Genomic DNA, 144179 nt, shown 5'->3' on the forward strand with positions numbered 1-144179 from the left:
CATATGCAATTTTAAATTTTATAGTAGCCATGTTAAGAAAGCAGGGAAAAAAGGTAAAATTATTTTTAATAATATATATTTTTAATCCATTATATCAAAATGTCATCATTGCAATATGTAATCAATATACAGAATTTATTAGTGATGTATTTTACCTTCTTTGTTTTGTAGTGTCTTTCAAATCTGGCATGTTTTGTACTCACAGCATACTTCAGTTTGGACTAGCCACATTTCAGGTGTTAAATAGCCACATATGACTAGTGGCTACTGTACTGGGTGACACAAATCTAGCAACTTATTTTTTGTGTACTTGGTATATCATGAGCTGAGTAAGGTGAAAATAAATGTCTGATATAATTAATATATTTCTGTGTATTTCTCCTTGAATCTCCTCTACATTTTGTTCTATAAATGCTGTTGCTCTGTAATTTGGTGCAAAAATATTTGTAATTATTATATTTTCATTGGGAACCACATCTTTGAGCATTAAAAGGGGCTATCTTTATCTCTTTTTGTACCTTTTGCCTTGAATTTAATTTTGTATGATAGTATATTTATGACCAATGTTTTCTCTTTCTTTGCATTTGCCTGGTATATCTTTGCCCATTTTTAAATTTTTCAACCGTCTGAATCACTTATGATAAGTCTCTTGTACACATTATAGAATTGGATTTTTCTTTGTTATCAATCTGAGAATCTTTTTTCTTTTAATAGTTGAGTTTAGCCCATTTATATTTATATGACGGATATGTTTGAACTTAGTTCTGCCTTATTATTTTAGTTTCTGTTTTTATAACTTTTAAAAGTCATATAGGGTCTCTGCTTTGGCTTTCATATTTATTCTGATATTTAGAAAGATTTAGAGTTTTGTTCCAATGTTTACTTCTATAACTACATAGAATTGCTTTCACCTTATATTTCTTTAGAAAGAATTACTAAGAAAAGTGATCCAAAACCTGGAGATAAGACAAAAGATGGCTGCATGTCCTTTGACGGGGGTCCTTCTAAAGCAATGTCTAATGAGACTGCCTAAGGGTCATCTGACTTTCTAGAGTAGTGATTCTCAAGTGCAGTACTCAACAAGCAGCATCAGCACCAGCATCACCCGGGGACTTGTTAGAAATGCAAGTTCCAGGGCTGGCCCCATGGCATAGCTGTTAAGTGCACGTGCTCCACCGCTGTGTCCCAGGTTCGAATCCTGGGCGCGCACTGACGCACCGCTTGTCAGGCCGTGCTGTGGCGGTGTCCCACATAAAGTGGAAGAAGGTGGGCAGAGATGTTAGCTCAGGGCCAGTCTTCCTCAGCAAAAAAGAGGAGGATTGGCATGGATGTTAGCTTAGGGCTGATCTTCCTCACACACACACACACAAAAATAAAATAAAATAAAAATGCAAAAAAAAAAAAAAAAAGAAATGCAGGTTCTCAGCCCCCACCCCAGACCAACAAAATCAGAAACTCCATGGATGGCACCCAGCAATCTGTGTTTGAACAAGTCATTCAGATGATTCTGATGCATGGGCAGTGGTTCTTGGCTAGTGGCAATTTTGCCTCATGGAGGACATTTACAAATATCTAGAGATATTTTTGGTTGTCACAGCTTAAATGGGGAGAGGGAATGCTACTGGCATCTAGTGGGCAGAGGCCAGGGATACTGTTAAATACCCTATAATGAAAAAGACAGCCCCCACCCCATCCCAACAAAAAATTATCTGGACCCAAACATCAACAGCGCAGAGGTTAAAAAAGCTCTCCTCTAGGGGAATATAACTTTGTTTGACATACTATTTATTATGGATTAGAGCCCGTATGCTAACTTGAAGAAAACTCAGTAAGATGCGAATAATTTTTATCTAGTAGAGATGCAAATTATATCTGTTCAGTAGAGAAGATAACCCAAAAGTTATGGTTTAATCGCCCAGTAGGATATTGTATTAGTTATCTACTGTGTAATGAAATACCCTAAAACTTAGTAGCTTAAAACAACAATAAGCATTTATTATTGTCATGGTTTCTGTGGATCAGGAATTCATTAAGAGGCTTTAATTCTTGGAGAAATTCTTAGAGAAACAATTTTCATATGCTCTGTAACAGTGTTGTTCATTTGGTTGGGTTTCTTTTTCCTTCGGGTAAGAGGTCTTGTGACGTTTGTTTAACTGTCCTTTTTTTTCCTCTAGTATGCCCTGGGTTTTTGTTTTGTCTTAATTCTGTTTTAATTTTGAGCTTCATCCAAAATTGGTGGTAAGTTCATGTAGGGAAGGAGGCAGGATAGTGTCCAGGCCAGGTGAAATTAGTTTTATATCCTACATTTTGCATGTGAATTCAGTTTGCCTTTACATTCTGGCAGGATTGGCAACTGTGGGATTTTTTTTTTTTGTCACAAAGCCTCTCTAGCACTCTGCTATCCTAGAGACAGATCCCTTCTTGCAAATATTCCACATCTGTGTGCTCTGCCTCTTCTGCTTCTCAGAACCAAACCAGGTCCAGGAAGAGCCTGTCACCAGCTGGTATATCTGTTCCTTCTGTTGTAAACAAGAGATTGAGTATGTGGACATCAGAATGTGCCCCTTTGCTCTGAGAAGGATATTTGTTGCTGCTTGTTTTTTGTTTATTTGTTTATACTGCAGCCATTGAATCCCTGTCTACTGTAGCAGCTTCTCTCCATGTCCTCCTACAATCCTCTCTGATCAATCTTTAATGCTTTTGGCTACCTTTCCTCTGTTGGACCTAGGATTTCAGATCTCCCCTAGTTTCTCTGCAAATGAAACTTGTTTTTTGTTTTTATTCTCATTGTTGTTTTTTAAATGATTTCCAGTAAGAGAGGTAATGATTTCTTTTTCCCTCAACTTTTTTTCTTCACTACAAACCTTCAGAAAAGTTTAAAAAATAGTGCAACGAATATCCATGTACTCTTCACTTAGATTCAACAATTGTTAACATGTTGCCGTATTTGCTTTATTTCTCTACATAATGACTTTTTTCTTGTACTGAATCATTTGAAGGAAGTAAATTTCAGATGTTGATACTTCATCCCTAACTACTTCAGCAGGCATCTCCTAAAAATAGACATCCTCCTACATAACCATAAAATCATTGTCACACTAGCACTTCATAAACATTCACTCAACACATTTATTTATTTATTTATTTATTTATTTATTTATTTATTTATTTATTTATTTTTGGGGAGGAAGAGCAGCCCTGAGCTAACATCCATGCCAATCCTCCTCTTTTTTGCTGAGGAAGACTGGCCCTGGGCTAATATCCGTGCCCATCGTCCTCTACTTTATGTGGGACGCCCGCACAGCATGGCCTGACAAGCAGTGCATCGGTGCTCGCCCAGGATCCAAACCCGGGCCACCAGCAGCGAGTGCGTGCACTTAACTGCTACGCCACGAGGCCGGCCGTACATCATTTAATATATAGTTTATATTTAAATTTCCCCAAATGCCCCCCCCCAAAGAGTCTGCTTTATTTATTTTTTGATCCAGAATCCAATTAAGGCTTACATCTTTCCATTTGGTTGTTGTGTTCCATTAAATCTCTTTTGATCCAGAACTGCCCCTGCTCTCCTTTTTTTGTTTTTTATGACATTTCATTTTTGAAGTGTTCAGGCCAGCTGCCTTATAGAATGCCCCCACATGATGCTTTCCTTACACTATTGTGTATAAACTGCAAGTCACTTAGATTCTGAATGGATGTGAATTGCAATATACTTGCCATTGACATTTTTAAGAGAAAATAAAGTAAATATTTTTGCTTGAAGTCCAGTACTCTCCAGACTTCAGCAAGCAGTTTTTGGATGCAGCCTGGAGGAAGCTATTTCCTGATGAGCCTGAAATTCCAGGTAGTTTCCTATCATTACCACCTTCAATAGTTGTAAAAGACATTCTGGTTGTCAAATATATGGCGTACTTTTTATTTTAAATGTTAATTTTTGTTTTTCTCTTGTCTTCCTGGATAAACTAAATTCTTTCAAGAGCTAGCCTCTTAAGCAGACTTATACTTTCACCTATTTTTCTTTAAACTCATTTTGGTTTTTTACCCATTTGGTTTCTTAATCTTGCCTACCTATTTTCAAACAGCGAGAATAGCCAGTGTTAGAAAACAGACCAGAGCTAACACACCACGCAGAGTGCCAGGAATCAGAAATACTCCTTTGAATGTTTTTCATTTAAACTTCTTTTTTTAAATAATTCTTTTTTTTGACACAAAATTTAGTTAAGTGTTGTGTTTAGAGTAACTACAAAGCCATGTAATACATAGAGTCTGGGCTCTTGAAGACAATTGTAGAGAAGAGCCCTGTTTAATTGCAAAATAAGATTAACTTATGTATAAGGTTTTTTTTTTTTTCCTGTGAGGAGATCATCCCTGTGCTAACATCTGCCAAACCTCCTCTTTTTTTGCTGAGGAAGACTGGCCCTGGGCTAACATCCGTGCCCATCTTCCTCCACTTTATATGGGACGCCGCCACAGCATGGCCTGACAAGTGGTGCGTCGGTGCGCACCCGGGATCCGAACCGGTAAACCCCGGGCCGCCACAGCGGAGCGCGTGCACTTAACCGCTTGCGCCACCCGGCCGGCCCCTATGTATAAGGTTTTTACAAAATACCTTTACATATATCATTCAACTTGATCTTTACAACAACTCTATGAAGTAGTTGAGGAAGGTGGTGAAATCTCTCTTTTTCAAATAAGGAAATGGAGGCTCAAATAGATGTGACTTGCCCGGGATCTCATGACTATAACTGGCAGAGATGGGGTTTAAATCTGGTTGCAGATTGCATGCCAAAGGTATGCTGTGGTAACCTCATTTGCCTGGATTTACCTCCTCAGTCATCCTAGAGTCTTCTATATTTTGGGAAAATCAATGTGTTTATTTTAGGAATGCTTAAGCTTCCTACTATCAATAACATCTCCCTTCTGTAGGAGTCCTGCCTGCATTGTTAAATAGCAAACCCCTCTGACCTTTGGAGAGACTCTGTTACCATGGAAATCTGGGGACATTATTGTCTCAGGAGGGAGCCACTTAATATACAGCATTCGAATACTAATTATGGCCACCCTCTGGTTTGGGCAGATCTAAAAAAGCATCAATCCAATCTGTACATCCTTCATTGAAGACTCAATTGCGTCATCTAACATATCCTCCTCTGGTACCTAATAATATTCACTGTTAAGAGTTTTGTTTTGTTTTTGTCACCTAAAAGTGACCATGATCATCAAACCTACAAAACGAAGGTATGGAGGGATCGACTATAATAGTTCTTTCTGCTCCACCATGAGTTTGCCTATTTTGTTTATTTTACTGATTATGGGAAATTGCTAGATTGGAAACATCAGAGTCACCATTGGTTATGAGTAAATGATATAATCAAAATTATAAAGCAGCTCATTATGGACTAAAATTCCTCTTCTGCAGAGTAATAATAGTGTGTTTGTGCATACATATATATATACACACACATATACACACATTTATAGTTTATATATATGTATACACACGTATATATGTTTGTTTTCTTTTTTGTTTCGGTTTATTTTTTTGTTTTTCACTCAAGATACATTTAGTATCTTTGTAACAGGAAAACTAACAATATAAAACTCTTCTTATATGTGATAACTCAAAAATAACCCAAACTAAATGGCAAGTGCAATAATTGCTTTGAGAAGCAAAAGAACAGTCCAACATCTATTAAGAAGTTTCTTCTTGAATTTTCTTAAAATTAGAAAAAAAAAACACAAGAAAGGTTTCTTGTACTTAAATTGCCATTTTCTGTTTTTAATTTGGGTAACATGTATTTCATTGCATTTATGAATAGGAATAGATAGTGTATGTACATAGAACCAGCACTTGGGGATGGCTGTTTGCCTTCCGAGGTGCTTGCAAATGGTAAGTGAGTTCTATTCTTTTCTAGCTTAATCACAGCTCCCTCAGCTAATAACTTCATTTAATTTGCAATATCTCTGCAAATTGATCTCTGAATCTGTACGGCACAATTAAGTCAGTTCTAGCAAATTTGGAACCGTATTTTAAGGAACATCTTGCCTTAACGCCCACAGGCTCTCGGTTCCTGAGAGCAGAAACCAAGTGTTGCTTGCCTTTGTGCATCTAGCGTAGAACCTGCCCAGAGCAGGTGCTCAGCAAGTATTTGCTGAACAGAACTGTCCTCAACTACCTAGTGGAAAAAGAGAAGAAAGGAATTTCTTTACTGGACTGACAAATAGAAACGAATTCAGCCTTAGATGGAATAGACACACTTAAACTCCCAAATGTGGACCAGCGCACCTCCGTGGGTAAAGTTTCTGACTGGTCACTTTTTTTGTGAGGAACATAGGCCCTGAGCTAACATCTGACAATCCTCCTCTTTTTGCTGAGGAAGACTGGCTCTGGGCTAACATCCATGCCCATCTTCCTCCACTTTATATGGGACGCCGCCACAGCATGGCCTGACAAGCGGTGCATCCCAGATCCGGTGTGTGCCCCCGGATCTGAACTGGCGAACCCCAGGCCGCAGCAGCGGAGCGTGCGCACTTAACTGCTAAGCCACAGGGCCGGCCCCACATTTCTTAATAGGAGTCTTAAGAAAGATAGCTAAACCTGGTCAGATGGGGCAAGTATAGTTAATTTTCCCCCATGGCAATTATAAATATTAGGAGAGTTTTTATGGCTGTGTCATAGCTTCCTAGTGATGCAGAATTGATAAGACTTATGTGATATATAAATGTGTGACTTGTTACACATCATAATAGCAACTGTATGGTAAGAACAGTGTAAACAGCTTCTCCTTGTAACAGATCATCATTAGAAGATCCACTGCACTCCAGGATCTTAAGAGCGTCCTTGTCCCTCAAAAAAATGTTAAGTCCTGGTCCCATCCAAAAAGCACACAAAAAGACTTTTAAATCGACTCCTCATAAAACTCCCCCCACAAAAGTTTATAAAAATACTGAAATAATATTCTCGCACAAAAAGCAAAGTCTGAGTTTAGAGAATAAGTATCAAGCACATGTGCAAAAGCTTTCATTTCACCCGTACATAAACGGCTCTAGAGAAAGATATGTGACAAAACTACCAACTACATAACACAGTCTTCGTGGCACCAAACTAGGGCAAGGGAGAAGGAAATAAATAGTTCATAGGGTAAATAAATCCTCTGTCCCTTAGTGCAATCAAGGAGATCCCATGGTGTTACAAGGCAGTAAAGGTCCAGATGTCTTTTCAGATAAGTTCCTGAGAGTTGAAGTATTCTTCAGAGTTTCTCATCTTGTTTCTTCCAAATGCCAACATTCTTGCCTTCAGTATCCTCAGCCTGAAGTCAGCCATCCTGCAATATGAATCAGAACGTGTGGTATGGCTGGGTCTCATTTAACAAAATAAAAATATTCCTAGAAAGTAGTTTATCAGATAAATTCGAGGAAATATCTCAAATGATCAGTACCTTCTACTCTCAAGATGTAGAGGGAAGTAAAAGATCATGTAGTCCACCCATCTCATGACATCTTAAAGATGTCCATACAGAGTGCAACAAGGATGCTTACTATAATGCTCTGTAAAGGGTGATCCACAAAACATTGGTCTGTGAAATGTTCCTTGTTGAGGTTTCCCTCTTAGAAATGCACATTGTGAATTAGTATAAGGGCACTGAGAAAATTTGTAAGGGAAAAAGATATCTCTACCTATATATAGGTGTATATATATATAGAGAGAGAGAGAGAGAGATACGTAAACATTCAACTTTGTTTAGTCCAGCATTTTCTAGCTCTTCTATGGTATTTGTTGATTAGATTTAATTTAGCAGAAGGTAATGGAAAACAAAGAAGTATTATAACAGAAATACACATATTCTTACTGCCAAGAGATTAAGTTTGACCTGTTCCTGCCATCCAGGGGCTAAATGATCATTGGTGAAATGATATCCACCACTGCAGAAAACGTTCACACCCTTATATTTTAAAATGAGTGTAAATCCTGAAACTCCACGAAAGGAAATATACAGATTACAAACACAACAGCCTTTTCTGTCTATCAGTTTTACTTATAGGACTCATAAACATCATCTGATCCTAAATAATAAATGTGTAAATCATTTCTTCTAGTGCCATTCATTGGTCTTGCCTGGCAGAAAAATTCTTTTTTCTTTTCTTTCTTTTTTTTTTTTTTGTGAGGAAGATCAGCCCTGAGCTAACATCCATGCCAATCCTCCTCTTTTTGCTGAGAAAGACTGGCCCTGGGCTAACATCCGTGCCCATCTTCCTCCACTTTATACGGGACACCGCCACAGCATGGCCTGACAAGTGGTGCCTCGGTGTGTGCCTGGGATCTGAACCTGGACCACCAACAGTGGAGCACGCGCACTTAACCGCTACGCCACGGGGCAGGCCCCAGAAAAATTCTTCAATTTGAAAACTCCTTCGTCTACATATTCAACGCTCGGGTATAATTTTGTCACAATTTTTCCTTCTTGCTTTTTTCCCTAAACTAGGGTAAATGTCTTCTCATTTGTTGCTGATTTGGATGAGAGTGAGACTGTATCCCATATGCATTTTACATAAGAACATACTGCGTTCTTCAATTAGCACAAATGAAATTAAATACTTGTGGTCAGTGAACCGTCTCTACGATTTATGAGATGATAAAATTGGAAGGGTAAGACAACACCTGAATATAATGATCCAATTTTCAAAGAATAAAATTAAATTTAAAAAACCCTAGATCTTGTTTTTATTTCCTTATAGAGATTGGAGATCAGGAAATCTTACCCATGCAAGTGATTGTCCTATACCTAACAGGCTGTGAATTTCTCCCAACCCAGGAGCAAGGTTTAAATAACTTGAACGGTGCTCGGCCAATAGAAGCGAACTCATGGCTAGTTTCACTATTTGTTAAACAAAAGCAGATACTGCTCTGAATTCAAAGATGGTCCACGAAGTGGGCACCGTCCTGAGAGCTCTAGGTGGGCATTGCATGATTCTACCCATAGAAGCTCTTTTCCTGAGATTTCAATGACGCCTACATTGCTCATGGACACAGCCTCTGCAGGCTGAGGTGGTACTTGGGGCGACTAGCACAATTTCAGGTATCATCCAAGAAATCTTACACAATGATACCTTGTTTTTTTTGGATTGCAGACCCCCTTAACAATCTGCTCAATGCTGTGGACCCTCTCCCCAGATATGTCCATGTATAATTCCACATAAAATATAATGTACTTTGATAAACTCCCTGAAGCCCTTTTTAGAGCCCAAGTTAAGATCCCTTGCCCTAGACTATCTTCCTCTGTCACTAAATCATGAACTTTTTCTTATTCACCTTTATATTCCCAGCTTGAACAAAGCTAGGCCAGTAGAAGAAGTGGAAAGATAGGACTGAAATATTTGCCAAGATGATCAGTAGGGGAAAGGTTAAAAATAAAGTTGGCATTGCAAATCTATAGGGACAGAAAGTAAATTAGTTGGTTGCCTAGGGCTCGGGTGAGGTGGGGGAGTTGAAGAGTGACTGCTAATAAATACAGGGTTTCTTTCTCGAATGATGTAAATTTTCTAAAATTAGATTGTAGTGATGGTGGCACAACTCTGTTAAAATATTAAAAACCATTGAATTATACACTTTAAATGGGTAAATTTTATAGTACATAAATTATATCTCAATAAAGCTGCTTTTAAAAGTTGGTGTATAAGAAAGGAAAAAAATGGTTCAGCAGGAACTTACAATAAACTTCACATGACTGAAGATAATGTGTGGCCTCCTTATTAATTGTCTTCAGTGAGGAAGGAACTTGAGAAATTTTGGTTAAAGGTCATTGAAGTTTTTCTCATCATAGGAAACTATGGAGATCGTGTGTTTAGGTCTTCTGAAGTGTGGAATGTGGAGGACCACCCATAAGAATAAAGACCACTGGCTTGATCCAATAGGATCTCTGCCTAACCCAATATTCTGCTTATGAGAACGATTCAGTAGGGAAGCAATGGCTGCCCTCCATGACATTGCTTTAAAGTCAGGAATATGACACCAATTTTCCCAAATCCGTTTTTCTTAATACACTGTGGACTGTTGACTAATAAATTTATCTAAGTCCATCTTGAATCAATTTACATCTTCAGCTTGTTCTAACAAATTCCATATGCTTCCCAATTTGCTTTGGATGATTTGAGTTGTAATTTTTGTGTAGAAGCAGAGCCTGGCTTATAGAACCTTGAGGTCCTCATGTCTCTGATTCTCACCACTCCCTTCTCCATGATTCTGTCAGAAGCCTCTTTTTTCAGTAGGGTCAAGAGTTTCCAACTCTCCTTCTCTATCTATAAATCTTTTGCTTCCACTGCCTCCCCTGGGTTTGGGTCCTGATTCTAGCTTGGAAAACTAAGCTGATCAGTATAAGGTACTGGTATGTTGGATACACGCAATAGTCATGGGTCCCTGGGACAGCATTTCAGCACCAAGACATGGCAACCGTCACTAAATTTTAGAATCCATCTGGTTCAGTTTTATACATGATGAAACTGAGGTCCAAGGAGAAGAAATCATTTGCCCAGGGTCACATAATTAGCCCAGAGCAAGACTAAAAGTGATGTGTCTTGATTCCCAATTTCAAAACTACTAGGCTGCCTCCTGGACTCGCTATAATGCTCATCTCAGCCCCTTTCAGCCTCCCTCTTCTGACTTCATCTGTGATTTGATCCAGCACTGACCTCACCATCCTGTCTGGTCTCATCCATGTCTGCTTCATCCTGGTCAGGTTCGAACTCGGTGCCCCTGTCAACAACATCCACACCAGCCTGCACCCTGGGCTTCTCGTTCTCCCACTTGGCAAAGCCTTTGTCCTTTGCTGCTTTGTCAAGGAACTTGGATTTCATTTTGGGGAAGGTGTGGGACCCTGAGTCCCCCCAGCCCGCCTCGGACCATACAGGCTCGGTCTGTGTGGCCTGGCTGGTGGTGGCCCGCTGCAGCATCACGGAAATCTTGCGAGAAGAGCCTGTAACCAGCGTGATGGCGCTGCTGTCCAGGTCTCGGTGTCCAGCAGCAACGCCAGGGAACTCAAACACTTCATCCTGCACTGGAAGGGGAAAGATTATTGTGATTATTTGACATCTGACTGCTTCACGGCAAACCATCAAAGTTGGTGCAAACCTCTGGAGTTTGACAGGCAAGGTCCTAGAGGAACAGACCAGAGGCAGGACTAAGTTGTTTGCAGGTGAGTTGCCCTTTAGTGAGACCTGAAAGCAGAGAGAAATGAGCGGGACTCAAGGGTTTAGCGACTGCTGCTCACCCTGAAGAAGGCCTTGGTGTCTATAATGACTCTGGCTGGGTTTAGGTCCAGAACCCAACCAAGGTCCAGGTGTGGGAAGATGAGCAGAGAGAAATTGTGGTAGGAAAGAAAGTAGAGAACATTACCTGGGGGCAACGAGGGGCTTCCAGGCTGCGAGCCATGACTACTGCCCAAGGAGGGCGCCCGGGCAAATCTCCTGCAGGCCAGAACCAGGAGGTCTTTGCACTGTTTGTGACAATTGGCTCCACAGTCTGAAAAATCCCAAAGTATCACAGATGATTAGTGTGAACCACGTGTGTCTGGTGCTGAATGGGCGGTGCTTGAGCTGTCAGCCTCCCCTCCCCCATGTTCGTTTCTGTGTTGAATCTGAGAGTCCAACTCAAGCCCACAGGGTGTGTCTAGGGGCTAGAAAGGGCCAGTGGGTCACTCTTGCCTTCCTGGGGTTCCTAAAAGTCTCATATTTCTTCAGCTTCTTCCTCTGCACAATTCATTGAAGCGCTGGGGAGCAAACCAGCAGGGGATAGCCTGAGGGGGGCGGTTGCCTTTGCCCAAAACTAAATGCAAATTACATAGGACTGGTGTTCTTTCCCAGGCCAAGAAGGATTCCCCCAAGAAGGCCCCTGAGCCAGAATGAGAGCGAGAAGTCCCAGCTCCTAGTCTCTCCCATGACCAACTGCTGTCTCTGATCATGTACGGCGAGGTCTCCCTCCAGTCAGTATTTGTCTGTAATTTTCATTCTTCTTCATTTCCCAAAACCTTCTCTACGGCCAAGAGACTGTATCTCCTTTGCATAGAAACAAAAAACAAGGTGGGCAAATGCTCAATAAACGTGTTCCAGATTTGACTATGGCTGTGAAATGGCATACAGCAGATTCTGTGAAATTTCCATTAGGGTGCTTTAGTTAAGGAAGTAGAATATTAATTGCTACTTAGGGTAGAAAATTTTGGCCACTTTGGAAGATAGCGACACAATTATTTCATATGATGAGGGTCCTACATTTCCCTTAAGCTCACTGAACAGATATGATCATTTTAAAGAGTGTATCTCTCTTTCACCATCAAAGAGAACCATTCTAGTTGTTTCCAGTACCCATTTTTCCCCAAAGGGTCTTGTTTCAAATGGTCTTGTAATGACATCACAGAAAGATCAAATTGTAATGACATGTTCAGTCCATTTTAATTAGCTTTTTCACTGTATGTGACTTTAAGAGAAAATACCATATGTACAAAGATGATCCAAGGGTTTAATTGATTTTCATCTTCATAAAATTGTGTGTGTGTGTGTGTCTTTTAGGAGATGAGACAGAAACCAGAATAAAACTAATGACTTATGGCCGAGCAGTAAGATGTTGCAATATCTTTGCTGCTTGAAAGTAAAAATCCAAGTTAGACGAACATAATTGATACAGAGAACTAAAGGGAAAGTTTTTTCGAGCAGTAAAAGGTGGCTCCCATTGAAGTTAAGGGAAGCTCTCTGTTCAGGCAAAATGAGGGCCAAGTACTGAAAGATGGCTGGAGAGAAAAAGGCATCACAAGGGAATAATATTAATCTGAAGGCATTCTGTGATTAAGATGTTTCCTTTTGTAGTTTTATTCTATTTTTCAAGAGCATTATCATATTTTTAAAAGAACCAGTATAAACAGTCTGCATAAAATATCCAGCAATTGTTTAAATTAAACACCAATAAAGTGTAATAATAATATATGTACAAGTAGCAACACATTCCTAAATGCCTATTAATGTGCATGTGTATCGCATTTACCAAATGCACAGTTATTCAATTGTTTATAAATTTCAATTAAATGAGGGAGACATACAAACGAATTTATTGAAAGGGAGAAAAATAAGTTTTAAGGTTTCTTCTCTTTTCTCAGCGTCATCTGTGATCTAGTAGAGAAAGGAAGAGCTATATGAAGTGAAAGGATATGCATACGTATTACAGAAACGAGTGTGTGTTGTTTTCCCTTGAAGGATAAAGTTCTTATATACAGTATCTTAGTTGGGCCTGTCCCACTTCAGAATTCCCACCGTAACCATGGGCTCCTGATTAACAAGATGTCTTAGAGATGGGGGCTACACGTATGCAGATTGATAAGATGGGGGCTACACGTATGCAGATTGATAAGGGTGGTTTGCTTGCTCTTGTAAGAAGCTAAAAAATTCCACTCTAGGCTCTCCAGAACCCCAGGGAGTCCTTTCCTGGACACATTAACTCTTCAGTTGCCAGTGGCCCAAAAGACCCAAGTTCTCCATGATGCCAAGAGCTTTTGTGGTTTCATCGGACAAGTTTGATTACTGCCCCAAATGTCACATTTTACAATTTAACCAAATAACATTTATTTACCTTTGCATTTGTATCCTTGCTTGATTATGCCCCAGAGCTGTAACAAAAGACAAAGGAGTATCAGGGAATCTGAAGAAAAATCTGGAAAGAAAACAAGGCCACAGAGAAGGAAGTCCTGGGAAGCGTAGTGACTGGTGGAGCACAAACAGGATGTAGCTGCTCCTGACACCCTTCCTGTCAGATAGAAGAATCCTCTCCCAGCCCCCACTCCAGCTGGGGCGATAACAGGAGTTATGCTTCCCTTTTCTTTCTGGGAGCCAAATTGGACTTGGGCATGCTGCGCTTTCAGCAAAATTTATGGTAGAGTCTTTTTCACTCTGTCTTTGGAAGCCTCTAGCACCCTCTGCCTTCTTTTTAATCACATTAGCTTCTCTTGGCGCCCCCTACAGGAAATTAAGCAACCTAAACAGCGCACATCCCACTAAAGCATTTGGATTTTGCTAGGTTATTGTCTGAGTAGCATTTGTACCTTGAAGGAATACAGAAGAGGAAAAGATCTACTATTTATTCATGTACTCATTCTTTGTATTTGATCCGTATTTGGCCTGTGCCGGGGCTGTGGGAGATGTAAAAAAGACTCAGATTCTGCCAACCACGTAGGAAGCAGGATGTAGGGAAGTGACAAATGTCTCAGGAGATATGTGAGGGCCTTCAGTTCCAGGAGGGAGCATTTGCCCAGGCAGCTCAGGGGCATCATCGTGGTGGTGGTGTCTTTGCCCTCCAGACACACGTAAACTTCTTGAAGAAGGGGCCTTCCCGTGTTCTTTCTCGTGACTCCCACAGTACTTGCACGTGGGTACCAGGGACACCAGAAAGGTACAGCACTGATGAATTAAATGGGCTTAGCTCAAGCTGGAGAAGCTCCATTCCTAACCTTTTAGTGGTTAGGTTAGGTGACTGCTATCTACTTAATAAAATGAAACTTAATTGAAAGAAACAGGGCGGGTGGCCTGCTGAGGCTGGTGGGGGTGTCGTTCACGACGTATTATAGGAGAACAACGTCCTGAGTGTGGGCATCATAGCCCCATGAGAAGAGTAAGTAGCTGCCAATGTGAAGTGACTCAAGGGCATTCGGAAGGCTGCCCCTTGCCCTCTTTCTGACAAGGAAATTCCACCAGTGGAGAGTGATTCCTCTGAGCCTTAAAAGGTATTTGGTCCTTCAGAATACATTATTAAGATGCAAATGTCTCCTGGAACAGGGCAACATTTTGCCTTGGGGACAGGAAGGATTATTAAGACAACTAACTGGAAGCAAGTCCTCAGGTGCCTAGGATGACTGGATGAGGGACGGGGAGGAGTCAGTTTGGAAAAGGGAAGTGAGTGGTCAGGACAATCACATGTTCAGAGCTATGAGGATCTTTAAGATCATCTAGTTTGCTTCTCTTTTATAAAGGGTGAGTGTGATGATCCAGGAAATTAAATAATTTGCAAGCTCCCACATCTGGGAAACTTTGTAGTGATAGGAAATTGTTTCCTCACGGAGCCCTTGGTACTAGTCATAACAATAATATAATTTTATTTATTTATTTATTTATTTATTTATTTATTTTCCCCCAAAGCCCCAGTAGATAGTTGTATGTCATAGTTGCACATCCTTCTAGTTGCTGTATGTGGGACACGGCCTCAGCATGGCCAGAGAAGCGGTGCATCTGTGCGTGCCCGGGGTCCGAACCCGGGCCGCCAGCAGCGGAGCGCACGCACTTAACCGCTAAGCCACGGGGCCGGCCCCCATAACAATAATAATGATGGCTAATGTTTATTGAACTCTTGCTAATGTGAGAGGCACAGTTTTAAGTTCTTTGTGTGTATTAACTCATGTAATGCTCACAATATCCTTATGGGATAGGTAATAATAATTTTCTCATTTTACAGCTGAGGAGACTGAGCTACAGAGAGGTGGAGTCCATCGACAAGGTCTCGTAGCTAGTAAGTAGGGAAAGAAGAATGTGTCACTTGAGGGAAAGACAGGAAGCCATAGCTCCTGGATGTTTTGTGTGTGAGCAAAAGCCACTGATCTGGGACAAAAAGGGTTAAGATTTAAGAAGAAGCATGCTAATATCTGGACCTGGCACATTATTAGCATAGCTGCAGGAAGTGCTGTAAAAGATATAGTCAAGCATGAGTCCTGTCAGGAAGGGGGTGTCAGGGCATTGCTTGCTAATGCTCACTTAATAACTAGGAGATAACACAAGGCAGGAAGAGGTGGTGGGCAGCGTGCCAGCCAAAGACAGGAGATGGCGACCTCATGTAGGTGGTATGCAGGAGTACTTCCTACAGTCCTTTGATTTGAGACCTCAGGCTACCGTAAGATTTGGAGTGAATGTTTGTAGTGTGAGGAGCACTGGACTGGGAGTCAGCAGACCTGGATATGAGTCATGGTCCTGCTGCTAATGGTCCATGTGACCTTGAAGCAGTCACTTAACTTTTCCAGACCTCAAAATAAGGGAATTAGCAAAACTCTTTCAGTTCTGGAATTAATGTATTTCAAGTAGTGTCTGTTTGTCTTCCTTACCTTTAAGATGGAATTTATTTCAAAAGCAAGTGGTCCAGGCACTGAAACATGGTTCCTTGCATTCCCCCAAAATTCCTTTCAACACATCTAGTGAGTTAAATTTATAAATCCCTTTAAAAACCAATGGACTTGTTTAAAAAATGTGAGCAAAGATCAAATCAAATTGTACCAATGAAATTAAATATATTTTGAAAAATAAAAAGGGCTATCAAAACTCTAAATGAGTTAATTTCAAGTAAACCCCAAAAGTATCAAGGAATACTAAAAAAAAGGAAATATTTACTCTGGGCTATGTGACGTGCAACATGTCTGATATCATTTAATCATCACAACAATATGGCAGGTAAGTATTGACCCCCTTTAACATGTGGGAAAACAGAGACTCAAAGATGATCAATAACTTGGTCAAGGACATAGAGTTAATAAGGGGCAGAACTGAGATTCAAAGCCAGGGTTCCAGACTCCAAGTCCAGAGCTTTCTACCTCATCACAGCTGCGTCAAGAACTAGTGCCAGCAAATCTGCTCTCGTGAGTTGGGGAGACGAGTGTAGAAGCTCCCGAGAAAGACTGCCTTTCTGCTTCTATAGAACCAATGCCTCCATAAAAGGAAGAGACATCCAGAAGGACTGGAGAGCAGAGATAAGACCTTGAGATTTGATAATGGCCTTCCAACTCTCACATCACACCAAAGGACTGATGTCTCAAGCTGACTTTTGGCTGAGCTGTGCCATGGCCTAACAGATTCACTGGGCCCCAGTCTGCAGGAGAGAGTTATACATGGCCCCATCCCACTTCAGCATTTTTCAGGTCTAGATACGTGAAAAGTTCCCATCAGAAGAGAGAAACATGAAAAAGGAGATGCATTTGTTTTATGTAGAAATGGTCAGGTGATGCAGTCCCAGTGGCAAAGCTGATAGAAGAACCTCTCCCTCCCTGGAGTGGGCGAAGGGAGCTAGTTAGGCTGGCCTTGCCCTTGACCACATCAGCTCTTGTGACCACCTGAGGCCATCTTTGAGATAACCATTGCCTCTTATTTATCCATTCTCAGAGGGGTGTGTGCTTGAACACAAACTCCTGCCTTTGGGCCCCTCAAAGCCAGTTCTTCAAGCATGGGATGGGGAAAATGTCATTTAGAGGTAGCATATAACATCAGCTGTGAATTCAATATGGGTGACCAGTGGGACATGACTACTGAATGAAGCTAACATAGCTGAGCCCTGGCATCTGGACAGGGAAGCAATAGTCATACTCGCTTGGCTGCTGGGCCACCCTCACCTAGAGTACCACATTTTCCACCTTATATAACTTTGGTATCAACTAGAAGATGTTCAGGGCCCAAGAGTCTTTGTTTAATACCAGGGCCAAAGCTGACCTTAGTTGCCATAGCATTATCAAATGTGGGGAAATGAAGCATACAATCTTCATTTGTTGCAGTGGTGTAGGCAGAGCACAGGATTCAGAGTCAGAACACCTGTGTTTGAGTCCAGGATCTGGTCATTATTGGCTGTGCAATCCTGGGAAACTTGAGTTATCCTCTGCGGACCTCTCCATCTTCATAGGCAAATGGGGAGAGTAACATGCCCACCTCATGGGCTAGTCATGAGGATTAATTACACTAATGTCTATGGAAGTACTTCATTACCATCAAGTGCCAAGTAAATGTTATTTATTATTATAACCATCTTTTCTCCAAAAAGATTTTTTTTTTCTTTTTTGAGTTATGAATTATTGAGCCATGCCATGATGGATTTCTAGTAACTGACACCATATGAAACAATAACTGGGAGGAACTGGCTAACATAAATACTCCCCTTAATTGCACTTGCTTATGAGTATTAGTGAGGAATGCTGGGGGTCATTGGGCAGAACATTTCCTGGCAGAGATTAATAGACACATTGCCCTCTTGAGCTAACAGGCCTCACCAACCTTCCCTGTCTTCGCCAGCCCTGCATTCCTAGAAAGAACGTAGCTAAACCCGCAGATCTTGCTTTTGTTTTTAATTTAATTTTTAATTTCAGGGAGCCATCATATTTTATTTCTGATCTAGGCAGGCAATGGACTCTGTTACAGTATCATTTTCCTACCTTCTCAGAGTGGTGCACAAATAACTCCATACAAGAGAAAACAATGGAAAACAGACTTACAAATCCTGCACAGTGTTCGCAGAAGGTTGGCTTGAGATAGGTCATCTCCTGAAAATTATGGACAAATCCTGGTCCCATTTTACAGTGTAGTTGGGACTTAGCTCTCAGGAAGTAAGCCATCATTTCATCTTTACTAATTAGGCCATCTCTGTGAAAAGAATCCAAGAAAGGAGGAATGTTAGAATACCATATGGCTAAGTAGTTGCCACACTTTAATCATCCACCTCTGAAAACTTTGTGGGCAATAACAGATGGGAAATGTCCACTTCTCTGTTATATCTGGAAGGAGGAGAGGACCTCAAAGGACAGCATAAGTGCCAAAGGGTTTCTTAGTAAGCAGAAGTGGTATGTGTGTGTGTGTGTGTGTGACCTGTGTACCACGGCACAGAGTCTCTCCTTCATTACCAAATAGTAGTTTCCAGGAGGACTTCTCTTTTCTAGCCCTTGCCTCGCAATAGGGTTTGTAAGAATCAGGCTACTGGAGAAAGGCAGAAAACTGTAATAACTGGGCCCACTATTCTCAAATTCATTCAGCCTGATGTCATCCAGGACACTGCCATTGGTAATATTTTCATTCATGTCTTATTGGCTCACAGACCATTTGCTAGAGCAATTCTTCTAGATCTTCTCCTCACGAAACCTCCCGTTCCACCCACCACCACACACCCTGACTTCTTGTTTACCAAAAGAGATCAAATCCACTTGGCGTAGGTGAGCTTCATGTTGCCTTCTCTCCACGTCAGCATGAGCTGGAGACCACACCCTTCTGCGCCAATTCAGAATTCCTTTATAGCTCATCTGTCCTCTCTCGGGGTGCTCCTGTCTCAAAGGAAGTCATGCTCCTACCCCCCATTCTCCAGCCCCCACAGGACACTGCTCCTTCCAGGTTTTGCTCCATCTCTTCACCCACTCCTTCCTCTGTTTATAAATACACTCAGGACTTCCTCTCCTAAAAAATGTCTTTCCTCATTCTTTCTGCCATCTCCAATGCTTGTCTTTTCTCTCTTCTTTCTCTTACTCCCAAAGTTTTCAAGAAGAGTATTCATCAGACATTTTTTCCATTTCCTTCGATTAGTCTTTGCTCCATACAATCATGTGTCTAACCCTACCATTCTATTGAAGCTGTCACAATGACATCCTCAGTGGCCTTTTCTCATTCCTCGAACTTGACCTCCCGGCAGCATGCGACATGGGGACAGGTTTCCTCCTTTTTGACACTCTCTGCTCCATGGACACCTGTGATTCCATGCAGCCCTGGTTTCCATTCTGCCTCTCATGCTCCTCCTTCTCCAGCTCTTCTGCAGGACCCACTTCTTCCTTTTAGCTTCTGCATGTGGGGAGAGGAGTCCCCGAAGCCGCATTCCTCAGGCCCCATGCTCACATTCCTCTAAACTTTCCCACCAGAATTTGCTCACACTCCTGGGATTCTGGCTTACACAGCTGGGCTGAAGACCTAACAGTCTGCATCTCCTGCCCTGACTGTTCTGACTCTTGGTACCATCTTCAACAACTTGCTAGAATCTCTTCCCAGATGGTTCACTCTCCTCTCGAAATCAACATAGCTAAACCTATCTGACGAAAGAAATCGTGTGAGCCATGAATACTTCAAGCTTTCATTTTTATAAAAATTATACGTATTTATATATCTGCTTAGATAGTCTCAGTTCTATCTAAAGAAGCAGCAGAGAAAAGAAATGAAGACTAGGAAGTGATTTTAAGTGCATGGCTTACGTGTGTGCCACTGGTAGAAGCAAACTAAGGAAAAAAGTGGGAAATTTGCAGGTAATTTAAATTTTATTTTGTAAAGGAAGTTTATGTCTCTAATAAATTTAATTTGTTTAAAAAATATTCTTTGTTTAGATATACAGTGAAGATGAATTAAGGTTTTAAGACATTTATGATAAAGTACCAAGGCTTTCCTTGGTGTGTTGAATTACTTACGGATTTAATTAAAAAAAAAATTCTCACACCAACAAAAATTTAGTGGATTTTAATGTGATATAATTTGGACATTTCACCAATATAAAATCCAACATTTCATTACAGATGATTTTTAATCTAGGAACTAATTAAAATTAAGCAATCAATTTATTAATGCCAGGATTTCTTGGCAAAATTTTTTTTAATCACTACTTTTTTAATGGGCTGGGTTTTAGCTTCTAAAGTCATTTAATTTTTCAGGAATCATCTGAAGCTAAAGAGAAATGATACAACCTTTGAACTAGCAAAGAAAAAAAAGCATGGACATTTCTTGGTTGTCTGCAGCCATCACCTGCTCTCCTAAAGGCCATAAGTAATTTAAAATATCTTACTTATCTGATGAGTTTTAAGATTGCCCTCAGGTCCACTAATGCTGAGGGCTCTACCAGGCTAGATCTAACTCTGTTTCTCCTCTATTCTTTTTTTTGGGGGTGATGAATTAGCTAAGCAGTAGAAGTAATATGGGAAATGGAGAGCCAGGCTAACTTGCAAATGAGTGCTTGTACTCAACACTGATGATGTGGTCTGCCTTGTGATTGCATCCAACCAGTCATGTCCGTGAACACCAAGAAAAAAATCAGCGAAAAGTTAGTTTCATCTCATCAACCAGTAGGATCGAAGCTGTCAAGATGTAAATTAAAGGTTTCCCTGCTCTCCTCCGAAAATAACTTTCTGCTTCAGGACAGTTGCATTAAAATATAACAAAACTTACTGATCTTTGTCCAGCACACAGAAGGAATCCAAGAAGGGAAAATTGGCAGCTATACTTTCAAAGTCTTCTTGGGAGATGTACCCATCATGGTCATGGTCATAGTTTCTAAATACAGACTGCAAAGGAAAGACAAATATTTATTGAATGACTATGAGTCAGGCTCTGAACTCATTATTGGGAAAGCAATGATAACTCGCGTATTATTCTTTCTATCAAGGAGCTTGGAATCTAGCGGGAGATAACAAAATCAAGAAGATTTATGGTATAACAAGATAAGCTCAGTGCTGAGGATAAAAACAGAGTGCTCTGCGGGGAAGAGGGAAGGAGATTTTAAAAGGTTTTCTGGAGAAAGTGAGATCTAAACTGAAACCTCAGGGTCGAGCAGGAGTTAGGCTTGTTGAATTCAGAAATGCCAATATTATGACAATAGGAAATGAAGCTTTAAAATGTATAATTATCTCAAAAATTGAAGTATACATTTAATGCAATTCCAATCAAATCCCACTGGGAATTTGTTTTAAATGAACAAATTGATTCTAAAGTTCAAAAAGAAGTGAACATGTTGAGAATAACCTAAAATTGTTTAAGATGAGAAATAATGAGGGAGAATGTGCCCTACAAGAAATCAAATAATCTACAAAACTACATTAATCAAAACAACATGGTATCATAACTTACTGCAGACAGTAAAGTCCAGAAATGGATCCACGTATATATGAGAACTCAGAATATCAAAAAGTATCTTTCCAAATCCACAGGGAAATTATGGATTATCCAATAATTGCTTTTGAGTTAAATGGCTAATAATCTTACAAAATTAATTGCCCTCGAAATAAATTCTAGATGCATTAAATATTTTGATGTAAAACAATAAAGCTATAAAAGTATCAAAGGTAAATAGATGAAAATATTTGTGCTGTTTTATAATCTTTGAGTGGGAAAGGCCTTTCTTAGCATATCAAAGTTAGAAGCCATAAACAAAAATATTTTATTACAATAAAATGCAAAATATTTTAATCAAAAAAGCTCAATTAACAAATTTAAGATAAATAACAGAAAATTATTTCCAACATATATGGGAGCAAAGACACAAAAGGAAAACAGGCAATCACCAAAGTAAAAATGCAAATGGCCAAAACACTCATGGAAGATGCTCAAGTCTGCTAATAATTATAGAAGAGCAAATGAAACATTTTTTTTTTTTTACCTCTCAGATTGGAAAACATTAAAATAATTGATAATCTCATAGAGTATGAGAAAATAGGCCCTCTCATATCAAGTTGATGAAGTAAATAGCCACAATCTTTCTGGAGGACAATCAGTGCTTACTCTCTGACTCAGCAATTCCACTTCTTGGAATTGTTCTAAAGAAATAATTGAACAAGGTTGCTCAAAGATATACATGTATATATGCACGTGTGTGTGTGTGTGTGTGTGTGTCTATGTGGGGGTGGGGGGGATAAAGTCGTATAAAGATAATTTACAAATTATCAGTGGTTATCCCTAGAGAGTAGAATTACCAAGGCCTGAAAGTAAAACTTTGTATTTTCTATATTTTATGTAATGTTTAATTATTTACAATGATTCGGGCTTTCTTTATAATTAGAGAAACATAAAAAAGATCTTTCCATTGCCCTCTGCTAAGCTGGGTTTTCAAAAAGGTTTGTAAGTTCTCCCTGCAGACGCGTGTATGCAAACATATATTTGACCTAGAGTCCAGTTAGAATGGATCTTTCTCTCTCTTCCCTGTGGTTTCTTTCTATTCTATTTTATCTATACTGTCCTAGGTCACAAGCTGCTTTAGGAGTATTTGGGGAAGTTGGCAAAGTATAAATGAACAAATTACTTAATTAAAAATATGATTGTTTATGGGGCTGGCCTGGTAGCATAGTGGTTAAGTTCACATGCTCCACTTTGGCGCCCCAGTGTTCGCAGGTTCGGATCCCGGGCGTGGACCTACGCACCGCTTATCAAGCCATGCTGTGGCAGGCTTCCCACATATAAAGTAGAGGAAGATGGGCACAGATGTTAGCCCAGGGCCAATCTTCCTCAGCAAAAAGAGAAGGTTTGGCAATGGATGTTAGCTCAGGGTTAATCTTCCTCACGAAAAAAAAATATATATACATATGATTGTTTAGCAACGATTGTAAGTTTATCCACAGATAACAGAATTGTATAGTCAAAAAGCATTACATTTTTTTTGCAAATCCCAATATCAATACTTATCCATAATTAAAATTGCTTAAAGTTAACTATTATGGAGTGCCTACTATTTATAGTCTAATATCCATATTTATACTGGGAATACAATATTTTTTGTGGAATAAAATTTAGTATGAAAATTCACAATAAAACCTAGTCTTTCATTTGATTAAACCAACAGTAGGCAATTTATCAAACTGGGCCAACCTTCCCCATGAAATTGGAATCTGAGAGAAGAGAAGAGAAATGTATAAGAAAGAGTGGGGAGGGAGGAAGAAACAGACTCCCCATGTGGAGCAAAGGAAGCCTGTCTGCAGACAAAGGAGTGAGCATTCAGAGAAAAGTGGATACGAGAGTAGGAGAGAGAATAGTTCTGTCTTCCATTTCCTGATTCTAGACCTTCCTGAGCTGCAACTCCATGCACCCTGGATGCTTCACCCAGCTTCCCTGGCTCCAAGTTGGCTCTGTTACTACTGCATCATCACGTGACCTCCTTGGACCTTAATTGCTTTATCAACCCCTTCCCTCACCCTTTCCAATCTTTCCTTCCTGCCTCACATGCTCCATATAACTTTTATTTCAGCACCTCGTAGTTTCCTGGATGAACCAAAATGCAGAACATTCTTTCTTTTTCTTTAAACATCCTTTCCTATAAAAAAGCACACTATATCCCACAGACTTGATCCTTTTGCATCAGAGGATGTTCCTGTTCATTAAAGTAGGTGTTTAATCAAGGATCACAGTTTCTAGTACCTGAGATGTTCCCATTTTTCCCCCATTGGCACCTCTACTCTTCTTTCTATTTGGAAACTCTGACAGAGCCTTGCCCTTCATTAAGTGATGTTTCTGACCTAAATGGCATCGTGCTGCTGGGTCACAGACCCCCAAATATGTACAGCAAGAGAAACTGACCAACTTACAGGGTCTTTTCCTACCCTCAGGTAACCAATTTATCAGGTATTTTATTGTGACCCATGTGGGTTTTTAATGAGTAGATTCTAATCCTCTAACAGTCCCTTGGGTTGAGGGGCAATGACAGAGGTGTCAAATGCCTGGGAAAGACAGTAGCTGGAAGTAGCTGAGAGTATTTGGGCAAGTGAGAACAGATGGATGTGAAGGGGAGAGGGGGCCTTTCTGGGAGATCCTCCCCCAGAGGCCAATGCCAGGTAGAGCTAAGTGTCTGCTAAATTGCTCCTACCTCCAGAAGGCTGTTTTCACGGACTCCATCTAATTCCTGGACAACCAGAGAATATTCTGGAAAGAGAAAGAAGCTTTCTAGTGCTCACTCTTTACTCTCCCTCAACCACTTACCTCAACTAATTTCCTTATGTGCTTGTTGATGACCGTGGGGTCTGGCTTTGGCATCACTCCTGATGCCCACTCCAGGGGCACCACGGGCTTGGTGGGCGTCGTAGGGGAGGTAGGCTGCTGACAGGAAACACACACATTTTTCAACTTTATCTGGGACTTTGAGCAATTAGGACCAGAGACATTGAGAAAGACACATAAGTCTTTAATATTAATAATACCATTAAAAACTTATGTTTATATAGCACTTAAATGTTTTGAAAACAAACGTTGATGGAATGTTTGTCAGTGGAATATTTGTCAGTGGAATCTAATCTGTAACCAAATACATGTTTGGATACAGTGTTTTGTTTTGCAGCAGCCTGGATTCTATTATTTTAAATGGAAAAAAAATATATTGCTCTCCCAGCCCATCCAAAAATCCTACCCAAGTTCCCCAAATATTACTAACACATCCTCAAACACCTATATAACAATCCGTACAGACTTTTGTATGATACAAAATATATAAAACACCAGTCATCCAATTCTCTAATACTTGGTGTTAGTGATAAATTAGTAGATGTGTGCAGTAAATGGGCCCCAGTGCACAGCCAAGTTTATATCCTTATGCCGGAGTCTCTCTTAACATGCTTAATCGCTTCTGACTGGCTAATCATTAAGTCTTTGTAGCGCTCTTTGGTGAACTTGCTTTCTCCACAGGTTTTTCCAGGTTCTTGGGAGATATTTTCACTTAATAACGCAGAGAAGATGGTGGCAATAATGCATAACATGTTTGTACAACACAAGCGTGAAACACAACCCTGTAGGGAGACCAGCCAAGAGTGCTGTGCACCTTATATCCCCCCTCTGGGACCCTCATACAACGTAAATGTTCTTGCTGGTGCATGCATGCAAACCTGTATTAGCAGGCTTTTTGCTTGATACGGAATTGGGAACAAGCATTTTTGCAAGATGAATTCTGGAGTAACTGTGCTGATTTAAGCCCCTAACAATGTTGTGAGGTGGCTGTTGCCAGTATTCTGTGGGCTACCAGCATGACCAAAAATTACCTGCTGTCTGGATATGGTCACCCACACACTGACACACTCACACACACACTTGCACACATCATGGCTCTTTCTATCAAGCTTTTCATCTTGTTGATCTCATAAAGGATAAACCCACAGTTCCCAAACTGTACAGCAAGGTGCACTGCTCAAAGCGTTGCAGCGAACTCAGAGGGGTATCAAAAGGTATTTCAAACTTCCAAGGGAAATACAGCAATGTTCAGTATTTGTAGCACACCGCGCAATCTACCAGCTTGAAGTAGTTCACAATCCACCCATTAGATCGTGCTATATTTCTTTCAATGATATCTTATCTTTATGAAGCAAAAAAATCAATGTAGGGGGCTAGCCACATGGCGCAGTGGTTAAGTTCAGCACGTGCCACTTTGGGGACCCAAGTTTGAGGGTTCAGATCCTGGGAGCAGACCTACACCACTCGTCAGCCACGCTGTGGCAGTGACCCACATACAAAATAGAAGATTGGCAAAGATGTTAGGTCAGGGCTAATCTTCCTCAAGCAAAAAAAGAAAAAAGAAAAAAAATCAATGTGGAACAAGAAATAGGAGCAGCAGAACGAAATTTAATTCCAAGATTTAAGAAATTGTACAGTGCCCAACAGGTACACACATCCATTAGTAAGTAATTGTGGTTATTTAATAATGAAATTAAAAAAATTTTTTCAATATATGTATGTTATTTTTTCAAGTGGGTACTAAGTCATTAGGACATAAAATGTTTATTAAGTTGCTTGGATCTAACTATTCTTTAAGTGGAACTGTTAGGTATTTCTTTTGACCTAGAGGTGAAAACATAATTTAATTAAGCCTTTTTGGTTAGAAATTAGTGTTGAGGTTTTTATTTGGAAGCAAGAGTGTGAAAAATCTAGACATGAAGTAAAACACAAAGAAGAGGGAGGCACAAAGGGGGTCACTATGAACAGAAAAAGGGGGAGAACCTCCACACTAACTATTTAGGGGACATGAGTTGGCACCACTGTAAGCACATTGAAGCTACGGGCTCTCAGTAATATCATCCTGACTGGAAATTTTTCCCTACAGCACATGTCAAACACTAAGCACAAAATAAGATGACATTCCCCTTTGAGAAGAGACAGAATGGCATTGGGAAACACGTTTTCACAGATTCATAGGATTTTAGCATTCGAAGGGGCTTTGAAAGTGTCTGCTTTTACAAATGAGAAAAAGACTTTCTATGTTTGACGGAAACGTCTCCTAAAATTGGCAACAATTTATCTTGAAAATAAACTAAAGTAAATTTAAAGAACACAAAGAGAGCAAGTGTGATAAATGGACGTTCCTACCCTGTTCCTGTTACAGGGGTGCTGGGAAAATAACAGCCAGCGTCTCTCGGTAGAAAAACCACAGATGTTGAAGACAGACAGGCCTGAGGCCGAATCTCAGCTCTCCCACTTACTGGCTATGTGGTGCACGTAGGACACCTTTGCTCACCAGACTCGGTTTCCTTAACAATGTGAAAGAGATAACATGTATACGATGCCCTGCCAGGCATCTAATAACCAACTGGTAGCAATGAAGGTGCCTAGTTACAGCTACAGGAAGGTGTCGGGAGGTGGAAATGCTGTGTGTGCACGTACGGTACAGCTTACCACACCACGGCCAGCTTCATCACACCAAAGCTATGGAATGAGGGTGGAGCTTACACATTCCTTTTTCTTCAGTAACTGGACCTTTCACTAGCTCTCTCTTAGCCATGTTAACTTTGAAGACTCTGGTCCCCCCTCCTCGCTTTGCCTGTTGCTGTGTCTTCTGCAGTGTCCCCAGGAGATGGGCCTCTGGTGACTGGCAGGGAGGTGATTGTGCTGATGGAACTACCACACTCACTATTTTTTTTTTTTAGGGGAAGATTTGCCCTAAGCTAACATCTATTCTTCCTTTTGTTTCTTCCTTTTTCCCCCACAAACCCTCGGTACATAGTTGTGTATAGTTGTCAGTTCTTCTGGTTCTTCTATGTGAGCCACCGTATGCAGCATGGCTACTGACAGACAGTGGTGTGGTTCCGCACCCGGGAACCGAACCTGGGCCACCGAAGTGGAGCACACCAAACTTAACCACCTGGTCATCAGGGCTGGCTCGCCACAGTCACTATTTTAAGAACAGATGCTACCAGGTCAACTGACTCAGACTCAAGGCGTGCCCTCCCAGCACCAAAGAACAATATTCTCACAGTCATTCTGCCTCTTTCAGTCCGATGGTTCAGAATCACAGCAGGTATTAATAGATAGACAGACTTAGGGTCTATATAGTCACTGGCAATGTGCCATAGAGTCCAGCTGGTAAGGAGGTAATGTATAAGACCTTTATAAGAAAACTGATCTCAGGATATGAGTATGAGAAGCAAACATGGACACTTTTCCTTTCAACATGTAAACCTCATCCTCATTGTAAATTTCAAATTCACCCAGATATTTTTTTATTAGCGCAAAACATACCCAAGATACAGTCCACTTGCTAAAACTAATGAGCGGTGCACATTCAGTAATACAGTTTCCTCAATCTCATTACATAATGTTTCATTACTAAGAGTCAGCCATCAATTAAGTGAGACACTATCTAATGTGATATTGAAATTCTGAGCTGAGTCAATTATTAGCAGAGAAATTTGTGAATTATAATGAGGGTATTTAAAATTTGTTAAATCTAATTTTACGTTAAATGGGATTTTTTTAAAATCCTGGAAAGGTCTAAATGATCTTTAGCATTAAGATAAATTGTGGTTTGTTCTTTTTGGTCCTACATGCAGGTGAGTTCTCAGAGGGGACACAACACAAACAAGATCAATAATAAAACATAGTAATTGGGAATGACATTTTTCTTTATTAGCCTCTGATGTGAAGAAATAATTCTTGAACTGTCAGAGCTAAGCTGTTCCATTGGTAAAATGGGAATAATATAGATTTGGTAAAATTCTTCAGTCCTTAGATCACAAAGGACCACTGTAACGGCTGGTTACTGTAAATGACAAATCATGGTGTTTGGCACTGATACTTACAGAGAAAACAATACCTACCGATTTAGAATTTCTAGGCTCCAGCACCAGTGACAGTTTGTAAATATCATCTTCTGTGTGATAGAGATCCAGAGAAAGCTACAAGAAATTAGAATAGATAAATAATTATGTTGGATCATATTTATTTATTTATTTACATTGTTGAAATATTTTTCAAACTGAATGTTTAAGCCCAGTGTCCAATAATTTGAGTGAATGCAGAACAGTAAAACGATGGCATGCAGAGGTGGAAAATGAAATTTTAAAAAGAAAAAGTTAAACTTTGTGTGGTCATCAGCATCAGCAAGAACCATTGACTCAATTCCTTGATAGTATTTACTGAGCAGCTACTAAGTACTGAGCTGGAGATAAGGGATCCTTGATGTTTATAGGCTAGAAGCAGGGGCAGATGCATAAAATAAGACTGGTAAATGTAATAAATGCTGTCTTAGAGGCTAGATTAAAGTATTATAGAAATAAAGGAGGAATTAATAGGTTTCTATTATTTTAGGGCATTGTGCTAAGTCCTGGTGATACCAAATGGTATAAAATCATTGTCCTGCCCTCAAGGGCCTGACAATTTATTTGAATAAATAGGAACTGAACACAAAAAGCTGTGTTCATATCAACAAAAGGCAACACACGCTGAATGTGAAGCAAGTTGCCCCACTCTAAGTGCTATAGGAATTATTCACGGAGGCAGCATATAAAGCATGAGGGAGAGGTTTTGGAGTCAGGTGAGCCCGAGTTTAAATGCTGAGCCTGCCACTGGTGAGCTCTGTGACCTTGAACCAGTTATTTTCTGACACTCAGTTTCCACATCTGTAAAATGGGCGTGGTCACAAAGTCCCTACTGAATTGGATTTTTATCCAGATCAAATGGAGTAATGCACGTGAAGTACTCCACACAGGACCTGGTACACAGTAAAATCTCAAGAAATGTAATTTGGTGGTGTTGATGTTATTCTTATTATTATAGCTGTTACTAATAATATTATTGTGGGTAGGGGCCACCGAAGACAGAAATGATCAGTATGGATTCACAAAGGAACTTGTGAGTTCGGGCCTAACTGGGAAGACTTGAACAAATAAAGAAGGGGGAGAGAAAGATCAGGGCAGGCAAGGACAAAGACAAGACCAAGATTGGAGAGCATCGATAAAGTCTGTAAAACCTTTAAATGCACGATCCCCTTCACCTGAAACAGAAGTTGTGAGACTTAGAATAAAACTGGATATTTCTCACTTATGTCCTTCAATGTCACAACACCCAGTTAATCACACGACTTCATCAGCAGCGAAGATAACCAAGTGCCCTATCCTTTATTTAACCATTTAGGCATGAAAAATTTCCTCTAATATGTTTTGTCTAAAGATAAGTCTTAATGCGATGGGTGGATGGGTGTGGAATGAGAGGAAGAGAAAGAAGGAGGGAACAAGAGAAAACTCAGAGGCAAAGGATGTCCTTCAAGGAATTATCTTCTTGTTCTACCTTATTTAAAAAAGAAGTTGGCATTATAAAATGTCATTTTTGAATCATTCATTCAAGAAGTATTTATTGATCACCTAATATGTGCCAGGGACCATTCTAGTCTCTGTTCTACTGACTTAATACAACATTTAAATTCAAGATTTCATACCTCAGGTCATATATAGCTTTACCTAGACTTTGTCACCTAGAGTTTTTTTCTAAACATAATAAAATTGACCTGATTTTACTATAAAATTGCCCCAGCATCGTTTCAGATCATGAAAATCCAAAGTTCACAAAAAATGGACACTGTATTCACCCTCCCCTGAACAGCAGTCACTCCAACCTCCCAGGGGCTCTGCCTTGCTGCAGGAAAGGAATCATCCCCAGGTCACAAACAAATGCCTTGAGGAGTCAGCGCATCATAGGAAAGAGTGAAATGGGATGCATGAAAAAGATATTTTGATAGAGACATTGGTATAAAAATATCTTATTTGGAAAAAGGTCTTTGCAGATATAATTAACTTGGGGATCTTTCCTCTTAGCTCAACAATAAGAAAAATTTGTGATGATAGGTGGAATCTGACTCTGGGTCTCTGTGTCAGGGAAGCAACAGGGAGAGGCGTGGTCTCTGATGGATGGGAGACAACCACTACTCCACTAAGGCAAATTGTTGTCAGGCTGACTACAGTTTCCGTATACTCTGATTTGTCAAGAGAAGTCAAAAATCTGGGGTTTTATATGAAATATCCCAATTTTTAAACACTAGCAACTAATAACAGAAAACTTTTATGATTCTACGTGGGCCAAATAAAACACATCTGCCGTGGGCAGTTGCCCACCAGTTTGTAAATTCCACAAAAGATTCTGCTGGTCCCTAAACCTCATGAAAGCAAGCAGTGCATCTGTCTTTTCCACCTCTGTAATCCCAGTCCCGTTTGCCACCTCGCATTGTGAGTGCTACACAAATAGAAAACCAAGTGACTTCTTCCCTCTGAACTCCTTGTTATCAGGAGCTAATCTGGATTTGATGAGCATGTTCCTTTCCTCCTAACTCGGCCTCCCAGGCCTGAGAGCACACTGATGATGATGCTCGCATCTGCTGGAGATGGGATGACAGCACTGCTGGAACCTCCGATCAGAAACCCAAACAAGCCACACACGAAGTAGGGAGGATGCTCTTTCAGAAGAAACAGAACATCCTTAGGTATTTTCATATGTCAAACGGACAGACACCTGACCCTATGATGGAAATATTTTAGTCTTTTCCAAATGTTTGCTCTCCATTGATTAGTGGTGGTGAGAACATGGGCAAGTCATTAATCTTCTTCAGTCTCAGTCTTCTGATCTGTAAAATGGGAATCATAAATAATAGCTCCCTCCCAGGACTGTTGCGAAGATTAAATGAGCTCGTGTGTGTCCGATGGGGTTTGTTCAGAGGGCCACAAGGATGGGAACTGCAGGGTTTGGCTTCCAGTCAATGCAGCAGCCAAACGCCACTATGCTCATCCTTGAATGTAAAGCCAGCCTCTGAGTCACGCTTGCCGTCTCTCTGCTTTCCAAGCCATGATCCTACTTGCTTTCCCAGATCTCCCCTGGGCTTTATAGTCCTGCACAGAGTGACCTGTTCTATTTCCTACACACCTTTTTTATAACATAGGCAGCTTGTCAATGGGATTTCGAGAATGTTTGCTTGTGTCTAAACATATTTGAGTTTGATTGTTTCTGAAAAATGTTCTGAGTCACTATTTCAGGTTGTTGCATTTACACCCGAGCCTATCAGCAAAGATAGTTGTGGATTTAGCTGCACATTAGAACCTGCATCGCCTTGATTGGAGAATTGTGAAATAAAATACACTTGGTTATCAAATTATCTCCATTTACCATTTTTGCAATTGTTCTTCTTCTTTTTTTTTTGAGACTGTAAAAATACAGGGGCTTTCCAGTCATTTGCATATACTCAGAATGGTAAACGTAACTGATAGATCTAAAAATACTATGAAAAGAATCAGACTATTTCATATACCGCAAAATAAGAAGCATCAGCTTTTAAAGCTCCCGGTTATGTGAATTGGGATCAGAGTGGAAAATGTCTTCTCCAGATCTTCCCTGAAAAGGGGAACAACCCAAATCCCAACAGTTTGGTGGTGTGCCCCTCCTTCCTTCACATGCCCAGTGCTGTTCAGGGAGCTAAGGTTACAATGATAAAAATGGTATACACAGTCCCTGCCCTCAGAGATTTTGTCCTGTAATTAATTCCGTCTCTCCACATCCATGAAGAGGGAGAGAGACATATAATTTAATTTTTACAGACGCAAAATAAAATAAATGTCACCAATATGCCCACAAGACAGAGTAAACGTCCATCCAAGGCAAACTTTCCAAGAGAGAAAAAGCCCCAGGCTGAGATTCAGAAGTTTGCCATCTGCAAGCTTTTTGTCCTTTATGGATCTCAGCTTCCTCACTTGTAAAATGGGAAGAGGACGGGGTGATGTTATACTCGCTGCTCTGTCCCAGTTACGTCACAGGGTGTTTGTGAGAATCTACCAGAGAAACGTGGGTGAACACTGGCTTCAGTTGTTACAGAAGCTCAAGCATGGCTGGGCAGCCTCTTGCACCGGGTAGGCATTTAGTAATTGTTGATTAACTTAAGAGCTCTCATTTTCTATCTTCCAGGGCTCTTAATCATATATCAGCTATCTCACCGGGACCATGTTTAGAATGGCAGAAAACTGACCTAGAGTCTCAGGGCAAAAAGAATCGCCCCTTCAAATGCATTTGGGCAGCTGCAGTCAATCTTGTGGTCCTAATCCCTACACGTGTGCGCTTCATGAAATGCTCACTGGCCTCCAGTGAATACCTCGTGGGAATCCCCTCTAGTCCTCACTCCAGGAGATTAATCCCCCAGGGGCCAGAAAGAATGAATGTATAGTCCTGCGCATTGAACTTTCTCTTCACTTGTGGGGAGAGAGGAAGGATCTTGGCTTTAAATAGAAATTGGCTTGATGATCAGTGACTCATATGCAGGACTGTGCTGTCCTGATGAGCCGATGGGCTGGAACTACAGAATCTGGTTGACACTTGGTTCTTTATTCTCAAGGCTCCACCATTCCTTAAGTCTAGAATCACAGAAGTTTAGAGCTGAAAGAGACCTCACAAATGAGCACAAAACCCTTTACAAAAAATCCAGAATCAAGGCTAGTTAGCAGGGAGACAAAGCTAGGTAACTGCAGAGGCAGGGCTAAAAGCTGGATCTCCTGTCTAGGATTCTCCTGTCTAGGGTTCTTGCCACCACTCTATACTATATAACACTGCCAGAACTAAGTATGGTGCTTGGTGGTTGCTAAATTTTCCTTCAACACCTCTGAGAGTGAGAGTGAGAGAGAGAGCGAGAGAGTGATTAAGCTGGCATCCTTTTTTCCTCTTTCCTTCCCAGCAAAAAGGAATAATGTCTTAGCTTTTATTTCTAGAGTTGAGATTTTTCATTTGCACCCCCAAAATTTCATTCAACATCTTTCAATATTGCTCTAAATATCTTTCATGATGTTGCTTGCTGCATTTACAACTCAAATTTAATTTCCCTACTCCATCATTATCTTTTATCTGGATTAGAAATTGCCCAAGTGTAGGCACCTGCTTTGTGAAGTTATCCTCCACATCATGGAGACAGCCCCGACACAGACAGTTGAAACCCAGGCTGCACCTTGAGATTAGTCTGCAATTATCACCTGTGTCTGTGGGTTTGCAGTCTGATTGGGGTTGCAACGCTGGTCACTTATTTGTGGCAACAGATTTACATGGCAAATGATTAATAAATGCAGGTGCCTAGATTATTATGAGTTTTTTTTCCCCAGTAGAGAATGTGTGATTACTACTTGTCACACAAACTCAAACCCCAGGGATTGGTATTTCTGTGTGTTGGGCACTTCTGCTTTATACTAAGCGTGCAGCTAGCATTACTGGATACACTTGGGGGTTCTGTTCTTTGGTAAACAATTACCTGCTTTAGGAACAGCTTGTGAGAAGGTCTAGGAACCACACCCTTATTCCAATGCAGCAGTTCTAGGAAATTTAGGCTCTCAGAGCTTCAGAGGGATTATTGTTTTCATTCTCCATGGCCATTAAAGGAAAATAGTCAATTCAGTATTGGAGCCAAGTTTCACATGCTACCGTGTCATAAACTCAAACAGGGAAGTTGCCCCTCCACTTGTCTAAGCAAGGGTGAGAGAATTTGGTTACGCCTCTTCCCCTGACACAGAAGCAGCCAATGGGAAATGTTCTCTTCTACGCTCCTGTTGTGTCTAAAAGTGCTAGGACCTGGAGACCAGCTAAAGGTGTGTGCCACAAATCCCAAAAATATGAATGGTAGGTGAACGTCTTCTGTCTGAACCACATCATTCGTAAATACAGCATTCAGTTCATCTGTTGAGCTCCTAAATATGCCAGGTACCATGAGAGGTGCTGGAAAGATGTGATGTATAAGGCAGATAAACAGAAAATAAAATCTAATGCAAAGCGATACTTCGTGTAGTTAATAAATTGTCAAGTGCAAGGGCAACACATCTGACAGATGCATTACTGCTTTGGAGGGGAACAGAGAAGGCTCCAGAAAGACAGAGACTTTTGAATTTGAGCTAGTCACAGGGGTGGGTAGGGAAGGGGTTTTGCAAGAAAGTGCAAAGGCCAGGAAGCAGAAGGCAGCAGTTCGTGGTGGAAAGTATAAGTCTAATATTCTTCAAAGGCAGGTGTGATACAGGATCAAGTAATGACAAACAAGTCTAGACTGATAGTCAGAAAAGGAGTCCTGAAGGGCCTCAGATGCCAGGCTGGGAACTGCATCCTGGTGGTTTGGGGAGGCTGGTGGAAGGGGCAGGGAGATCACAGAGGAGGTCCTCGCATTACTCCAGGCTTCAACTACAGCAGTACAGCAAGGGTAAAGAGAAGCAGATGAATTGAGGACATGCAGAAGGAGGCGATTAATTAGACAAGTGTGATGACGGAGAGTGAGGGGCTGAGCACAGATCTAGAGGGCGTCTCTAAGAACTCCAGAAGCTGGAGTCGTAGGGGCAGAGGTTGGGCCCCCTAAAGCAAGGGGAATATTTTTTTGCCTGGCGATTTTGGTCTCAAGTCATGCTGCCTATAGGTGTGGGGTTCCCCTCCCCTCATCCTTTGAGATTTCTCCCTATCTACTGACCCTGAACTCAATCCCTGTCCCCCCACCCAGTGAACTGCTGGCACAGATCTTCCTGCATCCCCTGGGAAGTGAGGTGCAGAAGAGGTATTAGCACAAACTCCAGTTCCTTGGACTCACAGTGAGCAGGTTGATCAAATCCATGTTGGGTTCTAAGTGGTGAGAGGCATTCTGCAGGGAGACCAGTTCACTCAGGGTAACGGAGAGCTGGTGCATTTTCACAATGTTCACTTTGTTCTCCTCTGTCCAGTCTGGGAAAATGACATGGACTGCTATCAAGTCTTTCAAGTGTACGCCAAGGATGGGGATTTTGAAGCCGTCGCAGTCGGCAAAGGCTTTGCGGTAATTGCAGTAATTGCCATTGGAGGAGACCAGCTCTGTCATTTCATTCCAGTTCTGGGAACAGATGGAAAAGTAGACGTTTCAAACAGCCTGCCCTTCTGCCCACCCCCAGGCCCTGCAGTGTGTGGCTAGGAAATTCCTCGGCTACTGAGAGAAGTATCAATTGCACCAATGTTGATGCAGGGAAATATTAACCAGGAAAAAGAAAATTAGAAAAATGTACTAGGCCTGGCTATGAGTTGGACAGCTTGTTCCATTCTGCTGCAAAACAGAAATAGCCTGCACCTCTGCCTATCTACTAGGGATGTTGGGATGTTAAATAACATCATATCTATATAAGTATTTTGCAATTCATGGAAATATTATAGTCCACAAATACAAGCATGTATTGTATTATTTAAAGTATGTAGTATATTAAAGTTTCCTAGTTGTGCCAAGAAAGTTGCATTTGAGATATCACTTGTATGGGGCAGGAAAAGTCACACTGAGGTGTGAGATAGCTGTGGTTTTGGACTTTGCCGCTGACTAGAGGGGTGACCTTGAGCAAGTCACTTCACTTTTCTGTAAGAAAAGTGGAGTTCAAATAAATAATTTTTGAAGACATACTGGTGGTTCTAAGCCCCTATGATCCTCCATTGAATTCTTATTCTTTACAATATTTAAAATGTGTTTTACTCCTTACTTGAAATTCAGTACAAAGCTAAAGGAAAATGAAACACTTACATAATGAGCCCCATTACACTTGGAATGAGTGCAGCGTTTGAGGTCAGACAGCAGTGCTTCTGTGGCTTACATCCTCCTGTTTATATGGACAAGTTATTGTTGGTTGCCTAACAGCAACCAGACCTTCCTAATAGACCCCAGTTTTGATCAGTCTACTCTTTCCCAAAGCAGCTCATGTGACTCAGATAGAGCTGTTTCCTTTCCCTGGTCCAAGGATGGGTTCTGATTTACCATCATCATAATTCCACCCCTCTGGTTTGTGATTGGTTCAGGAACATAGAATTAAGCCAATCAGTACGTAGTATTCCTCTGACAACTGTTATGGGTCCAGGGGTGGACATGTGACTTGAGATGGTCCAATCTGTCTAAAAGGGGCTTTAATTCCATGAGGGCAGGGCTGAAGAGAGAAGTTTTCCCTATCTTCAACTTTCATGAACAAGAGAAAATAAGTTTCCTGTTGCTGCAGACAGCCCAATCAGGAGGGAAGCCAGTCTGATGAAAAAAACAAACAACAAACAAAAACTGATACTCAGAGGAAGGCAGAGCAACTGAGCCAGAGCTCTAATCAGACCGTGCCTGGAGTCAGCCCTGCCTCTGGACTTCTAGGTATGTGAAACGATCCATTTCCTTACTGTTTAAGCAATCTCAAGATTTTTTTTTTAACTCACAGCTGAGTGTCCTCACTGATACGGCAAAGTACACTCTTACAAGGAAATCGTTTCATAAGGATGAAATGTTCTTTTATGTTCAATAAGAAAAAAATATTATGGTGGTCTGGAAATAAATATAGCAGAAAAGCTCGGTTTGAGAAATGATCATTGTTTTTTAAAAAATATATTTTTGTTCCTGACAGCTCAGCTATAAATCTGAGGGAATTCTATACAAGGCCTACATCTCCCCCTTCTTTTGTATCTTCCACTGTGTTGAACATAGTGCTATGAATAGAGCAAGCCTTCAATGTCTTCATTTGAGGAGGGGAGGGTAGGAATGATTTATGTCTTATTCCCTTGTACCCCCCAGTGTTATCACAGTGCCTATCACATAGTAAGCATCAAATACATATTTGTTGAATATTTACAACTGCAATATGTTAATGGTATTCGAGGCATTCATATTGGGACAGTTGTCACCACTTTCAACTTGTTTTTCCAGGTGGTGTGGCCATTCCCTTCCTATTTTATCCCCCATGTGTAACTTACCATTGTCTAAGAAGAAAAATTCCCCCCTCTGAGTGACATCTGTTAGGAGTATCCTTCCCCTAAACAATTTACAAATGAATTTTTTACTCCAATCCATTGTTTACCTTTGTAACTTCTGAAGAAAGATGAGAATGGGTCTCTTTGAGGCGTGAAATGGAACTATGACTAAGGCCTCCCACCACAGCCATCAGGGTGTTAAAATTTTTGAGCTGAAGGAGCTTCTGCAATAAAAAATGTTAACATCAATACTGTGTAGCAATTTTTGAATTATTCTGACCTTTCTGAATTACAGGTGACTGCGTACAAAATTTTAATAACAAGGATCTAGGAAAAATAATATCAATTTAAAGTTAAGTACAAGTGAATTCCGCTAGAAAAATATATCAATCATTTCAGAGAAAAATAGCTACATTAAATGCGCTAAGTATTGCCAATTAAAAGCAATCTTCTTGCATGAGAAAAGTATGGTTTGTTCATTAGACATTTATGAGTAGTTTAATTGTCCTTTATATTGTGAACCCCAAATTTCCTCAACAACTTTTCTCAATAAAGAACATCTAGAATCCTTTAAGAACCCCAGTTTAATTATCAGACATACATACCTTGGCAATATTGATAAACTTTGTGATGACATCTGCTCTTTGCTGGGGGCTTGGTTTGCTAAGCACCATCAACTGGACCCACTTAGAGATTCCATTAAATAAAGCAATAGATCTCTCCAAGGTTGGGTTATTCTCCAGGCAGCCATGGATGACATAGCTTTGGTAATCGGTGAACTAGTAAAGGAAGATTCAGAGACTCTGAATTATACGGAGTCTTCGCAAAATCAGAAATTGGAATGTTGCATAGAAGAGGTGAGATATCGTTTCATACGGCGTAATGATTTCTTTCACTTCACATTTATAATGGCGTCTTACAAGTTGGATATACATGTACATTTAACATGTTATTTTGTTGCATTTCACTCCCCCATACCCAGACACACACTTAACACACATCACAGTGTTGGTGGGGAGAGGAAAGGACAAGACTCCAAGTCACATTCCAGTGAGTCCCAAATTTGCTGGATCATAAGACCCACCCACAGCATTTGCTAAAATAAGGGTTTCTGGGAACACCCCAGACCTAAAGGATCTGTATCTCCAGAGGAAAAACCTAAGAATCTCCATTTTGCACCCACTACTGATGATCCAGTGGTCAGGCAAGTCAGAGATACAATGGCATACATTACAGAAGAGGAAATGAATATAAATATAATGATTTCAAGTCAGAATAATTTTGTTAAGTTTTTTCAAGAAAAAATAGTAATTAAGTAAGGCAGCTCATTAGAGAAACAGACACATTTCAGGAAGTCAGCATGGATGTCATCAAATACATATGAGTCTTCTATCATATAAACAGTACAGGGGTTCCCTGTCATGGCCTGCCTGCGGGGAATCGTTGAGGTCCTCTGCAAGCAGGATTACTTGGTGAAAAGAATCAGTCTTTCAGAAATCCATACTTCTAACTTCATGTTCTTTTTTGCAAGCAATAACGTAATTCATTCCCTGGGATCTTGGAAAAGAAGGAGGAGTGACTACCCCAGAGCTTGGTGAGACAAAGACAAAGGCTGATTGTGAACCATTGTGGAAATATTGTCGTTAACTAGTGGAGAGTGCATAGGTGGTAAGGAAGAGACCACAGACAGGAGGAAGAAAAGGGATGTAGAGAAGGAATGCTATCAAGACAGAGTAGGAAAGAAAAGTTTAATTCAGGATCTCCATCCCTGGGAAAGAAACAACCTGAAGTTGAGATTCTCCTCAAAGCCTACAATTCCTATTTTCAACCTACACCCATAATTAGGCATTTACACAAATCCTGACCTAAATAAATATTTCTTCCCCCAAATGAAGGGCCTAACAAAGCATGTTCACTTGGGAGAAGTCAATGGAATGAAATAAACCTTGAATGGTTAAATCTCTGCTGAGTATTTAGAAAATCATGCTTTAATCCTATGAAAGGAGACATTGAAAATAGCGACAGAAATATAGCTCCTGAGCCATAAAATAAAGACAGGATAATATTTATCTTCGGTTAAAAGGGATTGTTCCTGTGAATTAAGGGCACTTTTCCAATGGAGCACAGTGACAGAGGCTGCCAACACTTCAGAGTATGAAAACGCAGCTCTTGGGAAAGTTGGCATGGTGGTTGTTATCCTTGGAAGAATAAATGTCAAGTTTCTTACTGAGATCCTTCTAAAAGATTTATGCTCCAGAAAAGTGAGGTGCTCAGCCAATTCAATGGGCTCCAGATGGTCAAACAGCAGACAGGCTTTTCCCTTCTTGGATATTTTTTTCCTCTGTGTGACTCTTCTCATCCAGTCATAGGAAGGACTATAAAAGAAAAGTGAGTCTGGTCAATGTGCTGAAAGCCCATTTCACTCAATGGAAGTTATTAACCTACTGACTGTCACTCTTGGCCTGCTTCCAGGGGCTTGTGCAAAATACACACCCTGTCCTTCATATTTGAAAAGAAAACCACTGACCCATTGCCAATAGAACATAAACTTCCAGTTATTTTTCCAGACAGGGTGGGTTTGCACTGATCCATCCAGAATCCCTTACTTGGTCTTGTGACCAGGAAGATTTGAATCACAAGGGAGAGATCAGGGCTAGGTATGTAAATTTGAGAGTTTATGGATATATAGATGGTGATTTAAGGCACATGGAAACCACCAGAAGCTGATTCTCACATTTTGGCAACATATGGATTATCTAAAAAGCTGATTATAAAGACAGAAGCCTGGACCTAGCTGCCAGAGATTCTGATTTACTAGGAATGAACCTGAATAATCTGTATTTTTAACAACATCCCTAATGATTCCTAGATCACTCACTGTTGATCACTCTTAAAGAAGTGTTCTAGGAAAATAGACAAGAGTATGAATGTCTAGGACATAAGAGCATATATTTGAATGATGGATAACCATACTTAGGGTCATAAAATAGTTTTCTCTGTGCAAAGTCAACTAGTTGATATAAAATCCTAGCCTAATTAGCACCAATTTCCTAATAACTGAGCTAACCGGTCCATGGCACAACTATGGTCAACATTTGCACAGCCTCAGGCTGACCTCAGAAGTACCATGGTACAGGACTTCTCAAACTCGAATGAGCACATGAGTCCCCTGGGGATTTTATTAAAATGCAGTTTCCAATTCAGCAGGTTTAGGGTGGGCCCTGAGATTCTGCATTTCTATTGAGCTCCCAGGTGATGCCAATACTGCTGGTCCATGGACCACACCATGAGTGGCAAAGGCATAGGAGCCATTAACTAGATTCAGCAATTTAATACTGAATATCATTTATGTGCCAAATGCTTTCACATGCTATCTTACATACTTATGGGATGCTTATAATAACCCCACGGGAAAGGTACTGTCCCCATTTTACAAATAAAGAAACTGAAGCTTGGAGAGATGAACTATGTCCAACGGGGCTGTGCTCACTGCAGCAAGGCTTTCCTCAAAGAAGTACACCCTGATTCTAAAGTGGTATGGGTTCAGGTCAAGTCGAGTCATCACTACTCCCTCCCCAAACAGTGGACTCATCGTGTTTTAAAGAGGCTTGTGCCACACTTACATGCTGGATATGTCGATAAGGCTGATGTGTTTTTCATATCCTAGTTGACTAGCTACTTCCCGGAATTCCTCAGTCATACGGATCAAACCAAGGTCCAAATTAAACTCTGCAGGAAACTTCAGAATCCAGTACCTGAAAGGCAACAAATATTTTTGACAATTGGAAGATTTTAAGTCAGACGTCTATGGAAACCATTGTATCATTTTACAGATTACATTCAACAATGAATCCAGGACCATACCCCAAATTAGCCATCTCCCGTGTCCCATCCATCACACTGAGTCTCACTCTTCCTTCCTTCAACCAAGGACCCAAGTCCACCAATCTCACCCTGAGCCTCTCTGACTCGCTCTAGAACCATAGCTGAGAGGAAACTCTTCTCTCAACTCATGGGAAGTAGGTGGGAATGTGTACAGTGAAGGAATAGGGAAAAAATGTGCTGGCTTCATTCCCTACTTGCAATTTACCACTGCTTGATCTCTAGTCCAAAAGAAAGATAAATTTTACTCCTAGGAACAGAAGAGGGCCAATTTTAACAAAGTCAATAAAAGGAGAATCTGAGTTGATTCTGTTGTCAAACTAGGTATGCTGCTTGGGGAAAAGGAAATTGTCAACAATTCCAGAACCAGAAACTACAGTACAATTAAATTTGTAAGTATATTTACCTTATGAAGTAGCAGATCTTTAATCGAAATTCGTTGCAACTTTCTCCACTGGCATTTCGATACGTACACTAGTTAAAGAAAAAGTCCTTGCACCTTGTTTCCTTTACACACACCTTCAGCTGTTTGATCAGTTTAGATGAATTCCTAATAAGAGGACCATACTGGGGACATTTGGGTTATGTGGACGTTCAAATGGGGAGAGAAGTGGGTTCTGATGACATCAACACTGAATAACTTAAACTTGATGTGTTATTACTCTGTGATGTATTTTTTGGTCTGGAAGGGAACGCACATAAAATTAGTTTTACCTTTCTGAGCATGTACCAAGTGATGACTGTCAACTGTAATTACAAATATACTGCCAATTATAGATAATTTAAAATTGATAGTCATGTTAGCCAAAATGATTTTGTATTTAGGATTAATGCCTTATATAAGTATTCTAATTTCTTTGGTATTTGAAAATGTCATTTTTAGGTATATTAATACATGGGTTGTGTTGTAATTTCTTCTTAAGTTTGTTTATTCATACTCTTTTTAAGAAAATTTTATTGAACTCCTGCTATTTACCAGGCGCTGTGGATATGTGGTGAGCAAGAAATCCAAAGGGAGGAAAATCTAAAGAAATGTTGATTCACAGGCAGTTTCAACTTTTATACAATCTGTACTTACAGATAGTAGACTTGACTATGCCTAAATATCCTTTTTTATTTGTGTTTCATACATCAGTGGACATACTAATGAAAATGCTGTTTGTGGGTACATTGCTTAGACAATGTTTGGATCCTGAGGAGGGATAGGGCCAGATTGAGTCAATCATCTCCATCCTTCCCTATGCGCTACCCTCAATAGCAGGACCCGGGAACTGTTGGACCACTGGGGACTAGGATCTTGTCCACTTCCGGGGACCTCTGTTTAGGGTGAATGTACCATTATCCTCTGTAACATTCCCTTCTGCCCTGAGTTGTGGGGAGGATAAAGGGAAGAAGTTGAAAGTGGAGGAAGCTTGAAGTGAGCAGGTGGAAGCCCCACTTGGCCCTAATAACACTTAACGGACCCTGTCCCTCTCAGATATCCCCTGCCCTGTAAGGTTTCTTACCCATTTGCAGGGCCTCCTGGGCTTGAAGTAGGTAGAGACTGCAGGAACCAACATTAGTGATTACGTAATATACCTTAGACCTCACGGAATAAAAGCTCCTTATAAATGTGAGACTATTTTGCCATTTTCAGTCATTTGGCTTTCAACTACCTTTCAGGACTGCATTATGTACAAAAGTGGCGGACTGATAAAAGCCCTTATTATAGAAGGAGTTTCTAACTATTTTTTTGCTTTTATGGCAGAAGGAAATCTAAAATTAATATCAATCAACAAATTACAATAAACCTGCTAGAATGTTCTTTGTGTCTTGCCAGGAAGGGAAGATGTGGAAACTTAGGTGGTGTTTATGCCTGAGCTAGATCATATTATTTTGGCTGGCATTTCCGTATGCCTAAGCTGTATCCTCTAGGTCCACCATTTTGCCATCCTAAAAGAAATAAATTAGATCGTGAATCAGTGTTAAATATTCTCGCATTGTACTAACAGCAGAAGTGTTTAAGACAAGTTAGAAATATTCAGCCTACAGCTCCTGTTTCATTTTATATCTACTGATTATTTTCAAGTGGAGCCAAAACATCCAGAAGGATAGTCAACTATTTGGTCCATCATCCAGATGTTTTGTCTAGCCATCTATATATATTCTCAAAACAGCTGGATAACTGACTGAAGACTGTTTATTCATCTTAATTTACTGGCTTTGGTTACACACTCTATCTAAATACAGAACTTGATATATGATTGTAAACATTACACAGTAGTTGAAAAGATATATGCAGAGAAGTTTTTCTGCCAATTCAGTGGAAGATAAATACCATCGGTGCATCAGTAGAACTATTCTTGGCAAATAACTATTATTCAGCTCTCCATTGTCATCTGTCAAAAAATAAAATAAAATGAGTGGTGAGGAGACAACAGTACTACTCTTCTCTTTTTCTAATATCAGTAGAGAAACATTAGTGTCAAAAATTTCTCATAGACCCAATTACTGTTTTCCTCCTACTTCTGCTGGCATTTCCTTGCAAGTTAAGTGGGTCGGTCTCACCGTTCTGGTTTAGGGTTGCCAGATTTAGCAAATAAAAGTACAGGACACTTAGTTAAATTTGAATTAACATAAACCACGTATAACTTTTTAGTATAAGTATGTCCCGTGTATTATTTAGGACATACTTATAGTAAAAATATGGTTTACCTGAAATTCAGATTTAACTGATCATCCTGTATTTTTTATCTGGCAACCCCACTCTGGTTTAACTCTTCCTATAACAATTAATTCAGCAAATAACTCCTTTGTGACCCTATTTGTGCAAGGAATAATCCAAAACACATAAACAACATAAAAAGCATATAGCTGTAAAGTCTATAATCTAGTAGGAGATATAAGATATATATGCAAATATAGAATGCAGCAGATTGTTCTACCCACACTTGTCTAAGGCAAAAGACCAAGAAATGATCACAGCAGCATATACCATGTGCTATCAGAAAGTTACAAGGGGCTGTGGGAGGGCAGAGGAAGCAATCAGCATTCCTGACGGGGAGGTTAGGAATGGTATTATGAACATCGGAGATGACATCTGAGATGAGCCCTGAAGCAGATTTTCAATGAAAGGCATGGAGGTAGAAAGATGCAGAGAATGTTCCAGAAACATTAAGTGGACAGTGTGGCTGGAGTATGAACTGTGGGCAGTAAAAGGAAGGAAATGCAGAGATCAGCGATACTGGGGAAACGGATTAGGGTCAATCAAAAAGACCTTAAATACCAAGGTATGGAAATTGAAATCCATTCCACAGAAACATTTGCATCTGAATAGGAGGAAGTGATGGTATCAAGATATACAAAGAGAGAAAAGGCTCGTACCAAACATCTCAATGCAAGTACTCAGCAATTCATCTAATGTTGCTGATTTCCCAAGTCCACTTGACCCCATGGTTATGCAGCCGTTGTCAAAAAACTAGAGACATTTTCAGCATCAGACAGACCACCTCCATAATCATTCAAGTTGGTGATGTTTGTGCCTAGTGGTGCCTAATTATACTTCAAGATGCTAAAGAAACAAGAAAAGAAAGTTATCAGACTAGAGTTCAGACCCCATTAAAGCGTCACTTTCCTACCTGAAAAGATAATGACTTTCATTGACTGTATCTTTAAAAGAAAAGTATCAAAGCAACAGAGATTGCATCAACCACCATGATGGCAAAATGCCTGCTAAGTTGTCCTTTAGCATGTATGGTGCTCTGAGAACATGGAGATGTTCCCTATTAAGCATCATCCCATTTTGCAGCTGATATTTTTTTGATACATATTTTATACTTTCTTCATATTCTTAAGTGGTAAGACTTTCAAGAATATTATAAACATGGTTTAATGTTATTACAAATATATAGAGGGAGATAAATTTTAAAGTGCAAATATATTTATGAGCATTATCCTCAGTGATCATATAAATGTTCAACAACTGGTTAAAAAAAATCTTTTTTGTCTAAGTTTTCCAATAGTAACAGTATTAGTAGTAGTAGTAAAAATATTAACAACAATCTGTTGAACACCCAGATTATGTACCAGGCACCATACCAAATGCTTTACATATATTATCCAACTTGACCTTCAGAACAATACTGTGAGGTAGTAATTATTATTCCTAGTTTACAGATGAGATCATGGGATTCACAGAGATTGAGTAACTTGTCCAAAAAACTCACACAATTATTAAGGTCTAGAATCAGGACTCTATTATAAAATACAGCTTTGGGTTTCCCTTTTCCCTTTTACTATTCCCCGAAGTGTGGATATCACACGCTGTCATAATTTTGTCCCCTTAATCTAGTGTGATGAATATCATTCCTCCACATCGTCTCAGAGAAAGGATATAAGCCAGATTATCTGTCACAGAGGTAGAAGAAAAATGTGGGGATGACAGCAGTCCCATTTTATAGCACTGTTGTGGGGAAAAAGTGATTTGAAACAAGCTCTTAGAGCTGCTTATACAGAAAGTATCCCTGTTGGGGACACACAAACATCTTATTTTACAGAGCAAGTCCTTGATGCCAGGTACCTATAGGGTTTGAGGTCCAGAGGTCACCAGGATGTAAGACGGTTATCCCCTTTGGACAGTTTAGTAGGTAAATGTGGCCATTGGGAATTCATCTCATGAACTGTTTGAAGTCAATGTCTCTTTTACTTTCAAAATTTATTTATTCAGCTGGTAATCGTTGAGCACTTGACAAATGCTAGGCACTGGGCTAGGCATTGAGGCTGGCAAGATGAACAAATCATTGTCCCATCCCTGTCTTCAATGGGCTCATAGTCAACTTCAGAAAGCAAACACATGAAGGAACAGGGAAAAAAGCTAATTTCCATATATATGGTTGTATTAGTTCAATAGGACCACTGAAGAGTGGCATTTCAGTGAATCTATTCACCAGGCATATCACTATGGAGGAAAAATGTTTACTGTGTATTATTTCTGTGTAAGAGTCATATTCTTGTGCTGAAGCTACTACTCGTAGAGCATAAAAAGAAGGGTTATCTCACATGTGCAATAAAAATAACAGGAACCTTGGATCAATGCTCTCCCACTTCTGCTGCTCAAATGATTTGTGAAAGGGGGATATTAAAGTTGTCTGGAACCATCTCTTCTACCAAGTTACCTTATTGGTAAGGCCTTTCCTAACCATCCTATTTAAAACAACACCACTTCTTTCTCTGTGCCCACCTCCCACTTGGCATGCCCTACCTCGCTTCCTGGATTTATTTTTCTTCATAATACGTATCCCCATCTCACATACTATATATTTTACTTTATTTGTTTTTTAATCTCTCTAGTACTATAAACATAAACATAAACATGAACGTAGGGATTTTTGTGTTTGTTCTCTGGTTTACTCCCCAACTCCCAAGATTTTGCCTCTGATGTAGAAGATACTCAAAAAAGCATTTGCTAAATTAATGAATGAGTGGACAGATGGATGAATAAATGAATAAAATGAAAATTGTCAAAATTTTGTCTTTGAATAGGTGTATATTTGTATGAATGTGTACTATAAATTTTTAAAAGGGTATTTTTAAATGTGATTTACTAATTTAAATCAGCTTTTAGCAAACATCACTGGGACAGAAGTTCCTGCCAGCTTTCTAGACTTAATAGCATCTGCTTATTTTCATAATAAGAACCTCTTCCAGGACATTTTGGGTCAGCACTTCTCTGATTTCCCTAATATAAATTCTGCCAATCCCATTGGACAATTGACAAGTTTGATTACCTTATAGTATATACAGAATTTTTTATCTTGTTAACTCTTGTTACTGAGTAGTAAATATATTACTTAGAACCAAACAGCCTAGATTAATTAAACCAGTTTCTCTGGTCAAAACCAAAATTATTCACCTGATCTGTTTGGGGAAGGTTTTGACCTTCTATAAGGGGTTAGAAATAACCTGCTACCAAAGACCTGTCACCATTGTTTGGAGTTATATTTGTGATCTGCCAAGGAGCCAGCACATGAGAGCCAGGTGGGCCGAGCTCTCTGGTTACAATCTGTTTCTGCAATCAGTAGATGTGTCTGAATCCCTGCTTAGCATTCAGTCACCTACACATGTACCTGAGATCTCATTTCATATGTGTGGATATTATTGTGTCTATAACTGCTTTTTCACAAGTAAACCTTCTTTATTGTAAAATCAATATACATTCATCATTTAAAGTAGGATAGTAAGGGAAAAGAAATCTCATCATCCAAAGATAACTTGTTAATATCATGGCATGTTTCTTTTCATTTTTCTAGGCACATTTATTTTGGTGAGTTTCTTATATAATCTACAATAGTTTAAAGAAATACTTACCTATCAGTTTCACACAGATAGATATTCAGGTCTGAAAGAATTTTAAGGGCACTTATCATCATCGGAAAATGCACTGGGGACACAATCTATAGAAGTTTTTATCCAGCCTGAATAATAGGTACTTTGGAGAACCTGATAAAAGAACAGAAAGAAATCCCCAGACAGAGTTAAATAATACAAAACTAAAAGAATTCACATTATGTTAAAGAATTTCCAAAACCCTTGAACTATAAGTGGTTTTTGAGATTTTGTCTAAACTTCAGCCACAGAGTCAATTAAAACAAAAAATATTCAAAATATTTTGCTGACATGATATTTTTTAAATCAAGTAGCTAAACAAAAATTCAGCCTATTAAAAACCTACAAATGGGGCAAAACCAAAATTTATACACATAGTATAAAATACTATTTTAGTCCAAATATACATATATCAGTAGATTACTCATTAAGAATTTCCAAACAGTGACTTTGGAATGTTAGTAAATCTCTAAAACAGTTTGTTGTGGTGATCATCAAACTCTGATCTAAATCTCTCCTGAGTGTCTCAACGTGAATGTCAATGTTATTTTAGTCCAGGCTGTTTAGTCTCCCAATGGTTTAGGACTTGCTTTAGTGTTGATAGGTACTCTCTGGCTGCAATGAAAATGATTGTTCCCCAGCATCAACATTTCTCACAAATCTGAAAAGGACACAATAAGCCAAAATTTCCCCAGGGCTTGAATTATTTCTAGGAGAAAAGTTCTCTCTTCCAAAGGGCAATAGAGTTCTGTTGAGTGTGATTTCCAAAAGCCATGATGAGTTCATACAGCAAAAGACTTTGATTAACAAGACTGGCAAAGCCTCTATCTTCAAAAAAAAATCCTTGTGAGATTGCCTGGGACAATAAGGACTATGCTCCCGATTTTAGAAATAGTGAAAAGGAGCCAATTCCATGCAACTATCCATCAACAGATATAAATTAGCATCCAGGCTCTTGACTCAGAACTTTTAGAGTAATTAAAAATTGGATTTCAACATTAGATAAACAAATGAGGAAAGTTTTACTTACCTCTGAGTAAAATGCCATTAATGCTGCTTACTCTACTAGATTGTTTAAGAAGTTAGTGAGGTAACATAAAATGCACCCACATGTGTCCTGCAAAACAGTGGGTGCTTGGGAAAGGTGTTGCCTTTGCCTGCACTACCTCTTCCCTTCCAATATTTAAAGGCTTTTAAGTTGAGGACTTAAGGTGATGTAGAGGACCTACGTGTAGAAGTGACAGGAAGAGAGATGTTAGTTTAGAGAACGTAAAAGAAAATGGGAGAAAAAATATTGTGGCACTAGAGCATCTAGTAGTGGGGCAGGTGGCCTCATCAGCAATGGAATCCCATTCCTGAAAGTTCTTGAGCCAAAGTAAGGTAATGACTGTCAGAGATGTTGTAGACTAAATTCCCAGACGGTGTCTAGGAAGCATGCCAAAATGACAGCAAAAGTTGCTTCTGGCTCTAGGATTGAAGGATTTATAAGGTGAAATAGTATATCTAGTAAGTATTCAACAAATAGTTTTAAAATGATGTTGGCCATATTAGAACTTCCAAAGATAGTCTTGTCTATAGCATTATCTCTATTGCAAGAAGAAACAAACAAAAACCCTTGAAGACTCTTCCCTCCTAATGGCCGATATTATCTTTATAAATATATGACCGTGGATATGTCTTTACATTCATATGACCTTCATATGGAGACAAGGGGGTTTCTCTAAATGCCTAAATCCTTTGTGAAAATGAGTGGTAATTATTACAAATCTTTAAGCCTTAAGGATTAACAACTAAGGTGTCATATCATTTTTTGTTCTGGCAACATTCAAGCTTATCTCCCTTTCTCACCATAGACATAAGATTTTTATTTATTTATTTATTTATTTTAATTTATTTAAGAAAATACATTTATTTTTTTTTAATTTTTTGTTTATTGCAGTAACATTGGTTTATAACATTGTAAAAATATCAGGTGTACATCATTGTACTTCTATTTCTGCATAGATTACATCATGTTCACCACCAAAATACTAATTACAACCCATCACCACACACATAGACATAAGATTTTTAAAGTGCTATGATTATATTCTCTGAGATTCCGTGGGGGAATCAAGATTACTGAGTTCAGGAAGAGAAATGATAACAAAACTCTGAAAGATAATTAATTTATTTGACAAATACTTACTGAGCATCTATTAGACACCAGATACTAAGCAAGGTACTAGAATGGCTGTAGAGGAGGTTGGGGGTGAGCAGAGAGAAGGACAAATTGGTGAGCAAGACAGACATGATTCTTGCTCATACACTCCAGCAAAGAATTAAACAAGTAATTTCAAAAAAGTATCCTATGAAGTGATGGGGCACTAATTTATGGGGCACTAATTTAGTCCAGGAGACAGAGAATTTTTAGCTGGGCAAAGAGTGGGTGAAAAGATGGCAATTAAGAAAAGTTAAAAGACATTTAGAATGACTGAAGAATTAAAAGTGGCAAGAGATGAGACTAAAAAGTCAGTAGGAGTAGCTAATGAAGAGTATTGTAAGCTAGATTAAGGAGTATGGACTTTTTGAAGTGCAATGGGAAACTACTGTTTTAAAGGTGGGCAGGAGAGTGGCATGATCATATTTGGATTATTTACAGATCCCTCTGGCTACAGTATGGAGAAGAGATTAGTAAAGACCTACACTGGTGATTGAGAAACCAGTTAGTAGTCAAACTGTTAGTGATCAGTTATAACCATCCAGGCAAGAGATGATAGTTGTCTCTACGAGTGTGTGGCCATGGAGATGGAGAGAAATGGTTGGTTAGAGAATATATTTTGAAGATAGATCCAGCAATATTTGCTGATCCATTGGCTATGGGGAATGAGCAGAAAGGAGGAATCAGGGATAATTCCCAGATTTCTAACTAGACATTTGGTTGGGTTATGGTTCCATTCCCCTGAGACTGAGAAATTGAGAGGAGAAGGAAAGAGTAGGAAGTTCATGGGGTGGAGGGGACAGATCATTAGTTCACTTTTGGACATGTTGAGTTGGATGTCTGAGATATCCAAAGGAAATGTTGAGTTAGTTTCTGGATCTCTGTTACAGACTTCTAGGTTGACACCTGAACATGTTTAAGAGCTAAGAATCAGTGGAAAGGGAAATTTAAGGGACAGGAGAAGGAGAATTTGATCCACGTAACAAGGTCCGTGGGAGGACCAGAGTGATAGACTCATGTACAGGTGGAGGGATTTACCTTGGATAAAGTAGAGGGTCATCTCTTTCACTGTAACAGCAGGAACGAGAAAAAAATGGGTATAGATATAGGTAGATTTGTCCTTGTGATAGCAAGAAGTCCAGGAATTTCCTCTGGTGACTTCTATTTACTCTGAAAAGAAGGAGTCAAGGTCCTCTGCTGGAAGGTATGATGGGAACAGGTCTGAGGTTTATCAAGAGGAGAAAATATGCAAAAGATGTTGTGAAGAACAGAAGAAAGAAACCAGAAGTATTGAAAGTATTTCCATCTAGGGTAGAAGGCTGATGCTTCTCTTCTTCTAGAGTTTGTTTTGAGAAGAAGTTTAGTGTTCCTTGTTCCTTGGGCTATTATACCATTCACTTGTGTCATGTTTCTGAAATTGTTCAAGGCAAATTTTCTAGAACAACTTATATGGCAAGTTTCTTCTGTGTGAAGCAGGCATTTCTGGGTTTCTGTTGTTATAGTCTAGTTACACATGGTTTCCATAAGTATGAACCTCAGAGCTAAAGCATGGCTGGCGTTTGCAAGGTGGTTTCTTCCTGGTAGCATGGATCCCTGCCCCCATTTCACCTAGTTTTGCTTGAAATGGGGAAGAGGAAGATAGATACTATTGGAAATGAAATAATAAAGAAATCATTTACCTCCCACCCTTTGGCTTGATCCAGGATATTTCATTCTGGCAAGTATAACCTCAGCCACTATCCCCATATTCTCTATCCTGCCAGCCAGGATTTCTGTATATCTGCCCCACCACACACATTCTCCAATGCCCTCATCATCTGTTGCCTTTAAAAAACTCGTAAATCTCACAAGATACATTACTCTTATTTCTCGGTTCACTCGTCATATTTGGTATTCTTTGGTTGTTTCTGCATTGGTCTTGTTTTAATTTATTTTTCCTTTTCTTTCAACTTCACCAGTCAGTTCTTTGAACGTCTCTATCTATTTTATTTCCACCAATCAGTTACTTTTCCCAGTGTGCTCCATCACAGTCTCATTGCCAGCACTGTCACAGTTGTTTCTATCACAACCCAACCGGGATAGTGTGAGCTTAGGAAATGAGCCTAGTACTTAAAGCAAAGTTAAAACATTATAAGTGGGCCATAATGGTGACACAGAGAATAAACTATCCCACATTTATGGATAGTGGAGCAATATCCCCAAAGGTTATTTAAGAATGACAGTAGGGAGCATGTATTTCTGTATTTCTCAATTCTAGAAGTAATTTTTTTCATTCTTGCTTTGGATGGGTTTATTTAATGCGATAATGAGGTTTTCCTGGGTTTTAAATTTTTAGTTGTTGTTGTTTTCTTGCTTTTACCTGCAAAGAGGTTTTACTAAATTAATGGGGCATTAATAATCAACATTGTCCCAGATTTTAGAAAACAAAGTAATAATAGCCTCTACACATACTAGATTATGTGTTGGTGGCAAGTAATGTGATAGACATAATGTTGGGGAAATTACCTATATTATGTTTAAATCTTATAAATACTCTGAAAGCCAAGTATTATTCTCATTTCACAGATAAGGAAATTGAGGCCTAGAGAGGTTCAATTACTTGTCCATATCATGTTACTAATTAAGTTGCAAAGATAGATCCATCTGACTCCAAAAGTTTATAATTTTTCCACTACCTACACGAATTTTAGCTGTTGTTAAGGCTTGCCTATTAGATCAATTTCTGGGCATTGTCTAGAACAAGTGTTTACTATTCTCTGTGCTTAGCTTCTAAGCATGCTATTACTGGCCCTATTGTCTGAAAATGAATAACCATCATTATTACAGCAAGCTTTGCAATTCAGGGACACACTGGTACCAAATACTGAACACAAGTCAATAACCAGATCAAAGCTCATCTCACAAGGCCTCACTGCATTTTTTGGTAACAATTAAGTAACAAGGTTAAGCTGCATTTTATTTTTTTTTTCTTGGTTACTGGTATTTAGTATTGGCAATGAAACTAACTTATTTACAGCTTCCTGACATGAGTTGAATGAGAAATGAAAGTCTTTTTTTTTTTTGTAAGGAAGATCAGCCCTGAGCTAACATCCATGCTAATCCTCCTCTTTTTGCTGAGGAAGACCGGCTCTGAGCTAACATCTATTGCCAATCCTCCTCATTTTTTTCCCCCAAAGCCCCAGTAGATAGTCGTATGTCATAGTTGCACATCCTTCTAGTTGCTGTATGTGGGACGGGGCCTCAGCATGGCCAGAGAAGCGGTGCGTCGGTGCGCACCAGGGATCTGAACCCGGGCCGCCAGTAGTGGAACATGTGCACTTAACCACTAAGCCACGGGGCCGGCCCAGAAATGAAAGCCTTGAAGAAGCTCTAGTAACAAATAAAATGGAATTCCGAAGTCCAACCAAGGAGGTATTTTCCTAGCACTTGTCCAGAGCTGAGCATGGAAGAGAACCCATATATACACATATTAGATATTTGCAATCAGATGGTTTCCAGATGGACACATTCAGCCACATGGAAGGCTTACGACCTACTATGGTGACTCCAATGTTCAAATTGTAAATAATACCCCAAAATAAATCCCAGAACTAGGAAATGTTTTGCTCAGAAGTTAAAATTTTAAACTTTGGTAAAATAATTTTTTTTAAAGATCAATGTTTTCTTCTCCTGAAGATGCCAATATTATATTCATAAGAATCCTGTCTGTGGCACTAATGATCTGAAAGGACCTGGTTCCAAATCCTCTGAGGTAAAGTCACTTCCTTATCCTTTGACTGTTCATCTACTTCAGAGTAAGTTTGATGATGATGAGGTTGGTGATGATGATGATGATGATGATGATGATGATGATGATGATGATGGAGAAGAAGAGGCCGAAGAGGAGGAGGAAGTCATCTTTTTGAGTGCTTCTGTGCTAGTCACCATGTTGAGTGCTTTACCCAATGAACACTGAGAGTCCAGGCTCCACCCCAGAAATCCAGTAATAAATAAAATACAGCTAAACCATGTTACTTAATTGTTACCAAAAGCTGCAAGGAGGCCTTGTGACATGAGCTCTGAGCTGGTTATTGACCTCCATTCAGTAATTGGTACTAGCACTAATGTGCTCATGCCTTATGTGCCCGTCATGAGCAAGAATACATTCTCAATAGCTGGCAGGAGTAAGTAAAACTCTTAGGGATCCTCCCACTGGGGCCAGATGATAATCTCAAGGGAGGGAATCTGCACCAAGGAAACCTCAAGGGAATGAAAACACTACACAGAAAACCTCTTGGAAGCAAGAAAATGTGAACAGAAGGCACAGCCTGGAATACAAAATCTCGTTCTAAACTACGTGCTGGGAGTGGAAGCTGCCTTTCTCTGAAAATACCAGGAAAGGGTTTTAAAACCTGAGTTCTAAGTTGCTACATAGGAATGCAGCAAGAAGCACTAACATAATGAAAGATTGCCTTCAAAAGTATCTCCATGCTCTCAGAGGAAGGTGTTTGGTTGATTGAGCAAAAAGGCCAGTGATTATTGAATACCTATTAAATGTTAACCCCTGTGCTATGGGCTGGAGATGTAAAGAGCCATACACAAGAGTCCACATTCCTGTGTGGGAGACAGATTACACTGGTTATTATAAAACAGTGAGCCTGTTATGTCCAGTGTCAGAGACACATGCCCAGGGTATTATGGGAGCACACAAAGGGGACCGAATTCAACCAAAAAGATCTAGGAAGGCTTTCTGAAAAAGGAGACACCTGAGAATATTAAGTTTTATGGGTCACAAAACTAAAACAGAAGATACCAGCTAAATTCAGTGATGTCAGACAGCAAAGTGGCTGGAGATATCTGAGCATGATTCCAGAATTGGACACAAGACAGATATCACCAACCTGCTATCAAGAAACTTATCATCACATGAAAAAAGAATAAGAACACACATAAGACAATATTTAGAACAAGAGCTGATGACGGTAAAATGATTGGGGTCAAGTAGGGATGCATTGAGTTCTGAATTGTTTTTGGATTAAAAACAACACATAAGTAAATGAATGCACTATGAAAAGCACAGGGGCTGTACAGTGCTTTATTATTATTATTATTATTATTATTATTATTCATTTTATTATCCAGTTTCACTATTGACAGTGATAAGCTTTATTTATTTATTTTTTGTGTGTGAGGAAGATTAGCTCTGAGCTAACATCCGTTGCCAATCCTCCTCCTTTTGCTGAAGATTGGCCCTGAGCTAACCTCTGTGCCCATCTTCTTCTACTTTATATGAGATGCCACCACAGCATGGCTTGACAAGCAGTACGTTGGTCCGTGCCCGGGATCGGAATCTGCGAACCCCAGGCCACCAAAGCAGAGCATGCAAACTTAACCCCTATGCCACCAGGCCAGACCCGACAGAGATAAGCTTTAAAAGCAAAGTTTCTTACACCATTTTGATGCTGAATTTTATATACATAGATACAGACCTGCTTGAAGATGTAATATTAATTTCCCTTTTTCAATTGAAATTGTGCTATGTTATAATCTAAGTGAAAACATATTGCTCTTGTTTCGAAACCAATATGTTTATCGTACTCTTTTAAGGGGTGGTAAAGTCTCAGTTTGAAATTACTTCTAATCAGAGACTTGGAGCTAGATTTTTTATTGGAACCAATTAAAAGTAAAGTACAGTAACCCAAGAAAAATATGTTTTTAAAATTATTTCTGTACTCTCAGTTAAATTTACACAGCTTAAAGCCCATAACTAGAAGACTCCACTTAATGAATTTGTCATTTTCCTTTATTTCAGATGTTTCTCCTATAGCAAATGTTTCTTCCTTTCTCTACAAGGAAAACAAATCTCAAGAGGTGGTGATATCTCTCTTGCTCCCATCTAAGACATTGACTAACTTCATCTTACTTCTGAAGAGAAATCACTGTACATAGCAATAAAAGAGAAAACATAAGTGACTAGAAAATTTCAGTAGTATCTTAGGTCTCATTCAACTTCTGTAAGGTTCACTTTCATCATCTTTAATATAAGAGAAATAATATTACTCTGCTTTCCTCGTCAGAACAAAAAAATTTCATTTGAAAAAGGTTTTAAGAGCGTAAAGCACAATGAAAAAAAGGAAGTCCTAAAATTACGAAATTTTCAAACTATATTTGTAAAGTGATTATTCAGAATTTAGAATATATTTCCCCATTAGAACAATATTATAAATCGATTAATAGCATATTACATATGGAGGACACACTACATACGGTGGGGATCTGTCAAAAGTGCTGACAAGAACTTTTGGAATTCTCAAGGAGTTTTGAGGTTGATAGTACTGGTTCCTTATAAGACAAATTACCCTTGAGAAGTTGTGTGACTTCTAGAAACAGGAATCTGATGGGTATTTTTTGCTATTAGTGGATCTAGAGAGACAAAGGAGAAAGAAAGATGGAGGGAGAGGTAGATAGCTTTTCATAAAGTCACTGTTAAAGAGAGGAGGCAAAGGAACAGGAATAAGGATTTTGTTGGTACAATTATAAAAGAATGGAGGAATTAATGAATTGAAACTAAATTTTTAGCAGTTTAAGTAAACATGAGATGTCTTTTCTGGCCCAAAACAAAAACAAATGAAAAACACCAGCTATCTATTGGCCATCTCTCCTATCTCCCCATTCTTCACAGGAAAGTAGAATTTGCTGGCTTGATTCCATCCCCTCTTCAGACTACCAAAATAAGCTCTGTTCAATTTTCCCTCCACTTCCCACCCCTACACCTCGCCAAAACCACTCTGGCAGAAGTCACCAAATTCTGGCAGAAGTTACACTAAGGCTCAGCAGCCGTGTGTTATCTCTTGACTACACCCCCACTAAAAGTCTCCCCTCAGATGGTTTTCCTGGCAATGTCTTTTCCCTGGTTTTCTTTCTGTGCCTCCGGTCACACCTTCTCAGTCTCACGTGCAGACTTCTGTCCTACCGCTGGGGGTTCGCAGGTCTCCTTGCCTGGACTTTTCCTCTCGCCTCAAACTCTCCATGGTAAACTCATCCACAACCATGGCTTCAATCACCATCTATGTCGGTGACTCCAAACCAAATGGAGACCAGCTGCATGGTGTACTGTAGAGGACAGAGTGGGCTCTGCAGATCACATCCTAGCTCTGCTACTTACTAAGGTGCGACTTTGGACAAGTTTTACTTAACTTTTGGGTAAGTTTTCATATCTTACCATCATACATTGCTAATGGAAATGTAAAATGATACAACCACTTTGGAAAACAGTTTGGCAGTGCCTCAAAAACTTAAACATTGAGTTTCCATATGATCCAGGAAATTCACTGCTAGGGATATACCCAAGAGAAGGGAAAACTTATGTCCACACAAAAACTTGTACACAAATGTTCATAGCAGTATTATTTATAGTAGCCAAAAAGTGGAAACAACCCAAATGTCCATGAACTGATGAATGGATAAACAAAATTGAAGTATATCTATACAATGAAATGTTATTCAGCCTTAAAAAGGAATTAAGTATTAATACATGCTACAACATGAATAAACCTTAAAAACATTATGCTAAGTGAAAGAAGCCAGATACAAAAGGTCATATATTGTATAATGCCATTTATATGAAATGTCTAGAATAGGTAAATCCACAGAGACAGAAAGTAAATTAGTGGTTGCCAGGGGCTGAGGGGAGAGAGGAATAGAGAGTGACTACAATGAGTTCAGGGTTTACTTTGGGGATGATGAAAATGTTCTGGAATTTGATAATGGTAGTTGTATAACCTTGTGAATATGCTAAAAATCACTGAAGTGTGTACTTTAAAAGTGTAGATTCTAATGGTGTATGAATTATATGTCAATTTTAAAAAGTTTTTAATTAATTAAAAGATATGTCCTCTTCACTTCCCTAAATTGCTGTATCTCCTATATTTCCTTCCTTGATTTATGGCTCAACCTTCCTTCCAATGTTCCATGCCAGAAACTTGGGACTCACTCTAGAGTTTGTAGCCTTCTTTCACCATCCGTCCATATCCAAGTCCAATCATCTGCCTCTCAATTGTTTCTCATATGCCTCCACTTCTCTTCCTCTTCACCAATACTTCTGGGTTCAAGCTGGCATTACCTTTCTCCACTGACACTCTTGGGTTCAAGCTGGTGCACTACAATGCTTACTCATCAGGCTTCTAGATCAACTCTTGCCTCCTGTTTATCTCTTCTCTCTATTGGTGCCAAATCAATCTTTCCAAATTATGAGCTTGATCACACAGCTCCCCTATTTCAAAATTCTACCACCATTCCCTATTGTGTCTTATCAAAATCTAAAGTCCTTTGCATGGCATACAAAGCCTGTCGTGAATGGCCCTCACTCCTCTTTACTCACCTCTGCTTTACTATACCACATGTTCTATTGCTGTAAAATGAACTTCTTTTTCATAGCGCCCATGTGAAAAGGACTGAATGTTTGTGTCCCTACCAAATCCATATGTTGAAACCTTAATCCCCAATGCGATGGTGTTTGCAGATGGGGCCTTTGGGAGGTGATTAGGTCATGAGGGTGGTTTGTTGTTTAAGTTACCCAGTCTATGGTATTTTTGGTATAGCAGCCTGAACTGACTAAGACATCACACTTTGCACATATTGTTCTTTTTTTTAGAATGTCTCCCTTCCCCCTAATATGTCTGCTTGGCAATCACATACTTACTTTTCAAATGCCTCCTTGAATTCTCCTCCTCCCTCCCCAAAGTTCCAGGCAGACTTTGGCACTCAATGTACTGATTTCCTTTAGGCTTTGTATGATTTATGTTACTGAATGGTTCTGTCTCCCTAGTAGTTTCTTAAGAACCAGACTGTGTCTTTTGTCTTTCTAGCCCCCAACACAGAAGTGTGTTTGATAGCTTTATATGGCTATCTTTCTCTGCCATCTTATTCTTCCAACATGGGCTTCACACTTCAAATTTGTTTCTTCTCCAATTTTCTTCTCTAATCTGACTCTTGTCGTGAATTTTTTATTTTGATTATTGAATGAATTTACTCCTTTTATGTTAACATGCCTATAATGGAATTTCAAGACATGCTTCCAGATTTTTAGTATTACCGATTTATGTTAAAAAGAATAGAAATACACTTGAATATTTCTTCCAGTCATTTTCTTATTTATTTAATAAACACTTATTACCGTGCCAGACACTGTGATTAACACCATGGCAGAGGGACAAGTATATATCAGGCTAGATTGTGATCTCAGAGGCCTTAGGATCTAAAGAGGGGACACACATGAACAGAAATTACGATGCATGGGGTTATGAAAGAGTCAGGAGAGAAGTAAAGACAAGTTCCACTCATAGAATTGAGCTGTGCCTTGAGGCATGAGTAGGGTTGCTCTGAGCAGAGGAAAGGAGAACACTGAACGCCGAGAAAATGACACTGAAAACCTCAGAGAGGTATGGAAAAGCAGGAATGCTAGCAGAATGGTGAGGTCTTAAACCTGGAATTAAAGTATACATGTGTTCATTCTTTCACTCAACAAAGATTGAAAGAGGGAGAGAGGGACTACCGTGTTCTAAGCATCAGAACTAAAAGCCTCTGTGGTGGTGCATGTGATACAGTCCAATACAGCCCTTTCTTGTGGGTCTGTGTAGGCTTTACCCATTTTACTCATTCAGTGAGTTCTTTTCTGAGTACAGCTTAGTGGTTAAGAGCCTGGACTCTAGAGCCAGATCACTGGGATCAAATTTGCTTTCTAGCTATATGGCCTTGGGCAAGCTATTTAATCTTACTGTGTCTCTGTATCTTTATCTGTAGAGTAGGATAAATAGTATTTATGTTGTAGAATTGTTATGAGAATTAAATGAGTTAATACAGGTAAAGTGCTTATTAACTGGCACATAGTATATTCTTGTTAGCTACTATTATTATTTTCCTGGTAAGCGACCAAAAGGTGTCTTCTACATAAGGGATACAATGATTCCCATTTATGTCATCTCTCTCAAACTCATAAGCCACACATATTTTACCTACTTATACCCATTTTGCAAAATAAAGAAAGAAAAAAGAGAGAGACAGAAAAATAAAGGGGGTAAGGGTAGCACAGGCTACGAAATAAGAACTAGTTTAAATCCCATTTGTACCAAATGTTCCTTCGTCCCACATTTTCTTAAAAGAAGATTCTATAATTGGCTTCTTACTCTGTAGTGTTCATTATTTTGGGGAGGATAAAACTAGCTGTCTCTAGACATACAGCCCAACCTATTCAATTATATTTTTATTGATCAGTTACAATCTTTTTAAAGAAATATTTATCAAGCATATAAGATAAGTACTTAAGGGGATACAAAGACATATACATGCCCCCAAAGAACTTAAAGACGAGGCAATTTCAGGGGCCGGCCCTGTGGCTTAGCGGTTAAGTGCGCGCGCTCCGCTGCTGGCGGCCCGGATTCGGATCCTGGGCGCGCACCGACGCACCGCTTCTCCGGCCATGCTGAGGCCGCGTCCCACGTACAGCAACTAGAAGGATGTGCAACTATGGCATACAACTATCTACTGGGTCTTTGGGGAAGGAAAAAAAAAAGGAGGAGGATTGGCAATAGACGTTAGCTCAGAGCCAGTCTTCCTCAGCAAAAAGAGGAGGATTAGCAGGGATGTTAGCTCAGGGCTGATCTCTCTCAAAAAAAAAAAAAAAAAAAAAAAAAGACCAGGCAATTTCAGTAGATACACAGAGAAATGCCAGTAGTAGCTCATGTGAACTAATGAGTCATGAATGGGATCCAAGTCTGGACATTGCATTCCCTCTTCTGCGGAATGGAAATAAATGCGTGTCATGTCCCTGAAAACAATTCTTGAGAGTGGATTTTACACAAAAACATTTCCACCCAAAGTTTTGCTGATGGATCTACTAGTCACAATAAGGATGTTAAAGAGTTGAAATAGTAAGCGAAACCAAACTGGGCACTAAAATTAGAACGAGAACCTCATCGGCTTCTATGGTAATCTGTGGGGATTTCACAAGTCTGCATGTTCACACAGTCTTAGACCCTTGCCAGTCTTTAACTTGCCACAATATCTCATCTTCAGTGTTTTCTTTTCAACACTTGCTTCTAATTTCTAGTCCAAGAAACAGGGCATGTATTTATTTATTTAATTATCTTAGCATTCTTGAACTATTAATCACATGAAACCTGAAAGTATTCACCAGGCATTTAAGTAAAAAGATACTTCCTTACTACTAAACGCAACACAAATTATTTATGGAATTTTTAAAACAGAAAAATACAAATGAAAATATTTAAACCTCTCATTGACTTATTATGACATAATAATACAGTTTGGGAGATAAACACAAAAAAACACCATAAAAACATCAATGACAGGGAAAAAAAATACTGGAATATCTGGAGCAGTATTTACACTGAATAATCAAGGAGTGCTCAAGACCCAAAATCTATTACCTTCATGCATCTAAAGCAGTGTGAAAGGAGCTCAGGTTTTGTAAAGATGTTTTTGTTTCTTAGGTATTATAGTTTCTTTTCCAAAATTTAATTTTGCTTTTGGATAAGGAAGTCTTTACTTTGAGAATGTGCTGTCTACAAAGTGCCAAACATCAATTCCATAAAAACTAGAAAATTCCTTATGTCATCTAGATGTATCCAAATTGCCGTGTCTTTGTTGTAATATGAAGCAATGTGAATCATTCCAAGGAGGTTTTTATTGAGAATCATAGTCACAGCAAGATGCCTGAACAGATGCCATGTGCTTCACATCAGCAACATCTCACATAGATGGGCTTGCGGGTCCTAACACAAAATCATGCTTCCATAATAACCCAAGAATTCTGGTTCTGATGCTAGAATTAAGTATAAAAGTACAGTGGTTGTTTAAACATTATAAGTATTGTTCTCAAATGCCCTTCTCTTTTTACGCTTTTCTCTTTATAAATACCTGCCTATTTAAAGACATACAAATAATAGACCACAAGTCTTAGTTTTTTATCCAAATTGAAGATGGTTCAAGTTAACACTTTCTTCCTCACTCAGCATCCACAGGTTATAAAATGGTGACTTCTTGGACAGAGATCTAGCCCATAGATGTATTTTTTTGTTAGGCCCACACAGGATTGGGTCTCACAAACTTTCAAAATTTTTGAATTAGTTGAAAAAATGTACAAATCCAGACTTTCACTTTAAAAAATCCAGTTTTCTAGATTCTTGTGGAAAAAATTGATCTGCCAGTTTAGGGCTGCATCCAAATGGGGCAACATCTAGTTGGAGCTGAAGAGCAACTGCCTCCGCATTCCCCCAAGTCCTTACTATCCTCGATTGTCGCCCCAAACTGCGGCCAATCCTCATTGCCATTTATTATCCCACTATGCCCCTTTCCTTGTTTAGTAGAATTAAGAGGAATGAGAAATAGCACTTATCCCAGACAGAGGGAATTTTTCTTACCCCTAATCCCTAATCCCACTCATCATGGGATCTTCTTGGCCCTGCAGAAGTTCGCATTTGCCAATCCTTACCTCAGACTCATCAGGTTGCCGGCTGACAGCACAGATGCTAAGCGAAAGCTAAGGGGGACTCTTCAACGTGCAAATCTTCAGAATGTTACTATTTGTGGGTTGAACAAGGGAGAAGCACGAGGCAGCTACTATGCTTAAGGCTTCTGGCATATTTTCCTTCAAAAAGTAGGTTCAAATTGCAAGACAAATTTCGCCTCTTGCCCAAGCAAGAAAGTTTGGGGATTTCTGTAGCATTTATCAAGCTTGGTTAGGCTAATAAATTATTATTTATTTCCCCTTATAATATGCTTAAATGTCTAGATTACCTCCAAGTTTTGCAATTTTCTCAGATTTTTGTGTTTTTCTTTTACAGAAAAATTCTCATAATCAACAAAATAGATGTTTACAAATGATTCCCAAAGAGCATGGGACTTGATGCCAATGCCCTCTCAACACTTTACTTTGTAGATTCTGGAAAGACTAAGGGAAAATAGAGTGTTTACTGGGCTGTCTCTAAAAAAAATATGTACCTACTCATGCTTAGAGGCAAATATATTTTCATATTCCACACACCATAGTATCTAGTTTCACTCTCTCCCACTTCCTCTCTCTGTTGCTTTGGATTTCTTGACCACAACTAGTAACAACTTACTCCTCCGTCAGATTTGAGTTAATCACAGGTATTCATCACTGTGGACTTTTCAGGATAATTTCCTGTGGATAATTTCCAGCACTTAGATAATGAGTCACTTGGATAATTAGTGATTACACAAGTTGAGCTAGTAGTCTTCCTCTGTTGTTGTTTACTACTCTAAAAAGAAACCAGAAACCAGGGAAGGATTCTTTAGTGGTCAGTGCAGCTGCAAGGATTGGTCTCTAAACACCTGATTTCATCATCTGGCTCATTCAATTCTTCTGAGCGTGCTTTTTTAAATCCACTCAGAGGAAACTCTGTGGCTCTAACAGAGAAAGAGACTGTGGTAATAGGAGAGACAGGGAACATTTCCACTATCTCATTCTATAAAAGAGAGCCCCAGGCCAAAAAGATAACATAATTTGACCAAGTTTAAAGAATGTGTTAGTGGAAGGAAGAAAGGGAAATATTCCATCACAGTGAGCTTCCGTAGAATCCAGACTCATACTGGGGTCCCTGGGATATAAAAAGTGCATGTGTCAGAAGGCTGATTTTGAGCTAATGCATCTGCTTAAAAAAGTCTGAGTTTTCTGAGATGAAGCAGTCCTTTTGCCATTTAGATTTGGCGAAATGAAGCAGCCATACTCTATCAGTCACGAAATTTTTGCTCACCAGTCTGATTCCAAGGAATTTGGTTCTTTGACTTTGCAAAAACTATTCCAACCTAATCATCTCCCTTTGTCAAATAATTATTGTTTTCAGGGGTTTAGAATGATAGTGAAGGTTTTAGTAAAAAGTGAAAATCCCTGGTTGGTGGGTACTGGGCATCTGCAGCAGTTCTGGGTAACTCTGAGATGGGCAAAAATGTGTTGGTGAAGATAAGCATGAGAAGGTAGAGCCTTAGAACTCAAGATGGCTCTAGGCACAAATGGCTGGCTCTCTGGCTCTGATGCTTGGGTCCTGAACCCTGTCTGGTCATTTACTCCTGTCGCACGGAGCCCTATATATTTTGTTGGTTATCTTTGGTCACTGAAACTTTGGCTTCTTTTTTTAAGTCTTACAGAAAAGACCTGCACATGCTCCCTTCCCCTGGTCTAAACTCACTTCTAAACTTGCTCACCACGAGGCTTTGAGACTCTGCGCCGGTCTCCCAGGTTTGGGCTCAAATAGTCTGCAAAATATAGCTCGCATTGTCTTCATCCTCAAATTCCACCCACATTAGACAGTGGCAGCTTTTTCAAGAGGGACAAGGATGGGGTAAGTTAATTTGTAAGAAGTAAATACTCCCCACATTCCCAGTGGTTTGTTCAGGGCTCTCGTGGCTCCAATCTTTTTGTTGTTGTTATTGTTGAAGAAGATTGGCCCTGAGCTAACATCTATTGCCAATCTTCCTCTTTTTGCTTGAGGAAGATTCGCCCTGAGCTAACATCTGTGCCTGTGGGTTGCTGCCACAGCATGGCTGCTGATGAGTGGTGTAGGTCTGCGCCTGGGAACCAAACCCGGGCCGCTGAAGTGGAGTGTGCCGAACTTCACCACTAGGCCATGGGGCTGGCCCCTCAGGTGGCTCCAGTCTTAATTGTGGGGAGAGATGTCTCTACTTTACAAAATGAGATAATTGTCTTCAGGAGGATACCCGCCTCATTAAATGCTTGAAAAAAACTGAAGGAGGTCCCTGGGTTCGGATGGACAACCTGCACAGGGTCTCAAAGGAGTCTGTCAAACACTACTCGTATGCATGAAGACTGATCGTCCCAGAGAATTTCAGAAGACAAAAGGAAATCAGTATTCCCTGAAGTTCCCCCACCTGATATCATTTTTTATAACTTAAAACAGGTGGACTTGCCCAGTGTAAAAGGAGAGAAAAAACAACCTCATTCTCTGATTCTCACCATCATCTTTTTAGAGGCACAAAAATTCGTGATAATAAAACTTTCTCCCCCTCCCAAGAGTCCATGGGCAACCTCAGACTGAACATCCAATTTGCAAATATAAGGGTTTCCTTTTTGCAGAGGCATCTGTGACTCTATCAAGATCTAGAGATAATACCCCTTACTACTCCCCGTGAAGTTGCTTCCTTTGCCACTTCGTTCACCTCAGTTACCCTTCAGTAACTTGGCCAGAGGCCATCAGCCAGGGGCCACTTTGCTGTGTGGTCCACCAGCTTCATATGGCACTCCCTACAGGGCAAGGCAGCCAAGGGGAGGCCTCTAAGGCTGCATAGGCGATGATATCATTCTAGCCACCTCACAAAAACACTGTCTTATAGTGTCCTTTATATTGGGCTTATAATAATAAAGACTGATGACATTTGGTTGCCTCACAAACCACAAGAGTTCAGACATTAGTCCAGTGCAGTACTCAGACCAAGGAAGTTGATAGTACATGTAGTATCTGCCCCATCTCAAACGGGACTTTGTACGTATTTAATGTCTTTGTTCAAAGGAGATTAAAGGGGAAGAATCTAACTTCACCCTATAACATAATTCTGAAAAAGAGAGTTAATAGTATTATTTTTATGTTATAAATAAACAAATTGGATACAAAGAAATTAAGTGAATTTTCAATTGGTTAATCAATCGATTCATCAATCGACAAGCACTTATTAAATATTATCTTTTTTTCCTGGGTGGTGTTTAAACATTATCTTTTAATTTAATTAAAAGTATGATTCTAACAGCAAAAGGACCTAATTCTTATCTTGGCAGGAAGCAAAAAGTGTCTGTTTTAGGCCCGGTATCCAAATAGTCCTCTATTAACTCAACAAATATCGACTGAGCACATACCTCTACCTTCCAGACATTATGCCAGGCCCTGGGTATCCAGTGGTAAATGAAACAGACCAGGACCCCGTCCAATGGAGTGTACAGTTTAGTGAGGGAAACTAATCCGACAGGCAAATTGATATATAATTACAAATTGTTATAAGAGCTATGAATGAAAACCCATGCATGATGCTAAAACAGAGAATGACAGGAGGGATTATTTTAGGTGAGTGGTAAGGAAAGATCTCTTTGAAGAGGTGATATTTAAGTCAAGAGCTGAAACCTGGAGATTAATTTAGTGCAAGATATGAGGGAATGTAAGGCTTGAAAAACTGGCTGGATCATAATTCCATTTACTTAGTTGGAAAAGATTGGCAGGATGAAGGGAATGGGTATATTGGAAGAAATCTAGAGTTGTGCTTAAGATGTGTTAAGGTTGAGATGCCTGTGAAACTGCCGCATGCAGGTCTCAAGACACAAATGTTTATTTATTTATACATACAGAGCTCCAAGGAAAGATCTGAGATGGAATTTAAAATTGAGAGTTATCCCCATGTGAACAGCATTTAAAGCCAGAGGAATAGTTCAGATCGCTTAGGGAGAAAGTAGAAAGAGAAAGGACAAGAGAGTCCACCCTTAAGCCTTGGGCATTGCAACATCTAGAGGTCAGAGAGAGGAAGTGAAGCAGCAAAGCATCATGAGCAGTTGTCAGAGAGGCAGAAGGAAAACTTAAAGCATATTGTGCCATGGGGCCAAGAGAAGAATGTGCTCATGGAAGCTGAAACCATCAACTGGCTGAATGCTACTGAGAGGTCGAAGAAGAGAAGGATGGAAAACTATCTGCTTAAAAAATTTTTGCTATAAGAAGGTCACTGGTAACCTTGACAAGAGCAGCTTTAGTGGAGCTGTGAGCAGAAGCCAGGTTGGTGTGAGTTGGAGAGTAAATGGGAGGTCAAGAAACAAAAACAGCACATGTAGAATCTGAATTTAACACATTCGTCTAGGATTGAAGTGAGGTGAAATTGGCAGAGGATGTGAGGACCAAGGGATATTTTTATAAGATGAGCATTGCTGGAACATACTTGTAATGCTGATGGGGATGATCTAGTAGAAAGGAAGAGGTTAAAGACTCAGAAGGAGGAGGGGATAACTGAAGATGAGAGGATAGGTACCAGTTGTAACAAGAATAACAAAAGAAGGAGAACATGTTTGCAAACACAGGTAGAGTATATATAATTAGTAAGGGGAAGATGAAGGAGAATAACGTAAATCAGAGACATATAATCATCAGTTTGGCAGCAGTAGTTTATTCAATCCACCTGCTTCCGATACCCTCAGTTCTCCTTCATGAGTTTTTGGAGAGGAACGAAGAGAGAAATGAGGTCCCAAAGTCCCAGAGGGAGAAGTCCTGGGATGAACTGTCCAATAAACAATATGGCCCTAATTCATTTGAACACTTTTCTGCTAGGTAAATATCTATATTGTTGCCTGACAACATTTAATGCTCTTGGACACCAAAGAGTGCTGTCAACTTGTGATGTGAGCCACTCAGCTTGAACTTTCATGAACCTTATTCTGAAGGACGGGTCACTTTACATCTCTTTTTTGCCCTGGAGCTGATACGGTAGGATTTCATTAAGTGTATTTGGTCTTCACTGCTCACTGTTCAACAGCAGTCATGAGGAGAAATGGCATGTGTAAATCATGTAAAGTGTTTTCAAGGCATATTAGGATAAGATTTGTAATTGACTCTCATGGATCAGGGTTCCTCAACCTTGGTACTACTGATATTTCAGCTGGATAATTCTTTGTGGTGGGGGTCCGTCCTGTGCATTGTAGGATGTTTAGCAGCATTCTTGGCCTCTACCCACTAGGTGCCAGTAATACTCCACCCCCACCCCCAGTATGGACAGCTAAAAATGACTCCAGACTTTGCCAATGTCCCCTGGAGGGTAAAATTGCCCCCAGCTGAGAATCACTGATATAGACTGATGTCATAACATCAAAATAGAAACTGAAAAAGTCAATTGAACACCTAAAACTTTTCCTAGTATCAGAATATCTCCTTTTTGTATGGGCAGATGCCTGGCTATTTGACTGAATTTTTCAGTTTTCAAATGAATCCTAGATACGTTCATTAACAACAAACGTTTGAACGAACGTGTATTCTACACATCATCTCAGCTTTATTTTCAATTCTTGAGCTAATTGGCAAGATTTGACATGTCAGAATTTGGCTTAATTTAGAACCTTTCAGAGCTTTCTAAATCTAAACTTTTCTCACTCTACTAACTGGCATATTTTGGCCCTTGTTTTATTCCTATAATCATTGTTTTCAGTTTTATTTTATTTTATTTTTGCTGTTTATCTTAAGCTGCTTTAATCCTTTTTGGAGGACATCAGAGGATAAATATTTATGAACAGAGGCACGTTTTTTTTCAATACGTGAATAAAGAGGTCTATTTTGTGAGAAGAGTTTACCTCCTTCCCCAGTGCCCAAGTACTGGTTTCTCTTGAGAAATCTCAGGCTGACTTTGTATAGAATGAATTGCTTGTGTTACAGTTCTTACTTATAAATCATTCACTCTGTTGCATTGTTACTCTGCAGAGTTGTCACAGGCAGGGAGTGATGCTCAATGTGAAACTATTAGAGGTGATTTGTTCTCGTACCAGATCTATTACTTACTGGCAGATAGCTTATGCTTCTGGGTGTCAGTTCCTTCACATTCAGATTCAATTAACATTTACTGAGAGGCATGTGCTTTTGCCAAGTCAATACTTGACAGTGCCTCAAAGACTGTTTTGTGGTAGGGAGTGGCTTCTCCATATGGCAAGAACTTTTGAGCATCAAGAGGTTCTCAAACAGCTTCTTGTTTTCATAAATAACCGAGTGAGAATCAGCCATGAATTGTGTTAATCCTTCTTGAATCACAGCCATTCCTTTTGGCAAAATAAATGTATAAATTTAATCTCTCGTGTAAAATATAAATTCCACATAAACAAATATTGAACTCTGGTTCACGATACGTATGACGAAGTGTTTAGGAATGAAGTGTACTGCTGTCTGCAACTTCTTTTGAAAAAAAAAAAAAGATGTGCCAATGGATGGCTAGAGTAATGGATACATGGGTAGATGGGTGAAAAAGCTAACATAGTAAATTGTTAGTGGTAAAACTGAATTGGTGGTATATTGATATTCACTATTCAATTCTTTCAACTTTTTTGTTTGTTGAGCATTTTCATCATGAAGCGCGAAAAAAAAAATCTTCCATTATTTCAAATTTACGTCTTTAAAACCTTTAGCGTTTGGGGATTTGGTGAATGTCATGTTCATTAGCCTTTACAATTTTATAACTATTAATCATATGTAAACTGAAGAGGTCTCAATTATCAGTCTGTCCAAGTGGCTCTTCTGTCCCCTTGAGCATTTTAGATGTTATTCTCTAAATGTTTTCCAATTTTTGTTAATAACTTTCTTAAGTTGGAGCAATCAAAATTACTCCAAATTGTCCAAGTCTCAAAGTTTTGTTTGAGGGTAATAGGAAGACATTTTGCAATTTGTTTCCAATCATTTCTGGCTAATGAAGAACCAGACTAAACTGCTTTTCAAGGAATCCCCACATTACATCTTTTAATGGCATATTCATACACTGATTGTGCAAGTTAAAACCTCTAAATTTCCCTTAATTCTCTCCTCTCCTTCATGCTCATATCTAATTGCTCTCAAAAACTATCAATTTTACTTTTTAAATATTCTGAAAATTCTTCTACTCTCTCCATTAGCATTGGCTTAGTTCAAACCCATCTCTGGAGTATCTATTGGTCTTTGGTATTTTTTCTCTCCAAGCTTTTCTCCTCATTGCCTCCAGAGTTTTCTTTTCAGAATGCAAATATATTCATTCACTCCTTTACTTGACAAACTTCAATAATAGTTAAGGATTACAGTTAATTATTTTAGATGTATTAATGACCATGTGTTTTTCAAAGGAGAACTTATCTTTTAGAAATACATACTAAAATATTTACAGGTGAAATGATGAAATGTCTGGGATTTGCTTCCAAACTAATATGGGAAGAAGAGAGCATGGGTAGGGATATAAATGAAACAAGATTTTCCACTGAAAATTGTTAAAGTCAAGTAATGAATACATGGGGGTTCATTATATTATTTTGTTTAATTTTGTATATGTTGGAAATGTTCTATAATAAAAAGATTCTTTTTTCACTTTAAATGGTTCTCAAAAATATCTAAATGCTTCAGAAGGGCAAACATTACCCTTAACCATCTGGATCCACCTTATCTTTTGAGCCTTTTCTCCAATCCTTCCTCCAACATGTACCCTATGATTCAGCTCTACCAAGTTACATGTTATTCCTGGAAAGGAGTCTTTCAAAATACAGTTTTTTCTTCTTGAACAATGACTACTTATCTTTTTATGCCCAGCTCAAGTGTCATCAACGCGAAGGAAGCTTCCCTGACTCACTTCGATGCATTCATCTCCTTTCCCCAGACTTCCATAGAACTCTGTGCAAAGTTCTCTTTTGTATAACAAATATTTGTGTGTTGTAAGAAGATTGTTGCAATAATTTTTTAAAATATTAATATGCATAACTAGGTGGTAATATCCTGTAGGATAAAGTCTGTGCCATTATTAGTGTTTGTGCAATATGCAGTGGAAAGCATCTATTTAAAAATACTTGCCAAATGAATCATATGAAAATATATTTTGGACTTTTTTTCTTTTGCTTTTGTTACCTACATGTAAATCCTGGCTTCTACATAAGGAGTCCCATAAACTAGTCTGTACTTAGCGAGGTTTTAACAACTTTTGGTTGAGTCAGATTTCCAAATCTGAGGATTAAAACTCAAAACAAATTTTCAAGTATATTAGCCTCTCTTCCACAAGCTTGATGTGAAAGAGTATTCCAAGTAGTTGCAGAATTTTATATGTGACACATTTCTCAGTCATCCTTATAGCTGAAAAGATAAAGCCTCGATACTTACACAATAAAACCACTGTCACTGGCTTAAGTCAACAAAAGTTCCTGCAGCTTCCAAAGAGAGCTTGAAAGCAGTATTTTTTAAAACATGGAGAATTAAAATAACATGAGATATGTTGCACTGGTCCTGCTTCAAAGTCTGCTTGGCCCTTTTATCTACCTGGTTGGCCCCAAGAAACAATTTATAGAGTGACTATGATTGCCCCTTTTGGTGCCAATATTACGTCACTTTTTATAAAAACAAAATATAATTTAAAGCAAATTGCCATTCCTGGTTAATCAGCCAGGTCCTACAGTTATGATCCTTTTTTATACCTAACATTATCTGAGATACTACAATGATTTTTGAGTGTTGCCAGAGGCTTAGCTCTGCCAAAGCACCCTGCCCAAGGTGCAGACCACCACAGTTAAGAGAATACCTCAACAATAAAAGCAGGATGAGTGTGTTCTGGGTAGGGGCTAAAAGGAGACTGCAGGTTGCAATCATGAATCCACAGAATCCTAGGACGTTTCTTTGTCCTACAGCATCCTTCTAATGGGAATAGCTATGTATTGGGCATGACATAATGTCAGTTGCACGACAGGGACAGCAGAATCCGAATGCCACAGAATGACTGCCCTTTCCACAGTGAGCACCAGTTTTTAACATAAATATAGTGGGAGACGGTGTGGTTGAAGAGAAAAGGCATCTACTTTGTTTCCAGGAAGACCAGGACCAGAATCCTGGCTTAACGATTCACTGGCTGTGACCTTGTGCAAGGTACTCAACCTCTGTGAAATTCAGTTTTCTCTTCTGCAGGAGCATCAACAACATCAACAACAACGTCTACCTCTGGGTGTTGTGAAAATAGACATCAATTTCTTTGCTCTCCCAGGAGCAGATCCAGTTTAAATGCCTACTTCAGAAGTCAAATAGAAAGAGACAGATTCCTCTTAGAATCAGAGTGACGGGGGAGAGAAAGAGACTACAGAGAGATCTTGAGTACCACCACTCAGACTGAGCTCTGTCCTTTCCATAAAAAAATGACGATCTCTAAAACATCCTGTCAACTCATATGATTTTGAATGGCAGGCATTCCACACATAAATGAAATACTTTCAACTTTTAAAAAGCAGAACTGAAAATAGAGCAGAATCCAAACTTCAGTCAAATTGAACTTATGGTATGAGTTTTCCAGAACCAAATATGGAATTATACTCAGTTCTTCTATTTTAAAACTGTTTTAAATTCTTGAGCAGTTTATGAATTCCAGAAATCTATATGAACTTGAGATTTGAGAACATTCATCCTTGATAGTCAAAGGGCCAGTTGTTAGAGTGTGGCTGGAAAAGGGGAAAAGGACATTTGTCCTTCCCAGCTTCTTGATTCCAGGTCTAAGTTCTATACAACCAGGTCGGTTTTGCAGAGCAAAAATTCCTGGAAAGGAATCCCTGGATGGTACCTTTCCAAAGTGAACTTATGTAAAAGACCCCAAGGAAACTTGGTTCAGCCCATTTTGAATTGTGAGATGAAAGGAAAAATATGACTTTCTCAAAATAAAACAGAGGAGTGACTAAACAGCTTTTTAAAAAAAAAAATATGGAGTCTGATTCTGTGGCTGCTTGATGGCCTCTCTGCCCAAGTTCTTTTCCAGCCCATCGCCTCCCTTTTGGCCAGTTCACAATTGCTAAGGTCTCTACAACAGTACAGATATTTCAGAGAGGAAGAAGCGAAGCAATTAAAATCTCTTACACACATTCAAATGCAGTTACATGTCTGCGATTTTTGAAACAATTAAGCAGCAGCAAAGTTTTTAGAATTAACTATGAACTTACTTAAGTTTTTCCATGTTATTTTCTCCATTACTAGTTCTCTGTCAAAGATTGTATCTGGAACACGTTCAAAGATGAAATTCTGCGTATACGTATAATACTAAAGCAAATCAGTGGCATAATGATCTATGCAAGGGTCTTGGAACATTGTGTGGGGTGGGGACAGGTCCCCACTAAACCAGGACAAAGTTAAGTGTAAAGATAGGGCAGCAGTTGGCAAATAGAGAAGTCTTCAGAAAATAAAATTACGAATTCGATCATATACAAACTTAAAAGATGTTGGGATATCTGCAGCTTCATAAATCATTCATATATTGATTTGAATTCGCCACAATATTGAGTTGAACTTGTCTTCTTGAAAGGTGCAGAAAGTTCTATTACAGTAGTCACTAAGGAAAAATGCTCTTTAAGTCAGTTCGTGAATTAAATGTTTTTCAGGATTTTTTAAATTCAAAGAGGGCTACCTTTCACATTCATGCTCAAAAAAAAGCTACTTCAGAAAGAAACACTATTATAGCTGTTATTGTCATAAAGCTGTTCACTTGCTTCCATCTCACCCCCTGCCTCGAAGCCCTAGCTATTACAATGTGCAGCACTGTAAAATCATCAGGCATCATGCACTGTCATTTTTATGACCTTGCCAACATACTGATAATGCTGTTATTCAATGAACTGGATTGCCATAACAGAAAATCAACTAGTAGTGAAGATTTTCAATTATTCCAGCAAGCTGAGACTCTCTCACTTGTAAGTAGATAACTTTGCAGAGGGAAATAGTCACAGTGGACCACTGTTCCTGGTGGTCAGAGTACACTATATCCCATGGGAATAAGGGTACTGTAACCAGGCAGGTTTTGTTGGGTAAGGGGAGTGCACAGTGGACAGCAGACTGCATTTTTTATGTCTCAAAAAACAACCACATTTCTTCTAAAAGCTGACTATTACATCATGTCACAGTTGGTTTGACTCCAACTTAACCACATTGGGTCTGCAGGGGAGGAAAATGACCACTAAGTTCCTTTAAAAATATTGCCCTAAGCAAATACTATTGTGTCTGTAACTAAGCTGACCCTTTTTCCAAAGCCAAATATCCATAGGCTTCAGAAATACCATCTTTGACAGGCATGAGATGGCATATCATAAATCAGTCATCCATTTACCCTTTGCCCACTGGAAGATAATACAAATTACAGCACTTTTGATCACTAAGGACAGTTCCATAGATATCACTCAGAATCAGAAGACCGGGGCTTGGGTGAGCTCTGCTGGTTACTGGTTCCATGACCACGGACAAGTCACTCACTTTCTCTCATTCTCAGTTTCCTCCCTGTAAAGAATGGTGATGATGTCCTCCTGTCATAGGATTGTGGCAAAGTGCAAGAAAGTGCTTTATACCAGAAAATTCCCATATAAATTCAGGAGTTTGTCTTCTCAATACCATAGATGGGCTCAAAAAAGATCAAAGCACAGCGAACCTACACACTGCAGACTCGAGAGGTACTACTGTGATCATTTGAAACAGCAAAAACACCCAAAGACTTTCAAATCCCATAAAACAATTGGAACACGACACTCAAACTACTCAACAACTCCAGGGACTGTAAATGAGCAAGCTATACAAAGGGAAAGTGGGGCCCAAGAGAGTTAACACTCTGGGAACAGGTTCTTTGGAACACACATAATCGGGCAAAAATAAAGAAACAAAACAAGAACCGCATCACAAAATTTGTTTCCTTAACCTAAAAGGTCCCAGGAAAATAAACACTTTATTTTGCTTCAAATCAGCTCTGGAGTATGACTTATGGACTTGGCTGCGATTTCGAGTCTATCTCATGTGTCTCCGTATAACACCCAATGGACTATGCCAATTGTTATGAAAATAAGCAATTCCCAGCAAGAATAGGAGGTAATTTCCAGTGGTTCTGGTTTAGCACACTGTATCGCTGACTACTCTTGAGTTGGGCTTAGTTTTAGATGCATCAGGCAGGCGAGGAGTAGATTAAAAATTCCCTTTTCTTGCTATAAATAGCTTGATCTTCAAAATGTGTAGTCTTGTCATAACAGCCTTGAAAAATCATTGATAACTTTCTCAAAGACATCCATGAATGGTCTACTTACTTAATTTTCCTCCTGATTAACCGAAGGACCCCTCTGCTACTTACATATTACTCAGTGCTCTTTCTCATCGCCAGCCCTAATTTTGACATGTAACCATATGGAGGACTATGGAAAGCCAAACTAAATTTTTAGAAGGGTTCAAAAAGTAGGTTTCTCTTAGGGCTCTGTCTCTAGCTGATGACCCAGAAAAGATGCAGCTTCATAGCACACAAGTAAGACGGCCAGTCTTTAGATAGGCAGCCGGTCGGGGGAGAAGTGCGCAGCTGGGCAAAGGTGAGTGCAGGCAGCATCCCACTCAGCAGAGAAAAGCACACCTCTCTTCCTTCCCCTCTCACACCAGGTTCCCTGTCCTGTGACCCTCCTTCCCAGCTCAGAACAAATGGACCAAACAGAGGGAAGGATTGCACTCCTTCATAAACAACATTCATAAACGACAATAACACACTTGGACAACCAACCTTCCAGGTTGAGCCACAATGAACAGATCTGATAGTAGTTTTATCACCACTAAGCCAGCTATTTGGGGTGGGGCATGGCTGGAGTGGCTGTCCTCCAAAGGAAAGGAGTGACAGGAAAAACTGAAGAAAAGGTCAGAAGGGGCAGTGAAAGCAGTGTGTTCCAGGGTAATAAAAAAGCCCCCCTGTTGTTCATCCCAATGTGAGGGCCATCACTGAACTACTCTCAAAGAGAAAAACATGTGCCGGTCAGTGAGCCCATATAGCTTGGGCTTGGACTGTCACAAGGGGAAACCTCGCCCTTCCTGTCATGGGGAGCTCAAAAGGGCCATAACACACATTGTGTGTCTAACTGCATTGCACTGAAATATTCTCATTTGCATTTCACGAGCTTTTAAGTTTAAATGTGTAGGATGAGCATATGCATTCCACTTTTACTTTTTAATGCGTGCAAGTTCTGGAGTCAGATCTAGGTGCCACTTCTACCTGTACCATGTAGAGTCAAGTAGCTAAGGGGGTCTCTGAGCCTCAGCTTCTCCGTCTATAAAACTAGAATAATAATATATAGCAGAGAAATTTGTTGTGAGGATTATATAAAAATAAATACACTTGCTTAGCACATCATTTGGCATAGTAAGTGCACAATAAATGTAAGTTATAATTATTAGTGTTAATATTATGATGGTAATCGTAGCAGAAGCCTTGAGCTTTCTTTTCTGGCTCTGCCACTAACTAGAGCTGTGACCCAGATAAATTTGCTATCATTTCCTCATCTTTGAAATGAAGGCATTAAATTGCACCTTCTTCTTTTTTTTTTTTTTTTTTGTGAGGAAGATCAGCCCTGAGCTAACATCTGCGCTAATCCTCCTCTTTTTGCTGAGGAAGACCGGCTCTGAGCTAACATCTATTGCCAATCCTCCTCCTTTTTTTTTTTTCCCCCCACAAAGCCCCAGTAGATAGTCGTATGTCATAGCTGCACATCCTTCTAGTTGCTGTATGTGGGACGTGGCCTCAGCATGGCCGGAGAAGCGGTGCGTCCGTGCGCGCCCGGGATCCAAACCCCGGACAGCCAGTAGCAGAGCGCGCACGCTTAACCGCTAAGCCACGGGGCCGGCCCTAAATTGCACCTTCTATAATTCCTATCCAGATCTAAAATTCTTTGACTCCATGGATGTATTGTCTGCATGTAAAATAATCATTTTTATTATTCTGTTATTAATATTTTGAAAGTCAGAGTATCATTGGGTTTTTCAAAATAATTGGTGGGCTTTCAAAAATTCAGCACTTGAATAATTCAAAGGATACTCTGCCATTTAGACCCCTCATTTTATTGTGGGTGGCTGTATTATTCCAGAGACACAATTTCACCTGAGAGTTCTTTTCCACCATCAGCCTGTGGAAAAAGTGAAACTATCCGGAAGCAAACTCCCTAAAGAACGGCCCAGCGGGCAGCCAGCGCCCTGCAGTCAGACAGGGAAGTCACCGGGCCACGTGGCCACATGGTGACCCAAGGACCTCTCCCAAACAGCATAAAGGGGAACAGAGGAGTTGGAGATATGTTTTCTCATTGAACACTCTAGGTTTTGTGGATTCTTCCATCTTAAGGAAACGAAGAGGGGAAACATTCCAGTGCCAGACTGGCCCCCCAGACGGAGCATCTGAAACAGCTTCCATCCCAGATCTCTGGCTGATGTGGTACTCAAGACCAGCTGTGTTGAGGGAAATTGTGGCAGAACCAGCACATTCTGGGTCATTTGCAATCCACTCTCCACATACTACACAGAGTCGTGAGGGTGGAGGAGGGGCCGTGCTCCCTCCAGACAGGGAGCAGAAGTTGCAAGAAAATTGTACGACCTGAGCCTACTTGACAATCCTTCAGTCACCTGGAGGAAAAACCACACTTCAGGGTGCCCTGGGCTTGTCACAAACAAAACAAGTGTTTGGTAAGAATTCAAATCAAAACAAGCCCTCACTGCCGACCCCCCCCCACCCCCCCCTTAATGTCCAGGCGATCCAGAAAAAGGAACTTGTTTGGTTATCTCCCCACAACGCTCTGATTCAGAGGCCTGTCACTTCCAGAGGTTTACATCACCAATTCAGGGTTCTGCCCTCTCCCTTTCCCCTTTTCTTTTCTCCTTAAGCGTTCTGTCAGGTGACTATCACGGAAGGACAAAAGTCCCTGAACAACAGCTCCGTTCCAGTACAATGTCTGCTTTGCTGCTCTCCCAAGAGCAAGCTCCATTCTTGCCGAATGAATCAACAATAGAACAGGTCCTCTCAGTAGTTTGGGTGCCAGGCTCCCAGAGCTGATAATCAGCTTAAGGCAACACTTTTTATAAACCAGGTCATAAACAAGGAAGAAAGACTCCAAGCCTCATAAAAACATGAACTTTCCCTTTTCTAAAATCGGAAAGACCAGGGGCAACTCAAAATTTTAGCTTTAAAGTAATGAAGGTGAATTAGCTTGTTGAAGAAAAGAGCTATAAAATATTATCTTTCAATGAGTTAGAAAGCATGCCTGAAATCTAAATGTGATTTCTAATCTAAATATTATTTTATTCATTTCTCTATTGCAGATTGTTATACATAGTTAAATGAGAGAGTCTTCAAAATTGGCTAGAATGGTCAAGTCAGACATACAATAAATTCACAAGTTATTTCTCAAAACACTATTTTTCAAGTTTCAATGGCAAAACTAATTAAAATCAAGTCTAGCCATTGACTCACTTCGATAGATTCTCTACTTCAAAACCTGAATCTTGGCTTTGAACTTAAACACCACAGACCATAAAAATCCCGGACATCAGGAAATATACTCAATGTTTCCTAGATAGGAATCAAGGAATATACCTCATTCATCCGTAAAGTTAGAAAACAACGTTGCTAAAAAGAACAGATTCTAAAAAAAAAAAAATCAGTAAAAATACAAATGGCTATTAACAACAGGTACAGATAAAATACCTCCTTTAGCGCCAGAGGGAAACCAAAATCAAAATTAAAAATTGTCGGTGGCTTGCAAACACACACACACACACACACACACACACACACACACACACACACGAAAGTTCTCCAGTTACTTACTGGGGTGGTTTTGTCTCGGTATTCCTCACATCAGCACCCTGCCTGTCCAGCTGCCAAGTGCCAGAGCACGCCGCCAGCAGCTGTTTCCTTCAAGCTGGGGCTCTGCGTCTTAACTAGTCACATGCGCCTCCTGATAAATACTGCCGCCGTGCCAGGAGGTCAGAAACCAAAGATCATTATTCTCTTAATTTGCAAACCTTCTCATAACCCCTGAGCTGGCTCAGCCATTTCATTAGCATGCAGAGCAGTACATTCCACAATTTGTTTTGTTTTAGTGACAAATTCCAAACAGCTGATAAGTCACACTGGCGGGCAGGTCGCTGCAAGTGGAAAGTTGATGTGTTTGTGTGGAGGGTGGGGTGCGGCAGGGAGGCTGGCAGTCCCTACACTCTCTCATCTCCCTCAAGTTTTTACTGGAGCTCTTGAACAGCAGGAAGAAGGAACCACAGACTGGCCCAGCAGGTGGAACCGCTCTATGTTCCAGGTACCCCCAGAGAACTCAATCTGTCACTCCATCTTTGTTTCATTTTCTCAGCATCCCAGCTCCAGTTAGTCAGAAGAGCCACAAGACTGAATGGACCATTCTGCAGAAGGCAGACTAACAGTCCAAGAACGCCTCTGTTTAATTTCAAGGGTCAGGGCTGCTGTGCAAGTGATGCTCAGGGGCAAATGTGTGGGGTTAATGAAGAATATCAAATGCGGCTTTATGTAAAGAGCCAATGGGAATAATTTCAGGTAGCTAACGACCAAACTTCCTCATAGTTATCTGTTGGGCTGTGTCAACGTTTCAGCGCACAGCAGAGCAGTTGAGATTATCAACGAATGAGAGTGGAAACAAAAATTATCACGAAATTTACAAAGCATTTTACAGATGTGCTGCTGCCCCCTTTGGTGTGCTAGGAAGTGGGACCAACCTGTTTCCTGTGCTGTTCACAAATGTGGCAAACCATCCTGGATGCTTTGGTGAATTCATACTTCTCACTTGAGCTGATTTTCCCACCCTTTCCTCGTCAGCCCCTTCTCCAAGGAAAGCCCTTGGACTATCTGACTTTGGATAGCATCTGACCTTGGGTATCTGACTTCTCAGTGTAGTAAGAGTGACACTTCTAAAATCAGTGCCTGAGCAGGGTAGAGTGGAGATATGACAGGGAGTCAGCCCATTTGGCAAAGGGAACATCCAAAAAAGAGTTTAAAAGGTTAAAATGCCCCAGGGGATTTCTGAACCATAATGAGCCTGTTAAACTGTCAATCTTGATTTTTAATAAGTGAGATCTTACTCAGTTGAGGAGCCTATGTGGGCAATCTTTCATATCTGGGCTTTGTCTCATAATTATTTACAGTGTTAATCAAACCAGAAGTTTCCCTTCATACAGAGGATAGAGTGTTTTTCCAGAATAACAGAAAAAGACAAAAAAAACCTCAATGTTGCCATTCTTTCTTGGGACTAATTTGTTCTCAACATGTGAGAGCCCAAAGTGCAAACGGGAAATTTTTTTGCAAGCTTCAAAACATATCCCTTTTTAAGCGTTCAAAGTTAGTAATATAAATAAACTACAGATATAAAAGTACAATGTGCTAAAATACATCACCTTCATAAACATTTTTCCTTATGTGTTAATGTGACAGTCATTAATCAGAAAGAGAAAAGGAGGCCTGTTGAAGATTTGAAACATTATTTTGATTTATTTATATTTTGTATTTACAGTAAGAGAAACTTTTGTGACTTTACGGCATCCATCAATCACTTTATTTGCGTTGACCGTGTTAATTATTCTGACAATCCATTACATATCACATAGTTGGCGAAAGAGAAACTTCTGGAAACTCTTAAATGACCAATAGAAAAAACAACCTTGAGACAGTAAGCATAGAAATTCTTCTCTCATTCTATTGGCAGAGAGGAAGGGACGGATCCTGAATCATACCTATGAAGCAAACCGTCAACGCAGACCAAGACCCTGGACCCTTCCAACTGGGTCCAGAAGTGTAACTGAAGGTTCTACAATGACACCTTCTTCCAGCCTTGCAAAGAAACGGGGACATCCCACCTCTCTGCCCAAAATGCCTACAGATACCAATCATTTCCTTCCACTCAGAAAGAGGAGCCCTCCTTCTGTCAGGGGCCATCCACCCCCTGGGATTTTGCTCTCACCCTGTGACTCCTGCCTGTTCAGGAACCTTTTGCCAACGGTCGTGCCTTCTCTCCCTGTCCGCTCACCCTCCTCATTATCTAAACATGCTCACCTTGTTTTTATGTCCTAAAACTACCTTTTTTGATCCTTTGCTCCTTTAGTTACTGCCCTAACCCCCTCATTCCCTTCACAACCAAGCTTCTGGAGAAACACTTCTTGTCTCCATCATCTTGCGTCCCATTTAAGCCTCAGCCTACATACAGTCTGCTTCTTCCCCTGCTTCACTGAAGCTGCTTTCCCCAAGTCACCAAAGGCCAAAGCCATTGGATACCTTTTTTGCTTTTGTCTTACTCAACGTCTTGGCTGCATTTGACCCAACTCATCCAACATTCCTTAAAATGTTCTTCCATAAAATTTCACTCCTACCTCCTTCAGCCTCCTATGTGGACCTTTCTTCTACCTGCCCCTTAAATGTGAAAACCCCCTCTGTTCTTCCTGTTTCCTAACATCTCTCATCTGTCTTAATTTATTACTGAACGACTATGGTGGTTTCCTAATTAGTCGCCTTGCCTCCAAAAACCTGTCTCTGCCTTCAATTTACCTTTTTTTTTTAACACTTGGACTCTCGGGGGCATGTGGTATCTTAGGCATCTCTGTATTCCCAGAACCTATGACAGCCCTTGAATTTCTCTTTTGTACATTCCACTGCTGTTTCATTTCTTGCTCTATATTATAATTAGGTCTTCTCGTGTCTATGTTCCTCTAAACTTTGATAACCTTAGAGAAAGCTTATGACTTGTTCATTTGAATGCCTCGTACAATGCCTGACATGGAGAAGACACATAGCTGAAATAATGCTGAATGAATAAGTGAATGATTAAAGAGAAAGATCTTCTGTTTATTCCATTAAGAAGAATTATAGGAAAAGTCAGCACAAATTAATTTTATATTAGACCACCAAAAACCTTAAGTAATTTCCCCCCGAAAGAAATAATTCTGGCCACGTTCTGTGACCACACAGTAAGAAAACTATCAATTAATTACAAAGTGGAAGTCAAAAAAGAGTCAAGCTTTGGCAACTTTTTATAGCTCTTCTTCAAAAAAACAATCATTAACTGGAGAAGAAATCAAAAAAGCCATTACAGAATGCTTAGATTTTAATAATGAGAACATCACATACCAAATATTGTGGACAGAGCCAAAATAGTTAATTAGAGGCAAACAGACCCGTGAAGACAAAACCAGAGATCAATAATCATGGAAAAATATAAAAGTTATTGAGAAATTGTTTCCAAGAAAAGTTTTTAGTCCAAATTACTTACACAATCAAGTTCTTTCTGAGCTTCAAGCCACAGAAAATTCCCAGACTACAAAATGTTCAAGTGGACAAAAGTAACAGCAAGCTAACATAATACTCCTGACTTTACAGCAAAGCAACAAATCGATAAGGCACAATAAAGGAAACCACAGACTCACCTCACATATAAACATAGTTTACCCTAGATATGTAAAAATATCTCAATATTAAGGAATACGGTGACATCATGACATAAATAAGTCAATGGAAAAAAGCTTTTGGATTAGCAAAGCAGGTAATCTTGACAAAGTCTTTTGATAAAATTGAATATCAATTTTTTTAAATTAATAAAATGGAGTTAGGAGAATTTTTCTTAGCATAATAAAGATTATCTAATCTCAAACCAAACACAGGTGCCATACCTAATGGTGTAATACTAGAGGTATTAACATTAAAATCAGAAGCAAGAAAAGGATGCTCGCTATCACTGCCATCATTTAGCGCTGTTCTGGACATTTGAGCCATGGTAACTAGACAAGAAACAAAAACTAAAGAAGAATTATGAGAAAGCAGGACACAAAATTATCCAATCTACACATGTTATAATCATTTACTCAATAGAATCAACCTAAAAAATGTTTTTAAAAATTAGAAACATCAGTGAAGGGAACAGTTACAAATAAATACACAAAATTAATAGAATTTTCCAGATAATTACCAAAACGGTTAGAAAACATAATGCAAAAAATCTCACTCATAATATTAGCAACAACAACAACAAAAAATCATGCTTAAGTACTTTAATCATCTAGACAAAGACGAGAAAGCCATTGACAAGAAATGTGATCAAGAAAAAAGGCCCCGGAGCAGAAAGCCTCAGCATTCGTTGACTAAGCCAGACACTTCCTCCCGGCTAAGTCTTGATTCTCTGACTTCCTGGTCCTGGACCCAATATTTGATAGCAAGTCACTGGAAGTGGTGGAACTACCAGGTTCAAAGGATGCAGGAAGAGGAAGGAAGCGCGGTCCTGCTTAAGCACTTTGGATTTAGTTTCTCAGAGATATCCTCATGGGCTTTTGTGCCTATCTGAGGCATTCCCTTAAGTAGAAATTCCCAAATGGTATCCAGCCCATGTATACATGGTCAGATAGCATGAACCTCCCCTACCAGCTGCCCCTCCTGGAGCTGCCTATCCACCCATTTGTCTTGTGCCCAACTCCAAACAAGCTGCTCCAAGTTGGTGACACACCACCTGCTGGTCAATTTGAGGTACTAACACCAGATCACATCCCCATCCCACCTTCCTTTCCCTTCAGGGGAACTTGTATGCAACATTACTCCCTTATTTCTCCAGACTGGTAAATTCTACCTGGTCATCTCATTCTCAGATACATACATTTTTTGGATCCCTTCTCTCCTTCTCTTTTTCCTTCCAACATTTGTCTAAGCATCATGGGGAGTTTTCTCTCCCCTTCTTGTTCTTCCCCGTGAGCCATGTGTGAGCCAAAACAAATACCAGTCATAATCAATTACCATAAGAGCTGTGCTAGCTACATGCTTGTGACAAACAGAAAGAAAGAAAAAATTGTGAAGAAGTCATAGAGTTTTTAATCTCCAAAGCTCTTGAACAAAGCAAATCATTGTCAATAAGTGAAAAAATATAGTGTCTGTGTTCAATGTGCATTGCATTTAGGGATTTGTCAAAGTGTGTGACAAAAATCTCTGCTCTCAAAGCTTATAATCTCCCTGGAAGAAAAGTTGGAACATGTAGAAAGCCATATACAAGGAATAATAATAATTTTATATCATAACAATAAGTATCTATTAATATTATAATGTATTATATTATCACCCCCAGATGACCTTTCGTGCAATTATCTAGCCTGCCCACAACTAGTAAGCAGCAGAGAAAGAGAAAGAGAGAGAAATATGGATGTGAACCCAGGTCTGTCTTACTCCAAACCCTACATATTTACCCCCTAAAATGATTTAATAGTCATAAAAGTTTTCATAGACTTGCACGTCCATTCCTGATTAAACCTGCTCACCCTCAAGTGCAACAGCCAAGTCAATTGTATTGTACTTTTGAGTCTAATTATTGGCATTACAACAGTGGTTTGCTACTATTATCCATTGCCAAGTGTGATATTTCAACCAGTGATACCCGTTAAGTGGTTGTGCAGTGGCCTGGTAGACTGAGTGACATTTATAACATTGTTCCTGTTGATAATGCCTTCTGTGGATTAAAAGCATTTTGACTTCCAACCATAAGTGTACATTTGGAACACAAGCCATTCATAAATTGGGGATGGGCTATATAAAAATAAAAAGGAGAATGAAGAAGGAAGACAGCCTCCACCAGACGAGGCCTCTGCAGAAGGTGTCCACACACCCCAGTCTCTGTGCCCCCTTTCTTCAGCATCCCTGGAGAAACTCCAAAATTTCTGGACAAATTAGTCCAAGATTAAAAATAGACTTCCACTTTCAGTCTCTTTCATTTTCCTGTCTTTTAGCTGTTATCTTTTCTTTCTTCCTTTTTATAAGATTTCATTTACTTTTTGAAAACACACTACATATTAGTATAGTTGCATTTACTTTATCTAATTCATTTAGATTTACCTTTATGGCAGCATTATTCCCTCCATCTAATCAGCTTCCTAAATTAGGCTAGATTTATAGCTGAAGCTGGATTCAGTAGAACATGAAAAGGAAAATTTAGCCTTTGTGGCACAAAACATCTTGTTTAGCATAATTACTTACATACTAACCTTTTCCCCTAATAGTTTTATTTCAAAACCCTGATTTGACAGCAACTTTCCTTAATCTTTGAGGATCTCGCCCCTATAAACCGCAGACTAACAGTAAAGTTAATCTGAGTCTGAATCTTCTAAAACGCCACTGCTGTTTCCAGACATGAAAAAAGTTGCTTAAAATAAAAAACAAAAAAAAAAATCTCTGAGGTTGTTTCTGCACATTTTTCTGATAATCATTTAGTGTGCAGAGAATAATAGAAGGGCAATTTTCAGATTTATGATTTCCTTTCTATTCAAGTTTCAGCAGTGTTGCTGTTTCAAAGCAGAAAATACAAACCTGGTTCAGGGATAAATGAGGCGAAGAAAATATTTAAATTTATTTTTTGCTTGAAATGTGTGATAGCTAAATGTGTAAGTGGGGTGAAGTTAGAAACTCCAAATCCTCTTATTCTATGCAAACTACAGGCCCCCTCTGCCTCTCTTCTCCCCATCCTCCCATTGCTGCTTCTCTCTCGATGACACTAGCCTCCTGAGTTGGCTAAGCTGTCCTGTCCTGGGTTCACACCATAGCCCACTGGCCTTGGCTGGAAGATGATGCTCAGTGTACACTTTCTGAATGAATTTTTACACCACAGTTGTAATTATAAAATAGCCTTATAATTTTGATACCAAATCCATCTGCTCAAAATTGTGTGTAATTCTGAACAATGCCAATGTTCTACTTAATTGCTTCTGCTTTTCACGTTACCATGTTATCCAAACCCAGCTGGCTGACTACAAATCCTGTTTTCCAGTTCTTAGTGCTAACTACTCACTCAAGTTGTTGTTGTTTAAAGTTTGCGCTTTTGCAAGTGTTTCTTTTTTCTTTTTTCCTTTTTGAGGAAGATTGGCCCTATGTTAACATCTGTTGCCAATCTTTCTCTCTTTCTTTTTTCTCCCCAAAGCCCCAGTACATAGTTGAGTATCATAGTTGTAGAGCTGTGGCTCTTCTATGTGGGACGCTGCCTCAGCATGGCTTGATGAGCAGTGAGTAGCTCCGAGCCCAGGATCCAAACCGGTGAACCCTGGGCCGCCGAAGCGGAACACTAACTTAACTGCTACATCACTGGATGGCCCCTCGCTCAAGTTTTAATCCAACCATCACCACCTGTAGGTTATTAATTGATGAGGCCTGAGCTTCTAACCTCATTTCCAAATCCTTCCCTAAGGTATTGCTGCCTTCATCATCCACTTCATGGAACATCGCCGTGACTTACTTACACTGTATTTGCTCAACCTTTTGGCTGCAGCCTCAGGATTCTTATACTCTTTGTGTATAGAAGGCCTTTGGATAAGAACTTCTTTTTTATGACTTCCTGGGAGAACACAAAAGCAACCACAAGCAGAGTGGGAACCTGCTAAGGAATAAGGATCTAATATTTTAGCAACAGGATTTTCTTATTTGTAGATCAGAGGGAGTAAACTAAGAAAGCACTGTTAGAAGCACATAAAAAAAGTGGCAGGCAGTTTTCCTTCATGTTTTAATTAAACAAGGAGTGTTTGTTCTGAGGGCTCATCTTTGTGATTGCCATTCTTTTTAGTGAAAAGCAGTAGATCAATTTATGCTGTGGTAAAACTCTCAAATTGAGGAGCACATGGAGGGAAGGGATCAAATCTGAGAGGTAGGTGCTGTTTCCTTAATGTAACCATAGGGAGGAGGAAGCTCGGCAAAGCTTCTTGGCTGATGGAGAGCAACACAGGGTAGTGAGAATTCAGTGCAGGGAGCATGGGCTAAAACAGCTGAAAATACCAACTAAATGGGGAGGCTTCCATAGGTATTTGAATGCCTATAAATTCTTTTTAAATGTATATTCTAATGGTCAGAAAAACTACATTACTACATGGAAGCATAGTCTTATTTCCTTTTACAAAATAATAAAAGCAGGACACGTGTGTGTGTTTTTTACTTTATAAGATACTTAAATTTAAAAAGCAATAATGCTCATTGTAGCAAGTCAAACGATATAGAGATACACATAAAGATAAATTTATAACCTTTTCCCATCCATTCTCATCTCACCAAGATAACATGCACTTATGAGAAATGGATCTCTTTCATACATGTAATTATGGGGTTCTGTTTTTCCATTTAAAAATAAAACATTAATCTGTAATTTGATTTTTCCCCTTAATGCATCATGGTCACATATAGTGGCTCCAAGGTCAATAATATAGATTTAATTTATTCCCTTTAATAGTTGCATACTCCTCCACAGTGTAGCTGTATCATAGTTTATTCACCCTATTAATGAACATTCAAGATGCTCCCAATGTTTTGCCTCTATAAACAGTGTTGCACTAAATATCAGTGCACATATATCTTTCGTTTCTGGTGCTTTTATTTCTATAGTATAGATCTCCAAAACTGGGATTATTGGGATTGCAAAGTTATTTATTTTACTATGCATTCTCAGTTATTTTCCCAAAACTAAACTAAAAGCAATGCCTTAAAAAGACTGACAAATGTCAACTTAGAGGATCAAGACCATAATATGAGAGGTACTAACAATTCATATCAGAATCATATCCCACCAGGCATATTGACTAAATAGTTTGTGTTGAAGATGTTTGCTTGCTTTTCCTGTAGAATAATATTTTTTTAAAACCAAAGCATCTTAAGCCAAATTGACTAAAATTTGTCAAGTTAAAAGTTAGAGTCTATTTCCCTCCAGCTAGACCTTATTATCTGCACACCAAAAATTCCATGAACTCTAAAGGCCATTCCGGTTATAGAATCAATTGCTGATTGATTAAAAAAATTTGTGAGCAAATGTGAACTGATATGTTATGAAGAACAAAAATGTTAATGTTGGACTAAAAGTGCTTTCTTGTACCTTCAAAGCATGCAATGCTGCTAGCACAGAAAAGGGTCAGTCACACACTCACCCGTTATTATCTTATTTTCTGGACTGTGGCCTTAGCAACTAAAGAGCCAACTCTTCCACACATGCCATCTCAGCGAGGCAGGAATGGGGCCCACAATTCAAACTTGGGATAGGAGCACCCACTGTCTACAGCTGCACTCCTTCTGGCGTGGGGTGTTTATTTAAACCACGTCTTCTAAAGTATACAGTTTTGCCATGTTGTTTGGTTTGGGACTTTGGAGTGAGAGGTTGTTTTTTAACAGCATATATATTCCACATTACCATTAACTGATATGGCTATAGCAGCCAACACGCTCTAGGACACCAACGACTGAGCATAAGGTTCCCTGCCTTAAGAAGAGAAAAAATAAGTTGTAGTCAACGTAAATTAAGGGAAATTTGTTCACGTTACCAAAGCATTCTTTGTTTTAGAAAGCCACTCACTGCAGGATTACAAGACATGTGTGCACCCCTTGTGCATTAAAAATGGCATTCGACCAACCAAAATTCAACTCATATTATTCAAGAACACATTTACTAAGTAAAATAAACATGAGTCCAATTTTTAGACCCAACTTACTGGCCCAGATGGTCTGTGTCCTTTCCTTCGGAACAAAAAAGTGGGCGAGCAATTCCTAGCTGCCTGTGATAGACAGGCTATTTCACAACCTCCCCAGGGTGCTTAAAAGTAACCTGTTAAAAATAGCCCCTCAGCTCTCACATTAGCCTCCGTGGCTGAAGGACCAGGTGAAAATATAAATTGCCTGAAAATACATCCCCTGCATTCTAATTCCACAGGATCACTATTAGCTGAAAATCCCCGGTAATCCAGCTGACAATTCCAACATTAATAACCTTTTCTTTAAACCATCTTCCAAACTACTAGGAGAGTCAGTGTGGTGAGTGGTGAGATGTTGCACATTGGAGAACTAGGAAATCAGGATTCTCATTCCCCAACCTGCCACTCACTAGCTAAGTCACTTAACCCTTTAAGTATAAAATTCCTCAGTTGTAAAAGGGAAATGATAGTACCCAACTCAAAGAGTGGCTATACGGGTTGGAAATAATGCATTGCACTTCAGGGTTTATCACATAAAAACATTCAATAAGTGCACAAAGATATATGTAAGACAAGTTCAATGAGACACTTGTAATAACAACAAAAAAATGGAAACAACCTAAAAATGAGGGGAGATTGATCAAAATAATCACAATGCATTAATTCAATGCTATATACATCATGGAGCCACGAAAAGGATGAAATGGGAAGATAGCTTTGATGTAAGAAATGAAAAAAGCAAGCTGCAAAATCACTATTCATAAATGATTATTGTTCAAGCAAAAAAAAAAAAAACCCACTATGCATTTAGCCCTGTTTTTATTACAATTATGTGTGTTTTCAAATGTGTAGAAAATAATCTGCAGTGACAACAAGCAATAAACATGTGTCCACTCCAAAGAAAGAAAGAGGGTTGCAAGGCTTGCAAGTCTTTCTTTTTTTATACTATTCATTTTGGTATTGAGTACATTCGTTTATAAGAAATTTGTATTGGGCCGGCCCTGTGGCTTGGTGGTTAAGTGCGCGCGCTGCGATGCTGGTGGCCCGGGTTCGGATCCCGGGCGCACATCGAGGCACCACTTCTCCGTCCATCCTGAGGCCGAGTCCCACATACAGCAACTAGAAGGATGTGCAGCTATGACATACAACTATCTACTGGGGCTTTGGGGGGAAAAAATAAAATAAATAAAATCTTTAAAAAAAAAAAAAAAAAAAAGAAATTTGTATTGTTTTTACAATTAAAAATTAAGGGCAATTAAAGAAAGCAATGAGAAATAATTAATGTGAAGGATTTAGCACAATGCCTAGTGGGCATTGATGAATGATGATTATCATAGTTACTTCTGTCCAGAAGCTGCAGAACTCCTTAAGTAAAAGTTTACAGAAAACTAGCAGACCTTGATAACATACAATGAGTTATGTAGTTATGTTCATGTGTGAACTGGGTTGTTTTTCTTAAGTAGTTGTTTATTATCTTGATTGTGGTAACGGCTTTATGGTTGTATACATATGTCAATGTATCAAATTGTGTACTTTTAATATGTCCTGCTTATTATATGTCAATTATACCTAAACAAAATTGTTTAAAAAAAGAAAAAAAGGGAAGCTAAAATTTTCAACAGTAATAACATGAAAGATGGGAGAATGAGATCAGAATTGAAGGTTTCTTAAGGTCTTTATGTTATTCAGAAGAAGTTGTCAATATGAAGATATTAACATTACACTTTGTTAAATCAAATATATGTTTTAAAATTTTAAGTGTAACCACTAAAAGAAAAGAAATAGATTACATAACTTCCAAAACACTAGAAAGGAGAAATTGGAATAAAGAAAACTTGAAAATCCAAAATAAGGCAGGAGAGGAGAGAAAAGAATGGTAAATAGAAAATAAAAAATAACACTATTAATACGTCAATAACCACAATAGGTGTAGATTGTCTGAACTCACCGTTAAAGTGCAAAGACTATCATTAAATTACAAACAAAAAGATGGATTTATCTTTAATCAGTTCAGCTCCACAGAAGGAGGGTGTGTGTATGTGTCTGTGTGTGTGTATGTGTGTGTGTGTAAACACATGCACAAATAAGAGGATGAAATACTTCTCCCCAACTCAACCTCTTTTAACTTCTTTTCTGAAGCCATGAAATTAATTGAAGGGAAGTTCTTTATACCGAAAATAACAAAGGGAACTGACTTGGTGGGGAGGGAGAGGGTGAGGGAAGTAGAAGGGAGACAAAGAGAAATAATGTTTTCCTGCTATAACCTCAGCAGAACGATAAACGAAATGCATGTGAAGTTGTCTAACCGATGCCCAGCTGGCCTACTGAGAATGAGGCATCTCTTCTTCCTTACAGTGAGGCCCTCAGGGCAGGGTGGGGCTCACTTCTGGGACCTCCCAGCTCCTCTTCTCCATAGGATGTCTGAAGGTAAGACTGCATGGTGGAGCTAGAACTCTTCTGAGAAATGTGAGCTAAACTTAACCAGGCCAGACGGTACAATTCATCCATTCTTTCATGGAATCTGCAAAACTGAATAGATAGTTCTAATCAATCTTATCTGGAAAACAGATGGAAAATTCTTCCCAGAAGTTGATTCTTTAGCCTTTTTCCAAAAGGAGGTCACGTGGCTCCTCCAGGCTGTGTGCGTTTGGCAGCACTCTCTCAGCATCTATTGATTTTACACATGTTGAGGTTGATGTGCAGGGAACTGTGGGCGAGGCCCTAGGAGACTATGAACAGTCGTACAGTTCATTGCCTGTAAACAGCATCTCCAAATGTCCTTCCCAGCCCAATTATCTAGGAATCTGTGATCCTGGCGTGATCAGTGGGATGTTAAAATAGAAATCATATCAGACTAAGAATCAGAAGACAGGATTTCTCATACCAGCTCTGCCTTAATCTAGTTGAAGGATAGTGAGTGAGTCCACCACATTGTCATTATGAGTCCCCCTTAATGATCAATAAAGTGGGAATGGCAATATCTGTCTTATGGATTTTTCTGGAAAGCAAATAAAATAATATGGGAAAAAAGTACTTTGAAAACCCATAATATATTGTAGAAATATAAAATGCACTCATTTCTTACATTTGTGAGACAATTTTAAGCCTTCCTTGTACCTTTGCTTACATGACATTATCTCCGATGGAGGAGGCTGAGAAGTTCTAGTGGACGTCCCCTACACTGCCTAACATGCTAGCTCTCCTCTATCAATCACCTGCCTCAGCAACAACCCTACCTGCCTCTCCTACTTTTGGAACTTCCTTGATCTTTTGGCCAAACTTCAATTGTCCAGGGATGAGCATGTGATCCAAACTGGGCCAGTCGTGGTACCTCTCTTGCTTTGGCCACATTTGAGTGTTTCATGGGTGAGCCCTGGTTCAGGCAGATGATTCCCTCACCTAATGAGTCTCTTCCCCATGTTTTTCAGACATAGAGCCAGAACATCCTTTTTTCCTGGCCGCATCTTAAGATATAAAACTTAGGACCTATTAGCAGTCATATTTTCTACTTTGCCTACACTGTTCTGGGGGATGAGTGGGAGAAGAGGGCTGGTCTCAACTTTCAATTAATTCTCTGGTTTTAAGTGTAATATGCCTGTCTTCAGCTGGGCCTCATCCAAAGACCAGGGTCCCCCAGTCTAAATACCCCATGTTTTATCCTCTTGAGAGAATAAACCTCCAGAATCCTGCTATGGTGGGAGAGGGATGATCTCCCAACTGTGTAAAGTAGGGGAGGAGATCTGGGAATCTAATGCCTTTTTAGGGAGATTTTCAACCAGTCTTCCTCATTTTAGCCTCATCTTCACCTATAGTTTCAATGGTACCTAGTGCCACCAATTCCTGAGTCTTTGAAGGGTTTGCCAGTACAAATTAGATTGCTTTTCTGATTTCCATTGTTGAATTAGTAGTCAATCATCTGCTTTCCAGCTTTAGAAATATTGTCATTCTGTGTTTGTGACTTAAAAAAAACCACAATCCTTTGATCTCATTTTAATAGAATTTCAGAAAGAAGCAGAGGTAGGTAAAGGTGTATTAAACCACTTTTAGCTGAAAGCTCAGGGTCTTTACAATACACTCATCACTCTTTAATATTCTTAACCTCTTTGATGTCTGTCTGGCTACTGGGGCCCATGTGCTGCCATGTTTGCCCTCTGCCTTGGCCACCTCTTCCAGGCTTGTGTCCCATATTTCAAAACTATCCCTCTTCCCATACAAATTCCCCTTTCCCACATTACAGGATTATATCAAATGAAGAAAGCATAGATAACCAGCTTTATATCAAGGTATCAGGGATTGACTTGCTCCTATTTGGAATAGTTACAGTTTATGAAAAATAACTTGCTTTGATTTGTATGTGTGTAATTTCAAAAATCACGTATGTTCTCCATAAAAAATTTGAAAAGCATAGAAAAGCACAAAGAAGAAAACTAAAATCAACTCTAATCACATCACTCTTAAAATTTTGTTTTGGTGTATATGTATGGTAGCCTGCAGATGGTCCCCAGTGATGCTCACATGCCCTTGTGTAGACCTTGCCAACACTGACTCAGGGCTGGCCCTGTGTGACCTGTATAATACCGAGCAGTGATGGTGTACAACTTCCAAGGTAAGGTCATCAAAAGCACTGCAGCTTTCACTTTGGTCTCTTGGATCTCTCAGTCTGAAGGAAGTCAGATGCCATGTCATGAGGACATTCAAGCAGCCCCACAGAGAAACCCAAGAGGAGAGGAACAGGGACCCCCAGCCAACAGCCAACACTGACTTGCCAGTCACGTGCATGAACCCCCTCAAAAGCAGATCTTCAAGTCCCCATCAGGTCTTCAGATGACTGCAGCCCCATTGGCACCTGACTGCAACCTGCTCTTCAAAGACACTTAGTTTTGGAGTGATTTGTTATGTGGAAATAGGTAACTAATAAAATATCTTTGCCATCTTTTCTAAAATGTATAATGGCTATAGATTTTCAGTCTGCCTTTTTAATTTATCATATCTCATAATTTTGTGTGTGTGTGTGTGAGGAAGATCAGCCCTGAGCTAACATCCGATGTCAATCCTCCTCTTTTTTGCTGAGGAAGATTGGCCCTGGGCTAACATCTGTGCCCATCTTCCTCTACTTTATATGGGACGCTGTCAGAGTACTGACAAGCCATACGTTGGTGTACGCCCGGGATCCGAACCTGCGAACCCCAGGCCGCCACAGCAGAGCACGTGCACTTAACCACTGCGCCACTGGACTGGCCCCTATCATATCTCATAATTATTTCCAATGTCATTAAATATTCTTAAATATTCCAATGTCATCAAATATTCCTCTAAAATAGGATTTTTTTCCCAAATGGCGGCACAATATTCCATCTTATCTACATAGTATAATGTATTATGTCTTAAAAGTAGGTATTTGAAAAAACAATGTCTCAGCCCTAAAGAATGAATCCCCAATGGTAGAAAGTTGGTGGGAGAAAAACATATATATATATATGAGTGGAAATTCTTTGTTAATACTTTTATTCATTCTTTCACCAAACATAAAATCAGTAAATTGGTATGTGCAATACCTTGTAGCTGGCTCTTCAGGAGAAGTAGACATGATTAAGACAGAATTTAGGATCTCAGATTATACCTGGACAGTACTTGGCGCGTGTCTAAACACATACCTTAGCACCAAATAGTGAGTAATCATGTTTTATCTGGCATGCATAACTGGAGAAACGTATCTGATCTCTATCAGATATAAATTTGTGTCCTAATGAGTCTCATTACAACAAATGATACAACAAACATTACTTAAGCACTTATTATATGTAAGGCTATATCTGGCTCCCAGAGGGAATTTTTAAAAAATAGCTTTATTGAGACTTAATTCGCTTACCATACAATTCATTGGTTTTTGGCATATTATAGTATTAATTTTTTTCAAATTGTGGTAAAATATATAAAACAAAAAATTTGCTATTTTGGCCATTGATAATTCAGTGGGATTAATTACATTCATAATGTCGTGCAACATCACTGTTATTTCTAAAATCTTGTTATCACCCCAAACAGAAACTCTGTAACCATTAAGGAATAACTCCCATTCCCTTCTGCCTCCAGCCTCCAGTGACCTCTAATCTACTTTCTGTCTCTATGATTTGCCTATTCTAGATATTTAACGCAAGTAGAATTATACAATATTTCTCCTTTTGTGTCTGGATTATTTCACTTAGCATAATTTTTTCATGGTACATCTGTAGCATAGTATATGTCAGAACTTCATTTCTTTTTATGGCTGAATAATATTCCATCATTTGTATATACTACATTTTGTTTATCATTTATCTGTTGATAAACACTTGGGTTTTTTCCACTCTTTGGCTGTTGTGTATAATGCTTCTATGAACATTGATGTACTCCAGAGGGATTTTTTTAAAAGCACAAAATGTGACTCATACCTCAAGGAATTTATAATTAAGTTGATGAGAGAAGAAACTCCTGGAAAATTAACTATAGAGACAAATAAAAGCTGAATAAATGAAAGAAATATCACCAAACATCATGTGATTAAATATATTAGACAATGTGTTACAGTATTTCAGAAGAGGAACTCTCACTAAAGACCAGCGATGGCTTCATCAGAGATGGGAGGTTTGTGCTGCATCTGGAAGCATGAGTAGGATTTGGACTGAGAGACAGGAGGGGCAGTAGCATCACTCTAATTGGCTGAATCAGCACAGGGAAATCCATAGAGAGGGAAAATACATGACACATTCAGGGAGAGTTAGGAGACACATTGGTTAGGGCCTGAGAGAGAGAGGTCAGAAAAAGAAATATTCTATTACACCTACACCAGGTGTAAGAGACAGCTTCGGGGGGCCCCAGCTCAAGCCCCCCTTTGATGAAAAATGCCACCATCCTCAGGGTCCCACTCCCAAGACTGTAATGAAGTGGACAAGGAATTGACACCTGAGGCAAGTTTAGGCCATTCCAATGGTCATATTCTTTCTCAAGAGAATTTTGAATTGAGAGCAAGAGATTTATCCCTTTCTCAGTGCTTGAACAAAAAGAACATTCAAACCAAGACATCCTCCTTCTCCCTGTGCATGGTGAGGTAGGGAAAGTGGGAGAGGAAGGGAGGAGGAGTGAGAGAAAGAGAGGAGTGGAGGTGAGATACCATCAAGTTCTGGCAGTCACGGCCTCAGGGCCATGATCAGCTCGTTTCTGGAGGGAGGCCCTTGCCAGTCTCAACTTCACTTCTTGTACTTCCACGAGATACACTTTTTTCTTGTAACCAACATAGCTACTTTGAATGTATTTCCATTCCTTGCAACTTGGCTAAGATCCCAGGCAGTTCATGGCCCTCTGTCAAGAGTTTAGCTAATATACTCTGTTGTGTTGCTATGTCAGCATCCATTTTATTTGGCCAAGTGGCCTGCAGGGGGCCTTAAACTGACGCTAGCCCCTTATGCCGGGGAATGCCCTAGATAACAGCCCACAGATTCACAAGTAAATGTAAATTCCTGATATGACTTCCTCAGAGACTCTTGTGATGAACAGTCTCTACCCACCTCCCAGAGGCCTTCCAATTGTGCTCCCTCGGATAAGACTCAAATGGAGCTTACCAAAATCCTCACTCTTTTTGGTTAGAATTGACCAATCCAGCCTTAGCCTGGAAACTCCAAAGCATTTCACCCATGGACCCTACCCTTATAAAGGCCTGTGCCCCAGGTCTTCGCCTGCACCCTGCCTTGACCTCCCCATGCAGCCCCTCGAGGCATGCCACGTACTTCTTCCAGGTCTTGTGAGTACTAAATCTCCCTGTTTCAGTTTCTCTTGTGGTCTTTTATTTTGCTCACCATCCAGGACTCTACTTAACAAATGTTAATTTAACAAAGTCATAACACCCTCCAAGACAGATTATTCTCTCAGAAGTGTGGAGAGTTGAGTGTGTGGGGAGAGAAGATGCTGAGGGAAGGAAACCAGCTGGAGAGCTACGTAGAGAGTCCTTGAATAAGGTAAAAAGGAACAAGAATAGAAGCAGTAGTGACAGGAAGGGAGGAATGGGATGTGAGACACATTTAACAGGAAGGATGATCCACTGGGTTACCGGGAGGCGAAGAACAAGATAGAGGAAAGATGGCACCAACCCAGATGGGATGATGTCACCATCAAAGGAAACAACACAGAGGCCGAGTGGGTAAGATAAGAAGGGTAGGATTTTTACCTTGGATGTGCTAAACTTGAAATGATGATGGAATATCCAGTAGAAATACACTACAGACAGTTAGACACCTGGTCCTAGAATGTAGGCTAGAATTCTCTCAGAGCTAGATAAGCACATTCAGAGTTATTTACATATTGAAGTTATGAATCAGCCCTCTTAGGGAGAAAGGACTTAGAAAAAAATGACTCTTGCTAAGTAGCTACATTTGAGAGCAGAGAAAAAAATGCTCCTCAAGATTGGAGAAAACAATGACAATGAAGCATCTCGGAATTCCATAGAGGAACATTTTAGGTATTAAATGGTGCAGGGATCAAGAGGAATAAAAGTTGGAAAAGCATCATTCATTGAATCATGTAGAACATTTCTGACATAGTTTTGGTGGGGTTGAGGACAGAGTATCAGATTTTTATGTGTTTAAATCTTGAAAGAGTAATGAGAAAATAAAGGTGATATGTGTCCAAATACACACTGAGAATTTCAGCAGTGAAATCAGAGAATTCAAATGGGTGACTAGAGGGAGCAGCAGATTCAGGTAGATTGGGTCATAGTTTTCCGTGGCAAAGAAGAAACATGGATGTTTTAAAGAAAATGTCCAAGAAGCAAAATAAATTGAGAGAGAAGATACTGAAGAAGGATGGATTAACTCATCAGGAGGGTGGGAGCGGTTTCAGATACAGGAAATAGAGAGCTGGCGTGTCTCTTTGAGTAGCATGTGGCGTAGCCACCCACCCTTGGTCTTTGTTAGTGGACCTCCATCACCAGATTGACAGCCCCAGTTCCCAGACAGAAGAAATAGGAAAGTGTCCCAGAAGAGATAAATCACAGGAATACATTATTTTCCTGGCCTAGACTCCTGTCCCTGAGTTCTCTTGTTGATTTGTGAAACCAATCAGTGTCCCCCCTCAACCCAGATTTCTTGACCTTGCCTGAAGGCCAGTTGATGCCTAACTTTGTCCCCCGCTCGTCGTTTATTAATGATTAGAAAAAGCAATGGTCATATCTGCAGGATCCAACAATTAATGGCACTCACGGAGATATGAAAAACTGACTTGGAAAGCACACTCTACATGCGAAGGCCAGCTGCACATACCTCCTTCCCCTCCTTTTTCCCACCCTGGAGGCTGCAAGGGAAAATTTAGAGAATGATCCAAGCCCTGGTCCCCTAGCGCTCTACCCTTCTTTTTCCCACGCGAGAACTGAGCAGTTTTACACAATTCTCTCTTTCTCATGTGCTCACATGTGCTCTTTCATTATGATCTTTCTCTCCACCTTCCTCTCTTCTACATCTCTGCCAAATATTACTCAGGAAAACCTCACCCTATTAGGGAACCAAAAAAGTTCCTAATTATGACCTCACACTGAGAGCAGTGCTGGAGGTACTTCGTCCTTAAGGAAAAAGCAAATCCAAAGTTTGGAAGCAAAATTAGACAGAGAAATGAAAAGGCCTTCTCCACCTAAGAGTCACGTAGATAAGGCAGTCTCCTTAGAAAAGAATTCCATCTATTTCCTCATTCTTCTCCAGTGAATTTGCTTTCCTACCAAGATTAATGGACAAATAAATATGATTTATCTTTTCTGCTTGTCCCACCACCTGGTACAGCACCTAGCACTTCCTAGGTTCTCTGCCAGCACTTGTTGCTTTGGATATAAGGTGATTGTGAGTTGATTAGTATATTCTATTTGTTTTGGTTAATAATTAATGTATTATTAATGTATTAATGTAATGTAATTATTAACATAGTATTAACGTATGGTATAGTGTATTGAGGCAGAAACAATGTTAATAATTATATTTCATTATAAATGCATTATAATAATTTAATAATTAATACATATTTATAATAAATTATAATGATTTAATAAAGAATAATTTAATGTAATACATTGTGAATATATTGTAAATACATTGTAATAATTTCATTGTAAGTATATGGTATTTTAGGTGCCCATACCCAGTCACTATTTATGGCTTTGCCTCTATGGGAAAAATGGAAAGTGAATTCAGATGCCCAAGGAAACTCTTAAAAACAAGCTTTTGGAGCACAACTAATGTGTAAATCACTCAATGGATGGTTATTATTTATATTTTAAATGTCTTTATCTTTTATTTTGATTTTAGAATTTTCTGACTGCTTTCAATCTAGTTTTATAACCAATCCCTCATGGAATACGAAATGAACCCAAAATATGATTGTTCTAGTTGGCTGCGACTCATTGCCAGGACTTCAGGGGCCCTTGTTTCCAGGTCTCTGCCACTGGGGGGACCATGAGAACCTACAACGTATCTCAGTTTTATCCACTTCCACCAGTTCTATTTTTGTATCTCTATATTTAGCACACAGAGCTATCTTTATCACTCCAGCTGACTGGCATGAGAGTCCCCAGGGCATAGGAGTTATTCAAGATTGTTGAAGCATACTTCCTACCCTTCAAATAAAACAATGCAGAATGCAGAAAGACATCAGCAAGTGGTCACAATGTTAGGAGAAGTGTGTGTGTGTGTGTGTGTGTGTGTGTGTGTGAATTGCTAAAGAGTTTTTCCTTTGTACTAAGTTTTATGCATTAGTAAGAGCACAACATCTATAATGTCTTCTGGAAGTTAGTTCTAGACTGCATAATGTAATCTATTCCAATGCCTAAATTCACTTGAAAACATGATGATAAAAAAATATCTTATGATCATGTAATCCAGATTTCTAAAATTCAGAGTTTTTTAAAACCTCTATTATACTTCTTCTCAATTGAGGAATCCATAGTTATGCAGCCTAAATGAACAGTTAGATTGTTCTAATAGACAAAATCTCAAAAACTGCCAATCTTTTGCTTGCTCTTCAATTATTCAGTTTTAGTTGATACCTGTAAGAGCAGCCAACTGAATGTATCAGAATGGAGAAGACTGTGCATCCTGAGCAGATAGTAGACTCTCACAGCCCAGACTTCAAATGCTATTTACATAACTGTGGGAGCACCATAGCCCTTCTGTTTGTTTAGATTTGCACTGTCCAGTGCAGTAGCCACTAGTGACCTGAAGCCACTGAGCACATGCAATAAGGCTTCTCCAAACTGAGATATATAGTAAGTATAAAATACACACCGGGGGCCCGCCCCATGGCTTAGCGGTTAAGTGAGCGCGCTCCGCTGCTGGCGGCCCGGGTTCGGATCCCGGGCGTGCACCGATGCACTGCTTCTCCGGCCATGCTGAGGCCGCGTCCCACATACAGCAACTAGAAGGACATGCAGCTATGACATACAACTATCTACTGGGGCTTTGGGGAAAAAATAAATAAATAAAATTATAAAAAAAAATAAAATACACATTTCAAAGACTGGGTACAAGAAAAAGAACGTAAAATATCTCATGAATAATTTTTTTATATTGATTGCATGCCAAAATGATAAAGTTTTATATATACATATTGGGTTAAATTAATTAGATTCTTAAAATTAATTTTACTTGTTTCCTTTTATTTTCTTAATATGGCCCTAGAAAATATAAAATGACATATGTAGCTCTTCTTTGTGGCTTATGTTATATTTCTATTGGACAGCACTGGTCCAGAAGCCTCCACAATAAATCACACGACCAGGAAGTGGTCTTTAAGATTGGAAGTCAGAGCTGCTGCAAAATTTTACTCCAAATCAGGCTAATCAGAAGAGAATATGACTTGGAGTAAAGGTTCAAGAGCCTGCATGCTTAGTTCTCCCATCTAAAGAATTTTAACAGTACACAACAGGAGGGTTAAGTTATGCCTACAGACACAAGTCGCTAGGAGAGATAAATGTTACGGCAATATATGTAATACTTGCCTTACTTAGCTCTCTCCTAATTGATAACACATCCCTCATTTTCATCTCAGCGGTCATTAATTGTGATCATTTCATAGCATGGAAACTCGATAGTGAATCACGAATTCACTTGTTTTGTTTTCTGTTGCTTGTTTCCTCTGCCAGTGCTGCTAAAATGAAGACTAGGAATCATTTCACAGGAAACAGAAAGAAGAATTTGTTTTTTTCAAGTTTAATGGAAAATAAAACTTTTAAGATTCTATGTATGGGCAACAGGTGACTAGTTATTATTACAGGAGCATTATTTCTGGACAAGTGCACAGGGCAAAGTTCACACTGACCCTGAACATTAAAATACATAAAAAATTCAGTACCAATCGCTGATGTGGGATTACCAGATTACTGAATTAAAAACATACTGGGAATCACTGCTGCCAGCAAAGAATTGTGTAACTGCTGGTAAAAACAATAGTGATTTCAGGAATAGATTGAGAACAAAACAGTAATATCTTTGTAATGCTCTGAAACTGTTGCATGAATAAAACTGAGACTGGCTCCATTGCATTTCCCAGTCTGATTTGCTGACCATCTTGTCTGCCCATAATTGTTTTCTGCCATTCATTTCCTCCAATTGTCAATTATTACCGAAACAATTATGAAAAAAAAAAAGTGTGTGTCTTTGTTTCCTGTTGCTGATGAATGCAGTGAAGTCATAGACCAGGCTAGTGCATCATAATCTTTTCCATTACAATGAATTATGCTGTCACAAACAGGATACAGCTCCTCACTGGGCAAAGAGGCAGTAAATGGGGCTGAATTAGCACAAACATATTATTGTCAGCCATGACAGCAAGATATTAGAACACTGGGACTTAGCTCTCCACTTCTTAGAAACATACTAGTTTTTGTTCCTGATTATAAAAGTAGCACATGTTTGTCCTGGAGAATATTCCTGGAGACAAAGTAGAAAATAAAAATCACCATCACCCCACTGACCAGAGATTCCTGTTGTTAACCTTTTGGTATATGAATTTTTAGTTCTTAACTCTTTTTCATACTTACATATATAATTTTTAAGAAAATGGAAACATACCATGCGTATAATTTTGTTACTTTCTCTTTTTCACTTAACATTTACCATGAACAGTTTCCAATGTCATTAAATATTTTAATGTAATTTAATGGCCATATAAAATTTCATATTGTGGAATATTATTTAACAATTACCTTATTTTTGTATATTTAGGTTAAGTCAAATATTTTTCTGTTACAAATAGGTAAACATTCTTTTATATACATTTTTGTCTCAATCTATGAATATTTCCTTAGGATACATTCCTAAAAGGCTATTCACGTTTTACTAAAAAATATATTGTGTATCTGGAAGTAAATACTTAGAATAAAAGGTCTAGGAAGTTTTCTTAACAATATAGGCACATATGTGCGTTAAAAGTTTAATAACCAAACTGGATAGGTGTGCCTTCCTAACACGATACACGAGTGAAATACTTTTAATGATTACAAAGTTTAAGATAAATCTAAAACTGGTCTATTCAAAATGCCCTTCAGGCCAGCCAGCTGTAAGGGTGTATGTAATTCCATGAAGGCCTTTTCCAGAATGTCCTAGCACGACTAGCCCCCACACCATTTAGATGATTCTGTAGTGATTCTGCGAACTCTTGGTGTCTCAAAGAGCTTCCTTCTAGTGGCTGTCTGCGCTGTCCCTGGCCTGGGCCGAGCATTGTTACAAGGTACTGCCACGAGAGGGCAGCCAGGGACAGAGAGAGGAGGTTAACGTTCTTGGTCCTGTTATTCTCCTCAGCATAATCTTTATTTCACCAGATTGTCGAGGAGAAGTCAAAAACTGAAGGGAAAACAGTTTAGGTAATAAATAAATATTTAAAAAAATAAATAAGAAAATCTCTGTGTATAAACTATTCCCTCAGAGAGATTTTCCAAATAGAGATTAACCAAAAGGTGCAGAATTCTGAGGGCTACCCCAGTTAGGAGCAAATTAAGGCCAGGAATCCAGTTAAGAATTGGGTTATAGCATGAACAATTGGTGCCCTTAGATCTTTGCATATGGAGAAAGTGAATCCAGAGCAGATACTCAGTATTCTCTCTGGGAATTAGCAGGCCCATGGGCTTTGACCTCGTAAACACCTGGGTTCCATTTTCTATCTGTCTCTCAGAACTAGTTAGGTAATCATGGACAAATTACTTAACTTCTCTGAGCCTCAGTTTTCTCATCTATAAAATGCAGCTAGCAACGGAATCTGCCCATAAGTGGTTGTGAGCATTAAATAAGAGAATGGATATAAAAGGCTTGGCATATGGTAAATGTTCAATCAACGTTGGCCGTTGTTACGTCTGGTCCTCACTGCCCTCCTAAGCTGTTTCTCATTTCCAGCTGTCCACTTACTATTTCTACCTGATTATCCCATCATTGCCTCAAATTTAATGTGTCTGAAACCAAAATCTTCATCCTCCTCACTAACTCCCTGACCTGCTGCTATCTCTTTGGCTATTTCTTTGAATGGACCATAAAACATAACATCATCTCTAACACGTCATCTCCTCCTATAACCATATGCAATTAGTTTACAAAACATGTCGATTTCTTCTCTAATGTGTCTCCATCTGGTTTCTTTCTCTCTCTTTGCCCCACCAGGTCCTGCCTCGAATGGGCCGATCTTATTGATGTCATTTCCCTTTTCAAAACCCTCAGTGGCTCCCCAGTGTCTTTAAATTAGATTCTAAACTCCTTAGTCTGACATGACAGTCCTACCAGTCTGACCCCAATCTCCTCCGGACACTTCTCTCTTGCTCCACGTGCTCATTGCCTCTGCTCCTATCAAGCTGGTTGATGCACAGTTCCCTGGTAGGGTTGCCAGATTTAGGAAATAAAAACACAGGACACCCAGTCAAATGTGAATCAGATAAACCACAAATCATATTTTGTGTAAGTATGCCCCATGCAATAGGCCTCATACATACCCGTGCAATAGGACATACTTTTACTGAAAAAAGTGTATGTTGTTTATCTGAAATTCACATTTAAATGGGAATCCTATATTTCATCTGGCAACCCAAGTACATTCCTATCTCTGCACATGCACGCAGCTCCATTCTTGTCTTGAATGCTCTTATCTCCCACCATCCCCATCAGATCTCCTTCTGCCCTTCAAGGCCCAGCTCAACCTCATACCTCCACGAAGCCTGCCTGGATCAGGCCTCCTAATGATGAGGAGCAACTCATCATTCATTTGCTTCCACATAGAGGATGACTTGCATACTATATCATTCCCTTTCTCCAAGTAAATGTTAAGTTTATCAGAGGTAGAGCTTATATTCTAAGTAGGAGAACTTAATAAATATGCTTTGGTGGTACACGGTGCTGCTGCTGACCCGTAATACAGAGTGTAAGGGGATGAGAGCGTAGGAGAAAGAGAAGCTCCAGAGGCCACTGATCTGGATTTAAGGTGCTCATAGACACATAAAAATCAATAAGCAGTTCCTCCTCCCCCCACAGCATCAGGCCGATGGGTATGGCTGCCTGACCTTGGCACACTTCTCCCCAACACCCCACTGCAACACATCCTACAAGTGGTGGATTATATTTGGTGACATCTAAATTTCTCACCACTCCACACAATCTCTTCATTAATCTGTTTCACTTATATTAAATGTGAGGACCAGGAGCGGCTATACTACGCAACCTGTAAACATGTAGTGATTATAGAAATTATGCTGGAAACCAAGCGATAAATTTCTACTTAATTCATAGAAAAGCTAAGAAACATTGACAACTTTTTTTCAAAATTAGCTAACTCTGATAACGTAAAATACTCTCAGAGGCTTGAAAATACATCAAGAAACCTGTGAAACTATTAAGCAGTTCCCAAGAAATCTATTTTAAATAACTGACATTTCATGAAGAAATTTATAAGCATCTATGGATATCCAGAAACCAATGACCAACAATAAGACTTCTAAAAGTGAAAAAAAATATATTCTTAGAATAAAATATGTAACTCGTAATTTTATCTATTATTTTAACCTTCATAGCGTTTAAAACATTTTCACGCTCATAATGTAAATGCACGAATGTGTCAAGTGAGAAAGTTGTTTTGAGACTGTAAGGGGAAGGAGTTCAGCAGTAACAGAAACCAGGATCACCGGGAGCAACGTCTCCGTCCCTAGACCCACGCAGAGTGGCGATTAATCAGGTTACCTTAGATTTCACTTCGTGAAAATAATAAAATGGATTCATAATTGACTTTGCAGCATTGGAGTGTCCTGGAAATAAATGTTAAGAGTTTATTTGTTTCTTCAGACCCATCATATTTGTCCAGATTAATTTTATTTCCCTCTATTTTTTACAACCTAAGTCCAACTGAGATATATTGCTCTTTCTATTCAAGACAATTATACTTTGCTACGGTTTCCATGGAATGAGTTATAATTTTCTAATCGGAAAAACATAACCCTAAGTTCTCTCAGCAAGGAGAACAGCCAATGAGCTCCACACTGAGACAGAAGCAAGCCTTAGCCTCCTGCACCAGTTGCAATCTGGCTGGTTCAGCTTTTCTGGCTTCCAGCTTTGCTATCTTCTTACGACAGATTCTAAACATACCAATCTCAAACTGGGATAAGCAAACATGAGAGCAACACACTTCCTCCTGCTCTTCCTTTTCAATAAACCACTAGAACCCTGTTCCTTTGTTCGACATTGTGGCGCCATTAATCAAGTTACTCCAGGACACAAATGTGGATGTTATCGGCAGTGGATTCAAATACGGTGCATCATTTAGGCGAACATACTTGTTTGATGGCAGGGAACGTTAAAAGAATTTGGAATGTCCCTAGGAGCTTTCCAAGTTTTTGTGGGCAGCATCCACTGTTCTTGGATTTAATCCATTCCCCTTTTGACCTTTCCGCGTCCAAACCCAGTGACACTTTTCAGGTCACGCAGAAAATATATACTGAATGAATATTTTGAAATAATGACTTAAATGTAAATAATTATTGTGAACAGTTTCTATCGCTGGAGCTGTTCAGTGCTGTGTTTTGCGCTTCTGGAAAGTTCTCCTTTGTCTGAAAATAAATGTCCAGGAGAAGAAGCTTTGTATTGAAAAAAACAACTTTATCTCCACTTAATTTTACACAAAATTTAAATTTTAGTTAAAATAACTTTTCTGAAATTGGTCATTTTTGCCTAAGGGCCTATTAAATATATGCTAAACCAGTGTTAATCAAAGAAATGGCATACGGATTATTAATCAGCACTTTGAAAAAGATAGAAAAACAGACGAATATCCAGAAATTATTTTTCAAAAATGCTCTTCAATGAAATTATTTACAGTGTTTAATCTTCTGATGATTATGAAACTAAGGAAAACAGTGGAGATAAAGTTTTCTTAAGGAAACTAATTTTTTTAAAATATTTATTATTGTTAAAAACAGAAGATGTCATAACTGAGGCTGATTTCTACATTTCTTCAGAGATATAAGCAAAGATCAGTGAAGAGTTGCCTGAGGATGTGCCCTCCAATCATATCCACCGTCTGTAGCTAATATTCATAGTTCATGATCTGCATGTAGACACAACAATGGACAGTCTTAAAAATGACGCTTACCTTAACTCACAGATGTGGAATCATTTCAAGTTCATCCCTCTATTGAATCGTCTCCTTCTTTCCACTTCATCACCCCCTAACAGGCTTCTCTTCCACATGTCTAAACACCGAGAGATTCCTGTTCTCTCTTCTAAAATGCTGTCATCGCCTCCATTGCCCAAATCCAGTTCCAAAGTGGGGAGAGGAAAAAAAAAAACAAATTTGCAAGCTGTTTACGCCTAACAACGACAGTGAAGCTGCTAAGCTTTGAGTTCAATGAATTAAAGGTTGTTTGGCTAAATGGCAGGCACGCTTCCTCCTATTCTTTCTCAACTTAGTTTTCCTGCCTCCAGTGGCGCTTTTTCCTTTCCTGGGCTATAAATAGGCTGGTCGTAAGGGTAGTGAGGAAAGAAGGCAGGAAATGCATTTGATTTCAAAAAGCAGTCTTAGATGAATGTGTGTGTGCATGTTTCTTTCAAGTGAATACCAATAAACAAGCTGAGGAAAATTCGGCTTTGATATGTGCACCGTAGTCAAAATTCTCTTTGTCTATAGTCTCTGTTTGGCTGTAAATTGTCATTTCCCATAAGCAAAGCTTGGGTTTGGAGATGTCTCATTTTCTATATAAAACACCATGAACAAACCTACCTCTAACCCTTCATTTCCCAAAGCAATGCCACATAAATTGAATTTTCTGGGGGAAATAAGGGAGAAGGCAGACAACGGGGGTTACCGTATCTGTTTCTTTTCATTCAAAAGGAGGTGAAGTACTTTTTGAGGCAAGGTTCAACAAAAGGAAGATATCATCAAGTGAACAAGAAAAGCAGATACTTTTGGGTAAAAGAAATTACAAAGTTGAGTTTATAAACCAATCATCCATCTGCACTAAATTGATTGTCCACAGCCTTGCTACTCAAAGTTGTATAACGTCTCTCATGATTATACACAACACAAACTAAAATAAAAATTAGGTGTCATTTTTCACATATCAGATTGGCAGATCAAAATTGTGGATACTGTCTGATACCGTTCAAGTGTGGAGAAATAAGCATTCATATAACAGCAGAAGGAAGTGTAAACTGGTATAAGCTATCGGGAGGGCAATTCTCAACTTCCTTCAAATCATTAAACGCACATGTTCTAATAAGATACTTAAACATGGGTGATTCTGCAAAGTGAGAATGTAGATCTGGAACGCGGGGACAGTTTAGTTTCTGATTCCCAGATTTTGTGCTCTTTTAAACTTTATACTGTGCTTTGCCGTGCTTATGAGTTTTCAAGACAGAATTTTTAAAACTGTTATTATTTCATATGATTCTATTAGATATCTATTTATTATCTATTATCTATTTATCTATCATCTATCAATTATCCTACACTTTTTGTCTGTCAACAAGCCGCCAACAATGCTGTTGGGGTAACATTTTGAGGGCAATACAGGGATGGCTAGAGAATCTCTTGAAAGGAGGGGCTACTCAGAGTGCTGCCCACCGACCAGCAACATCAGTAGCACTTTGATCAGAACCTCCGGGCTGGGACCCAGCAGTCTGCATTTTAACTCCAGGTGATTCTGAGGCTCACTACAATATGAGAAGCACTGGTCTACAGAATTATTTTGTTTGTTTATTTATATCCCACCTTCTAAAAACGATTTGAGACGATTGATTTTTTCTTTAATGTAAGAATAAGGAAAACTTTTAAATGTTTGGTATGCTGGTGACTCCTATTTAGAAGGCTAGAAGAGTTTTTACAATAAAGTTAGGAAGACATTAATTTCCCAGTTATTTTGGAGAAGCTGCCTGAAGCAAGGCAAAACCAGGGGAAAAAACAAGCTGATGGTATTTAAAGGAGAGACAAAAGAGTTCCTACATCTAGGGTAGTCATGACAAAAATAGATAAATTCAAAGCAAACTTTACTTATATGTATATTTGAAAATTGTAAGTTGCCCGAAATAATATGCAACCAAAGAAAACATGGAGAAATTAAATTAAAAGTCTCTAGATGAAAAAAAAAAGTCCTACTCTCTATTTTTGTTTAGTGATTTGATTATTGTTTTCTGACCCAGCCATTTCTTGTCCTTTCGTAGCCTTAATGCAAAGCCCTGTGTATTAGGAACAATAGATTGGACCATAAGCTCAGCCAGAGCCAGTGAGGGAAACAAGAGTGTCTACATCCCAGGCACAGATGGGGAGGAAAAGATTTCTTTAAAAAGACAGAGAGAGAGAAAAGAGTGAATGACCTCGTTGTAATAGCAGAAAGGACGAAGGAAGTCCACGGTGGTCAGGATGTAACAGCTGCAGTGGATTGAAGTGGCTAAGAGGTACATGAGTTGACATTGGCAAAAAAAATGACTGGCAACAGGGTGATATGTCTCTGGGAGCAAACCATGCTCCCATGTGAGAATAATGAACTCTTCTAAGAGACTCCAAGTGCATTAGCAGGCTTTCATTTTTCTCTGGAAATGTTGCTTCCCTTTTTGTGGGGAAATATTTTACTTCTCAAAAAGAACAACTTCACAGAGCTCCCCATATAACCCATCTCTAGAAACGAAGCATTAAAACATTTTATAGGAACAGAAAGACTTTGTACTCTTAACCTAAAATTAATGATAGACTCTCTCAAAAGGCATTAGGGGAAAAAGTCAAAGGTCTCATGAGGAAAGGTAATGTGAAAATTTCTTCAACTATTTTCGGTCTGCAAGTGGAGGAAAATACATTTTTTTTGTTGCAGTTACAAAGAATTTCAATGTATACAATATAGGGGAAACCCAAGCAAAAGTCCTCAAGAAAAATGCAGAAAAAGTCTGCATGTTATTGCTCAACTGGGTTAAATGCACTGTGTGTATCTGAGCCTGTGTGTCTTCTAGGTATTTTTAATAATAGCGTATCTTCGTTCACAAAGTGCAGAAGCTCTAGGTGATTACCAAGTTGTGGGGAATGGTGTTGCTTTGACTTGAATTTCTTCCTACTAATGAAAATAAATCAGGACTGCTGGACCGACTTGTCAAAAGGATACAGGTAAAGGATGGGTCTCTAAATTCTAGCAGCAACATTGAAAAGATGGTTGAAAGTTAGGAAGGAGGTCTGCATTACAAAAATAAAATATAAAAGTAACAACTCTTTGAAGGAACTAGAAGACTTAGTGGGATAGAAATGAAACTTTTCCATTAATTTCATTAAAATTGAATTGTGTTCATCAGTAGTTTATTTTTATTTAGCCTAATTCTCAGTGAACAATAAAGTTACCTTGCAAAATTACAACAATTCTGGTGCAAATAAAACAGTTCACAATATCTCCCAGGAGAAGCCCAGCCTTGGTAAAGTTTAGTGGGAAAAGCTAAACCAGACTGCCTTCACTGGATTTAGTTTTGGCCTCTGTTGGTATTCTGTCACTTTGCCATGTACCTAAAATAAAACAGCACTAGTTTCCATGTAATGAAGTAAAAAAAAGGATCTTAAGACTTTCTGATAATAAATTCCTAGAGCTTGTTCAGTTTTGTCAAGACTAAAATCCGATGTCATAATAACTAAAGGAAATTCTAACTGGTGTTGGGGTAAAAGTTTTCCTATTAATTTTGAAACACAGACACTTTCATTTTGCCATTTCTGCCAGTTGTGTATTCCTTTGGGAAAAGCTTTGGACTGTACCATAAGGTGGTTTGGAAGCTAATCACTGTTGGAGGCTGGAAGAAGCAAAACCATCACTAGGAGGAAAATATGCAGAAAAGAAAACAGATCATTATAGGGACAGTGCAGGCACACTTTTGAAGGCAGAGGGAGATTACCTTGAGCTCTAAAATCTTGGTGCCCGATTATTACCTCATTTTTGTGTAACATTTGGAAGGAAAGAGGGAAGGAATTAGGGGAGAGAGCATGGCTGTGAAATTGATTTTCCCATCAAAGATTAAAATGTATTGATTGCCAGTCTGGTCTAGTAAAGACCAAGTGGTAGGTTGGTTGCTGATATAGTAGTTCATATAGGTTCCTTGCTTAAAAAACAATAGATTGGTTTGAATTCACAACAGAGTCCATATACTCCATAATCCCCCTAACCATATAATTATGCAATTAATGAAAAAAGCTTAAACTGAGTTTATATTGATATTGTCAAGGTGAACACAATCACAAGCTTTAGAATTCTAACATAAATTATGGGGTGCAAATTTACCCGATTACATGCAGCAAGTTAAAACAACTGAGTCTTCTGGTTGGATCCAATATGAACAAGAGACTCTCTCTGCCCCTTGCTGGCTTTGAAGAAACAAGCTGCCATGTTGTGAGCTGCCTCTGGAGAGTGTCAGGCAAGGAATTGGATGCTGCCAACAATCATATGAGCTGGAAGCAGATCCTTCCCCAGTCGAGCCTCAGATGAGGCCAAAGTCTCAACCGATACCTTGATTGCAGCCTTATAAGACTCTGAAGCAGTGGACTCAGCTAAGCCATGTCTGGCCAGGCAGGCTATAAGAGTCTCCCATCAAAACGGTTTACAGTTGTATGTAAGGTAATCAGATACACATAACCATGAATATCCCATCATCTTTGCTGCATTCTGTCAGTTAGCAGCAAGTCACAGGTCCTGTTCATACTCAGGTGAGAGGATCAAAGGGCGTGAATATCAAGAGGCAGGGGATTATGGGGGCCACCTTTATGTCTGTCTGCCACAATGGGTAACTGACCTAAAAAGAAGAAACAAATACACCTAATCAGGTGGATTACTAAACGATAGCTAGGACAGTGTTACCCAAAGGCAGAATAGACGAAGCTACTTTAATTTTTCCTCCTTCAAAGCAGTGGGAAGTGTACTGTCTTGAGAGAGAAGCAAGTCATCTCTCTACCCTTATGAACTCTTGAGCAACTCAATACCCTCAATATCCTCATGGAGGTCCTCTCAATTCTAAGCTTCTTTGACTTTGGACCTGCCCTTCCAAGCCTCTCAAGACATTTTGGAATGTTACAAGTCCTGGTTGTATCTATACGAAGCATTTGGTGACCTCTGTGTTACCATGGACAACTTAATGGAACAATACAGGAGAGAAAGAATATATAACAGACTAGTCTCTTAGAAAAGTTAAATGCCAAATCTATTGGGGTGTTACTATCTGATCCAACTTTTGATTTTCCATTTGGATGTTTATATTTCTAAAGCATGATATCATTGTAAAAATGCATGGAGATAAAATTATGAAATTCACTTGTACAATCAAATTTTTTTTGTGTGTGTGTGAGGAAGACCAGCCCTGAGCTAACATCCGATGCCAATCCTCCTCTTTTTTGCTGAGGAAGACTGGCCCTGGGCTAACATCTGTGCCCATCTTCCTCTACTTTATATGAGACGCCGCCACAGCATGGCTTAACAAGTGGTGCGTTGGTGCACGCTGGGGATCCGATACGGCAAACCCCAGGCCACCACAGCGGAGCACGCGCACTTAACCGCTTGCGCCACTGGGCTGACCCCTGTACAGTCAAATTTTGAGCTAAAAACTATGTTCTCTGCGAGGAACAAATTACATTTCACATTACATCCCAGTAATATTGAGTGCATCAATAAATTACTTTGGCAGTACAAATTCACAGATTCTCAGGGTTAGAAAGAGCTTTCACAAACATCTGTCCAACCACCTACCTGATGGACAAAATTCCTCCAGAAGATGAAAAATAAATTATCTTATTAATTTCTAAGTAAAAAGACTGTCATTGCATATCCTTGTGATGCCATAAATATAAATGATTCTATTAAAAATAAAATTATGAATTTAATCTAAATGAGGCAACTCCAAATTGCTTTGCTCGCTAGATAAATGAACTTTCCTTTTTCTTCAGGCAAAAAATTAAACTCTAAAGTATATGGAACTCTAAACATATATCTACAGTTATTCTTGTGTGGACAGACTACACAATGAAATACATTATAAATGTTCTTTAATGTGTTCTTCATTAAGAACACAGATTAAAAGTTGGAAGTCAGGTTGAAATGAGGAACGCTTCATTTCCATTTAGAGGCTGAAGAGGGATAAAAAGTTCAAAAAGGAAATGACTTTTTAGAGCCATATGAGATCAGAGCATCTGAGAGTCTGAATTTCAAAACACTAAACACTAAAGCCACATTTTTGGAGCTAGCATCACATTATAGTTCCTTATGACATGGCTTGCTCAAATACGAAATATTAATGCACAATTAATTCTGAAAGAAACCACATGCTACAGATTGTATTTTATTTGGATGAGTCCCACAAACTAGGTTTTTTACTGTATTTTTTCAACCACATGTTAAGTCCCTACTAGATACAAAGCTCTGAGCTTGAGCCATAGAAGAAAAAACCAAATTAAACCTTTAGTCCTTGCCCTAAACGCAGCATGCCTTCTAAAGCAGAATTTCTCCAATCATGGTCCAATGACAGCCTGTGTCAGAATGACATAGAGTTTACTAAATATGCAGATTTCTGGGCCTCAGCCTCAGAGAATATCTAATTCAGTGGGTCTAGAGTAAGCCCAGAGCATGATTTAAAATAAGCCTGTGATTGTTATTGCACGCTGAAGTTTGAGAACCAGTGATCCAGGGGTCAAAATGTACATTTTTAACTAATATAACAGTGATCCAAGGGAACAGGTTATGCAAGTACTGAGTGAACTCTGATTATAGCTGTAGCCAACATCAAGGTTCCATACTGGAAAACGTGTTATGGTGTAAACTTCCTTTAAAGTCAGTTCTAATTTGTTCCTAATGGTAGCAAATTCAATTTGAGTCTCTTAGAAAAGATTTGGATGGAGGGACCATTTTTTTTCCCCTGGGTATTAAAAAAAATTTGTTTTTGTAGTAAAAAACATCTAACAAAATTTACCATCTTAACAATTTTTAGGTGTACAGTAGTATTAAGTATAGTTGCACTATTGTGAAACAGACCTCCAGAAGTTTTTCATCTTGCAAAACTGAAACTCTATATCCTTCAAACAACAACTCTCCTTTTCACCCTCCCCCAAGTCCCCGGTAGCCATCATGCTACCTTCTGTTTCTGTGATGGAAGGACCTTTTAAAAAACCCAATCCAATGACAAAGCATCATGTCTGAGAAAAAAGAACAAGGAGAGTTGAATCCAAACATCAAAATCAGGGGCTAGATTTAAGAAATGAGATCATAAAGCAGAAAGAAGGAGCAAAGCAAAGACAGATGGATGTAGAAGCAGAGGCATTTTCCAGAATTGAGTTGATACAGTTTGGCCATCTGGCTGTGGGTGTTGGGTGCTGGGGAGATGTGCTCTCTGAAGCCAGATTATGAACTGTAAGTCACTGTCAGATATCAGATAATCCTCCTACATCTTTGGTGAACAAATGACTATGACGAAAGTACCCAGACATTTCCCCTGTCAGAGCCAGTGCTGTGGCTGGACTGGCCCTTGTGGTTCTTATTATGATTGCAAGATGCACCTCAGCAACAACCATCAGGGAACTTTGGAAAAAATGAAGTTTATTACTCACAAGTCCTGGAGGGTACACAGCATGCCCAGGGCCATACAGTGAGGTTGTGAGGGGAGAGAGAGAGAACGTGGACCTGGGGTTCTGCTCTTATTAGGGTGGAGGGTGGGTGCCTGGGGTTTTATGTTCACTATTGGTGAATTTAAAACTTAAGAGCAGTAATTAAAGCTTGGGAAGGGAAAAGCAAATGGTCAAACAATCAGTTTAAGTCAACTAGAGCTTTCCAAAAAAAAGGGAACTTCATACATGGGGTGGCCTGACTCTTACCTAGTTGTGTAGCTGGCAATGTGTTTCTTCAAGATGCGTATCTTTGAAGTGGATACCTCAGCAATCACAAGTTTAATGTCAGGCATTCACATTACTTCAAAAATGTTACTTGTCGGTGCTTACACTACGAGGAACGTTAGGAGTGTTGAAACCAACACTGAGCACCATCATGATTCTTTCTCTGGCTAAAATCTCTACGTCAAACTCTCAGACTGGATTCTCCATAAGACTAGAAACATGGCTCTTCTGGGCTCACATCCTCGCAGTGACCAGAGAGGAGTGGGACTCCTTTCTCCCACCTCCAGTGAGAAAACATCTGTGGCAGGACTCTGATTGGCTTGGGTAACATGGCCACCTCTTGTAATAATCACTGTGACCAGGGACGAGGTCAGACACCTGGCCCAGCATGAGTCTCATGACCATCACCAGAGTCAGAGAGGCTGACTCTGTTGGAGAGGAAGCGGGTAGGGTCTAGACAGACAAAACGATGGAGATCCACAACATGCCTCCTGTTCCCATTCAGATACCAAAGGTATTGGTTCTAAAGATGGAGGGAAGTGCTAGATCAAGGTAAGCCAAAATAAAGATGAAGGATCTACACTTCTCAGAATTCTGTTCTGGTGGCTGGTATCTAAGCAAAGATAGCTCTTCTTTTTTTTGTGTTGGTTAACAGGACATGAGGAGTAGGAAAACTCAGGAGTGAAGTTCTGGGCCTAGAAAAACCTGGGAATTAGCTGATGACGTGAATAGGGAGCTTCCACTCCGGGCCTATGGATACCAAGGCTGGACTCATGAACTGCGCTAGCTAAACAGAAATTAGCGCAAGAACTCCATTTCTGGTTTTCGGAAATGGTATTTCTCAGTCTGGAGATGTTATTGCAAATCGGGTAGAGTACACCTATACCGGGAGTTCATGTGATTTAGGGTCAAACATCAGTATTTCTTAAAGTCTGGTCCATGTGTAGATGTCTACATTCTCTATAAAAATGTTTAATTTGGGGAGGCCGGCCTGGTTGCGTAGTAGTTAAGTGCGCACGCTCTGCTGCGGTGGCCCGGGGTTCGCGGGTTCGGATCCCGGGCACGCACTGATGCACCGCTTGTCAGGCCATGCTGTGGAGCCGTCCCATATAAAGTAGAGGAAGATGGGCTGGATGTTAGCCCAGGGCCAATCTTCCTCAGCAGAAAAAGAGGAGAATTGGCAATGGATGTTAGTTCAGGGCTAATCTTCCTCACAAAAACAAAACAAAACAAAACAAAATTTAATTTTGGATTTTATTTAAATGATGGTAATCTTTAAGGAATTAATGTAAAATATTTCGGATCATCTGATCACCACCTTTTAACTAGGTGTTGTCACATGATATCAGAGACTGAATTTGCATAAGTAAATAAGTAAAGGACACACTTGTACCCAGAAAATAAGTCAGTGGGGAGCTGTATAAACCAAAATTCCTAATAGTTAGAAGAGCAAAAGGTGATTAAAAAATAAATGGTAGGGGCTGGCCCCGTGGCTTAGCGGTTAAGTGCCTGCGCTCAGCTGCTGGAGGCCCGGGTTCGGATCCTGGGCGCGCACCGACGCACCGCTTCTCCGGCCATGCTGAGGCCGCATCCCACATACAGCAACTAGAAGGATGGGCAGCTATGACATACAGCTATCTACTGGGGCTTTGGGGGAAAAAAATAAATAAAATTAAAATAAATAAATAAATAAATAAATAAATGGTAATATTGGCCAGACTTTGAAGCCAGACTTCGAAAAATGTACACCACAGCAGACAATACAATGCTTAAAGGACAATTTAATCTTAGAAAATGTAACCTGTCATATTAAATTAATGTTCTTAATTTTAAATATGTTCATTTCACTGTTTGCATGTAATTGGAAATTTTGTTTTGGTTTTATGCTTGCAAAGGAGCTACAAGGATAGGGAGTCTATGTTTTACATTTGGATATTTAAGTAACATAATAAAAAAGGAATTGTTCAACACCGGGAAGCTATAAGGAGGATGTTAGGCTGTGTATTTGGAGTGGGTTGACTAGTGTACCCTAAAATTCACGTTCACCTAGAACCTCAGAATGAGACCTCATCTGGAAATAGGATCTTTGCAGATGTAATTTGTCGGGGATCTCAAGATGAAATCATCCTGGATTTAAGGTTAGAGGTAAATCCAATGACTGATGTCCTTACAAGAAGAGGAGAGGACACACAGAGAAGCACAAAGGTGAAGGCTGCGTGAAGATGAAGTCAGAGATTGGAGAATCATAGCGACAACTCAAGGAACACTTGGAGCCACTAAAAGGTAGGAAGAAACAAGGAAGGATTCTCACCTAGAGCCTTCAGAGAGAGCACGGCCCAGTCAACACCTTGAATTCAGACTTCTAGCCTCCAAAACTGTGCGAGAATAAATTTCTCTTGTTTCAAGGTACCCAGTTTGTGGCAAATTGTTACAGCAGGCCCAGCCCTTAGCCAGTTCCTAATAAGTGTACCAAGAGTGGCTTCCAGGTTACCAAGAAAAAGAAACCCTCAACCCTCTGGACAGCAGTGTGGGTGGGGTTTGAGGTTAGTTGTTTCCCAGTATAGCAGAATCTTCTGTTTACCCCAGTAGGCCACATACATATTATTTTTTTATTTTTATTTTTTTATTTTTTTGGTGTGGAAGATCAGCCCTGAGCTAACATCGGTTGCCAGCCTTCCTCTTTTTGCTTGAGGAAGATTGTCACTGAGCTAATATCTGTGCCAATATTCCTCTATTTTGTATGTGGGACATCACCACAGCATCGCTTGATGAGTGGTGTGTAGGTCTGCGCCCGGGATCTGAACCCATGAACCCCGGGTCACTGAAGCAAAGCATGCGAAAAATAGGGCCGGCCCCTATTTTTATTTTTTTCTAATTTTTTTAAATTTAATTTTATTTTTTGTGAGAAAGATCAGCCCTGAGCTAACATCCGATGCCAATCCTTCTCTTTTTGCTGAGGAAGATTGGTCGTGGGCTAACATCCATGCCCATCTTCCCCCACTTTATATGGGACACCCCCACAGCATGGCTTGACAAGCAATGCATCGGTGTGCGCCTGGGATCTGAACCTGTGAACCCTCGGGCCACCGAAGCCGAGCTCGTGCTCTTAACCACTACGCCACCAGGCCGGCCCCCCTATTTTTCTTTTTTTAATGCACAAACATGTTAAAAGTGTTTGGAAGCTCCACGAAATACTTGTCTGGGAGCATGGCATCATGCAGGTCCATGAGTTCTTCCCGTATCCCACTTATGGGATGTCTGGGAAAATGCAGAGGCCATGACCATTACTGGGCACAGAGACACACCTGAGATGTGGCTTTTCATTTATTACCCTCCAAGATGCAGACAATGTTCCCTCCTTTCAAAAAGTATAATTTTATGGAGATCCAGGTAGCAAAGAGTAGGTGTAGGTGTCAGTGATTAGAAAACAGACATAGGCGTGGAGAGGAATTCTCTAGAGGCAGCTGTCAACTGAGAACAGTTGGCATCCTTCTTCATTATAAAGAGCATTGGGAGGTGGAGGATCTGATAAACTCTCAACACAAGTTTGTGTCAATGGAGTTGTGGAAGTCTCAGGCTCAGAAATCAAGCTCACCCATTGGGCAAGGACTTGGGTCCTAAGTGCTATGTACCATTGTAAGATGCTCTCCTGGTGCAGAGGCACAATTTCTCCTCTCAATGATGAAAGCAGCCAGTAAGAATTGGATGTGGTAAGAATCCTGAGGTTGAGAATGAAGGCAGGGAGGTATATGAAGCCTGAGAGGCCTGTATATGAAGCAAGGAAGGCAGGGAGGTATATGACAGCCTATAACTTTGGCTAATAGGTTGGTTATTGGGCTCCCTCAGCCATGGCTTGGTTTTCAAAACAGCATGGTAGCCCAAGTCATGGCACCAAGGGGTGTCTAAGTGAGCCATTATCTCCCAAAACAACCATTAGCCTCCACCCTCAAAGTCGTCCCAATAAACATACGATCTAAGTAAAAATAGGATTCTTGTCACGCAAAAGCAGCTTCATGACAAACTCCCTAGCTTCCCCTCCCAACTCCGTTGCTACTCCCAAGCCACATAAAGAAACTTTGGTGCTACTACTGTTGCCTCTGATTCTCCCACGGCTGAAACCTCGAGGTGTGGGCATCGATCACTCTGATCTCCATGGGTGGAGGCTGACCAGCCTCATTTTCCCAGTGTGGATATGTGCTGCTCAGACCAGACCCCAGACAGAATGTGACATGCCCCAGCACAATACGTGGACGGCTATGCCCACCTGGAGATGCCAGCAGAGAGTAGTGACTATAAACAGCTTGCAATCTGCCCCCGGAGCTGTGTAGGCTCGACATGGAAACTCACTCTTCAGGCAGCAATCCTCATTTGTTTAGAGTGGGGGTTGGTGAGTTCCAAGAGCAGCTTGCAAAATGATTCCTGATGTATGTTGTCTATGGTCATAGAGTCAGCTAGACATGGAAAAGAGCACCTTTTTCGCCTCGTGGCTCTTTCTGTCCCACCATGTCTACTCCAAGGACTAGGACTTCCCTGAGACCAAAGTTGTGAGAGCACTTACTCAATGTATCCTCAGATGTACCATCGGAACATTGCAGAGTACTAATCTCAGCAGCTTCTCACCTCCAGACTGGTCCATCTCATGGAGTCTCAGCATCTCCAACTATCAACATCTTGGATGCTCTGGACATCTCAAACTCAGCATGTTCAAGATTGAATTCAGTCTCTTTTTCATTCATTTTCCCCCAAGGAAAGTAGGTATGAAGCACTAGCTTCCTTCAATGCAGCCACCAAAACCAGAAATCTGGTGTCATCCTAGACTTTTCCCTTCTTCCTTCTTTCTTACTGGCTTCAAACTGTTTGGATAATCTGTGTGGCATATAAGTGAATAAGATGAAGTCTTGCTGCCTTGTCGGGAATAAAAATCAGTGAAAGGTAAATCTGGGAAAGACTTTTTATTCAAATGTCTCTCTTAGAAGGGAGTCATGAGAAACTGAGAAAATGGGGTTGGTACTGGTGATTAGGAACATGGGGAGGGAATTCTGAACATGAGAGGTCTGATCTGCGGAGGGAGTTTGAGAACAAAGACTGTAAGAGCTGTTTAATTCCTGTTGCCCAATTCTGAAATGCAGAAGTCCCCTGGCAGGAAGCGCTGTAGAGACTATAGACTACACCATCCTGCCATTGTCAGCCCCACTAGGAGCTGAGCAACTGGAGCGAAAGGAAGTTGTTTTTATTGTACTGTTTTGTTTTGTTTTTGTCTTAAAGAGATATCCTTCTTAATATCTGCATGAATGTCTTGAATAAAGATGTAGAGAGTATACAAACTTGAAAGAGATAGCAACCATATTGGATGACAAAATCAGAATCTCAAAAGATCTTGATGGGGTAAAGTAAAGGGACAAATGACAGAAGGTAAAATTAATAGGAGTAAAGGTAAAATTCTGCATTGAGGTCCAAAAAAACCACTTGAGCAAGTTCAGAGTGGGGAGACACGGCTTAACAAGAGCCCATACTTGTAAACTTGTTATTGATGCTATATCAATCAGCGTATGCTAATTGCTATAATTACAATTCCCAAGCCTTAGTGGTTTTAAGATATCCTACGGAGAAAAACGTGCCGAGGGGATGACAGTGCTCGCTCAGTCAATTGATTGCATCTAGCAAGTCTTCAGACATTTCCATCAATGTGTGCCCAGTAAGGGGATTTTTAGACAATATTATCTCATTTTAAATAAGTTAACACTCATATTGGAAAAAAGGGCTTAAAAAGATTTCCGCAAAAAAGTAGCAGGTGAAAGGAAGATAACAGCAAAACAAACCTAAAGAAAATGGCAGAGCAACGCTTTCAACTCTGAGTACAAACTCATCAGCCACATTATGTTAAAAAAAGAATGATAACATATTTAGAATAGTAAGAAGTAGTCCCTCCAAATCTAAAATTATCGAGAAAACCATTTGAAATATGGATTTACATCTACTGCCATTAATGATAAAATTCTCCCTAGTCGGCTAGCATGTTATGGCTTCAGATATTAACTAGTAATAATATGAGGTCCAGTAATTAGCCAGACGTTTAAAAGCAAACCATCCGGAACAGGAAGACAAACTTCAGCAGTTTTTCAGAGATATTTAAAGATATGTGGAACAAACCCAGTTCTTGACAATCTCACAAACCCCTCTGATGATTGCTTAGAAGCTTCTTTTGAGGTTTTCACTTTACAATCAAAGAGCAAAAGCCACAAACCATAGGGGTCTCTGGTTCCTCTTGCCATAGTAAGAAATGGTTGAAATAATTGTAAAACAAAAGACCGACAAACTAGAAGGCATTCCATTGTCAGCAATGTTTTGAGGAAGTCACATAGAAAACATTGCTGAAGATCTGAAGAAACAAATATTAGAACAGATTACTCAGTATTGGTCACCCATTTGGGTGAGAGTACAAATGTTTGTAACATGCCTCAGCTTATGGTATTTGTTAGATTCTATTTCAATAGCTTCATTTCTGAAGAACTGCTTTTTTGTGAGGCATTTTAAAGAAAAATCTTGCTGAAAAATCCTACTGAAGAATATCCCAGTGGTAAATGAGTTCATAAATAAAAACAATATTTTATGGGAAAGCCGTTGAAGTGTAACCACTGAATTCAGAAGAATAAAAGGTATTCCTGCAGAGGAATAAAAGGAAGGATTTCAGGTAACCTCGACAGGGATGTTCATCTCTGTGGTGTTCATCCAATGTTTCATTCTTTGGGGAGCTAATGCCACAAAGAAATTGATGCTGGAAATGCATGTGATACTACTTGATGTCACTATGTGGTTAGTTTTAATGAAAACCTTTAAACAGTAGAACTTTACAAGATTATAATGAGAGGAAGAGTCTGTTGAGATTACACTATACCCCATTTTCTTCTTCTACCTGATATTGCTTCCTTCCCTTCCCTTCTACAGGCATTGTTCCCAAGAACACTCCCTAATTGAATTCCCGTGTGCAGATTTTCACCTCAGAGTCTGCTTCCCTGGAAACTCAACTTGCAACAATGGCAGGGGTAATCTAAGAAAACAGATGCTCATATGGGATTCTGAAGCTGCCACCCACCAGCCAGCTAGCATTGAGGACCCTGATCTTCAAAAGAAGGAGGGCTGCTGCTACATAATGGGACAGAGAAGAATGTGATGGCATCCTGGTGATCCACTGGGGTGCCTCTTGACTTTCCCTGGCTCATCTTGATGATAAAAGGATAAATACAACAGTCATGCTTAAGAAGGGTGTGGAGATCAGGCACTCAGAGGCCTCTGGATGAGGAACCGTGTCATGCCAACAGGTAAACCATCTACTCAGCAAAGATGTTGGCTGAGAATGAGGCAATCTAGAATGGGTAGTAGATGATGAGTATCGGTTGTGGCCCCAACTGTTTGGGCTCCAACTGCTTACAGCCAGGGCTGTAATTTATCCTTCGAGGCTTCTTATCCATTTTCCCCAGGAAAAGAGGTCCAACAGGATCTTGGAGGAACTCTTCTGAGAATTTATATGGAGAAGTGGATTTGAGTAGTGCAAATGGTGGACCATAGTGGAAGCTGTGATGTGCCACTCTGACCCCTTTAAGACTGAAGGACTTATCTCTCCAGCGATTGAGGGCACTGTTGACTGAGAGCTGTCAGAAATTACCCTAGCCTGGAGAGTTCTGCCTTGCACAAAGTCAGCCTCCTCCCTAGGGCAGCCGAGATCCAATAAAGTGTGTAGCGTAAGTCAGTGTGTAGTATAAAGACCCAGATCCCTCAACTTATCTCAGGACAACATTAAAGGGCATCACAGCTTCAGGGTCCCCAAAGCATTGGCCTAGTCTTTGTCGAAACTACATCACAGCCCAATTTCTTCCTCTGTCCCATACCCACTGCTTCTTTCTCTTCCTTTCCACACTGTTGATCCAGAGAGTGCTCCCTATAAAAATTCCTGCACACTAATCTCCATCCCAGAGTCTGCTTCCTAGGAAACCCACGTTTCAACAGGAACATTATAGGAACACATGATGAAATTCGAATATGGACTCTCGATTAGATAATGGGATTGTATCAGTGTTAAATTTCCTGATTTTTGAAGTGTTTATATAAGTTTATATAAGTGTTTATATAAGAGATTATATACAGTGTTTGTATAAGAGATTGTCCTTGTTCTTAGGAAACACACACTGGAGTAAGTAGGGATATAGGCACACAACATCTGCAACTTAATCTCAAATGATTTAGAAAAAATTGTACATGGAGAGGTGGAGGATCAGAGAAAGAAAGAAGAAACTAGGGCAAACTATAAACAACTGGTGAATCTGGGTAAAAGGTATAGGGGAGTTATTTATACACTTCTTGCAACTTTTCTGTAAGTTTGAATTTATATCAAAATAAAAAGTTACCAAAATAAGATGACCCGACTTATCCCATTCCCAGAAATTCTGATTCACTTCAGTACTATTACATTCCATGCTCAGCCCTAGTCTGTAGGTGTTTAATAAATATTTGTTGAATAAATGAATGAGTGAATAAGTAACCTTGGAAGTTAGGATAATGAGTTCAATTTTGGATATGGAGAATTTTGAGTGCCTGTGTGCACCTCTTTTGAAAGTCCACTCTCGGGATGGCATAACCTTTTGTTCAATTCTGAAGGTAACCAGTGAAAAGATAACTCCTGTGTCCTTATTTTGAGACCATTATTCTCTTTAGTAATTAGAAGTTTGAAGTCCCTATGAGACCCTGTATAATCAATATCTCATCACTTTGGACTTAATTTGATTTTAAAATGACATAGTAACTGAGTATTGAGCTTAACTAATGGGGAAGTTGCCTGACTTTGTGGTCATACAAGTTTCTTTATCCTGTTTTGACCACAATACACGGAATTATCTTTTCTTTTTTTATTTTTTTGTTTTTGACTTTAAGCCTAACAGATCATATGCATATCACACTAAGGTTTTCTGGTAAAAGTTAACTCTAAAAGCGTCTTGTCCATTTTTAAGTGGACAAGAAGGACTAGCTAATAAGTAGGAAAAAAAGAAAAAAATAGAAGGAAATCCAAGGATTTTTACTGCCATCCAGTGGTGGTGCTCTCAGACAAATATGGTAAAGAGGCACAGTTAATCTCTGTTTTGGGACAGCAAAGTCCCAAATGCCATTCATTCAAGTTTAGGGACTAATCTGCAATACTAACTTGCCATGAAATTCGTATTATGTTTTCCTGATTTTAAATTAATAACTTCAGTTGGTCCTCTAGTGGTTCTGAAGGAGATCACAGGCTTCCATAGCAACCAGTTGACCAACCAGTTTACTTTGAGAGTGTACTCAATGTGGGCAGAACCTGGCCCATTAAAGCTCTTGTCTTGATGACACACCAAACCCCTGCCCTATTCACCCTAGCCCATCCCCCACACACACCCTTATGGAGCTCGAACCTCTCAGTCCCTACTGGACATTCCAAGTCATTTTTTATCTGTGCTCTTATAATTGTGAGCTCCTACCTTGACTGACTGCTTAGAGCCCATGGAAACGAAAAAGGGAATTGGCCAAACCCCAACTCATTGATTTTAACCAAGCAAGAGACTTTGCCAACCCATTGGAGAAAAAAAAAGAAAATTGTTATCACAAGATTTAGAATAAAAGAAAAAATTGGGGGCCGGTCAGGTGGTACAGTTGTTAAGTTCGTGCACTCCGCTCCAGAGGCCCAGGATTTGTGGGTTCAGATCCCAGGTGCAGACCTACATACTGCTCATCAAGCCATGCTGTGGCAGCATCCCATACACAGAGTAGAGGAAGATTGGGACAGATGTTAGCTCAGGGCCAATCTTCTTCACAAAAAAGAAAAAGAAAAAAAATTGGCCCAAGTATGTCATGTAAGTTTTACATAAAGTGCCCTTTTTGGCCTTGACGAACTCCATCCAGTTTACACAAAGCTCATAAAAGTGTTAATGTTTCCTACTTTTAAAATACACATATAGTGTTCTCTGTGCGCTAATAATGTGGCCTGTTAACAAGGTTTGACCTTTCTGTGCTGTAAATCCAAGCTGACCCACCAGCTTGTCCAAAGTCATAATCTCAGTGATGGCAGTGATGTCATTCCTTGACACTAAAAACAAACACCACCCAGGTCTGTTTCCTTTCTCCTGCAGGTTTATAGTCCACTGTAGAGGTGCAGATAGGTAGGGGCTCAGGAGACCATAGGGCTTTGCTTGTTCCCACTGGCTTGTGCAACTGGCTTCCAGGGACTGGCCAGGATCAAAAAAACACTTTCAGAGAATGCTACGCAAGCCCTGCTTATACAATTCATAAGGGTGTGAAGACCAAAGCACACAGTTGGTATCCAATAAAAGGTCAATGTATATTGTATTTATTGGCAGATAAGACATGCCTGTTTTACACCAAAATTTGGGGGCAAAATGTGGAGGAAAAAATTGAAATAGTTTTTATCTCACTTGTTTTGAAGAGATTTTTAAGTGGTTCTGTAGATACAGTGTACTATGGACAGGAGACCAGATGAAAAGCATTGGTTATGGTTATGTAAGAATATTCTACTTACCCTGAAAAAATGTAAATTCACGTAGTTAAAAAGAAATATATCAGTATTAGTGACTTTTGGTACCGAGTAGGCTACAAAACAAAACAAATTTACTGGTAAATGGAATCCCATATCCCACATGGAATACTGTATAAATAGATATCAATACAATCTGCCAATGAATATTGGAAACCAAAAGTAAATCACAAAACGAAATAAATTCGAGTAAATATTTACAAAAACTAATACAAATCAACTATAAAATCAGAATACAGAAGAACAATTTCCTACACAGTAACCAAAAGAGTCAGTAAGTCAGTAAAAACTTGGTATAAAACATACAGCAGGAAAATGTGTGAAAAAGTGCCTATTTCACATTCATACATATAGTAAAAGTAAATATTTCACTGAATATTAGTATACAGTAAACAACAGAGAAAAAATAATGGATTCTAATGCAATCAACTTGACCCTCACGTTATAGCAATGTCTCCATTGGCTCACAGATGGACAACATCCACTTTGCTCTGATGTTGGGTGTTACTATACTCTGTCACTAGGAGATCTCATTATTGCTATTGTTTTTCTGTTTTCTGCTTTTCCTTCCCTTTTCCCCTCTCCACATAGTTGGGCCTTCCCTCTTTAATATGGGTACAGTGTGGGGTGGGATGAGGAGGATGTATGCCACCAGAGCAAATAAAGTAACTCTGTGCTTCCTGGATGCTAAGGCACTGCATTTGACTATTCTATGCCTCTGGAAATACAATATACTCATGGTTTTAATTTTGCACCAAGGTATGCACTTGGAGTTATATACTGTTTAAGAGAAGTCAAGTTACAGTTTCCAGTAATTGACTTAGTTGCCTGCTTACGGGAGGAATAATAAAAGATTTTATTATTTCAATCAGTCAATGAACATTTTTTATAATCTGAAGTGGACTGGGTTTCTTGGATGATCCACTGAATGTTCCTCCCAAACAGAGGCCGGTTCAGGCATGTTTCAGACTTAGAGGTTTATTCTTGAGTTGCATGAGGTTTCTGTAGGCAACAAAATCAAAAGGAATATTCTCTTCAGCTGCAAAATAATTCCATAAAGTTCAACATTTATGTTCATATTAAGCACCCTAACAAATTAGAAATAGGAAGCAACATTCTTCACCTGATAAATGGTATACATATAAACACTTAACATTCATATTAAACAGGGAAACAGTAAAGGATTTTTTTCAAATCAAGATGCTTGCTGTCACCATTCTACAATTCAATATTGTATTGAAGGTTTTAACTAGTTCAGTAGGCATGAAAATTAAAGATATGAGGACTGAAAAGGAAGAAACAAAACTGTCATTATTCACAGAAGATAAAATAAAACCCCCCAATAATCTAAGTATAAAGTTCGAATTAAGAAGAGAGTTTAGCAAGGTTGTGATCAATATAAAAAAGTCAACTGTATTTCTATACATCAAAAACAAACTATTAAACATAAACCTTTTAAAAAGATAACATTTCCAATAGCAACAAAAAATAAATACTTAAGAACAAATCTACTAGGGCCGGCCCCGTGGCTTAGTGGTTAAGTGCGCGCGCTCCGCTACTGGTGGCCTGGGTTCAGATCCTGGGCACTCAGCGATGCACCGCTTCTCCAGCCATGTTGAGGCCGCGTCCCACATACAGCAACTAGAAGGATGTGCAACTATGACATACAACTATCTACTGGGGCTTTGGGGAAGAAAAAGGAGGAGGATTGGCAATAGATGTTAGCTCAGGGCCAGTCTTCCTCAGCAAAAAGAGGAGGATTGGCACAGATGTTAACTCAGGGCTGATCTTCCTCACAAAAAAAAAAAAAAACAGAATAAATCTACTAAAATATTTGTAAAATCTTTATGAATAAAATTATAAAATTTTATTGACAGATATTAAATAAAATCAAAATAAATGTCATGGACGAGAAGACTCAATATTGTAAAGATGCTATTTCTCCCCAAACTGATCTATAGAATCAATGTAATTCTAATCAAAATCTCAACAGGGTGTTTTTCTTTTTTTACCTTAACAAACTGATTCTAGAATATATATATAAAAACAAAGAGTTTAATAGAATAAAAGACAAACCCCAGAGTGGGAGAAAATCTTTGCAAAAACACCTATCTGGTAAAAGAGTGGCATCTAAAATATACCAAGAAATCTTGAAAATCAACAATAAGAAAACAAACAACCCAATTAAAAAGGGACAAAAGATCTAAACAGATACCTCACTAAAGAAGATATACAGATGGCAAACAAGCATATGAAAAGATGTTCAACATCATATGTCATTAGAGAATTGCAAGTTAAAACAACGAGATACCACTGTACACCTGTTAGAACGTCAAAAATCCAAACCACTGACAACATCAAATTCCGGCCAGGAGGTGGAACAGGAACGCTCATTCATCGCTAGTGGGAATGCAAAATAGTACAGTCACTTTGGAAGACAGTTTGGCAGTTGCTTACAAAACTAAACATATTTTTACTACATGATCCAGCAATTACACTTCTTAGTATTTATCCAAATGAGTTGAAAACTTACATCTACCCAAAATCTGCACATGAATGTTTATACCAACTTTATTCATAGTTGCCAAAAGTTGAAAGCAACCAAGATGTCCTTCAGTAGGTGAACGTATAAACAAACTGTAGTACATCCAGACAATGGAATATTACTCAGCGAAAAAAGGGAAATAAGCTATCAAGTCACAAAAAGACACAGAGGGATCTTAAATGCCTATTGTTAAGAGAAAGAAGCCAATCTGAAAAGTCTATATACTATATGATTCCAACTATGTGACATTCTGGAAAAGGCAAAACTATGGAAACAGTAAAAAGACCAGTGGTTACCAAGGGTTTGGGGGGAAGGAGGGAGGCATGACTATGTGGAGCACAGGGATTTTTAGGGCAGTGAAACTATTCTGTATGATACTGTAATGGGGGATACATGACATCATATATTTGTCAAAATCCATAGAATGCATAACACAAAAGCTGAACCCTAATGTCAACTATGGACTTTAGTTAATAATAATACATCAATAGTGGCTCATCAGTTGTAACAAATGTACCACACTAATGCAAGGTGTTAATGGGGAAAACTCAGGGTGAGAGTGGGAGTCAGGGGGTATATGGGAACTCTCTGTCCTTCCCCTAAACTTTTCAATAAAAATAAAACTGCTCAAAAATAAAGTCTATTGGGCTGGCCACGTGGCCAATGGGTTAAGTTCAGCGCACTCTGCTTCAGTAGCCCGGGTTCATGGGTTCGGATCCCAGGCATGGACCTACACTATTTGTCAGCCATACTGTGGCAGTGACCCGTACACAAAATAGAGGAAGATTGGCACAAATGTTAGCTCAGGGTGAATCTTCCTCAGCAAAAAAAAAAGAAAGAAAGAAAAAGAAAAACAGTCTACTAATTAAAAAAAATGCGAAGGGTGAACACACTCCAAACAAAAAAAAAAGGTAGAAGAATTTACCTTACCAGAAATGAAGGCTTAAATAATAATGAGAACAGTATGGTATAGATGCAGACATAGACCAAAAATGATGGAATTGAATATAGAGCTCAGAAATAGACCCATGCCTAGGTGGAAACTTGATCTGTGACAGGGCTGTCCCCGCAGATCAGGGGAGGACAGGATGACTATTAAATAAAATGATCGCTTTCACCCACAGGTGTATACCCTGATAATGCTTCCTAATGTTTTTCACATAATGGTAAAAGCCTATTTCCCAGGATCTTTATTTGGCACACTGGGGTAAAAGGGAGGGGATTTGAGGCCTCTAAGTGGAGTTTGATGGAAAAACTTCATTAACGTTTCCTTATATTATATAATCACTTTAAGAAGAATAAAATATGAAGTAGTAGGTATAATATTAGTATTGAAGAATTTTCCTAACACTTTCTAATAAAATGTTTTTGTTTTGTTGAGAAACTTGAGTTTGTAGCTGCAAACTTTTTTATATGTGTTGTCTTTTAATGAGCACATACAGTTCCTGATCAAGACTTTTAATTTGATGTCTCAGATTCTTAACAGTCACCATCAGTGAAAAATTTGCACAAATAGATTGCTAAAACTTTTTAAATCTTCTAAAAATCATTCAGAAAATTAAGACACTTAAAATTGTATTTAAAGACGCTCTCTTCCTTATTCACATTGGCAAATGTAAAGCTGAAATTTATTGTCAAAATGCCAGTGGATTTAGAATCTAATCAATCTTTTTCCTGTTGAGTCTTTCAAATGTTGAGGCTCTAATTTGCAGAACGCCCTTGTGTTGTTGGAGCAGTTGCCACCCATTCTTATGCATCTATGGAACGTAGAAACACCCAGCTTTCTAGAGATTTCTCCAGAGATTAGCTATGCCTCCAAAGGGCTTTGTTAAGCCATTCTAAAGTAATGAATCATTTATGTGATCACAGTTAACGAGATTAAGAAATCAGGCTGGGAAAGAGAAGACACTTTAATAAAAGGGAAATCAAAGAATTAGACAACTTTTGACGTAGTAGGGACCTCAGAGTTCTGTTTACTGATGAGAAAACAGTTACAAGAGATAAAGAGAGACTTGGTCAAGGTCTTAGAGCGGGCTGTGGAAGAGCCAGAAATTAGGACCCAGGTAGACGTTCTAAGATGCCAAGTCCATGGCTTTTTCTATAAGACCAGATGCACATTCTGTGACAAAAAGGAAGGGACAGGTGACATGGCTGTGTTGTTGCTTTCTTTTCTTTTCCCTCGTGAAATTCAAGGCCCATACAATTCTAATTATTTCATCTTCTCCCTAGGGCTTCTACCCCACTCCACGCCCAACCCCGAGCCAGGCAGAATCAATTGGTTCCTCCTTGTTCCCATAACACTGAGTTCTAGCTCCCACGGGACTATTTACCTCATTGCGATATGGTTAGTTGGGCTCACATCTGTCTTCTGAGCTAGCTATGGGGTCAAACACTACAAGTTTTACATCTCCATAGTCCCGGGGTCAAGCACAATGCCTGGCACAAAATAAACATTTAGCAGATGTTTACTGAATAAATGAAATAACAGCAACTCCCTTTAGCTATTAAAATCTTAAGCGGCTAATTAGTACCCAGCCACATCTCCTACATGGGAACGTTCTGTACAAAGTATTTCTCCGTTTTCAACCACTTTCCCCTTGCTCCCTTCATGAGAGCAGTGAGCATGGTGAGCACACAACACTGCCAGGATCCCACCTGCTAGGAACTTCTCAAAGGAAAGGGGCTGAAATGGACCCAGCTGGGCAGTTTCCCAAGGCCGGCCTCCTTGCTGTTTCCTTAGGAGGATCTCATTATCCTTTTAGTCTTTGCCCTTTGGGCCTCACAAATGGCGAGAGGAAAGGGCTGTTTTGTCTTCCAAGAGCAGGACGTTCCACCTGGGGCTCAGGAGCAACGTGACTTCCTGTTCTGTGTGTGCCTTAGGAGGCTCTGGGGTTTTTATTATTATTATTTTTGTGTGTGTGAGGAAGATCAGCCCTGAGCTAACATCCATGCTAATCCTCCTCTTTTTGCTGAGGAAGACCGGCTCTGAGCTAACATCTATTGCCAAGCCTCCTCCTTTTTTTTCCCCAAAGCCCCAGTAAATAGTTGTATGTCATAGTTGCACATGCTTCTAGTTGCTGTATGTGGGACGCGGCCTCAGCATGGCCGGAGAAGCGGTGCATCGCTGAGCGCCCGGGATCCGAACCCGGGCAGCCAGTAGCGGAGCGCGTGCACTTAACCACCAAGCCACGGAGCCACCCCGGCTCTGGGGTTTTTATAGCTCAGAATAACCTGTAGGGAACTATGAAAGCCACAAGGGAAGGAACCAAGGGGGATAATCCCTATGGAGAGGAAAAGAGGAGTTTGCTTACAAACTGCAGAAAAATTATTCACCATTCAAGGACATTTGAGTCTGGGAATGGGCTGAAAAAATTGAGATGCATAAAGATTGAAGGGGAACTTTAAAAATATCTTAGGAGGGCGGGCCCTGTGGCTTAGCGGTTAAGTGTGCGCGCTCCGCTGCTGGCGGCCCGGGTCTGGATCCTGGGCGCGCACCGACGCCCCGCTTCTCCAGCCATGCTGGGGCCCCGTCCCACATACAGCAACTGGAGGGATGTGCAGCTGTGACATACAACTATCTACTGGGGCTTTGGGAAAAAAATAAATAAATAAAATTATGAAAAAAAAAAAAAAACACACATAAAAAAATCTTAGGAGGTAAGAAAACTTTCTTACCCTGGCCATAAACCTCCCAGGATAAGGCTTCCTTGGCCTCTCTGAAGGCATCACCTACTGCTCTCCTCAGTGCTCCTTCCACTGCAGCCACACTGGCCCTACTGGTCCTAAAGTTCCCCAGACACTCCCACCTAGGCTCTTTGTACTTCCTCTAAAACAGAGGAACTGCTTCTCCAAGATAATCTGCAGGCCTTTCAAATCCTTACTTCACTGAGGCCTTTGCTTAAATACAATCCCAGGAGATGTCTTCCCTGATGTTACATAAAATAGCCTCCTTCCATTTGTCTTCAGAGTTTTCACTGCCCAACATTATAGTTGATATTGTTGTCCCCCAACTAGAATGGAAGTTCCATGAGGGAAGGAATGTTGTTTATAGATCACCGATGGATCCTAGTGCTTCGTATGCTGCTCAGCACATAGCAGTACTCAGTAAGTCTTTGTTGAGTGAGTGAGTGAATGAGTGAGTGAATGAATGAAAGGGATGAGGTGCATGCACCCAAGCCTTGCATTTTGCTTCAGCCCCTGTGATCTGGGACTCACTAATACTAAGTAACCAAGAGCCTGATAAAGGGCTTTCCCCAAGAGACTCTGCAGGAGAATCTCCTCTACACCCGTTTTCATTTCCTGTTGTAAACTGAGAAGTGTGTGTTTTCTTCCTAAACAAAGCTATGGGGAATTCAGGCATAGTGGGTGGGAGTATGGCCTGGGAACTCAGTTGAAGCTCTGCGTATTACTCGTTGTGGGACCCTGAGCAAGGTCCTCAACCTCCCCAAGCACAGTCCCTCATCTGTAACATGGGGATGAAACACGGTTCTCATGAAAATTAAATGACAGGCTTGCCGCAGAACAAGGAATCACAAATAGTAGCTTTAATGTTTAAAAAAGGAGACCAGAAAGAGATGGCACAGAAAGGACGGTTAATGCAGGTGTGGGGGAAAGTGCTCTGCTGGGAGTGGGGCCTTCGGGATTCCAGTCCCAGGGGTGCAGGGCTATGGCTGGGATGAGTGATCACTCTCTTGGTGGAGAGAGTTCTCATCTGTAAAATGAGGGCAGATCTCCAGGGCCTCTTGCAGGCGTGTACATAAACCCAGCATTTCCCATAAACATGCTAGGAGATGAAAGCTGAAAGAAAAGCTTACGATAGAGGAGGTAGATCAGCTTTCAGAGGGGATGGGATGAGGGTGGTGAAAACAGAGGCGCTAGTGGGAATGCAGCGCCAGGCAAGTTGACCTGGAAAACCGTCTGGGGTTGTTGAGTGGAGAGAGGCCAGAGGGACAAGGCAGGCCAGGAAATTAAGGTGAGTCCAATGAGATTTCCAAGGAGGGACAGCCAAGAGGAGAGCTGAGCTGAAGCCACAGCCCTGGGTGACTGCCAGGGAAGAAGTGAAGGGTAGAAGGCTCCAGGGAAGAGTGACACTGGAGCACAGTGTCCCATGCAAGCCGGGTCTACTGTCACCTATAGTTGAGAGGCAGGCAACCAAGGGAGCTGGCAGTTGCCTTTGTCTTAGGCCCTGCCTGGCCCTTCCTGGGCCTCATCTTGATCTTTCCCCCCCTCTTAGGGACGCTAGTGACTAGTTAGGTTTGGCTGCTGGGATTGTGACTCCAAGGTGAGTACACGCTAAAAAGAGAAAAAGTCTTCTCTTTTTAAAAGCTGGATGGACCTATAACAAGTAGAGACTGAATTAGTAATCAAAAGCCTTCCCGCAAAGAAAAGCCCAGGACCAGATGGCTTCACTGATAAATTCTATCAAACATTTAAAGAAGAATTAATGCTAATTCTTCACAAACTCTTTCAAAAATAAAAGAGGAAGGAATACTTCCCAACTCACTCTATTCAGCCAATACTACCCTGACACCAAAAGCAGACAAAGACATCAAAAGAAAACGACAGACCAATATTTCCCCATGAATACAGACACAAAATCCTCAACATAATACTAGCAAATTGAATCCAGCAGTGTATAAAAAGGATTATACACCACGACCAAATGGGATTTATCTCAAGAATACAAGATTGGTTTAACACCTGAAAATTAATTACTGTAATAAACCACATTAATAGAATGAAAGACAAAAACCACATGATCATCTCACTAGACACACAAGAAGGCATTGGACAAAATTTGACATCCATTTATGATAAAAACCTTAACAAACTAGGAATAGAAGGAAACATCTGAAGCCTGATAAAAGGCATCTATAAAAACCCTCAGTTTAATCAGATTTAATGGTGCAAGACTGAATATTTTCCCCCTAAGATCAGGAACAGGACAAGGATGTCTGCTCTTGCCACTTCTACTTGTCCTAACCAGGGCAACTAAGGAAGAAAATGAAATAAAAGATTGGAAAGGAAGAAGTAAAACTATATTTGCAGATTCCTAAGGAATCCACGAAAAACTTTCAGAACTTATAAATGAGTTCAGCAAAATTGTAGGATACAAGATCAATATACAAAACACAATTGTATTTCTATGTAGTAACAATAGAAAACTGAAATTGAAATTAAAACAATTCCATTTATAGTAGCATCAAAAAGGATAAAATACTTAAGAATAAATTTAACAAAGTAACGTAAAATTTATATTCTGAAAACTACATAACATTGTTGAAAGAAATTAAAGAAGACCTAAATAAATGGAAAGACATCTCATGTTTATGATCAGAAGACTTAATATAGCTAAGATGGCATAACTCTCCAAATCGATCCACACATTCAGTGCAATTCCTGTCAAAATCCCTGTGTCTCAAGATCCTGTTCAGGGTGGGAGAGTAAATCCCCAGTTAAACTTGAGATTACTGTGGGTCAGTGTGGCCAATTTTTCTAAGAAAGACAGGAGTCAGCCAAAAAAAACCTTAAATGTAAAAGACTTTCTTAAAGAGGAATGATTTGAACAATAGTTAAGCCTGTCCTCCAAGGTGTGGCTTTATTTTTACCTGATTAGTATATCTCCCTCTCCAGCCCACCTTTCTCCTCTACAGAAGGGTACTTTGAGCCTGGTGTCTTGTAGGCACGGCCTCTGTTTCTCCTGTTTAGATTCTGGATGCCCTCAGTTGACTGAAACAAACTCAAGTATCACAAGAGCCCTGCTAACAACAGCAGGCTGGTTTTGGAGTTACAAGATCTAGGTTAAAATTCATATACATGCAGTCTTGGCCAACTCAACTTCGCTGATCCTGTTTCCCTCCTTTACAAGAAAGGATAACTGAGTGGTGCACTGGCAAATGTTTAACAATCAGCTCTCCATTTGCCAATTTCTGCAGTGTAAATACTCTCACCATGGCCAATTTCTAGCCACCAACGTGAGCTGGGAATAGATATGCACAAGTAGCTCTCACGAGCTGGTAACAGCCTGCTCCGGCAACACCTCTTAACACTTAGGTTACAGGGTTGTTATGATGATTAAATGTGAAGTATATAAAAAACAATTAGTGGAGTGCTCTATAAAAAAAAAAAAAAAAAAGTATCTATAAATAAAATACAATTTGTTCCCTGATGGAGTCCCTTCTCTCCCAACCACCTTCTAACACTCTTACTCTGATTCTGCCTCCAAAATCCCATGCTTTTTTTTTTTTTCCAGAAGATTTAGATGACTCCTAAGTTACAAATAAATTTTGTAGTCTGTCCCTCCAAAATCCTTTGTTTCTGATGCTCTCTTGCAGCAATTTTCTCCAGAAAATTACTTTAATGACTGGGCAAGGGGTAGAGTCTCCAGATTGTGAGGATGTGAAGAGTTTAAATGAAAGTGTATCCAAGGGAGGCCTCGGGTTTGGAGGAAAGAAAGTAGCTCAGAAGGAAAGAGCAGAAGGAATCCAGACCAATTCCTCACCACAGAAAAAGGAGCACGTAGAAGAGTCAAGGTTTTAAAGTGTGTTTAGTGGCACGGAGCAACAAGTAATCATTCCTTATCTGCGCACAATGAATCCTGGCTTATAAAGCTTTTTAAATATCTTATTTTGATCCCTTCTACATTCCTATGAAGTAGTGAGGGCAGCTGTCACTGTCTGTATTTTACAGATAAGGAACATTGTTCAAAGAGTAACAATTCAAGAAAGTAACAAGTAAGAATTCCCCCATATCTCAGACCAATTAAATCAGAATTTGTGGGGACAGGGCCATCAGTAGTTTTTGAAGCTCCCCAAGTAATTTCAATATGCAGCCAAACCAACCAACCCACTTTAGAAAAGTGCTTCTGAAAATGTAACATGCATAGGGACCATCTGGGGAATCTTGTTATGCAGGCCTGAGATTCTGCATTTCTAAAGCTCTCTCAGGAAATATAACTGGCTGAGGACTATACTTTGAGTGTGCCTGACCCCAGAAGATTTTCTCCAGAAAAATTCAGATTCTTATGCAGGCTTCAGTGAATTCTTATGTATGCGTGTATGTTGGGGAGTGGGGGTGGGGTGGGGTGGGGAGGGCAACATGATAGACTACCAGTGTCCTGTTGAATATCCTGTTTCTGATCACAACAAGAAAGCATAGCCTGTTCTAGTTATACTCAGAGTCATCTATAAAAACAAAAATTCTCTTCACAAATGACTTGGAAGATAACTGTTCTTCCTCTAGTGATGGCCATCTTACCTTCTCAAAGACAGGTGAAAGCAGTTTAGAGGAAGCTCACATTCCTGTGATGATTACAAATGTTTTATCCTCAATTAGGGAGCTCTTTTCCCTGAGAAGTGTGTCCTGTCTTATCAGACCGTGATTTATTCCTGCACTCTGCAGATGGTACCTTCCTTATTCTTTTTTTCTCTTAATTGCGATTACCCGTCACTTTGAGATTGATCTGTGACAGCCATCTTTCTTCTTACCAAAGATTTGAGCAGTAAATCATGGTGCTCTAGTACGTACTTAAATCACTCTTATTTGAAAGTCAAAGACAGTATTAGAATCATCATATTTTAATGCTGCAAGTTATTAGAACAATTCCTAAATTCAGGGTTATGGTTTGTCCCCACAAGAAGGGACGTGTGGTATTGACATGCATGTTAACTGTTTCCTTGCAGTTTGTTGACCCAAATGAAATGTTTTGTGAATCTCATTTCTTAAGCATGTCAGATTTGTCATTGTTGCCAAGCTGGGGACATTGAGATTTACCAGGAGAATTCAAATACAAGTCCTTTGCGTGTGAAAATGCTAAAGCTAAATCAAGGTATTTTTTTAACCTATAAACATTTTTTAGAGAAATATAAATGATGAAATGGTGCAAAATAACTTTGATATATTTAAGGGTTTGGTTTGCTGGATTTGTGCCTAGCGCTCATTTCAACTAACATGGCAGATTTCAAGGATATAACTTCAAATTACGTAGGCTTAAATCAGATAGCAAGGTCTAGTTTTTTTGGAGCAATACTTGATTTTTATGACAAAAAGGATAGAATGTTATTGACTGTTGGTATTTCGAGATACAGAAACCCATTCTGTGGATGGACAGAGGAAGAGACTAGGCTCTTATTCAGGCAGCTGGAAAATACATGAATAATTGATTAGATATAATTAGTATAATGAATGACTAGAACGCACTGCACTATGTGCCTGTCTCCCCATGGCGAACGAATTAGCACCACTGCCACAGAAGCCCAAACCTGTAGTTTGGAGGACAACTGGGGTATTAAAGGTAAAATTGAAGTAAACTACTGAAAGGAGCGAAAGGAATTGCATACATTACAAAAACAAAATTTCTTTTTCCAGGGCTGTGAAAGAAAATGTATGCAACAAAATTACACAAAATATAGGAAGTCACATTTAAAGCTATGAATTTTCATTACATATACAGGCATCTCCTGCTTAACATCAATAATTTGTAAAAATTAAATGTTCAGTGTAAAATGATGAGAGGATCTATGATACTCAAAGTCCCCCAACCAATTCCCTGAAAATACGACTAGAACACAGCAAAACCATGTTGGAATATAAGATGCTTAAAACATCTCTTCTTGATCGTTAGTGAGGTTTACCAAGTTGCTTTGTGCACAGTAATATCTTCTCCTCCATTGTAATTGCTCAAGTCACACACTCACATAGTTTCCTTTTCAGTTTTTGACACTTGCTCTATTTTTGGGGGGACTTGCACAACACTAGGTAAAAATAAGGGCTATACAGACATGGAAAGCACTGTGGAAATGCATTCAGGACAAGCACATGAGCTGGTGGCTGGTCACACTGAGTATGACCTGGGGGCCTCTTGGTACCAGCGATATACCAGTGCACTTCCACTTTGTGATAGCCTTTGTGCTTTTCAAACATTTATGGTGATCCAGCTGTTATATTTGGAATATAACAAGACTGTGCCAACACATCATTGAAAATGCCGAGTTGAGTTTTGGGGATATAAGTTTCTCCTATATATAAACAGTTGAAAAATGTGAGAGAGAGGTACATTTTATGATGCTTGGGTATTGTTTTAGCTTTCTATTGCTGCTGCAACAAATTACCACCTATTTGGTGGCTTCACACAACACATTTGTTAATTTACGGTTCTATAGGTTAGAAGTTGACACAAATGTCACTGGTCTGAAATCAGGGAGTCAGCAGGGTTGTGTTCCTTTTTGGAGGCTCTAGGGGAGAATAATGGCACTTTGCCTTTTCCAGCTTCTAGAGGCTACCACATTCCTTGGCACATGGCCCCTCCACTCTTCCTGTCTTCAAAGCCAGCAGTGGGGAGTAGAGTCTTTCTCACCTGGCATCTGACTTCTTCCCTTTTCACATCTCCCCCTGACTTTCCTCTTCTGCCCGCCTCTTCTACTCTTATGGCCTGTGATTATATTGGGCCCACCTGGATAATCTCCTTATTAAGGCCAGCTGATTAGCAACCGTAATTCCATCTGTAATCTGAATTCCCATTTGCCACATATGGTAACAAATTCATAGGCTCTAGGGATTAGGACATGGACATCTTTGATGTGCCATTATTCTGCATACAAAAGTATTAAAAACCAAAAGCCTGTCTTTCAGGAAAATGTTAAATGGGGAGATTTTCTGCTGGGTATGCCTATACATAGTTTTTTGCTTGTTTGTTTAACTCAGATGTATTTAAATAATAATAATTTAAATAATAAATGTAAAAATGGATTCTGAAATTCAGTTTAAGTTATAAAACGATTGCATGACTGTAGATGTGTATTAAGCAGGGACTAGAACTTTGAAAGCTATTATTCATTTTTCCTGTGATGTATGTCTGTATTAGTTTGCTAGGGCTACCATGACAAAGTACCACAGATAGGTGGCTTAGGCAACAAATTTTCTTATAATACTGGGGGCTAGAAATTCGAGATCAAAGTGTTGCAGGGCTGATTTCTTCTGAGGCCTCTCTCCGGCTTGCAGAGGGCTGTCTTCTCACTATGTCTTCACACATTCTTTCCTCTGTGTGTCTGTGTCCTAATCTCCTCTTCTTATAAGGACACCAGTCATATTCGATTAGGGCCCACCCCAATGACCTCATTTATTACCTTAATTACCTCTTTAAAGACCTTGTCTGCAAATATAGTGACATTCTGAGGTCACTGGGGAGTTAAGACTCCAACATATGAATTTGGGGGGGACACAATTCAGTCCATTACAGTATCTAACAAATTTAATAATTAACCTGTACAAGACCCTACATTAATAGAGAACCATTGATAAAAATAAAGGGCGGGGGGAGACAACTTGTACACATGGACTCATTAACAGTCACTCAGAATTTTTTTCTAAAAAAATGGTGATTTATTTTGCTTTAACATACAATGGTAAATATATTGGGATCATCAAGTTTTCAAAAAATTTTGCTGGGTTTACTTTACACATTACAATACTAATGTAAGCTCATTAGTTCTTCCATTTTAATGTAGGAAAGGGATCCAATTGACACCTAATAGCAGCTTGGCTAAGAATGGACATTAAAATCAGACAATACACCGTAAATATAAAGTACTTTTCTCCAAATGTGTATAAAAGTTTTGAAACAAAAATCACTGCCTGCTCCACAGGACAGACAATTTGGATTTTAAAAATGCTCCAGACCAGGAATAGCATAACCCTGTGTAACAACACTTATAATACAGTTTAACAATATTTCATCAAAGACTTTTGCACTTGAGATTTAAAAAAAAAAAAAATCTGAAGAAAAACAGTAGCCAAGGAACTGCACAACAAAAAAATGAAAATTATATAAAATATTTCCACCACTATTTAAATGCCAAAATTAATCAAGCAATAGTAAAAAACAAAACGACATAATAATACAACCTTCTGTTTAAAATAATAGCACTGTTCCGCCTCTTTTCCACTGAATTTTACATATGAACAGACTATATATACTGGTTTTTCAGAGAAATGTCCATTTGGTCTGTCACACCAGTCAGGCTCACACTGAATCCTCTCATTCTCTTCTGAGGACATGCAATGCCATGATGTTTCCATACTGCCAACATTCCAGGTTTAGGTGCAATATCTCAAGTATAATACATTTCTCTCTTTTCCTTTACACAGTGCAGGGTATATGGGCTTCGATTATGTAGATTCTCTTTTACTCCAGGTCACTGTCTTTTTCTAAATTCAAGGCGGTATTCAACGGAGTGCAGTAGTTGGGCTTGTCAGAAGGGACATAGCCTGGCAGACACAAACACTTGTAGGAACCTTCAGTGTTGATACACTTGGCGTTCTTGCAGAGAGACATCCGGTTGTTCAACTCGTCACATTCGTTGACATCTGCAATAAGCCAAACCATGCAGGTAAATAAGCTTTGCTATCGAGGAAACGTAACCTATAGCTCACCTGAGGCATCCAGGCATCTGGCCTGAGCACGGCCCGGCTGTTCTCTGCTCTCCCCCCAGTAAACTGTACAGTCTTTCCCATTCTTGTCTGTTTCAATCACATGCAAGATAAATAAAACTTTCTAGTTCTTAGAAAGGTAGATTATCAGGGAAGTTCTAGAATTTCTTTCTCTGCTATTTAACACAACATAAACATTCTGTCAGCTTGACATTTTATAGTCAAAACCTCAGGAAAGCTGGAAGAACCATCCTACTCCTAAATTCCCTTGCACAGGTATAGAAGAACTGTTAGATGTGTCAAGAGGAACACAGCTAAGAACCAAAGGAGTGAGCAGAGCGCCCTCTGAGCAGCTTCTCTAAAGGCTTCAGTTACCTTGTTCGATTTCTTTCCACAGAAAGGAAAGGCTCTTATGCACTGGAAACACCTGTAATACCCCAGGTTACCTATTTTCCAGACCCACCAGACAACGAGACTAACAAAACTTAAGTGGGAAAAGGGGCTGCTACAGGAGAGCAGAAGAGCCACAAAAATATAGAAAGAAAACACGTTGGGGGCTGGCCTGGTGGCGTAGTGGTTAGGTTTGCGTACTCCACTTCAGCAGCCTGGGGTTCGTGGGTTCAGATCCCGGGTGCAGACCTACATGCTGCTCATCAAGCCATGCTGTGGTGGCATCCCACTCACAAACTAGAGGAAGACTGGCACAGATGTTAGCTCAGGGACCAGTTTCCTCAAGCAAAAAGAGGAAGATTGGCAACAGATGCTAGCTCAGGGCCACTCTTCCTCACCAAAAAAGAAAAAAAAAACCCACTTCAAGTCAAGGGCCTTTTAGCATAGAGGCCAACTGGCCCTGGAAGACAACACTGATCACATAGGGAAGGATAAATGTATGTTCGCCGTCCTTTTAAAAATAAGAGGGAAGGCAATGCGAGAGAAAGTTTTAGGAACAACTTTCTCCAAAATGATTACCATGGAAGCTGTATTTTTTTCAGACATCTACACTCCCTTATGCTTGTGTCAGGTATTCAGGGAAAACATTACTTGCTGCATAGACACAAGCTAAATTTAAAAGAGTCCATTCTGGCCTTTCCTCCATATGTATCACCATACAAATTTTTAAACGAGATATCAACTCTTTTTTTTAAATTGTGGTAAAATAGAACATAAAAATCGATCATTTTAATCATTTTTAAGCGGATAGTCCAGTAGCCCTAAGTATATTCACATTGTGCAACCATCACTACCCCCATTTCCAGAACTTTCCTCCTCTTCCCAAACTCAAACTCGGCAAATCTACCTTAAATGTACTTCACTTTATGAGATCTGGCCACAGAGGATCTCAGGAAAAGAATAATTTCCCACGGGACACACATCATTCTTACCGACACAGGTCATCTTGGCCATATCCAAGTGGTACCCATCAAAGCAATCGCAGGTGTAACCTTCCTGCACCCTCACACAGCGGCCATTTTCACATCCGTTGAGGATGCCGCATTCTTCAGCCTGCAGCTCCTCAAAGCTATTTAAAAACCCTGGAAAGGAAAGAACAGGCACCAAGTTAGAAATTTCAACCTCTTACATCATTTTTTGAAACTCTATGATTATTAAGGTTATGGTTCATCATATATACATAGTCCAGACACCTTAAAGTTAGCATTAAAATTTAACATGGAATATATCTGTACACAATATTAAATATATTAAAAACGTTGTGTATGTTGTACAGATTAGCACCACATCTTGAATTCTGATGTTCTTTATTAAAATCACATAAAATGATAAAGCAAGTATGGTTGTTTTGCCCTTAATTATTAAAAGTTTGTATCTAGAATTCCAAATTTCCTGAGTTCTCAGTAGGGCAAATGTCAGAACATCTTTCAGGATAGAAGCAGTGGCATTCGCTATCCGAGTTCCGTAGACATTTGCTCAGAAGATCCATGGGGCTTTGAGGCGGTGCTTTTTCTCTGGAGTTCCCCAGAGCTGAGAAAGCCAGGCTGCCCTGCCGTGTGAAGCCTGTTTGTTTGCTCTGGCTGTGGAAGGAACCTTACGAAAGGGCTCTGGGGATCAAAGGATAAAGGCAGTAAAAGAGACTCAAAACATCTTGATAAATGAGAAAAATACATCACACTAGTGTTTAGAAAACTGAAAGTCTTTTTTTAAGGAAACAAAGAAGCTCTTGTTAGGCTCTTTTTATAGTTTAGACATCTTTAAACTGATTCAGAGCTAGAGTCCAGTAATAGAAAAACAATTTAACCAGGCATCAAGAGTGTTTAGCTCTCTTTCTAGGGAGGAAAGTTGTAAATATAAATCCATGGTGACCCAAAAACACTGCTGATGTGGCCTCTCATCCCCTCCCCCCCTTCCAAACCTCACCACATACGAGCTTTAAAAAAAAAAAAAAAAAATCAAAATAGGGCCAGAACTCTCCATCTGGCTTTGAAGTAATTCTCCAGTGGGACTGCAGGGGGCACCAACATATCATGGCTTATGCAGGGCTATAAGGTCTAACTCAGTCATTTTAAAAATTGAGTAATACATCCACGACAGGCTCTTTTTAAAATTTTAAAGGGGGAAAAAATATTACAGGCCATCAAGACCATGTCACCAGATCCCCAAAGCTAGTTCAAGAAATACTGACTTAAGAAAATAAAGTCTTAATCTATGAAAATATTTTCAAATTCCATGTATCACGGCCAAATCATTTTGACTTTATAACTAGTAAAACTATTTTTTTTATCACAGAAATTAAAATACGAACTGAAATTTTGAATCTCTCCCCAAAACCCTTCTAGAGGACTCTAAAACAGCGGTCAGGAAACTGCAGCCCTTGCTCCAATCTGGCCTGCTGCCTATTTTGTAAATAAAGTTTTACTGGAACACAGCCCCACCCATTCGCTGACCTGACGTATTGTCTGTGGCTGCTTTCCTGGTACCATGACAGAGTTGAGTGGCTGCAACAGAGACTAGGTCTGCAAAGCCTAAAACTTTTACTATCCGGTCCTTTACAAGAAAAAGTTGATCTCTGGAAAAAGATTCCAATTTTAGAAATACTGCTCTAACTAAAGGTACTACCAGCCATTAGCTCAACTTTCTCAAATAACCAGAAGGCAAGTGATGGTGAATCAGAAAGGTGGTAAGAAACCTCAGCCTTCCCTCTATGTTACTATCAACCCAATATGATCATTTCTACAGCAGAGCCAGAAGGCCCTTGCTCCTGATCTGGGAAGGAGGAGCTATTTCTCTGTAACTTGTAAGAAATTTAAAGGCTATTACATAGTCAAAGCTGGAGGTCTTGGAACTGCCTCTCAACTTCGTATGTTGCTAAAGAGGAAATTGATGTGACACCAACATGTTTATTTCTTAACATTTGTAGCGAATTAAAAAATTTTTAAAGTAATGTCAGCATTACAAAAGAAGGTACATAAGCCAGAACATTTCAACATTAAAGTTCCTGGAATCTGAACCATAATGCGATGGAGGACACACACATAAGCCATGAGACTGTGTCAGAGCCGCACACAGACGTAACCTGCTCTTTGGATTTATAGGGCAGGCAAACAGGGCTTTCTCTCAGCCTTAACATTTCTTCTCCCTTCTTTTCATTATTTTTTTTAAGGTAAATGTTTATTGACCTATAACATACACACGGAGAAGTGGAGAAAATCATAAGCACACAGTCTCATAGTTGTCAGTGCATTTAGGCACATTTCATGAAGTAGTGCATGGGTATGTGTTGTTGATTAAAAGGAATAATCTAAGGTGTTAGAAAGTCACGAGAGTGGTTACCCTTGGGGCTGGAGGGGACTGGGAAAGGGCACCAGAGGCATTCTGGGTGCTGACAATGTTCTAGACCTGGGTGGGGGTTACGCAGGTGTGTTAATCAACTTGGCTGGATTAATAGAATGCTGTTTTCACGTGAATTTTAAAGCACTCAATTCTGCTGGAGGAAAACACACTGCATCCTTCAAAAAACAACAGGAAGGAAGGAATGAAGGAGGGTGGGAGGGAGAGAAAGGGAAGGAGAAGGAGAAAGGAAAAGGGAAGGAAGAAAAAACTCTTCAACTCAGAACTGAAGTAGATCCAAATGCAATCACGAAGCTTGAGTTGCTCCTCAGGAACCAGGTCATGGCGAGTTTGCTTTGTGCACAGGTGTCAGGGCCCAAAGAAAGAAAAAGCTCCGTTGTATTTTGTAATTCAGCAGCGTCTCCGAAGTCCTAACCTCCACTCCCTGGCCCACAGGGACTCCTTGTCTTGAAAACCTGCTGCAGCTTTATGCTGCCAGGAGGGGCCCTCTGTAAGATGGGGACGAGGCGTCTGGACTCTGTGCGTCCCTATTCCTGTGCTTGAGGGGACACAACCTATTCTCTACTAATATTTCATTTTGTACCATCCTGTTTTTCAGACTCCACATAATTAGTCTGTATTTGAAAGCTCTGGTTTCCCCCATAAAAACCTCTAGCCCGTGTGGCTTCCTCAGACATTTACTTTCTAAATGGGAACACGATTTGTGCATGCACACTCCACCTCCCACAGGTGAACTCTGCTCACGAATCCAGGAAAAGCCCACACACATTTTTTACTTATTAAGTCCCCTCCCGAGTGGGTTCTAAAAATTAATTTCTGTCCAGGAGAGCAATTTTGTGTGTGTATGTGTGTGTGTGAGGAAGATCAGCTCTGAGCTAACATCCATGCCAATCCTCCTCTTTTTTTTTGTTTTCCCGCTGAGGAAGACTGGCCCTGGGCTAACATCCATGCCCATCTTCCTCTACTTTATACGGGATGCCACCACAGCATGGCCTGACAAGTGGTGCATTGGTGCGTGCCCGGGATCCGAACCCGGGCTGCCAGCAGCGGAGCGTGCACTTAACCGCTACACCACGGGGCCGGCCCAGGAGAGCAATTTTTTTGACCTCCCACTCTAAAATACTTGTAAGGATCAACTCAGTACAGTTAACATTTGTCATTTCCTTGTATGAAAAAAGACTACAGTTCAAACCAGGCTTTCAAGAAAACCCTAGCCCTCAAACTAGACCACCACTGAATGGATTAAAAAATGATTTTGTTATGGAAACTATAAGAAGATAATTTTCTTTAAGGATAGTAAACATAACAGCATCTCTACCAGCGAGACTAATAATCTGATCCAATGGTTCTCAAACTTAAACATGCATAAAGATTATCCAGAAGGCTGGTGAAACAGATTGCTGGGTCTCACCCCAGAGTTTCTGATTCAGCAGGTCTAGAGTGTGGCCTGAAAATCGGTATTTCTAACAAGTTTCCCACACTACGTTTTGAGGACCGCTGACTAACCTTTAATCACAATTTAGTTTCAAAGTAACCAAAAAATGTTGCTTACGGTCCTGAATGAAGTAGGGATCAGCTTCTGGAGCA

The 144179-nt window shown here is 39.6% G+C and overlaps 2 protein-coding genes across 21 annotated transcripts in view; both read right to left on the reverse strand.

The window, feature by feature from the left end:
• Positions 1–6968: 6968 nt before the first annotated feature.
• Positions 6969–78479, reverse strand: RASGRP3 (RAS guanyl releasing protein 3). Of its 3 annotated transcripts, XM_087436915.1 has the most exons (18): positions 78245–78479; positions 47692–47823; positions 44710–44896; positions 43603–43724; positions 41753–41820; positions 41088–41219; positions 39692–39839; positions 38070–38243; positions 37572–37688; positions 35324–35599; positions 28566–28643; positions 24472–24588; positions 20959–21074; positions 18267–18414; positions 13610–13646; positions 11390–11515; positions 10687–11051; positions 6969–7325 (listed from the first exon to the last, which is right to left on the reverse strand). In XM_087436915.1, the coding sequence occupies exons 3-18, from the start codon at positions 44777–44779 to the stop codon at positions 7317–7319; spliced, it is 2103 nt and encodes a 700-aa protein (XP_087293041.1). In that variant the 5' UTR covers positions 44780–44896; positions 47692–47823; positions 78245–78479; the 3' UTR covers positions 6969–7316. The 3 variants fall into 3 exon arrangements, with proteins under 3 accessions (XP_087293041.1, XP_087293040.1, XP_087293039.1); XM_087436914.1 differs by lacking the exons at positions 44710–44896; positions 47692–47823; positions 78245–78479 and having other exon boundaries at positions 24472–24585; positions 41753–43278; positions 43664–43724; XM_087436913.1 differs by lacking the exons at positions 44710–44896; positions 47692–47823; positions 78245–78479 and having other exon boundaries at positions 41753–43278; positions 43664–43724.
• Positions 78480–137708: 59229 nt separating this feature from the next.
• The window catches only part of LTBP1 (latent transforming growth factor beta binding protein 1), a 384533-nt gene continuing 378062 nt past the window's right edge, over positions 137709–144179 (reverse strand). For all 18 annotated transcript variants that reach the window (XM_087436922.1, XM_087436919.1, XM_087436921.1 and 15 more), the window contains 3 exons: positions 144145–144179; positions 140171–140320; positions 137709–138725 (listed from right to left, as the gene is read on the reverse strand). The exon at positions 144145–144179 is cut by the window's right edge and continues 88 nt beyond it. In XM_087436922.1, the coding sequence (XP_087293048.1) occupies positions 138544–138725; positions 140171–140320; positions 144145–144179 (367 nt within the window). In that variant the 3' untranslated portion in view covers positions 137709–138543. The remainder of the gene's footprint in view (positions 138726–140170; positions 140321–144144) is intronic.

This window comes from Ceratotherium simum, chromosome 11 (assembly GCF_057802395.1).
Source record: "Ceratotherium simum simum isolate JZ-2026a chromosome 11, ASM5780239v1, whole genome shotgun sequence".
NCBI classification, from domain to species: Eukaryota; Metazoa; Chordata; class Mammalia; order Perissodactyla; family Rhinocerotidae; genus Ceratotherium; species Ceratotherium simum.

Bases quoted from the DNA above. Each gene is read 5' to 3' on its own strand.
- RASGRP3 (XM_087436915.1), bottom strand. From the start codon at position 44,779: ATGGGGTCAAGTGGACTTGGGAAATCAGCAACATTAGATGAATTGCTG. The intron at 43,725-44,709 runs GTACGAGCCTTT...ATTTTTTGACAG, and splicing joins TACTTGCATTGAGATGTTTG to ATGACAATGGAGAGCTGAAT. The intron at 38,244-39,691 runs GTAAGAAACTTG...TTCCTTTACTAG, and splicing joins AATCTTTTAGAAGGATCTCA to TTCACCGATTACCAAAGCTA.